The following is a 104,726-nucleotide window of genomic DNA, read 5'->3' on the forward strand; positions in this document are numbered from 1 at the left end:
AGTCTGTTACATGGGTGCACGTGCAGTATTGCTTGGCAATACAAATTTGAGTATTGTTACAAGAAGTCCCATCACCTCAACGAGAATTTAATCGTAGCAAAATCATAGTGCATGTCAGTGTCAGCCTTTCAAATTATTTACCTGAAGATAGATGTATATTTTATAAAGAATTATTCGGGTGCAAATATTACATTTTATATTTAAGTTACCTTAAATAACTAATTTATATGTTTTGAACTCTGGTCTAGTTACACCTGAATTTTCTCTTGCTATGATTTTATCTCTTTCATTATTATCCAGTTTTGTAAATTTTCACATGGAAATTAATTCTCTACAGTTTCCACCTCAATAAACAACAAATGAAAATAATTAAAATGACTGTTTCTTTGTCATCTTTATGAGACTAAAATGATGAGGGTTGCTTTGTTTACTTATTGGAAATACAAATGAAATGATAACCAACATGTTGACATAAAGAGCTTACTTATTAATATGATTTTAATGTTGCTTTCATAGTATTTACAGTGAATGAAGTGACCATAGAAAACATTATAAAGATAGGAAGGTTATTACCACCTTTATGTGGTCAGTCACTATACAAATGGAATTGCAAATGTAAGTGTTGTGTTTAAGTAAGAGAAAAGAAACAAAATGTCACATGTGACTTGAACTTTGTTTTCACGGGTATAGAAGTAGCACTGTAAATCTCTTTTTCAGTATATCTCTTATCTGTTTATTGAATAAAATATATTAAAATAATGTTTTGACTGTATAAGAATAAATGTTAGGTAATTTTCTAAAGTAATTAAACAGTGACAAATGCAGTCGTGCAATTGATATGATTAGCCTTACACTTTAACAGGCTTCTGAAATACATTTACAAATGAGCACTGGGTCATACACACATCCCTGGATGCATTTCTCTCTATTACACATGTGCACAGCATATGAGCCTACAGGCTGAACACTTGTCATGCATAGCCAGCTCACCCCCTAACTGCTGCGTTGACTGTTTCACATTTTGATGTATTTTATCAAATCACCTACATGAAAGAGCACTTTTAGCTATTGAAATGATAGAAAGCTGTGACTGTTCCCCTTAATAAAAAACTAATCCAAGCTTATCTTTTTTTTTTTTAGTCATTTGACATATCTGATCAACATTTACTCTACTAAAGTTCAACTATAATAGTTTATTTTTTGAATATGCACTCTGCCAAAACCTTGTGAAAAATATTCTTTTATGAACCCTAGATCATAATAGTTCAATCACATCTATCACCTGACTCCTATCCCTGATTACCACAGAATACTAAATCTAGACAAACTTCCCCTTGTGTTTGTGCTTTTATATATTGTGTTGTCCCTCTCTAAGCTTGCCTTTTTAAAGTTATTGTAAATATAAGCTCTTGTGTGCATTTGAGGCTGTAGAACACACTCCTAATATGATGTCTCGATTGCTAATACTGTCAAGTCAAATACAAACATCCTCACTAAGGTTTGGTTCACCAGCTTAACTGAAGAAGCCTTGCATTCAAATCCATGCATGGTGACAACCACCCCACTTTTTCATTTTTCCCTGTCTTTCCTAAATAATGTGTACCTGTCTATGGTCATCCCATCTTTATTATTTAGCCAGTTTTCTCTTACTGCTGTTTTATCTCCTAGTGGGACACTTTGGAGACCACAGTGCCAGGTGAACTTGCAGAGTTGTGTGATGCTGATGTGTCCCCTCATTCAGCAATAGTAAAAGCAGATTTGGCAAATATTTCTGTTACCATAATGTATTTGGATTGATGCAATACATGTCTAATGTGTTTTCTTTGCTATGAAAAAGCAAAAACTATCCTTTAGACTTTTTTTTTTTTGTGTGGGTTGATTGGCAAGTCATCAATGAGCTTGGTTTTTCTGTTATGGTATAAACTAAATTAATCTGAACACCATATAGTAAATGGGAAGGCTTTTCTGGCTCATGTATTCTCCTAAAATAGAAGACATTTCTCCTAATGAAGTAAGTTGTACAAAGATCTTTGTTTTATTCCGTGTGCATAGGAACAATGTTTCACCACAACACACGTTCAGCTCATTCATTAGTTCTTCGGCCATATCAATATAGAAATGTCAAACTGAACAACACTGGAAGTGCTACAGTAGCTACACCCTGTTTTTAACTCTTTTCTTGAAGAATACAATACATAAAATTCACTTTACACCACAAGTCATCATGCTTGGCTTCAGCGGTTATTGTCTTAACTACAGCCATCAGTTTGATTGGAAAAGGTGTTTCTGTTGCATAAGATATAGTAGATGTGAATAACTTGGGATGATGTGAAAACATTTGCAATGATCAGTTGGTGACAACTAGACAGAATGAAGTCATGCCTAAGGCTACAGCCTTCAATGTGAGGAGCTCCATGTCCCATTTAACTTAACATGCAGCATATTTGAACATGTTCTGCTGCACTAATTCTACCAAACGGGCAACTGCTTAGTTTGCTGCTAATCCTGCATTAAGGTGTGAATTTTGTGAAAAGAAAGTAAGAATGATCCTGATGACACCACAGTGCCTGAAATCATATCTATCACTGTACCTTATCTATTACCAGAGAAGGGTGGAAAAACAAACTCCATTCCTGAAAGCTTTCCACTGATGGACTAGCTACTGAAAGGTGGTACATGTGAACGCAGGAAAGTTCAGAGGGCAGCACCTCACAAGTGCACCACTTTCCTTTGGTGCAATTCACATGACATTCAACCCTCATTTGAAATAGGCCCTGTCCATGGCTTCTGTTACAATTCTAATGATTTTACAAGGGCTATTTTTCCTGATCTCTGCTTTCAGTTATTACATTTGTTTGTTTTGCTGTTTTTGCTGATTAAATGTTAAATCATGCCTTGTTTTCTTACCTGTTTCGGTTTTTAGGTTATGTCATGGTAGTTTATCAGTTTATTAATCCGAAGGGCTTCAGCCTTACTGGTGATTGCCAGCTGTCCTGCTCCCTTTTCGATTCTCTTCTTCAGAATTCTTGTACTTTTTTTTTCATCTTTGACATTTGTGATGTGGTTATTCTTGCTTTTGAAAATTCCTGGCTCTACTTTTTTATTGAGTGAAGGTTTGTTTATTCTCAATTGCATTTCTTTAGTAGTTTCTGCAGTATTTTTGAGTTCTTATTACTATAGACTTTTCCTTATTAACCTTAATAACGATTTGATTTTGCATTTTGCTCCTTATTAAAATCAATCTATCTGCTGCGGGCTTTATGAGAACACGTTCGAGTAAGGGGGCGCTGGTTCAGAGGTTCAGATGCACAAGGAACTGATGAAAGAGATATCAGAGGCATTTAATAAATGCATTACCTGACTTTAATAGGTAATATGGCTACTTTAAGGATTTTTTTTTCCATTTTGGGCCAAGGTTTTACATTCTGTGACATAGTTTGCTTTTCACACTGACCATAAGCCTTAGATTCTTTTATTACTTTGAAGTGGTAGTAATATGTAGCATCTTCACCTAGGGCCTCATGTATAAATGGTGTATACGCACAAAAATGTTGCGTATGCCTGTTTCCACGCTCAAATCGCAATGTATAAAACCTAAACTTGGCTTAAAGCCATGCACATTTTCACGGTAGCTAAATGCCTGGAGTATGCAAGTTCTTCGCTCAGTTTTGCAAACTGGTGGCACCCAGCGTCAAAGCAATGCTACTGTTCCAGTGTGGTTTCCCTTTCTTTTTTAGATCCACATCCCTGACACGGCTTTATAAATACACTAAAATTAACTGCATATTGTTTATTAGTTTAATGCATCTGATTGGAATTAACCTGTAACAATATAGTGGTCCACAGAATGGTCAAATTATTCTAAATATCATAGCTGCTTTAGCGTTGTTACTCTCACTGCACCCTCTTCTTCTTTCAGCTGCTCCCGTTAGGGATTGCCGCAGCGGATCATCTTATTCCATATTACTCTCACTGCACCACTCGGAGTATTTATATCACTGTATCTGAGTGGGGAGTCACAGCTCTACAGCAGTTGATTGGAAAGAGAATTATCAGTATACAGCATCAAACACACGCTGCCTCAGCCATGCTGTCTGTTGTACTGCTCTTATACGGCAAATGCTTCAGAGACTTTCCACGTGGTTCGGAAACCGTTTCATCCCAAGAACTCTAAACACACTCATACAGTCCATCAAGTGCTCCTTGTAGAACTGTCTGTACTTATAAGTACAATTACCTCACTGTAAACTTGCAATACAGTTATAAGGGGCTACTTTATAAAGCACGTATTTACATAAGATGACAATATCATTTTTGAGATGAAATGCAGCAAAATATGTCTATTATACAAATTAAACTTTAACTTCATTTAAATAATCTATATTGTTAATAATTAAACATGCCAGGACACGGTGTCACAGCACTAGCGAGGAGCTGGTGCTCCGTTCATGGATTGTTCCTGCCTCGCGCTGTATTCTTGCTGGGGATGGCGTGACACTGGAAGGATAGATGGATAGAATAATTAAACACGTACTACAAAGATATTTCAGTGTTCCTTAAAAGTTTTGAAGAATCTGCGTTATAAGCCTACAGATGGCTTAACGTCTATTACAGAGCTGATTGTATGGTGATTGCTTATTTGGAGAAAGAAAAGTAAGGACCTGAATTGGGGGTTAGTACGTTTGAAATACACAGTACTGCTGCAATAAATTCTTTCATTGAAGGTCACGCACGATGCAGCAAGCATCTTGTGTGAGGCAGGAACACTGCCTCACCGTGTTCCCATGTTTAATAACATGCTTTAACTCCTATCATCATGAAAATGATATCAAGTATACATCACAGTATTTTAATTATTCAGAGAGCTGTAATATTATGAATGTAATGGATTCTGTGTCCTGTCAGAGGAGGAGAAAGCCCGTTTAAGAAGCACGTAGTGATTCACACACACAGAGCACATAGAAGATCAAATACAAAACAAAGCATTTAATGTGCTACTTTAGTTACGATGGGATTTGAGAAACTAGTAAAGGATTTTAAGATGAAGTTTATGATGTTCACACTTTAATGGCAAAATAAACTACGTGATTAGTGGAAATTTCAAGTTTAAAGTTGACATTTCGTGCTTTTTTCCCCACTGTGTGCCTTTTTTTTTTTTTTTTCTGTGTACCCTAATAAGCTTTCACATGACACTCAGATGGTGGGCTATGACTCGCCTTTTCACTGTGACTTTGATATCTGACAACTTCTTTTTTATTTCGGGCACTATGCGACTTTGTGAACTTGAGCTTTTCAGTTTCTCCGACACTCTTATGTCACTCAACATCAACTTCCTTTTGTTGTTTATACCACTGTTTAAACCAAAAAACAGTTTTTCCTTGCTTCCACTTGGTATTCGCTGAAATTCTTTTATTCCCCCCCGTGCTTTTGCCATTGTCTTTTCACAGAACACTGAGCTTAAGGGCTATTTATATTGATTTACATATTCAACGAGGCGTAATTCTGTGAGGAGTTTGGGAGTGGTGGCAGGCGCGTACACTTGCGTTACTTTTCACGCTGACCTAGATTTATGGAGCAGAAGAACGTGAAAGCTGTTGTTTGCACAGATTTATGCATCTGGATTTTTTTGTGCAAACGCACATTTCCGTTTTTCTCCTTACACCATGTTTTAGTGTAAATTCTATGCACGGCGTTATGCATGAGGCCCCTGGTCTTGAGGATTGTCAACATTATTGTGTCCACTAGGCAGTTGGGACTTTAGCCTTGTATACCCTTTTATATAGTGTTGTTTCACCCAAAACTACACTATATACAGATCTTTGAGGGCAGCCCCTCTCAGCTCTATGGACAATAAATGCTAATTGCATTACTGATTAATGTATGAAGACATAATAAACACAATCATGTTTGGTTTTGACTAGTTGGTTTTAATTTTTTGAAAGGAAACATCTAAAAATTAGAAATAGGTGCAAATGGCTGAATCCTGCTTTGATAGACTGTCATACCGAAAGCATTTATCAAAGAGTGAATGCAGCATCAAATGCCATAGAGTACAGTGCATCCGGAAAGTATTCACAGCGCATCACTTTTTCCACATTTTGTTATGTTACAGCCTCATTCCAAAATGGATTAAATTCATTTTTTTCCTCAGAATTCTACACACAACACCCCATAATGACAACATGAAAAAGTTTACTTGAGGTTTTGCAAATTTATTAAAATAAAAACTGAGAAATCACATGTACATAAGTATTCACAGCCTTTGCTCAATACTTTGTCGATGCACCTTTGCCAGCAATTACAGCCTCAAGTCTTTTTGAATATGATGCCACAGGCTTGGCACACCTATCCTTGGCCAGTTTCGCCCACTCCTCTTTGCAGCACCTCTCAAGCTCCATCAGGTTGGATGGGAAGCGCCGGTGCACAGCCATATTAAGATCTCTCCAGAGATGTTCAATCAGATTCAAGTCTGGGCTCTTGCTGGGCCACTCAAGGACATTCACAGAGTTGTCCTGAAGCCACTCCTTTGATATCTTTGCTGTGTGCTTAGGGTCGTTGTCCTGCTGAAAGATGAACCGTCGCCCCAGTCTGAGGTCAAGAGCGCTCTGGAGCAGGTTTTCATCCAGGATGTCTCTGTACATTGCTGCAGTCATCTTTCCCTTTATCCTGACTAGTCTCCTAGTTCCTGCCGCTGAAAAACATCCCCACAGCATGATGCTGCCACCACCATGCTTCACTGTAGGGATGGTATTGGCCTGGTGATGAGCGGCGCCTGGTTTCCTCCAAACGTGACGCCTGGCATTCACACCAAAGAGTTCAATCGTTGTCTCATCAGATCAGAGAATTTTGTTTCTCATGGTCTGAGAGTCCTTCAGGTGCCTTTTGGCAAACTCCAGGCGGGCTGCCATGTGCCTTTTACTAAGGAGTGGCTTCCGTCTGGCCACTGTACCGTACAGGCCTGATTGGTGGATTGCTGCAGAGATGATGGTCCTTCTGGAAGGTTCTCCTCTCTCCACAGAGGACCTCTGGAGCTCTGACAGAGTGACCATCGGGTTCTTGGTCACCTCCCTGACTTAGGCCCTTCTCCCCTGATCGCTCAGTTTAGATGGTCAGCCAGCTCTAGAAGAGTCCTGGTGGTTTTGAACTTCTTCCACTTACGGATGATGGAGGCCACTGTGCTCATTGGGACCTTCAAAGCAGCAGAAGTTTTTCTGTAACCTTACCCAGATTTGTACCTCAAGACAATCCTGTCTCGGAGGTCTACAGACAATTCCTTTGACTTCATGCTTGGTTTTTGCTCTGACATGAACTGTCAACTGTGGGACCTTATATAGACAGGTGTGTGCCTTTCCAAATCATGTCCAATCAACTGAATTTACCACAGGTGGACTCCAATTAAGCTGCAGAAACATCTCAAGGATGATCAGGGGAAACAGGATGCACCTGAGTTCAATTTTGAGCTTCATGGCAAAGGCTGTGAATACTTATGTACATGTGCTTTCTCAGTTTTTTTATCTTTAATAAATTTGCAAAAACCTCAAGTAAACTTTTTTCACGTTGTCATTATGGGGTGTTGTGTGTAGAATTCTGAGGAAAAAAATGAATTTAATCCATTTTGGAATGAGGCTGTAACATAAAATGTGGAAAAAGTGATGCGCTTTTTTTATTTTATTCTGGAAGTTTTGCTATGTAGTGAACATAAAATCTGTGGTTTTGTGTTTCACCAAAGATGGGGTGGAAAAACTGGTGGGAGAAGCCAAGCATTTGACACCCAAGCAGCAGTGAAGTGTGCCGATGTTATCTTTGTATGTCTGGGATTGCTCAGTTGGTCAATTAAAACTGCATTACCAGATGGAAAGCCCCAAAGGTGGCTAAAAAGGGTTTAGTATTTTCCTTTGTAAAATACCTTGTAGGCATTTTGTCCATCTAATCTTTAACTTTAATCTGAAAGGATGCTTGAGATTTACCATCCCTTTAAAAATGCCAATTACTGTTCATTATTTTTGTGCAACAGATGAAATTGTAGCTGATCCTAGCGAGCATCTTATCTTTAAGCTGTGGACTAGCAGATCATGTTTATTGTGTCAACCATTTGTTTGGCAGTTTACATACTGGAAACATTAAGGGCTCTTTCGGTGTTTTTTTTTTCTGCAGTTTTCTTCAATGGCCATGGAGGAGAGAAGTGCATTTTTTTTAAATGTGACATGCCACATATCCATATGAAGATGCATGCTGAGGAGTCTTTCCTGCGGGATACTGTTTGTGTAACATTAGCTATTCCTTAGCAAACCCCACTCCTACACGTGAGGCTGAGCACACACCCCACAAGTCCTTGGCTTCATCCCTGTCTCCACATGTGTTTAGGATTGCCATTGTAATTCACAAAGCCAGCATTGCGCTAGAAGAACTCCAACACCCTATTCAACCATATGCCGATGTATTTTTGTATTTCTAAGAGATCATACTTAGTCTAATAATGCCGTTATACTAGCAGAGTAGGCCACACATAGCTACATAATTTACAAGATGATGATTTGCGTTGGGATTAGCTTTCTTTACAGAAAATGACATAGTGTATGTAAGCTGTAATAAAACACAAATGGAGTGCGAAGTGGAAGGTCACACAATACATTGTTTGGCTGCCTTCCATCCCCATAAGCAGTCCCAAAAATCACAGTCTGTAGTTAACTTGAGCTGTAACTGAAGCTTAGTGAGCGTCCTGGTGCCAAAAACATCCACTACTGTGCCAGCAGTAAATTGGAGTTGAGCGAATCTGCAGCTGCCAACATGATCACTGGTTAATCTTCAAACTCAACCAGTCCATGTAGGCCAACACCTACCACCAGCTGCAAATACACTAGAGAAGAACTCCATCTACCCACTTTCCAAACCTGCTTATTAGGGCAGGGTCATGCAGAGACTGCAGCCTATCCCAGCAGGCATTGGGTGCAAGATAGGAGCAGGCTTTGGCCAGGGTGGCAGTCCATCACAAGGTGAACGCACACAAACACCATTTAGCATCACCAGTCCGCCTAACCAGCACGTCTTTGGACTGTGGGAGGAAACCAGAGCATCTGGAGAAACCGACACAGGGCAAACAAACTCAAAGTAGAAAGTTCCTGGGACATAAACTGTGGCAGGCTTGTTCTGAGGCACTGCACTACATACTGCCCATAAGAGAAAAGGGAACAAGAATGAAAGCATCTGTTGTCCTACCTGACCGAGGCTATTATTCATGGAGGGCCCAACAGCTACGTTCAGGGATCCATTTCTACCTCTACTCTGACCAGAGCTGTCTGCAATGGCACCCACAGCCAAGCTCAAGAATGTGCACTGTGACAATTTCTTGGGTTCATACACCTTAATTGGACTAATTTTAAAATAACTTGCAAGAATTTAAGGTGTCATGCAGTATTTTATTTTTTTAAATTGTGGGTGGAATCCCAGTTTAGCCCACCACACAGCCTCCTATTTCTCCCATCTACAACGAACAGCTCAAAGCACGAAACAAAAATGGAACATTCGGCTCACCTGCTGTGCTTGGTTTATCTGCCTCATTAGGTTTTTCTTGCAGCTGTAATGTAAAGAGTGAGCTGAGAGTCTGTAGGTCATTCCTGGTGACGTTGCTGAAGGTTACTTTGAAGCCCCACACATTACAGTAGGCTTCTACCAAACAACGGAACGCTGCAGTTGTATTTGTAAGAGCCATGTGCTTGAAGTGCAGGTCTCCATTACTCTTACCGTGGTACAATAATGTGTTGAAATTCTAACACTGTGATCTGAAATCGGTGAGAAACATGAAGCCCACCATAGGCTGATGTGGCACTTTCATTTTAAATTGGACAGATGCTAACCTGCTCTTGCAATGTTGAACTGTATGGTGCTGCTCACCTTTACAAGCCATTTCTTTATTACTTGTCTTTATGCTCAGTGGCCCAGTCCCTTTCGACACATTGTTCCTGGTTATACATATGCTGTTAGGCTGTGATTTTCATTTGTGTGTGTGTGTGTGTGTGAGAAAGAAAAGGCCCTATCAAAGATGTGGACTCTGTCCGTGCTTTGCCTTGAACCCAATGCTACCAGGATAGGCTTCAGCTCTCTGTGACCCTGAACTAGATTAATTGGATTGGACAATTGCAATATGTGAATTATTATGGCTGGGACAGTGGCAGTGTAGGCTGAGCACATCCTCCAGGCCATTGCACTTTGGCTTCTTTTTTTGCCTGATTTCCTTTTTAAAACAAGCTGTTAACCATCAGTCATCTTCTGACTGTTAGGATTTGATCTCAGCTGTGTCCTGTCCTGATAAAGTGGTAAAGAAAATGGACGGAAAAGCAGCACCTCTTGAGTTACAGTGACAAAATTGGCAATTAGGGCAGCGACTTGCAGTCAACTGCTGAACCAGCATCTCCAAGTTTAGGAGACGCGGGTAGAGTGGTGGTGCAGGGGTCAGTGCGCAGCCGTCTGCCTGGATGCTGTCTGTGTGCACTTTGAATGTTCTGTGGCTGAGAGAGTTCACTTTGTGCACTTCAGTTTTCTCCTCACAGGGCTATTCAATTACTAATTTAGTTGGGCCAGATTTTCAAACCCAAGAAATGTAGCTGGGGCAAACATTTTCAGCAGCCAGTAAGTAGCAGGTAATGACAGATTTGTTAACCAACATAAATGAATATATTGAAAAACAAATGAATAATCTATATATATAATTTACTAAGGCAAGACAACCATCCGTGGATTCACTAAGCCGCCGACAAGTGAGATGCCCATGGCGCACGCAGGAAGGAGCCACGCCCACCAACTCTAAGACCATTGGATACAACGACAACTCGCAGAACCACGCCCCCCAACTTGGACGCGACGACACAGGAAAAATGGCGTCATTTATATTCGTCTGTCGTAGAGTCCACATGAAGCTCTGAGCCACGTTGACTGTTCATAGAGGCATGTTTCTTGCGGAAGTGAATCGCTATATGCAGCGTGTAAAACAGTTTCCAAAGGAATATCCCATGGGATCCTTAAAATCATCCTTTAAAACTGAGGTTAAAACACAATGAAGGAAGCAGTCTTTAAAAACCAATAAGCCCTGTGCCTCTGTTTCATTACCGTCTCACTTGCTTCACCAATGCAGGTCCTGCAACAGTCGAGACGCTCTCACAGCAGCTGACCTTCTTTGTGCCTGACCGGTTCACACAGAGGCACCACATGACCAGGCGGTGTGTATGCTTCGAGAACGAGGGTGGACGCGACAGGACTATCTATGAAGAGGCATGTTTGTCACGGATGTAAATCGCTGTATGCGGCGTGTAAAACAGTTTGTCGCAGATGTGAATCGTTGTATGCAGCGTGTAAAACAGTTTCCGAGGGGTTTCCCATGGTCTTAGACTTGGTGGCCAGGTCTCTGTCAGTTGCTCTTGCGACCAGGCACATGACCAGGCAGTGTGTATGCTTCGAGTGCGAGGGTAGACGCGACAGGACCATCTAAGAAAAATGTCGCGGCTGTGAATCGCTGTATGCAGTGTGTAAAACAGTTTGTTTGTTGCAGATGTGAATTGCTGTATGCGGCGTGTAGAGCAGTTTGCGAGGGGTATCCCATGGTCTTACAGTTGGTGGGTGAGTCTCTGTTAGTTGCTCTTGCGAGCGGGCACATGACCAGGCAGTGTGTATGCTTCGAGAGCGTGGGTGGACGGCGACAGCACCATCTAAGAAGATTCATATTTGTTGCGAATGCGAATCGCTGTATGCAGCGTGTAAAACAATTTGTCACGAATGTGAATCGCTGTATGCAGTGTGTAAAACGCTGTATTGTATGTTGCCCTCTCCAGAGTTACATCTTTTCATTCACCTACAGTCTATACACAATGAAGTAAGCAGTCTTTAAAAAACGAGTTTTCCGTTACGACGCACGACCGCGTGCACCATAGCAAACTGTTTTACACGCTACATACAGTAATTCGCATCCGCGACAAACATGCGTCTTCTTAGATGCTCCTGCATTTTGTACACACCGCCAACCCACCTTGCTACCACCGTGGTCGGGTGTCTTGGTTGATTATATATATAGAAAGGCAGCCCAAACCGCACAGAGCAATGAAAAGTCTACGTGAGTCATAGGTACATCTGGGCTGTGCAAAGACGACAACGACTCGAGTGACGAGTTGGAGATGGGCACATGAGCAGGCAGTGCATACTGGATAAGAAATCAGCAGACTAGCATGACGGAGGGAGCGGAGTGGACGTCCTTCTCCTCTCCTTCCGTTCCACCCTCCGCGCCTGAGCGCCACACAGATGATTGTGTGTTGGTTCGTTCCGTGCATTGTTACAATGTTGCTTTTCTTGCTGATTTATTACATTACAGATTTTTCAAATGTTCATTTTCTCCCTGTGCTTAAAAATCATTAAAAATCCGGCCTGATTATGCGGCGTATGGTACGCCGCGGGTTGGCTAGTAAAAAATAAACATTATGGTCATGTCTGACCCAGGCACATCACAAAGTGCATTGAACAGAATAAAAAAGAACTATCAATGCTATCAAAGCTATCGGTGCACAAACCCTTAACAAGTGATAACCGTAACTAACATACATGAATACCATGTCTGCTGCACACAGATGGACCATAGCTTCATTTTAAATCACCACATGTGTGATTAGTAGTGCCTTTATTGTAATCAAAAAGGTGGAGGTATGCGTATGTTGAATATTGGATCAAGTCTGAGGTCCTGTGAAGGTATATAGAGGCAGAGAGTCCTAGTTCTACATGTTTTGTTTATTTGGTGAAAAAACATGTTTTACTTGCTACCCAAAGTGCTTTGCAAACTCAAACCTATGATCTTCTGACTGTGAGGCAATGATGTTACAATTAGGCCACGTACGCAGGTGTACTGTGTTACATAATATTGTGCCTCATAGTTTAAAAAAACAAACACAGAATTTTTGAAACTGAAGAATATTAACAGCAGGTTAATGACGAGCTCCGCATTCTTCAAAAAAGTGCTTAATTTGATTGAATTTTAAAGAAAATTCCAAACTTTTTTCATGTTTTCATCAAATGCAGTCTGATTCATTCTTTTGAGTGTCAATGGCTGATTGTAGATCGTAACAGCCATTAATCTGCACAAACAAAGTGGAGGACCAACCAATCGTATGAAGAGAATTGTAGAGCAATATGGGTGTCATTGGAGTAACAATCAAATTCATTTGCTGAAACCCACGTTTGCATACTCTTGATGAAACTTAAATACAAGTAAGACTCAGCACACAATTGATTATAGAATCATTTAATATGTAGTCAATGCAATGAGTAGCTGTTGCGTACCACCATAAAAGCTACTACCACCACTTCTAGACAAACAACCATGCGCTGCATTGTGGGTTGAATGTCGTTAGTCAATGTGGAGTTTGAATTCATGGTCTGTACTACTTTAAGAACTTATGTAGGAATTTCTGAAGACTTGAAAATGTGTTATTCTTGTTTTTTCTCTGCGTTTCTGGCAGGACCTCAGGCTGGGCCACTCAGAGGTTCCTTCTGGGCCACATGTGGCTCACAGGCTTCCATCTGAATAGGCTGTCTCTAAATGGACGCTCAGCGCTACCAGGATGACCCAGCCTCAGTTTAAGTGGGTTTGAGAATGACTGAGAGTCAAAGTAAAATGTGTTAGAATGTTTTCAGTGATGAAGATGGCTGTAATTTATATAAATGAAAATCATTATCATATTTTGTATGTATTGAGAAAAGCCACGACTGTCTGTCTGCCTGCCTGCTTGAAACAACTCTGCTCTCATTAGACCAATTTTGTTGAAATTTGACACAGCTATTCTTCAGTAAAATTTGTCATTACAGTTCAGTTTTTCATTGACGTATCTCAAATAGAGCACACTGTACACATTTCTGAAATTTCAAAATCTCCCATTGAGAAGCACTGGTGAATTTGTGAAAGCATTAATCTTACAGCAGTGAAACGTTCTGTGTGACCAAGTACGGATCAGTTTATTGTTTCAATTTTACTATGAGAGTGATTATATCAAGCTGTATATTTTTTCTTTTATTCATTTAATAGACACTCTTGACAGCAAAACACAGAAACCCCTGCAGTCGTGTGTGCTAAATAAAAGCAGGTGCACCTTATGCAGGACAAGTGATGGGGTGGGGTGAGACTGTAGGGGGATTGGATGACCAACTATTACCATATCAGTAAGGTATGACGTTAGACATGTATTTTTTTGTTTATTCAGTTCACTTATAATGATATTATTTTATGTATTCAATATAGTAATAATGATATTGTTTATTTATTCATCACTGAACTACCGTCCCTCTACATACCAGAATGCAACACTAGGCCTTGTTACATGCCAACAGTCTGTTTCTGGATCTTTCTGACATGCCCAAACCAACTGGACAACATCAGTTAGCTCCTCTCAGTGCAGAAGAGCAGCAACTCTAATCAGAGGCCCTCACCCTATCATAGAGTGTCAGCCCAGAAACCTCATTTGTGCCATTTGTTCTCACAATATAATCCCTTCAGTCATTACCCACTGCTCATGGCTATAGGTGAGGACAAGGGTGTAAATTGACTAGTAATTCCAGAGTTTTGTTTATAGACTCTACTCCTGCTTGTGGTATAGCAGGTCCACGGCTTCAATAAACAAAGGGAAAGTTTTAAATCCATAAAGCCGTGTCACTCTCCGTGGGTGTGATTTCACAACCTTGGAGAGTTAATGAGGTTGTTGGGGTGAGTCGCACCTGTATGTGTGGATGCGAACGTTCTCAATTGCTTCATTGGCTTTCTGCAGCGTGTGATTAAGGCGCTACGCCCATGAAGATGTGGGTGTATATATACGGAAAGTGGAAGAAATCAAAGATCGGAGAATCAAAGAAAGGGAAAAGAGGTTAAAGGACATGAAAGGCAGGCTTGGGAAGTACGATCTGGCCACCTGGAAGGAGGAAGCAGTAAGAGCTGGGGCCCTGTGAAGGAGGGTTAGCTGTGGCGCTCTAGGGGCCAGTTCGCCCAACTGAACATTTGGGTGGAGTGTGGCGAGCAAGGCAGGTGCCCTCCCTAGGCTTCCAGGGTGTGACCACGTGAGTGCTAAGAAAGAAGGGAGGAGAGTCGACCTTGGACAAGTCTGGCTGTGATGCCTGGAGGCAGCCAAGACGGAGGTCGGCGGAAAGGAACTCGTGGCTGCTGAGTCTCCGCCAGCATCGCGAGCAATGGGGGAGAATCAGAAGGAGGTGGGCTGAGATCAGGAGGAGTTAGTGTGCATTTTAACCTTGGATTTTTAGCGGATTTATTTATTGATTATTTTTTGCCCACTTTTCATTGGATTTTTATGGATTTGTTTAGGTACTGTTTTAGAACACTGCACAATGGACACTTTTTTTGTTTTGATTTTTTTTTTTTAAAAAAGCACTTTGGCACTTTTTCCACCATCCTTTGGCTTCATCAGAGAATTGTCCTCATTTGTCAGCTCATCTCGGTCATAACTATCGACGGTGTGAGTTCAACAGACTCCCATCTGGGAAGAGGGAGTCTGTAGGGGACCGACATCGTCACACTGCTTCATCGTGACAAATTGATACAGCGTCCACAGAACAGCTGCTGCTGCTCCAATTTGTCAATCTCATGTTCCCTTTTTCCACCAGTTGACAACAAGATCCTGAGATACTTAAACTCCTCCACTAAAGGTAGCTGTTTCCCCCTCATCTGGAGAGAGCAATCCACTTTTTTCTGGGGGAGAGAGAGAGACAGAGAACAATGACCCTAGACTTAGTGGTGGTGATCCTCATCCTAGCTATTTCTCACATGGGAGAGAATCCCATTAGTGCATGTGAAGGTCACAGTCAGATGAAGCAAAGAGGTCAACATTGTCTGTATATAGCAACAATTCTACCACTAGCCTCCCCCAAGTGGACACACATGACATCCTCCACTGCACCTTGATAGTCTGTCCATGAAAACTACAAACAGGAGTGGTGACAAAGACAAGTCTTGCGACGGTTTGACACCCCACAGTGAATGAATTCAACAAAATAGCAAGTATTCATATTCTGCTCTCACTGCATTCATGTCAGGAAGCTATACAACAAAAGAGCTAATTGTTGTAGCTTTTCCCACAACACATGATGAGGGACATAGCCGTATGCATTTTGAAATCTACAAAAACACATGTACACTGGGTTATCATACTCCCATGCACCCTCCAGCAACTGTGTCAGGGTGAAGAGCTGATCTACTGTTCCACAGCCAGGATGAAATCCACATTGTTTCTCCTGTATCTTTTGTTCAATCATCAGATGGTGTTTTCCCTCAGAACTTTTGCATATGCCTTCCCTGGGAGGCTGAAGTGTGTGATTTCCTGTAGTTGGAACACACCCTCTGGTCACCCTTCTTAAATATGGAGACCCCACACTAGTCTGCCATTCCAAGGGTGCTTTACCCACCTTCCATGTGACACTGAATTGACAAATTAACCACACTATCCCAAATAATGTCCAGTGCCTTCAAAATCTCCAGTCTAATTGTGTCCATCCCAGCAGTTTTACTTCCACAGAGTCCTCTTACCACCATAGTGATTTTTAAGAACCGTGAATGGATCCCCTCCAATGGATGTGTCCAGTTTTGTTTCTTAGTAGGAGGACATTTCCACTGGGCTGAGGAGTTTCTCAAAGTGTTCCTTCCACTGCTCAACATTGTTCCCAGAAGATGTCAGCACCTGTCCAGTTTGGACAAGTTCACTTCTTCCCCTCCTCAGGTACTAATCAATCTACCAAAACAGCCTTTAGGCCATCCAATATTCTTTCTCCATTGCCTCTCCAAACTCCTCCCATGCTTGATCTTTTGCATACACAATAAATAGTAAAGTACTCTTTGCCTATCAGTACCTCTCAACCCAATCAGGAGATCCCACAAACAGCATTTCCCTGAGGACAGCCTTCTTCAGTCTGATGGGTTTCCTCACCTCTGGTGGTCACCATTGGTTACTAGAGTTACTGTCATGAACTGCCCCAACCATCTTAAGGCCACAAAGTTCAGTAGTTACTTCCACAACTGAGGTGTTAAACATGGTCCATTTGGACCCGGTGTCCCTGACCTCGCTGGACATGGGAGAAGCTCTTTTGGTGATAGGAGTTGAACTCATTATGAATGGAATCCACAGTTAGATGTTACCAAGACACCCTGTTCATTTAGGCTTCCTGATCCATCCCTTCTAAACCCCTCACCCTGGATTCAACTCAGTTCCCGGTGGTTATCAATTGATAGCCCTGCTCCTCTCTTCACCTGGATTTCCAAACTATATGACCTGATCTTGGATGACACAACTACAAAGTCTATCATTGAACATTGGCAGATGAGCCTCCTTGTGCTTGAACACAGTGTTGTTATGGGCAATCCATGACTAACGCAGATATCCAATAGCAACTCCCTGTTTCTGGTTCAGATCTGGCACGCCATTGCTCCCAGTCACACAATTCCAGTTATATCTGTCATTCCCAATGCAAGTATTATAGTTACCCAGTAAAACTACAAGAACCTCTCTCACCTTCTCTAAGAAGTCTGAATACTCCAAACAGATGGTGCACATGCACAAACAATAGTTTTCCACACTGTGACTTGCAGCTACACTGAGGCAACACTCTTGTCCACTGGAGAAAACTCCAATTGCACAGCCTTCAGCCAAGGACATGGTAGCAAGGTCTTTCACACATTGGAAGTCCATAGTAGACAGAAACCAACTCGATCAAGAAGTCTGGTTCCAGAACCAGTGATACCAATCAAATCTACTTGGTACTGTTCCACCTACCATACCAGCTCAGGCTCCTTCCTTGGTGGAGAGGTAATGTCTAAAGATTCCCAGAAGCCAGTCTCCACTGCCAAGGTCTAGTTCATCTACGTCTTTCCTGCCTATGCCTGCCACTAAACTGGCAGCATATCCAGCCTTCACCTTTTGTCTTGCAGGTTATGAGTCCACAAGATGGTTGAATATATCTCAGAAATGTCATAAACAGCACTATAAAAACAACCCCTTTTATGAAGTGACACTCCAACTTTCAAACCAGGTAACCAAGTCTGCAAATGCAGCTGATAGTTGCACCATGCATGCATTTTCTTATGTGACAAGAGGAGTTTTGATTATTTATGGTAAGAGGTGTGTATCATAGACATTTCTGAATAAACTGTGCAGCATAATTTAAGAAGATTCCTATTTACAGGGTTGTCATTGCCACATGTACAGAGTGTAGTGAAGTTCTTACTTGCATGTCCTAATGAACACGCAGCACATCACAGCCATGATTAGTGAGTGAATCTTCCTTACCTGAAAAATATCTCCCAATGCTACATTAAGTACTGCTCAGAGATCTGTTAAGTTTCATTCAAATGTTGTACTTATCGACAGGACTCCTTCATATTCCTCATCTGAGCCCCTGCCCTTACATGGCACACGAGGATCAGCTTGCACTTCCCCTGCTCCTTGTGACTGGACTTGAGTCCATGTGGAGTTTGTGTGTCTTCCCTGTATGAGGAGACATCATGTTAGGCTAACTGGAGTCAGACTTGTTAGTGCTACTCTGGTGCCTCAGTATCAGCCCTTGGCCAATTGACTGCCAAAGTTCCACTTGCATATTCTATTCATATTGTTTTGGATCCCTATTGTGTTTTTCCTTTCACATTCTGTTTAAACTGCTGCATGGGTTCTTCACTTGTGCCTAGTGCGGCTGGGATCAGGTTCATGCTAGCAGATAGGTTGGTGATACCGTAATAAATTGCCAAAGTAACCCTGATAAGTGTATAAATGGAGACTTCCAAGTGTTAATGTTTAACACTGGCGACTTTGCTGTGTCTTACAACTCAAGTGATGTCTGACTATCCTAAGGAAAGATTTCAATGGCAGCTTTTCTCTAATTTGAAAATTAGAATTACTTAGGAGGCCTCCGTTTCTTTAGCATAATCTCCCCCCAATCCAATGGAGATGTGTGCTACCTGACCATATGTAGTGTAAATTGCAAATTATTGGAGTAAAATGAAAAATGTATTAACTTTTTATATATTTAGAGATCACAGTATACAGATGCTAATTTAAGCCTCAGTGGGGAAATATAGTCTGTGCGCATATTTGAGAAAATGTGAAACCCATTCAATAAAATCCAATAAACATAATAATCAGAGTCTGCTGACACTAAAGAAAAAGGACCTCATTTGCCGGTTCTTTTATGCAGAGATTTCCTGCGTCCCTGTAGGTTTCTAAATCCGATCAGTGGCGTAATTTAGCCTTGCCAGTACCAGTGAATGCGAGCCTCACAATCCATATGTGCTTAAATCAGCAGGAATGATGAATTTGATGGTGTAAAATTGAAGCCGTCTGGGGCTTATTGCAGCGCAGTGTTTGCCATCGCCTCTCTCGCTGTAATTTCAGGTGACCTTTGTATGTGTGCGCGCGCGCGCTTGCACAGCAACCATCACGTGACGGACTAATTCAGAGCGTGCTGGGCTGTGGGTAAAAGGACAAGGCAATCAAACATACGAAACAGGCCACTGTAAAAGTGACCGACTAAGACCTGTTCATTAAAAACAAAATGATCCTAGAATTCTGCTTTGGTAAGGATATTCAATATTATCGTAATAGTTTTCCAAAATCAGACACTGCCTTATTTTCTGTGGTATTTCTTGTCTGATGAGGATGTCAGCATTCAGTGGGGGTCTGAAGGAGAAATCTAGAAATCTTGACAATGAGATAATGGGACAGCTTATCTATTAACTAAACGAATAGGCTTGATGGACTGAATGGAATCCTCTCATATGTTACATTTCTTCTGCTTCTTCTTTTTCATCTGGACCTCAGCAGTGACACTCATGAAATAAAGGTGGTGGGACACATGAACCTCCATCACTCAAACCTCTGATTTCTCGTCAGTGGCCCATAGGCTTGCTGATAATGTGGGGTTCATTAAGTGGCTGACACTGTCAATAAACCACGCTGGTTATTTTTAAGGCTTGGTGGAATTTTCATTCTGACATTTGGGACATGTTAGATTTTTCTTTGAAGAGAGCAATGTGCAAGTGTTTTTTAAAGCACAGGAGATTAATATGGTAAGCCAAGTTACCATTTAGAGAAATGAATGAAGTTTATCTGATAATGCTCCAAATTCAAAGTGCAAAACACGGTGGATATCTTAACTGACCTTCTGACACTCTTAAACCCACCCAATCAAAATTACAGGGAATCCCTTTTAAATACAAGTTAAAAATGTGTTCTAAATCATTCGATGCCAATTAAAATAGGCAAAAATACAAGATAAGAAGATTGTCATTATTACTGTATGTCCTTTTATTTTGGCTTACTTTACCCATAACATGACGTTCTCCTTCCCTACATGACCTTAACTAGTGATAAGTGAACCCCAATGCATTTGATTCACCTCGAGTTCAACAAAATTGTAGTATGTCAATGGCGGGTGTGAACTGAGAACCATTGATGTGAACTTGAAATAAGTGCATTGACAATTTTCTAATCACATTAGGTGTAAAAAATATAAAAAATACTAATTCACTGCCAATAAATGTGGGAGCGTTTGGGGCACAGAGAGCCGATTCCCTGGAAAAATCCAAAATCAACCAATTAAAGAGCAGCTTCAGGACACCTGCTGGCCAAAAGATCTAGGACTTACATACACTATTATTTGGCCGGTGTCCTTCACTCAGAAAATACAGGTATTCATACAGAATTTAAATATACCAGTCAGAAGCAATCTTTAATGGATGTTTACATCTGCTGACACCAGGCACATTGCGCAAATAAATACATTTATTTTGTGATTGTTTCGCATCTCTCTCTATATAACATCCAATATATGTCTGTCTGTCTGTACGTATGTCACTCCGCTTTTCATGAGAGAACTAAACAGATTTAGATCAGGCTTTTTTCTATAATTTACTTGAACATTCCGGTTGATTTTGCGACTTCTCTCATCACGCTAAGAAGCATAGTTCGCTTGCAGGAGTGATATATTCACGCTAATCTGGGACAGAGGCTGTGGGCTGAGGGAAAGGGGGAAGCGTGATGCAGGTGAAGCCAAGGGGCATGGCTAGTTACCTAATAAATTTAAAAATAATTTTTTAAATATTTGGAGGGAGAGGGGTGGCACCCCCAGCACCCTGCATTACAAACCACCACTGGTTGTATTTGCTGTTTTACTTCATTCTAACACTTAATCCCAATATGATCAAATCACTTTTTTCTCTCTAGGTTGAGTTTCATTTTGACATGGTACAATACAAACATTACTACCTTTAATTTAGTCCATGTCATCAGCTTAGTGTATTCAGCAGAGACTCATCCCTTTTTTCAGTGTATTTTAAGATATCTGAGTATCTTTTTCTGGTATCCAAAATATAATTAATGGGCTTTACTGTCCATTTTGAGATTATCTTAACCTAGACAGGAAGGCCTGTTGAAAAAATGGGAAATTTTACAAAAATCATTCAGCTTTTTAGTGGGTACTTTCCAATCCAGGATTTTTAAATCATGATATGAAATGCATTAAAGCAATAATAAGACAGATGATTTATGAAATTCACACTTTACTAATTCTGCAAACAGCTCATTGTACCTGAGGCACATTAGACCTCCCTTACTTGAGCAATGTTGGATTCAAAGTTTGGAGAGAAAATCGATATGACATTAATATTTACCAAAATGAATGATCTCAAAAATTTGTTCACAAAAGACTGAAAACCTTTGAGAGTCTGGCTAAACCATATCACATTATTAAACATCCATAACGCCAGAAGGTGGTAATGATAACAGTCTTCCACTTATCTCCTTCTCTAATATAGAATTAGAAGTGTTTCTTAAATCCAGCTTTGTAAAGGCTGTTGAACCTGTAGCATGATTGACAAGGGACATTATAAGTGTAGACAGATAGTTGTTTTTAATGCTAATTTTATTGTGCTTTTACTAGTCAATTAACGGTGTGAGAGAAATGGCCTTTTTGTCAACAAAAAAGAATCCGACCCTAATGGAACTGCTGGATGGTTATATGAAGTCTCTGGAATGACTTTCTGTGATATATTCTTACATGGCCTTGGCTTTTAGACAAAGTAGACAGTAAGCCTGCTGTATCCCTAATCTGAAATACCAAAATCCAAAACATTTTGAGCACCAACAGGATGCCACAATTGGAAAATCCCACACCAGGGTTCCCTTTTTTAAAACTATATTTGAATTTGAGTGTGAAAATATACAGTACATATGCAAAAAAGTGGATGTGAATATAGCATGTGCAGATTCAAAATGGATTTATTCTTTCAAAGTGTGATGGGGGTGTGGTGGGAATCCCATGTGAAGCTCACAGCTCTGCGAAACAACGAAAAACACAACTGACAATCTGGTGAGGTGTGTGGCATCCAGCAGCACAAGTTCAATGATCAAAGCATCAAGTGCCGCTAAGCAATAAAACACAGATGATGAAGTTTGTTCCCCATTAAGTGACATGGTAACAATTGTTTGGGACCATTAAAATTATACATGACTAAATGTGAGAGGTCTTGTTCAGAAAGCGGACACCACTTGAGATGGCCTTCCCCTGGCCCAAACACTAACCTTAAGGTCAATAAAATAGGTCGCTGATGTTAAGTCACTATTTTAGGGCTAAAATAATAACAGAAATGTAAACCTACTTATATACCTAATCGTAACTATTGTAAAACAACCAAGTGGCGTCTGCTTTCTGAACAAGAGCCAGTATGAGTTCAGTAAAGGACTCTAATTAGGTTAGGAAATCAGACTCTCCTGAAATTTGCCCGTGAAATTTGAAACTTGCGTACGACAGGGTATGAGGTACCGTGGTTTTATACATTGCGATTTGAACACGGAAACGTTCTTACACAACTTTTCTGTGCGTACGCACTGTTTATACATGAGGCCCCAGGAGAAGACCAAAGGGACTTCTCAACAGAGAACAACAACAACATTTATTTATATAGCACATTTTCATACAAACAATGTAGCTCAAAGTGCTTTACATGATGAAGAAAGAGAAAAAAGACAAAATAAATAATTAAAATTAGGGAACACTAATTAACATAGAAAAAAAGTAAGGTCCGATGGCCAGGGAGGACAGAAAAAACAAAAAAACTCCAGACGGCTGGAGAAAAAAATAAACTCTGCAAGGGTTCCAGGCCACGAGACCACACTGCCCCCTCTAGGCATTCTACCTAACATAAATTACCTCAATCAGTCCTCATTGTATTCAGGGGTTCTCATGAAAGAATTTGATGATGATGGTCATGTGGACTTCTGGCCTTTAATCCATCAATATAGGGATATCACGGTGCTTTGATCAGGTGGTGGTGGTGCAGATTGCCACCACAGAAAGCCAGAAAAAGAACAGAAGGGAAAGTAGGGGTTAGTATGGATTTTAGAGCTAACATGAATGATAACGATAATTAAATGAATATACAGAGCATCAAGATTTAACTAAGATAAAGCTATGAGAAAGCCAAGTTAAAGTAATGTGTTTTTAGCAGTGTTTTAAAGTGCTCCACTGCATTAGCCTGGCGAATTCCTATTGGCAGGCTATTCCAGATTTTAGGTGCATAACAGCAGAAGGCCGCCTCACCACTTCTTTTAAGTTTAGCTTTTGGAATTATAAGGAGACACTCATTTGAAGATCTAAGGTTACGATTTGGAATATAACGTGTCAGGCATTCCGATATATAAGATGGAGCGAGATTATTTAAGGCCTTATAAACCATAAGCAGAATTTTAAAGTCAATTCTAAATGACGCAAGGAAACTAATGTAGTGACATCAAAACTGGGGTGATGTGCTCAGATTTTCTTTTCCTAGTTAAGATTCTAGCAGCTTCATTCTGCACTAGTTGCAATCGATTGATGTCTTTTTTGGGTAGTCCTGAGAGGAGTGCATTACAGTAATCTAGTCGACTAAAAACAAAAGCATGAACTATTTTTTCAGCATCTTGCAATGTTATAAGAGTAATTGCTGCTATATTTCTTAAGTGAAAAAATGCTGTCCTAGTAATCTGATTAATATGTGATTTAAAATTCAGGTCATAGTCAATAGTTACCCCTAAATTCTTTACCTCTGTCTTGACTTTTAATCCTAATGCATCAAGTTTATTTATAATAACCACATTATATCCATTATTGCCAATCACCAAAAATTTCTGTTTTCTCTTTATTTAGTTTGAGAAAATTACTACTCATCCATTCGGAAACACAAGTAAGACATTGTGTCAGTGAATCAAGATTGTCTAGGTCGTCAGGTGCTATTAATAAATACAGCTGCGTGTCATTGGCATAGCTGTGGTAGTTCATGTTTTGCCCTGAGATAATCATGTAAATCGAAAAGAGCAGCGGACCCAGGATAGAACCTTGTGGAACACCATACAGAATATCATGTGTCTTTGAAGTATAATTACCACAACTAACAAAGAATTTTCTACCTGCCAGGTAGGATTCAAACCAATTTAAGACACTGCTAGAGACGCCCACCCATCGACTAAGGCGATTTCTAAGAATATTGTGATCAGTGGTATCAAATGTGGCACTCATAATGACTGCCTTCTCTAGAATTTTACTTAAGAAAGGCAGGTTAGAAAAAGGTTTAAAATTTTCAAAAGCAGAGGAGTCAAGATTATTTTTCTTCAGTGGGGGTTTACCTACAGCATTCTAAAGACAGTCTGGGTAGACCCCCGTATCTAATGTATTATATTATTTTTTAATATCATTAATTTTTTGATTAAAAAATACAGCAATAGCCTCACAGATTTCACTGGAAGTATTTTGAAGGCATTCCATTGAGTGACCTGGCTTAGGCAGACTATCAATTGTAGAGAATAAAACGCTGGGATTGCTAGCATTGTTATTTATAATTATTATTTTACCCTTCAATATCTCATAGTGGATAATCAGCTTAGTTTTTCTCCATTTAAGCTCAGCTCTCCGACATGTTCTCTTTAGGTTAGACACTCCTTAGGTCTTCCATGGTGTAACAGTGCTGGAAGATTTTTTAACTATCTTTTCAGGGGCAGAATAAAATAATAAGAAAATTAAGCTTTCAAAACCAAGACAAAAAAATGTGAAATTAGGGAATAGGTCAAAAATCAAGCACATAAGTATTGAAAAAATAGCAAGAGTCATGAACAGATGGTTTTATGTTTTATGCTTGGTTGATAGTGGCAGTATTGTGGTGTCTTATGCAATGTTACATGGATCATATGATTTGCAAATATAGGCAATATGGCGCCTCTGAAAAGCTAAGATGGATTTATACTAACATCTAAGTAAAACAATTAATTAGCATCACAGAAAATGTATAATTACATTACCCAAAACCATAAAATCACAACACAAGTTGTAAAACAGCCCTGGACAGGGCCTAACACACTGGGTCCAATCTGTAATCACCAATTTGCCAAATGGGTGCATCTTTGGAGTTGTGGCAGGAAACTCCATACAGACATGGGCAACATCTGGGCATGGGACCTGAACTCAGGACACTGGACCCATGAGACAGCAATGCTACCGACTATACCACCTTGTTGCCTTAATAATCCTAGCCATCCTCTGTTAGTTTTAAAAGCAATAGAATCTTTTAATGCAGAATAATAAGAAATGGTTTTACCTTTAGCAGTGAGGTGGTTTGATAGTAAAGAGAAGCTGAAACTGGAACTGAAACAGGCTAACAGAACATAGTGATTGAATTAATTTGACATGCATTTTTGTAAATAAGTGAGTTTTCTTTCTACTGTTTGGCGTGTAAATTTCTCACTTTCTTATTGCCAGATGTTTTTGTTATTACTTCAAACACACAGGATCAAATTAATTTCCCATTATGGAATACCTTGACCTTCCCATACTAACCAAGACCTGCTCTCTGCAGCTTAGAAATGTTGCAAAATCAAGCCAGCTTCTTAATATGCAAAAGAGCCACTCTATCCATGTGGCAAACATCCATCCATTCATTATTCAACCCGCTATATCCTAACTACAGGGTCACGGGTGTCTGCTGGAGCCAATCCCAGCCAACACAGGGCAGAAGGCAGGAAACAAACCCTGGGCAGGGTGCCAGCCCACCACATGTGCCAAACAAGTCATGGTTCTGCTTTGGAATGCCAAGATCAGCAGAGCAGATCTCATATTTACCGGCAAATCATTACAAAGTTTAACGCTCCTTTAAGTACAGGCTCAGCTGCCTGCAAAAATTTTGAAAACATTCAGACAGCCAGCGACTTGTAATTGCGGAGTACACAATGGTAAATGCCCATAAAAACATCATCCATGGTGACATATCCTTAAATATAAATAACATACAACATCAGTACACTTCTAACTATGTGACTGGTGTATCTAAAGTGAGCCTGTACCTAAGTTTGGTATAAAATGGACTGTCAATATGTCTACTCAGAGCATACATCTGATTAACTTAATTGACCACTGCATGTGAGACAGGTGGATTCTCGTACTGTACATAGTGGAAAGGGAATAATCTCAGCTGTCATATAAAGCAAATTGTCACATACTGTACAGTATCTGCATTGTGTTTTTTTATTTACTGTATATGCAGGCACCTGCCATTTAATAACAACTAATCCAGCCAAGCTGTTTTCTCCCAAAATATCAAGTTGTGAGCATGTTAGCAGCTTGACTAAGCCAGAATCTCACCTACCCATGTTACCTTTATTATTGCAATTTTAATAAAGATGTATGTTCTCACTATACAGTATATGTGTATGTATGTGTGTTTGGTAGAGCAGGATCTTAATTTGAAAATTGATTTAAAAAAAAGTATGAGTAAAAGAACTTTAATTTTTCATGGAACAGGACAGCACAGCATGCCAGGAACATATATGTAGCTTTAGGTGTGTTTGTTTTCTTGTATAGAATTCTTCCTAAGTGCTATCTTGTATATCAATACTTTCTCACTAAGAAGCTGCTTGAAAACACAACTATCCTTTTATGCTGTGTCTAACAATGTTTTTGTTAATGGTAATAAAATAGTTATTACACCACTTGATATTTTAACAAAGCTATATAGATTATGGGATGTAGACATCCTGCACCAGTACTAATATGGGTAAGTGTAAAGTGGTACATTTATAACATAAGGATACTGAACAGATATAAAAAAGATTCCAAAGTGATGTGGAACTGGAATGTAATACCTGCAAGAAAAATGCATTGTCAAGTGGTAAAGCCTTCATTATTCAGTATATCAAAACACATTATATTAACAACTGGAAACTCAAAATGTTTTACCAGAATCCATGCAGGTTAACAATCACATGTAGAAGTTAATTAACAAAGACATGCACTCTATTCTGTGGTGGTCACTGATTTAAGGTGCAGCTTCATTGCTCTCTTGAAGATGATGTATGAGAAAACAAAAGAGTATGATGGGAATAGTATCTCCCTAATGAGTGGCTTTTATTAATGAAAGGAAAGCCACAGATGTATTGCCACAGCATTAAATGTATCATTTGTAGTGGTCCTGACTCCTTTTACTGGCAATGGGAGTGCTAAGAGGCTATTTCACTGTCTGCTCCTGCATACCAATCTCAGATATACAGTATTTATTAATAGCTAAAACTCAAGAAAAAGTTTTAAATCCACACAATATGGAGAAATATTAAAAGATTTCCAGATTTCTAGAGATAGAGAACATGACAATATTTTTGCACTACAAATGAAAACAAAAAGTAGATTTCATGTTGATATTTTAACATTAGTAAAAGCATGACATTTACTAAGAGCAGGAAAGTCTCTAGAAACTGAACATGCATCCATCCATCTTCTCAACCTGCTTACATTGAGGTGAAGAAGTGTATTTCAGTTACATTGTACATCATTTGATGCATGTGCTTGGACACATCATCAGTGATAGAATGTGGCGTCACTTGGTGTTTCAGGTCTTTCAGACTATCATGCACCTTCTTCTAGGTGACCCAACTGACATTGATCAGACCTCAGTCTGTGTCCAGGTAGCTTGCTACATTCCAATGGTTCTCCTCTCTTCAGCTAGAGCCATTGGGAGGCTTTCTCTGAAGCCTTTAAAGTTTTTCCCGATAACTCTTGTCATGCTTGGCCTTATGATGCCAAGGGTTCTGTAGGCATTCCACAAGGATTGCCCTGCAAACCCCTTGCAGCCCACCTCTACAGGCAAGCACCTCATTTTCCACCATCGCTGCAGACAGCCCTCACCCAGCTCCGGGTATTTTGCATTCTTCCTCTCTCAAGCCTCCTCCCTCCTCTACACCCATGGAACTGTAAGCTCAACCAGGATGAGCTGTTTTGTGGTCTCCATGTGGTCTGGATGAAATGCGATGGTATTCTGAGTTGCTTTTCTAAGTCAACTGGCATCATCCAAGCCCGTTCTCTGTGTAGCAGACCAGTCTCACTGTGCTTTAGTGGCTGCTCTCCCTCCTTGATAAATGCCACCACTTTGGTCAGCACTTCTACTGGCATCTATCTCCTTGCTGATCTCCCCTGCCACTGACCTGAGCACTTGATTGTGTTGTCACTAATATTTGCACTCCCTGAGAGCCTTAGGGCAGCAGCTCAATATATGCTCCAATGGTCCCTTCTCTGGACACAGGTAACAGGCTGCTGAATCTATCTTACCACATGAGGAAAGGTTAGATGGGCTTGGTAGGACATCATAGACTCCCTGAATCAGGAACTTTATCCTTTGGGGCCTCCATTCCAGATTTTCTCACAGGTGATCTTCCACTCCAAAACCTGCTCCCACCTCACCTATTAATTCTCATAGCCTAAATTACCAAAAATGCAGATTTGTCACATAGAAACGTTTAAGTGTACCCCCACAGATATAACCACTCCAAATCCTTCAAATTAAAACCAGATGTTCCAGATTAGGTACCAATGATTAGAACCTCCTTAGGAAGTATGCAGGTTGAAGCTGTTTTATTTAAACCACAGATATCTAGAGCTTGGTATTCTGTTTGGTATTGACACATGTGGTGTCATTATCCCAGGACTGAAACATCTCTCTAAGGCTCTTAGAAAAGAATGATGTGGATGCTTATGAATCTGGTAAGTGATTTACAAAGATTAGTCATTAGTAAGAAAAATCATATACAAGTGGCATTGATTTGAAACAAATGCTAAATTGTCCAGGAGTGGCTGGGTTGGCTCAGCAAATTTAATCCAAGAGCTGCCTGTTTGAAGTCGAAAGACATCTCTAAGAACCCCAAAAGTGCTTGCATTTAGAATCGGAAAGAGATTGCACAAATTTGAATTGCACTGACACTGGGCGAACATTTAAACTCCGCGCAGTGGGCACCATGGGTACGAAAGTCGCTCTCCTTACTGCGAGGCAGATGTGCTGCCCCCATCCCGCACCTAACTGCCCCTAATATTTTGTTTAATCCAACTACAGTACAACGCAGCACATAAAATATTAATATCGTGACCTACACTGCATGTAGACGGATTAGACACAAACAGTTTAGTCGACTATGGCGTGAAAATTAAGTTTAATAATGCATCTAAACCTTCCGAACAAATATATGCCTTAAATCGTTTCCCTTAATCCACAAGAAATAAGACTAAAAAATGATTTTGTTTTAATGCTCTGTGATAATAAGGATTGCAATAAATATCAATGGTCTATCCTGGCTTTTTTGAGCCGCGGTAATTTCCTCTTATTTCACTACAGAATTGTAGGTATGCAGTCCTCATGTTTTGACAGACTTTGTGCGGACTGACATACTTGTGACGGAAATTTTACAAAACATACTTTAATAATAAGTTAAATGGATACGCAAATGTGCAAGTAAAGTACAGAATCCACCAAAAGACGAGACAAATGTCATCAACCAACGTGCATTTTACTTTCTCCGGTCAATACTTCTCTTGAGCCACTCGACATTTTCGGGGACTCTCGCGATGATAAACGAGAGAAAAAAGGTGTGTTTTTAACAGTAACTCGAGATCTGATTGGTCAAAGCCGCAACATTCGACCCAATCACCTTTATTGAATGTCTAAGCTGAAGTTCCTATGTGTGACTCTGTAGGAAGTCTCGCGATATTTCTATGAAAATCGATTTTGTTCTTATTAATGGGCAAGTAGTGTGTCAGCTAATAACATGATTTGAGATATGAATCTCAGGATTTACTTAAAACAGGTGAGATGACTTGACATAATCTTTTGGCGTAATGTTTGGTGCGGTTGGCAATAGTAATTTAAGCTCCGGTTTAATTACAGGACGGTGTCTCGGCCTCTCGAGTTTGTAAACTGCTTTTCCCACTGTGAATATGTTTTAGGAAAAGTCTTTGAATGGCACCATGAGAAGAATATCCGTTCTTTACACATGTTAACTTATACACGATTTGCTAAATGAGCACAAAGTCAAACCCGATCCCATTGCAATGTAGTCGGTTCTGTTTTTTCTGACACTTCTTGGTGAGACTTTCCAGTGGTGACACTCTGTTTTTTATTGTAAGATATTAACAAACTTTGACTTTTTGAAAAGATCAGATTTTGTAGCCATCACCTTCTGAACAGATGTTTAATAAGACATACGACTGTCACTTTAGAGTCACTAGTTTAATGGTTACGTTCTGCGATGTTCCTGAAGGTTTAATTTCCGGCAGAGGACCCTTAATCGACAAATGAATTGTTGGATTTATCCTTCTCTTTTCTTAACGCATATGGTTTAGATTTATCTTTATAGTTTGTTATAATGCTATGGCCAGTGATGCATAATAAATCGGACTATTAATGTAACATCTGACAGGGAATCCTGTTTGGCATCAGAAGGTCAGTCTCTTTTCTGCTACTGGCTCGCAACCTAGGAACAGGTGAGCAAAAGTGTTTGTGATTTGAACGATTTGTCAGTGTCTTCGTGATTTGATTTTTTTTGTATATTCCTGCTACCTTTCTTTATTATTAGGGTTGTTCTGAAGAGAAGTGAGGATGCTTCAAGGCCTGGGTCAAAAGCCATGGCACATTTTTTACAAACTTTGCTTCCAGCATCCATTGTCGGTTCGGTCCTGCAGACCTTGTCAAAGTAAGTGTTGTCATTTCAGAGTTGATGCTTTCTGGGGATTGTTCAGAAATGATGTTGCATTGTGAGCAAATTAAAGATTTTGACATAACCCTTCTTCACTTTGTTTGAGATTTATGTGCATATTTTAATTTAAGTTCTACTTTTTAACATTTTCTCCAGGATGGCAGATCCACGGATCTCACAGGAACAGTTTTTACTGGTTTCAGTCTTGCAGGCTTCCATTTCAAGTTACCACTCAGAGCAATTTCTCTTCAACAACTGGCAGCTGGAAGGATGAATCCTCCACATCAGGGCCAGACAAAAGTGGCACATCAGTATCTGCAGGAAAAGCAGCAGCAACATCTCAGACAAAAGCTGATGGTACAGGTAAGAAACTTGCAGAGGTATACTGTAATACGTGCATTTTTGTACTAAGATGATGTATTCTGGATTGTATTCTCTTCCTTAAGCATAAAATTAGAACAAAAATAAACCTTGTTTTTATGACACCACCGACACACAAAAACATAATTCTGTTTTTTTATGTAGATGTGCTTTTTTCTTGACTCTCAAACTTAAATATGGATGTTTGATCAGTTTTTACAGAGAATATAGTCTGAAATGACAGATTTGTGCAAGTGAAAGATACACCAATAGCCCAATATGATGATCAGTGTAAACAAAGCTGATAACATGGAAAACAAATTGCGTATTACGTGTAATTTGAGGTATATTTTTTCACTGATTGTTTCCAGTTTTGGCAAAGGCAGCATAGTATATTTTTGTGTGTATATTTAGATACAGTGCTTTGAAACGGATTGGCCCATTCCTAATATTCTCTGTTATTGCACATTGTATACAATGAATGACCTCAGGACTTTAGACAGAATGTGATAATACAGAAAGGAAACCTGAGTGAATACACAATACAGTTTTTAAATAATTGTTTGTTTTTTATTCAAGGAACAAAGTTATCCTACACTCCTAGCACGTTTGTTAGACATAAGTGCCCTAAAAGTTTAGCGGCAATAATGACAACTAAATATTTCCTATTATTTCATAAGTCCTTTGTATCTCTGCCGTGGAATTTTCATTCACTTTTCTTTACAGTACTTCCTTAATTCAGACATATTTTTAGGTAAACTGCTCATTTTTGGTCCTGCCACAGCATCTCTGTTGGGTCAAGTTCAGGACTTCGATTAGGACAACCCAGAACTTTAAATTGGTTTCTTCTGAGCCATTCTGTTGTAGACTTGCTTAGATTCAACATGGCTAGCTGCAACTATGTCAGACTGTATTCAGTTGGCTGAGTCAAATTATCATTTGACAAGGGGTGCAATTACCTTTTCACACAGGCAACATTATTAATTAAATGCATTAAGTAGCACCTTACAAATTAGGTTATATGTTTACTCAGGTTCCCTTTATCTAATATTATGTTTTGTTTAAAGATCTAAAGCCATTCATTGAGACAAATATATAGACATAGAGGGTATCTGGATGGGGGAAATACTTGTACACAGCAATTAAATGTTAAAGATATTAAACTGCATGCCTTTCCAGTTTAATATGTTAATAATGTTTCATGATATCAAGGCATCTATCTATCTATCATTAAACAAATAAACAAAGACAAGTACAATACAATACAGTTTATTTTTGTATAGCCCAAAATCACACAGGAAGTGCCGCAATGGGCTTTAACAGGCCCTGCCTCTTGACAGCCCCCCAGCCTTGACTCTCTGAGAAGACAAGGAAAAACTCCCAAAAAAAACCTTGTAGGGAAAAATGGGAGAAACCTTAGGAAAGGCAGTTCAAAGAGAGAACCCTTTCCAGGTAGGTTGGGTGTGCAGTGGGGGTCAATACAGTACAATTCACAGAACAGAACAAATCCTTAATACAGCATAATAATAAAAATTTTAGAAGTACGGAGCAGAATTTAACAGTAGATGATATCACATAATAAGATTTAGATATTTTTAGAGTCCTGGAGACCTCATCCATCAAGCTGCCTCCCCATTTGGCCATTTCACGGCTGAAGCGTTGCTCGCCAGCCAATCCGATGAAAGGACCCCTTTTTCCCATGATTCCTATGATCCTCCATCAGGGATGACTTTACCACAGGCAGGCAAACAACTTGGCAGGTGGGCCGTGGCACCAATTAAAAATAAAGTAAAAATATATCCAGGAATCATTAAGTCTACAGAATGTTGTTTCAATTTTTGATTCATCAGAGTAGCCACCTTTTCTGATCAAAACAGCCAAACTGTGATAACCCTTTTGATACAGAATGCCAGTCACTCTGTGCAAGTCACCAACTTTGCCTCCAGCAAAAGAACCCCGGACCATCACACTTCCTCCTTGCTTGATAGTTGCTGTCACACACAGTGGAACCATCACATCAACATCTCAACTATGTACAAACACCCTGCGTGATGAAACGAAGATTTCAAATTTTGATTCATCGGTCCACAAGACGTTTTCCAATCTGCAGTAGTCAACAGCTGGTATTTTAAGGCCCTATTCTGTCCTTTAAGGAAAGGCTTTCTTCCTCCCACTTGCCCTGTCAAACCTGCAGCACAAAGTCTCCTCTTCACAGTAGAAACTGAGATCTGCTTTTTTCAACTACCATTAAGCTGTGCTTGATGCTGTTATGCTGTGAGGTGCCCATCACACAAGCTTGTGACCCTTAGAAACTTGTCTTGTCATTGGGATGTGACTTTGAGTCTGCCAGATCTCTTCCTATCAGAGTTTATTCCAGTTTCTAATTGCCTTTGGAATGTGTAGGACACTGTACTCACTGACACTGATTTTTTTTGCAATTTCTCTAAATGAAAGGCCTGCACTTCTAAGGTTAATAACGCTCTGTTGCATTTCATTTGTTAATTGCCACTTTATTGCTATTATTACTAGAATTTACAACTTTCTGCAGGGTAATAGTCCAAGTACTATTTCAGAGGGTGTAGTAACATAGTCCGTTCCATCTCTGCTTTAAGACAGCCGGGGTTTTTAAGTAATCAACAGAAGTCCGGACACCAGTGCAGATTGTTTGCTTCAATTCGTATGGCTTAATTTGCTTTAATCTCTGCACAAAAACAAATCTGTAGGTAGTAGCCTATTAATTGTTCCCTGAAGAAGGCCCATTTGTAATATTGTGATATTTCCTTTTTTCCAGCTTTTGATAACATAAACTTTCTATTTCAAACTCTGGAAGTTTACCCCTTACCTTTTCACCATTTTAGGTCATTCATTGCATTTCAACTGATATAAATTTGAAGAAAAGCTGAGATGTTCTAAAATCGGTAGTGTATGTATGTTGTATGCATGTATGTATGTACAGGTATATATACTGTATATGGAAAGTATTGTGGCAGAGTCAAAATCCCTGAGCACATTGCTTTTGGAGTGAAGTTGGTATGTTTGCATGTCTGTGTATGTGTGTTAGGATTTGAGTCTATAAAAACAATTAATTCAAGAACCAATCACTAAGTTGTAATGAATTTTGCATGGTTATTAATATTATAAGCTGCAAGAAGCCTGTTGATTATTTTTGATCTAAATCACTCCAGTAGATTTTGCTGTTTTGAAATCCCTACATATAATATAGCTATATCAGGAAAATATATATATTTTTGTTTCTTTGTAGTTCAGGCTGTATTTACACTTTCTTCTGCGTGAATACAGTACCATCAAAATATATCTACTGGCTCTTCAGAATGCAGCCCTTTTTAGAGGAACTTGCGCCTGTCCATGGTTTATTTGTCCTGCTAAGCTGCAGTATGTTCTGTGTGTTACCATGTATTACATTTCATTTTGCCTCTAAAGGAAAACTGAATTTCATTGCAGTGTCATCAATTTTATTTATTTTTAGGGGCTGCTTCTCCTGTTGGTCTTAGCCCTGCTGAAACCATCCAAGTGAAAGGTACAGTTTTGTTTGGTGATGTTCTCTTTGAGAGATGGTCATATTCTAAAGTTAATTCCCACTTATTACTCGTAATAATTTTGATAAAGTCTTGCATTTTTTTGGTGCATTAGTGTATTTAATATATATTATATATATAATATATATAATTTTTTTTTTTTTTACAGTGAGAGCTGTGCTGAAGAAAAGGGATTATGGATCCAAATACACTCAGAATAATTTTATTACTGCAGTTCGAGCAATGAATGAGTTCTGCCTCAAACCCAGGTGATCATAATGTGTGTTTTACTCTTGTGAAATGAATTACTTGCACATCTTACAAAATGCAAACCAAACTATAATAAAATCAGCTGGCCAGGACCCATGTTTTGCGAATGTGTGAGTGGCCAGGACTCGCACCAAACGCCCCCAACCCTTCTGTTCCATTCTGCTCCTTCCTCCACTGTCTGTCTTTTAGCTTTACATTTCTTGGTACATTATTGCATAATTGTCCCTCAGTCAGCTGTGTTAGGTGGGGCCATGAGCTGAATGTCCCTCAGCCTCTTTGTGTCTTCAGTCAAATCCAAAGAAAAATCAAATTTGAAATAGGCTGTCTTGTACAGTATGTACAGTTTTTCATATCTTATGGCCTTCACCAGGTATTTTGTACAGTCAGGATCTTATAGTGATATTTGTTTGCTGCATGTATTTTGGCACCGATAATATTTGTTTTACACAGTTGTTCTCAAATTAACCAATGGAGGCTACTACCTGTTATGTTTATTTTTTTAAACATGGTCACAGTTAGTTTTTGCATGTTGTATTTTATGTCAATTAAGGACAGTGTAGTGCAGGTTAATTTTGTCCTGTTGACACCCTTTACCAAGCTCACAACGCGATGAATGCCTTGTGTATACAAACATACACCAGTCAAAGAATGGTTTTGTGAAAGTGAGCTGATATTATTATCTGGATGACACATCTGTTTTTTATTTTGTTGGGTATTACAAGCATACAGTTTACCACTGTCTTTGTACGCATGTATGCTGAGATGGTCGTAATATCTCTGTTGTCAGACTTTTTATAAGATTTTAATGTTTCTTTAGATTGTAATGAGGATGAAAGATTGTGAAAGGTGATTTTGATGGCGCCAAATTTAGCTTTAGTGGTCAGATCACACTGTTCCTTAAAGTGAGTCTGATCAATCAGACTTGGTTGTATTGGGGAGAATGAAATGGTGAGCATAGCCAAGAGACGTTCACCTTGTGCTGAATCTGGTGTTTGGCTTGAGAGCGTTAGGATGGTTGCACTCTAAGTATGCTTTTGCCTTATTAAGTTGAGATTGGAACAATGTTGAGTGTTACTGCTCACTCAGAACCCTGGAATGTAAGTGCAGTGGAAGTGTATTGTGTTCTGCTTGGTATAAAGGTGATTGCGTCTCATGACAGCTTCTAACTGGCTGTGTTTATGTATTGTGCTGGGGAAGGATGCAGTGGTTAGCATTGCCACAGCTTAATGATTTGAATCTGGTTTGATTTATTGCTGGGTTATACCTGGTGTCGAAATAACATGTTTATATGGGTGCTAGGATGAAGTGTAGGTAGATTCATGGAGGATGGGCAGCAGCCTGATTGTTATTTGGGGGAATATTTAGTTTTGTATAACTGAGAGCTAAACTTATGTGTTGCGTAACAGTTTTTCCACTTGGTGCATATTGATAAGTTACATGAACTTCTGAAGTTTATTATTATAATGGCATTAACCAAAACTGAACTTGCAGGGTAATGTGCAAGGTGAAATGGATTGTATAGAACAGCAGCAGTCACCTTCTAGAATAATACTTTCTCTAGAGTGTGGCATCTCTCTAGAGTGCCTTATTCCAATGGTTGTGCTGATGTCTAAGAGAATTTAAAAGGTGAAATCACAAATGGGGTTAGTGTTCACTTACATAGCATTTTATTATTGTGTGTGATTTAATGATCTCTAAATAAAATGAAATTTTTGCACAGTAAATGTGACAATAGCTTAATTTATCCATAAGTAGAGGTCAATAGTAAGATGATTATTTCCTTGTTAAAGCAATTCTCTTTAAAAGTGAAAATCTTGAGCTGGCATAGCCCAGCAATCTTGGAACTTACCAAAATGGCATATTTAACTTTTTTAGTTTATTTAGGATATCTGTTGTTCTGAGGTTAATATATTTATTCTTGAACAAGTGGGTTTTTAATAAAAATACATATTAGAATAATCTTTACTTTCAATTATCTTCAATCCAACTAATATGTTACAAGGTAAAACTGCAGCTACTGGCAGCACCATTTAATCTGATTATTGCTCTAATCATTGTATGATAAAGAAATTGAGATAATCTATAATAGGGCAAATGAAAAAGGTTTGCATCACCCTATATTCTTTTTCATCTTCTGCCTTTCTGTCACAGAGGAAAAACAAGTTGTCACACATAAGTTGGTGACTCTAAATATCTTTTTTTCTACTCCTCTCTGGTGAGTTACTGTACGTTCATGCTCTGTGACTTTTAAAAGTGTTCAGGATATTAGAATCCAATATGTGCTGATGCATGTAGTGAATTGAAAATTGAAAAAGGTTTAAATATACCATATAGTTTATCCTTTTCTGTGATATTATTGTAATAGTATTTTCTTAATTAAAATTGTAGTTTTTATGTATGTAGGAAGAAAATGTGGATTTGAAAGTTAGTTTAAGAAATAAAACATATATATTTGTTCTAGTGATCTTGAACAGCTTCGTAAGATCCGTAGAAGAAGCCCTCATGATGACACAGAAGCTTTTACTGTTTTTCTACGCTCTGATATTGAGGCCAAGTGGGTACTTTTTTTATTGTTTTTGTATTTCAGATGCTATGAAGAAATTCTTAAAATCTGTTTCAGAAAGTCTTTTAAAACTATGCACATTGTTATTTTATTTCTGTCAGAATTAAATGAATGAAATTAGATATATTTGGAGAGAATTTCTAGAGCAGTATTTTTAATGTGCATTTGTAATTGGATTAATTGCACTAGCACGTGACCGATGATAAAATTAGGGACTCATTAATATCCATCCATGGCAATACAAATGTTGTTTCTGATCTTTGTGTAGGGTATTTATTAAATGTCCAAATGTATACAAGCAATTACCCATAACTAATGAATAAGTTTAGAAGGTGATTCCTAAATTGAATTATATTTCCAAATATTTAATTGTGCTAGTTAATTAATGGAGGCTGAAGCAATTTAATTTTGTTTAGTATGTAATTAACTTACTTTTTTTTGTGCACATAAGAAACTGTCAATGTCTTAGTCTAAAAATTAACTCTGTGGCAGCAGCTATCAAATGCCTCTCCTGGGACTCAGTCCAGGGACATTCAGATTATAAAGACACTTTATGAGTGTGTCTTTGTAACAAAAGTGTCCCTGGTTTTGTGTCACAGGAGAGGTGTTTGCTTATGACTGCCACAGAGCAAATTCTTTGGCTAAGACTCTTGATAAGGCAGTGGTTAATTCTGGGTCCTTGCAACTCTGGGAATCTGAATTCATACCCTGACTTGTGTAGAGTTTCGATGCTCTCCCAGTTTCTGAATATATTTTTTTCTGAGGATTTTGTATCTTCCTGTACAATTGTGAATGGAACGGGACTTGCCATTATGATTTGGCCTAATCTTGGACATCCTAAGCCTAACACAAACACACAACCCATGCATACTCATACTTAGGCACTGATTATGAGTGATGCCTGCACAGCCTATTACTACTCCATATACTGATTCACTAGTTGGCTTGAGCAGACCAGGCAGGTGTGCTTTAGAAACTTGAGGCTGGTACACTTTATTTATTATAACTTACCAAGGTTACTCCTTCCCATGCTTCCCACAATTTTGGTTGTCCCCCCTCCGACACCAAGCCTGTGAAAAGGTTGTGGCAGTCTACCTACACCAGGTGTTCTGTATTTACCTCAGTCAGCTAAGATATGCAAAGTACAGAGGTTTAAAAGCTAATCAATATTTATTAGAATAGGATATATCAGCAGAAAAGATAAATAACATAAATGATGTTACAGGTAATTGACAAGCCTCTCTGATGATGGATAGTTTGTCTACAAGTGTTTATCATAGAAATGTGTGGTATCCAGTTCCCTTGGAGTAAATACTCTCTCTCATCTGGCATTTGAGTTGTAAACTAAGCATTTTCTGACCTAAGATTAAATATGAGTTATACACTGACGTAAAAATAAAACAGAAATACCTGTAGACTTGACAAAATACATAAGATTGTTAACAAAAGAATTAGAAAAGAATCTCAAAGTGATGCTCTGTATGAAACAGATGTGAATAAAGTTCTAGGTCTTTATGTAATAATGAGTTCTGAGTTCAATTGCAGTTCAACATAGCTCATCTGACCACAGCTTGCAGCAAAAAGCAGTCCACTGGCTTTCTGGTACTAATCTCATATCCAAAAAATGTTCAAATGTCTATGTAAAGTTTGTGGTAGTGAACCTTAAAAAATGATCAGGAGTACCTCAAGTATTCTGGGAAATTAGATGTTGTATTTTCTTTTCGGTTTCAAATTCTATTCAGGCTGCTTATTCTTTGCAGTAACTGCAACTAATGTTTACTGTATAGTCAATTAGTCTTTATTTTATATAGCCCCAGTCACTGAGCACCCTACAATGGACTTATGACCTGTGATAGACTGGTGCCTTGTCCAGGGTCATTTCCTGCCTTATGCACTGTGCTGCTGAAATAGGATTTAGCCCCCTGCAACCCCAATAAGATTGAGAGAGTTTAAGAATATATGTTTACCATTTTTGGAGCACACCTTGCCTTACTAGGGAAGCATGGATTCATTTCAAACCCTTTTGAATGGATGTTACAGTTCCAGATTGATTCACACTTCGGTAAAGAACAATTGAGTAATACAATTGAACAACCTGTGACGACAGTAAAAATTTGTGTTAGGATTTGTATTGATCTTACACTAGAATGTACAGTTGATTTGAAATGCAAAATAGCAGAAGTGAGTCCACAAATGGTGACTGACGAATAGAGCCAGTGAGAGAGATCCTGAAAGTAGAAACCACAAAGTTGAATAAGAATTTACCAAGAATTGTAAAACTGACCCTTTGAAGGATTTTTTAGGAGTATCAGAGGACCATAAGGTATAAGTCATGCAGACTGGTAATTCTGGGTGTTAAACTTAACAGCTTTTAATTCAGAAAAAAAGTTCTTGAGCAATGCTGTACATACCCATGTAGTTGTACCAGATGAGGAGAGATATGCTCATTGTGTTTGGTCTTTTTATAAACTGTGGCAGGAACATATTACAGTTGTTGCTACTTGGGTGGAACATAAAATGTAAAGAGCCTTAAGTGAATTATAATAATCCATTGGAGAATTGATGACAGAATATTTTTTCATGTTAAGGACTGTGTATCACCAAACAAGCCAGTGCTCATAAACATTAGGTGAAAATTGGTCACTTGGCATTTCTTTCATTCATGTGCAACTCTTTTTCCAGTTTGTTCATTTATTATCTACAGTGTGCTATGTTCTACCAATAGTCCATATCTTAAACATCTAGCTTGTGAGTTTACCAGGGACCAAAGTCAAAACTTTCATGCAGTGTGAGCAAGTTAATGTTGACCGTCAGCTTTCTTCTGTTGGTGGAAAAGTAATTAATACAGAGGAGTATTCAATGAAGTTCATCACTGAGGCCTTTGTTGGGTGCTGCAAAATCTTTTTCTTCCGGTTTATTTTTTTTTATCTATTTATTTATTTATTAATTTTTTTGAGCAGAACATGTGGTGTAGTAATTATGTGCCTGTATTATTGTTATTATTTTTTTTTGCAGTGCTCATTTATCTTAAACAATCCACCATGATTCACAGAGTGATAATATGTTCCAATGTCACACTGAGTAACAGAAATACCTACAAATATACATACAAGCATGACAAGCCAACTGTTTTAGTTTGCCACCATCTCATTTCCTTTGAGTATTGATAACTCAGCATAGAATATTATGCAATATACAGGAAAAGAAATACAGGGCAGTAAACAGTGAATGCAATAAGTATGTCCATCCATCCATTTTCTAAACCCGCTTTATCCCAAGCAGGACATGGCGAGTTAGAACCTATTCCAGCAAAAATAAGGGGGCAAGGCAGGAACAGTCCCTGGATAGGAAATTAGTCTTTTGCAGGGTGAAGACAGAGAAACAGACACTATTCTGATATCTATGATGTGTAGAGAGAGTAGTTAGTGTTAGTGTGCAGTGTAGTAGGTCTTTGCTCACAGCAGCCTGTACATAAAAAGTAGGACTAGTAGATGAGATATAGTAGTGGTATATCAGTGGTAGGAAGAGAGGAAGAGAAGCAGTATTAAGCGACAGTGCCATCCCCTGGGTTGGAAGGCAATTACAGTCTGCCAGACCCTGAAGGTGTCCTCTAATCAACCACGACTTATACCTACTGATAGGTTCAGTAACAGTTACTTTATGAGGCACTTCCCATAGTCATAAGTGGAAAGGTGATTATTCTGCAAGTATGGCTGTAGACCATTTATTGTTAAATATTATTGCATTGTTCTTAATATTTTAGCTGTCAAGTGGCAGCCATTTAATGTAGCTTAGTGCAGTATCCTACCTGATTATGTTGTTTTTTGTCTGACTACTTTCAATATTATTAATATTTTTGTGGTGAAAGGTTGGGTGGAGTCTAGAGGGTATTGTCCCATAGACTGTCGATGGGCCATTTAGCCCCAGGATGCATTCGGTTACTTTCTGCTACCCAGCTTCTCATACCGCTGTGTCTGTTTTATTGCTTGATGAGCAGAACTGTACTCACTACTCACACATAGTATGTAGTCTAGTTTATTACATCAAATGCCTGAATTTATATTATAGCAGCTTTTATAACATAACCTAACATTTTTAAAACCACTTAAAATCATACTCCTTTTATACCTATGAGCCCTTTTCTTTTTCACAATATTTTCACATGAGTTCAATACAGTACTTTAATGTCAGGTATATGTTAGTGTTTGGTATGTGAAAAAATGATTCTTCTTTTACTCACATTTTTTTATATCTAGAGCAATGGAGGTCTGGGGAAGCCAAGAAGCATTAGTCAGAGAGCGCAAGTTGAGAAAAGAAGTTGAAAAAGAATACAAGGAAAGTAAGTGTTGTTGTAACGCAGCAAGTACATTCTGGGCTGGTCCTAGCCAACTTGGTATAAAGAATCAAAACAGTTGACCTAGTTTGAAATAGTCTTAAAAATATATATTTTTAAGGAACCTATTGTATCTCTTTTTAATAGTATCATAAAAACAACATGAAGAAATTGTGTGAGGACCCAGTTAACAGCTTAAATACAGTTAGGTCCATAAATATTTGGACAGAGATAACTTTTTTCTAATTTTGGTTCTGTACATTACCACAATGAATTTTAAATGAAACAACTTTCAGCTTTAGGTCAGTGGGGTGAACAAAATGATTGCATAAAAATGTGAGGCAACTAAAACATTTTTTGATGGACCTAACTGTACGGCTCGGAGTGGCATTTGGTTAATCAGGAGAATTCATATGTTTAAGCGGTGTTCAGAACAAGGAATTAATAACTGGAGGGAAATTGTATTTATGTGATATTCTTTTGTTTAGGTTACTCTAAACTATATTTTTTTATAGACTTATTTCGAAATCAGAAGCTTTTAAAGGAATACAAGGATTTCTTAGGTAATACGAAGGTAAGATATGGTGTTAATTGGAACAAAGAACTAAACATATAATCCACATTTTATAGATTTTATAAATTAAACAAAATATACCATTAATTTTTATTTAATTATTTATTGTTTTAAATTAATTTTTCTTTCTTTTTTTTTAGCCACGTTCAGGTAAAAGGACTGCATTTTTGCAAGGTCCTGGGAAGGTTGTCATGGTGGCTATATGCATGTAAGTTTAATAGGGAAATAAAGAAAAATAACACTTTTCTTTCACTTTCTTGTTTAAAATGTAACAATAAATAAGCTACACCGAATCAAGCCATTATTTAAGTTAACAATGTGTTGCAGACCACAATGGCGTTATCTCAGTTTTTAAAGCACTTTGAGCTACATCCTTTGTATAAAAACATGCTTTAGAAATAAAGGTGGTTGTTTTTGTTGATTATTTTTTAAAAAGCAGTAAGAGTATGTTCCAATCCCTGAACAACCCATAACTGGTCTGAGAATGGAATGTTTTATTTGGTAGTAAACTACTGCAGGATGTATTTGCCACTTTGTGTATAACAAAAAAGTGCGACATGACTACCTGATAGGAGGAGAGGATGCAACCAACCCATCTGGGAGCAGATGAAAAATTGTGGTATGATCTTGAACATGGCCCAGTAATAATCTCTGGACACTGTTCACCCAATAAATAATAATGGGAATACTATAGACAGTAAACATAGCATAAGGCCTTAAAGTAGACTGATGAACTGTCTGTAAAAGTAACATTGTTATTTAGGCTAAACTTTATGATTTACAGTGTATGTTTAACATTTTTAAATAGAGTTCAGGAATCTAACAGAATTTGATTCACATTGTTTTACTCAATGTGAGATATCTGCACTATTGGGAATAGTAGCTTTTTCTTATTTTTTTTTTTGCACCTCAAAAAGTTTATTTTTGAAGAGTGAGACATTAGTCCAATGGTAAGTTTGCATATTAAGAGTGAAGTGCTTACCTATTAGACCTATTCTGCTGCTGTGTTGATGGTTAAAGGGTCTGACTGTGAGGGTTCTGTGCAGTTGTCTGCAGGTACATGTTACTGGCATTGATCCAGGTACAGATCTCAGTTCTTGGGTTCTATGATTGACTTACTCTCAATCGCCTTGTGTGATGCATTTGCAGACCTCAGATGCGATTGTAACTGCCTGTATTGTAAAACCTTTAAGGATAATTTTGAAAATTGTAATAATACACAATGTTAATTTAACTCATGATTGTACTAAAATGTTGGTTTCACTTTCTCGTATACATAGTATAAGAAGGTATAAGAATCGTGAAAAAGTTCTATCTCGATTTTGATGAATCTTGACGTTTTAGACCTTCCAGAGTCCGAAAATACCATTTTTGAAATTATGTCTCTCTGTGTGTAAATACAACTTAAATGCTTTGACCTAGGTCAGTGCGCCAGCTTTATATTAAAAATAAGGAATCCTATCAACTTTTGGGCCACTTCTGGCAACCGGAAGTGGTACTTTAACTGAATACTTTTGAGAAGTTTGAAGTAAACTATGGTTACAAGTACAGATGGATGATTCAAATTTTGTGTAGATGTTTATAATGATATTTGTATTTCCATGATAATTTGTATCATGTAAATATAAATGTGTACACGATATTAAAAACTGTATTCAATATAATGCATATTCTTTCAATAACTATTATTAATTTTATTTTAATTTATACATCAACTGTTTGACAATAATGTGTGAACATTAAACATGCCATGTAAATATAAAGATGTAATGGAAACAATAAGCTGCAACATCCCCATCGTGTTCCTGGTAATACATTTAATTTTAAGATTTTTTTTTTTTATTACTGACATCATTATCATAATTAAATGTGGCTAAATGCAGTTTTACCTATAGCAGTTTATTGCAGCAAATATTATATACAGTAGAGTCTCACTTATCCTACCTTCGCTTATCCAACATTTCGTATTAACTGACGTCCCACCGCAAAAAAAATGCATCAATCGGCAACAAGAATTGCAAGTTGCAAGCGTGAGCGTAGTTTATTTTTTGTTGCTCCTGACTCTGCCGCAGCTAATTACAGTGGAACCTCGGTTTGCGAGCATAATTCATTCTGGAAATTTGCTTGCAGTCCAAAGCACTCATACAGTATATCAACGCGAATTTCCCCATAAGAAATATTGGAAACTCAGATGATTCGTTCCACAACCCAAAACTATTCATATAAAAATGATTAATACAAAATTTAAAGTAAAAATACATAAAGCAAATTAACCTGCACTTTACCTTTGAAAAGAATCATGGCTGGTGTGAGTGAGTTTCTAAACTCTTGTGGGATTCCACCCAACGGGACGACATGCGGAAGAGCATCCCGAAGCAATCGCAGTCTCCCAGCGCTGTAGCAGTTTGATGTAAAAGCCAATCCGAAAAGATTGCGGACATGCTATAAGCACCTGTCGTCGATGGGTGATACAAGGAACAAGGGACATTATAAATGCGCTGGTCTCAATATTGCTTTCCCCCCGACCCTACCTGACTGCTGTGTCTGTGTATAGGAGAATGAAAGATCCCGCTACATTAAATAACCTCGCTGTTGCTGTTTCAATCTTAATAAAGCTGGTGTTGCTAAAAGTACTGAGACTCCGCTTCGAGTTTTCGGGTGCAAGGCGGGGACTCACACGTCACAGCACAAACACACACACGCAGTCACAATGCTGTAGTAAACAGTATATGCTCGTATGGATGTTGACTATATTAGTGACGGAGTTAAGGCTAGAAACTGCAATTAATTACATTGAGCAACAAAAAGAAGCTACAGGAATCGACATAATGATGCTGCAAAGTTGGCGAGACGTGACAGCGAAGAAACGGCACTGGTCAGGAAAGCAGACTACGATCGAAAATGTCTTTAAATCATCACAGGACTGAACCTTTTAAGTACAGTACATAATATGTATTTAACGTCAGACAATTCTGTAACTGTAAGTTAATTTTTTCAGTTAATTCTGTTCTTTTGTTGTAAAACATGATTATTAGGTTTGTAATATGTAAAATTCTAACATAGTTTGACGTTTAATAGTTTTTTTCCTAACACCTGCCATTATCCAACATTTTCGCTTATCCGACGTTCGGCCGGCCCGTTTATGTCGGATACGTGAGACTCTACTGTAATACTAACACTTTTTCTATGTTTTTAGGTAAGTGTAACACTTTTTACTTTGCACGTAATCTAGGTAATGCATATGTAATCATGAAAAAATTTCACCACCATTTTTGACCTCCCTAAGTTTGAAAATATAATTTTAATATAAAGTTTGATTATAAATTGATAAAATTCATACATAATTATTTATCTCTATTATTTGTGGTGAGAAAAGAAGACATATAATATTTGAGAAATATTGCACAACTGGAAGTGGTTCTGATGACCTTTTCCTCTATCTCAGTATATGAGAAAGTTTTTTTTTGTTCATTATATAGTATTATTCACTAATGCAGTTTTGTTTATCTTTTTACAGCAATGGACTGAACTTTTTCTTTAAGATTCTAGCTTGGGTTTATACTGGTTCAGCCAGCATGTTTTCAGAGGCCATTCACTCCTTAGCAGATACATGTAACCAGGTACAAAGTCTAACTTCTTCTTCTAAGTAGCCAACAATGTGGAAGTTGACAGTCGAGTAGGAAACTTTACATGTTTATCATATTAAATACCATGCTCATACTTGCTCATATATTTTCAGTTTTATATTTGTTCACCTTAATCAAGTGAACATGGATTGTTGGATTGTTCAGTGGGCTCATTTTGATTTTTAAAATACTTAACATGATTTGGTGTGTTTCAGGTATTTTAAAAAACATTTTAAATCCTAGCAGTGTTGCCTCATTTTCCTGAGATTAGGCCCAATCCCTCATCTGAATAGTCTGGTGGAGTGTGCCATTGCTACGTTTGAATGTATAGAAAACTCCAACAATCTTCCCCCACATTTCTGATGTTTTATGTTTTTGTTTTATAAGTTCTATTACTTCTAGTAAAGTCATAACAAAGCCACATAGCTGTTCTTTTATTTTATTATTTTTATTATTATTAAGCTGATTCTGATTCTGCTTTTGCATGCACTGAAATAGTAGTTACCTTTGAATGCCAGGAACCACTTTTCAAATGTTATTTAAAGTTTTGTCTTTATTATCAACTGGTCATAACACGGGTGAGAAGAATGTGAATTAAGTGTATAACAAAAAAGGCTTAAATGACTTTTATTGATTGGCCAATTAAAAGATTTTCCACAATGCTGTTTTGGCCCATCTTTCATAGTTTAGCAAAGAGAGAAGCTTAGTTTTCATAGCTGTTTAAAATCAACAGTAGGTGGTGCTAACTCTCATTTACCTCATTATTTCTCTTTTTAGTATACTTTTGGCCCCTGGGAGCAAAAGTAATATGTATTAGTAAAGTACGTAATTCGCAGGAATTTTGCACCTCTGTCATACAGACCTAGTAGATTAAACCTATGTGATCTCAATAATGTGTTTAGGCTCAGTGAAAATACAGCACTGATACAAAAAATAATGATACTTAGTTTAAAAATAATAACTGTATACATAAATATTGCAGAATAATACATTAAATTGTAATAAACCCACTTCAGCCTGTTTGATGTATCTATATTTACTTGAGTCTAGTAATGTTTACTGTTTGTGGAAAAGGAGATGGGGGAGCCAGTTACTGGTGGCAAAACCTCTGATGGTGGAAATTTCTGGGTTAAGAAAGGCTTTTGTTTCAATGTATCAGAATACCACCTTGGCAACATTTCAAAAAGGAAACCTCATGAACTGGCAGAAATTGAGTGTTTTTTTGAATAGAAGAAAGAAGGTTTTTCATGTTGTAACTGTCTATTGAGAGTGAGAGGCTTATGGCTCATTACCCGAGGGATGACCAGATGAGGTAGTGGTCACATTGTAGATTATTTTAGATGGTAGCAGTCTCATCTGGTTGAATGGAAGCACAATGATATATGCTGAATGGGAATCCATAGTAAAAGGACTGAGATTGAGCTTGTTTTTGTGTTACATGGGGATAGTTAGTGCTCCCAGTCTTTACCATTTGTGCATGTGCATGCATACAATGAAATTGCTGGCTAAATCAGTATACATCAATTATAGCTCATTGTAATTAAACAGTTACTGTTGTGAGACTGAAACATATATTGTTGGGTCGTTTTAGCTAATTGTGTGTATTTCGTTTTCTTCACTTATAAATATTGGAAAAAGTGCTACTAAAATAGTTAATGGGAATTTTTTCAAGGATCATTTACAAGTTTAGTTCTCAGATGCGTAATATATTTTGTTTTCATAATACAGCTATGATATATTTATGTCTGTGTGTTTGAAAACTTATTTGCAGACTTTAACAATTTAATAAAGGGGGAATGTTTCCGGGTTTGGCTAACCCATGGATATCACCACCACATAAAAGATAAGTTGGGAAAATAAACTTGTTGTCCACCTTAGGTGACAAGGCAACAATTAGATCTAATTATTTCATTCCAAACGTAAGGCAGCACAGTACTTGGCGCTGCATCACAGCAAGAGTGTGTGTGTTTTGAAGTCAAACCCATTGACTTTGTGGCAGTTGTGTGGCGTTTCCACCTCTCCTCACACTATGTGGTTCTTCCTCCAGCTAGTACAGTTTTGCTCCCAACTCCCAAAAATTGGACACTTAAAATTATACAAGCCGGTTTGTGACTGAATGCGGGCATGTGCATGAGTATGCCCAGTAATAGGCTGTCCCTATCAAGTATTTTCTGCCACATTAGGCTCAGTACCTCAGCCTGTACAGCTCTGTATGAAAAGGTTAAAAAATTAATGGATGGATGAATTTATTTTACATTATAAATTATGAATGAGAAAATAAGTGTGGATTTAGAGTAACAAAAAAAATTCCTTTTTTTTTTTTTGGTTGACAGGCTCTTCTTGCTTTGGGCATCAGTCAGTCTGTCAGGAATCCAGATGCTGGGCACCCGTAAGAAACATTTTAGTCTTATTCACTGTAGACATAGGTTCTTTAAAGACCAGTGGCTCCAGAAAACAACTGCTGTTGTTAAATTGTTAAAAGTCATTAAGTGCTTCCAGTCAGTTAGGAACATGCAGTATGAAGGCAAAAGCAACTTCAAAGGAAGGCAGATCTTAAGTGTATTTGGATTTATTGTACTTTTGTCTCACACATATATATGTATATATCTATCACTGTAATCTACAGTAATTGTGAAAATAACCAGTAATGTAGATAGATAGGAATGCATACCTTTTTATTGTACTGTAGCTGTGATGTTTCTTTTAATTTGGTATTGGTTTCGAGTGAGTAATCAAAAATTGACACACTTAAAGTTAAATATTTCTGAAACAGTAACATTAAGTGAGGTCAAAAAGGCAGTATTTTTAGGAGAGCCCTTCAGTATGTTGAGCGTTTCACACAATAGCACATTATTAAAATGCTTTCAGCCCTCATTCAGAAAACAGCCTAATTTTTCTAGGCTTTAAAAGGCAAATTAAAAACTGGAGGTGATCAAACTTTTATTTAAATTTGAACACTTTATTGAATACTTAAAAAAAGAAAAAAAAATTACTATAGTAAGAAATGTAGTACTAGGTTGTTGTACCGTGTTAGCCATTATGAATGTAGAGAAAAGCCAAGCAAAATGACACCTTTTATTGGCTAACTAAAAAGATTACAATATGCAAGCTTTCGAGGCAACTCAGGCCCCTTCTTCAGGCAAGATGTAATCATGAGTACATGATTACATCTTGCCTGAAGAAGGGGCCTGAGTTGCCTCGAAAGCTTGCATATTGTAATCTTTTTAGTTAGCCAATAAAAGGTGTCATTTTGCTTGGCTTTTCTCTATAGTAAGAAATAAAATTAACAAATGAACACTCCTTTGCAGAGCTAAGCAGATTGGGTGAAACATTTGACAGTTTAACTAAAGAGAGGTCAGGAATCAGGAAATTTCCCAAAGGACCAAGAAGGCAAAAGAAAAATATTTTTAGAAAGAAAGATACAGACAGGTTTACCTGTATTGTGTACTTTTAAGGAACCCTTTGTGATTTCGCAAAAGCAGTAGCCACCATTAAGTTGCCCAGTGTTTTTTAATCTTAAAGTTGTTTTGCTTCATTGTTCTTTATATTCTTATGAATTCTAAGAATTTTTCAACACAGACTCTTCTTAATAGATTTGTTTCCCTTTTTGTCCCCTACAGATACGGCTTTTCCAACATGCGCTACATAGCATCTCTCATTAGTGGTGTTGGGATTTTCATGATGGGTGCTGGCCTGTCATGGTACCATGGTATAATGGGTCTTATTCAGCCTCATCCAATTGAATCCTTGCTTTGGGTAAGTTTTGTATGCATTTAAGATCTTTTATAGGTATGGCTGAGCCAGGTTCTCTTCACTTAAATGGTATCCAGCTCACATGAAGCATTGTGTCAAATAAGGAAGTATGTTTATTTTTAAATGTTTGATTGTTGCTATGGATGATAAAAGTAACATGTCTTCTCATTGTAAGTACAGTTGTTACACATTACTTTGACTAGAAAGTTGTGTGAAAACATTTAACACCTGTGCACATTCTTACACCAATGTCTCACACTTGTTGTTGCAAAGAATGAATACTACATTTATTGGGATTTCACACATAAAACATAGAAGAGTCTCTTCGTCATTTTTGCTGTAGTCTGTTTACTAAAGTTCAGGGGCCTCATGTATAAACGGTGTGTACGCACAGAAATGTTGTGTACGAACGTTTCCACGTTCAAATCGCGATGTCCAGCCATCCATTATCCAACACGCTATATCTTAACTACAGGTATAAAACCTAAACTTGGCATAAAGCCATGCACATTTCTACGGTACCTCATACCCTGTCGTACACAAGTTCTGCGCTTGGTTTTGCAGACTGGCGGCACCCAGCGTCAAAGCAGTGCTATTGTTCCTGTGTGGATACCCTTTCTTTCTTAGATCCACATTCCTGACACGGCTTTATAAATACACTGAAACTAACTGCATATTGTTTATTAGTGTAATGCATCTGATTATAATTAACCTGTAACAATATAATGGTCCAGGGAATAGTCATAGTATTCCAAATACCATAACTGCTTTAGCGTTGTTACTGTCACTGCACCTTCTTTCAGCTGCTCCTGTTAAGGGTTGCCACAGCAGATCATCTTTTTCCATATTACTCTCACTGCACCACTCAGAGTATTTATATCACTGTTTTTGAGTGGGAATGCACAGCAGCTGATTGGAAAGAAAATTATCGGGATACGGCATCAAGCACACGCTGTCTCAGCCATCGCAAAACGCTTCAGAGACTTTCCCGTACGGACCTCGCTGTTCAAGAACAGTTTCATCCCAAGAACTTTAAACACAGTCAATCAGTCCATCAAGTGCTTCTTGTAGAACTCTTTGTACTTATAAGTACAATCACCACACTGTAAACTTGCACTACAGTTATAATATTGCACAACCTGCTCCACTTTATAAAGCGCGTATTTACATATGATGACTATATCATTTTTAAGATGAAATGCAGCAAAATATGTTGATTATATTATGCAGATAAAACTTGAACTTCATTTAAATAATCTGTATTGTTAATAATTAAATGTGAGGACACGTTACCACAGCGCTAGCTAGTTCACAGATTGATTCTACCTTGTGCTGTATTCTAATGCAGGTGAGGGGACGCTGGCGCATGCAAGTTGCTGCCACTCCTTCCTGTTAACAACACTTTTTGCAGAATTTGCCTTAATTCTACACTTTCTCACGCTTGTTTTATTTCTTTTATTGTACGTTTATTTCGTGGATACAGCCGACTTGAATTGCATGGATTTGGCTTAATATTTACAGAGTTTATGGACTCTTTGACTGGGAACAGCTGAGTCTGTGGATCGCAGGACGAGACCTACGAACATTTCTTTGTACCTGGCGATCTAAGACCTTGAGATGATCTGTGTCCGTGATTATATTCTCTTTGCTGATCTGCTTCCATTTCATCTTACGATACTCTACGACTCGGAACTGATCTGATGTTCATACTAACCTGGCTTATGGCTCCTGGGCGATCACGCCTGAGATTACCATGCGTTACTGTTTGTGGCTGTGTATTGGAACCTCCAAATCCTGCTACCTCCTCCTGCTATGCTTTCTGCTGCTTTGCTATGCCACTCATCTCATCTATGCTACCACACCCGCCTGTCCTACCGGTTCCGCTGTGCTGTGCTGCTTCTCCACTGCTTTTCAGATAAGTATTGCCCAGTATCATGCTAAAATACTCTCATGACAAACTCCTTCTTTTTAAACAGTTTGCTCAGAGCAAATGGTCTGACTGGAACATCCTAAAAGACACCGGTATTTTGCAGCGACCGAAATATGTACATCGCGGGTCAGGTCACCGCCACTGCTGGGCTGCGAATGAATAGACAACCGGCAGCATTTGCTCAGGAATAAGCCTTCTCATTGCCCTGGAAATAGAAGTGTCAGTGTGCCAAAATTACATTATGTGGAAATAAACCCTGATCACGGCTCTGTGCAAAAAGAAGCCTCATTAACTAATATTGCACTGTTTAACTCGAGATCTCTTAATGGCAAAGCATTGGTGCTGTCAGAACTCATCACTGACACCAAACTTGATATACTGTGTTTAACGGAGACTTGGCAAAAACCGAACAAATTACGTCTCTCACGGAGGCGACTCCACATGGTTTCACTTTACATAAAGAACCTCGCAGCTCTAGACAAGGAGGTGGGCAGAGCAGACTTAAACATCAAACGGATCCCAATTGACTGGCTACTGTCTTTTGAGTGCCTGGCTCTTAAACTAATAATGGAATCAGGTCCTGTCTCACTCATTGTTCTTTATCGTCCCCCAAAATACAATGCATCCTTCTTATCTGATCTGATTGAACTTTTAACCCACCTAAGCTCTTATTCTCAGAGAATTATCCTTCTTGGTGATTTCAACATCCATATTGACACTACTACATCTAAACTGAGAAATGAATTCCTATCCTTACTGGACTGTTTTGACTTGACACAACATGTTGATTTTCCCACCCACTCTGGTGGTCATATATTGGATCTGATCTGCACTTCTGGACTATCTGTTGCCAACATTTACAGCACTGATTTGGGACTTTCTAACCATAAAGCAGTACTTTTCGCTGTCTCACTGCCTTTCCTCCTCTTACCTGTAAACGACAAATTTCTTACAGAAACCTTAAAAATATCTGTCCCTCTATCCTTTCTGGATCCATTTCTGATCTTTTACTGTCTGCACCTATTCCGTCAACACTAGATAGTCTTGTTGACCACTATAACTCAGCCCTTCATTCAGCATTAGATAAAACAGCTCCTTTAAAACATAAGGAGGTTTCCTTTAAACGTTCAGCTCCTTGGTATAATTCAGAATTGCGATCTATGAAAGCAGCTGGCCGACGCCTTGAGAGAATGTCACGTAAGACTGGCCTCACTGTGCACATCCAGGCTTTCTCTGACCACCAAAGAGCTTACAGAGAAGCACTAACTGCTGCTAAGAACACCCACTATGGCAGAATAATAGAAAGTGGCCACAATAACCCAAGGGTTTTGTTTTCTGTAGTTAATAAACTACTGAACCTGCATCTGGCCCAACTACCTCTTCTACTGAAGTCTGTGAGGATTCCTCCACTTTTCCGTAACAAAATTAAAGATCTAAATAATTCAACTAACATAAATACATCATCTGTTTATATCTCTCCCTGTTTTCCCACTCCATCCAGCTCCTTCTCTAAGTTCTCACCAGTCACATCTGCGTTTGTTAATAACCTGCTTTGTAAGATGAGGCCACTACTTGTGTACTGGACCCCATCCCCAGCACACTACTTAAATCCTGCCTTCATGCCATAATCCCGACTGTTACAACAATAATAAACTCATCCCTTGACACTGGCTCTGTGCCACTCACTTTTAAAATCGCTTCTGTAACCCCAATGTTAAAAAAGTCTGGTCTTGATGCTGACAATCTTAACAATTTCCGCCTATTTCCCACTTACCTTTCCTGTCAAAAGCTCTTGAGCGTGTTGTAGCCTCCCAGCTCACCAATTACTTAACCACTAATAACTTGATGGAACCCTTTCAGTCTGGTTTCAGGGTGCAGCACAGCTGTGAAACTGCTCTGCTACGGGTAACCAATGATTTGCTTATGGCAGCAGACTCTGGACAAACCAGCATATTAATTCTATTAGACCTCAGTGCAGCATTTGACACTGTCAGACATGACATTCTACTGTCCAGAATGGAGAACATGCTGGGTATCTCTGGCACTGCCCTCCAGTGGTTCAAGTCCTATCTGACTGATAGGTAAGAGTTTGTTAGTCTTGGCAACAGCAGATCCAGCTCGCCAGTCACACAAGGAGTTCCTCAGGGCTCTGTCCTCGGCCCTCTTCTCTTCTGTATTTATATGCTTCCCTTGGCCATATTATTCATAGCTATGGACTGGGCTATCAGTTTTATGCAGATGATACTCAACTCTACTTCAGTGTTAAAAGTGGAACTTCATTAGAGCTTTCTCAGCTCACAACCTGCCTTAGTGAAATTAAAACCTGAATGGAGCAGAACTCTTTAAAATTAAATTGCAACAAAACTGAACTCCTGCAAATTGGGACTAAAATGCAACTTAATAAAATGAGCTCCTTCCCAGTCCATCTTGGATGTGATCTCATCAGACCTGCCTCTACTGCAAAGAATCTTGGTGTCATTTTTGATTCCTCCTTTCTTATTCCAGCCACATAAATTACATTAAGAAACCTTCTTACTTTCACCTCCGTAACATATCCCGTGTTCGCTCCTTCCTCTCCTTTTCTAATGCTGAGAAACTTGTCCATGCTTTTATCACAACCCGCATTGATTATTGTAACTCGCTGCTGGCAGGTGCCCTTCTAATCTTATATCACAGCTCCAGCTTATTCAAAACTCAGCTGCAAGAGTCCTTACTCGAACCAGCAGCAGCGAGCACACCACACCCATCCTGCTCTGTCTTCAGTGGCTTCCTGTGTCTTACAGAATCGAATATAAAATCCTACTGATAACCTACAAAGCCTTAAATAACCTCGAGCCAAACTACATTAGTGACCTTCTCTAACACTATGTACATGCCCGCCCACTAAGGTCCTCTGATTCTAGCAATCTTGTTGTGTCCCACACTAATCTACACTCCATGGGTGACAGGGTGACAGTTGTATACTGCCCAAACTCTGGAATCATCTATTGAAATTAATCAGGTCAGCTAACTCCAAGAATTCTTTTAAAAAACAACCCAAAACTCATCAGTTCAGGAAGGATTTTAGCTCTACTTGACTTTACTACCCTTCTCTAAGTTTACATCTCTGTCAGGCTGCTAATGTAACCAGTATGTGTGTGTGCTAGACCACAGGTGTCAAACTCCAGGCCTGGAGGGCTGCAGCGGCTACAGGTTTTTATTCTAATATTTTTCTTAATCAGTTACCTGTTTTCACTGCTAATTCACATTTTAATAGCCCTGTTAGAAGGATTCAGTCCTCTGAATTGATTCGTTTCCTCATTAAAATGCAGCCAAACAGAAATGAGACGTGGAACGAGCCAACAGATAACCAGCTAAACTGGGGCTTCAAACTCCAACCAGTTTCTTAATGAGAAGCCAATTCTCGCTGTTAATTAAACTCGTTATTTAATTCCTTGGCTTGTTGTTGCTCTCGTTCTGCCACAGCTGACATTTCCAAAACTGTTTTTCATAAGAACATCGTCAAAGTGTTTTGGTGAGTTGAGAGATCAACCTTACTGAGACCTTCACCTTTCTTTATTTCCAGATATTGTGTGATGTGGTGGCTTGTTTTGTGTCTAATTATTGTTTGGCTGCTAATTAAGGAAAAAGAAACAACTAAAGGGCCTGAGTCAAGTTAATTAAAAGAAGTAATTAGCAGCAAAAACTGGTCACTAATTAAGAAGATGGTTAGAATGAAAACCTGCAGCCACTGTGGCCCTTCAGGACTGGAGTTTGACACCCCTGTGCTAGACCATCAATTATGTTGTCTGTTAGACTTTCTCTGAATTTACTGTCTTAATCTTCTTTATTGATTTATTTGGTTTGTACAATGCTATATATTGTTTACCCTGCCGTTCTTTCCAGGGGCCTCAAGTATAACACCATGCGTAGAATTCGTACTATAACATGGCGTAAGCACAAAAGCCGAAATGTGCTTACGCACAGAAAAATCCAGATGCAGGAATCTGTGTGTACTCCAACTTCCACGTTCTTCCACTACATAAATGGGAAAAGCACTGGGGAAAATATAAGAATTTCAGCAATACCAAGTGGAAGCAAATGAAAAACATACTGTTTGTTTAATTAAACCGTGGTATAATCAACAAAAGGAAGTTGATAGAGTGACATAGCGTGTTGGAGAATCTTGAAAGCTCACGTTCACAAAGTCGCACAGTGCCGGAAATAAAAAAGAAGTCACATATCAAAGTTGCCGTGAAAAGGCGAGTTGTAGCCCACTGTCTGAGTGTCCTATGAAAGCTAAGAAGGCCTTAGTCAGGGAGGTGACCAAGAACCTGATGGTCTCTCTGTCAGAGCTCCAAAGGTCCTCTGTGGAGAGAGGAGAACCTTCCAGAAGGACAATCATCTCTGCAGCAATCCACCAATCAGGCCTGTATTTTAGAGTGGTCAGACGGAAGCCACTCCTTAGTAAAAGGCACATGGCAGCCTGCCTGGAGTTTGCCAAAAGGCAGCTGAAGGACTCTCAGACCATGAGAAACAAAATTCTCTGGTCTGATGAGACAAAGATTGAAAACTTGTTGAGAATGCCAGGCGTCACGTTTGGAGGAAACCAGGCACCGCTCATCACCAGGCCAATACCATCCCTACAGTGAAGCATGGTGGTGGCAGCATCATGCTGTGGGGATGTTTTTCAGCGGCAGGAACAGGAGACTAGTCAGGATAAAGGGAAAGATGACTGCAGCAATGTACAGAGACATCCTGGGTGAAAACCTGCTCCAGAGAGCTCTTGACCTCAGACTGGGGCAATGGTTCATCTTTCAGCAGGACAACGACCCTAAGCACACAGCCAAGATATCAAAGGAGTGGCTTCAGGACAACTCTGTGAATGTCCTTGAGTGGTCCAGCCAGAGCCCAGACTTGCAGCCGATTGAACATCTCTGTAGAGATCTTAAAATGTCTGTGCACCGACACTTCCCATCCAACCTAATGGAGCTTGAGAGGTGCTACAAAGAGGAATGGGCGAAACTGGCCAAGGATAGGTGTGCCAAACTTGTGGCATCATATTCAAAAAGATTTGAGGCTGTAATTGCTGCCAATGGTGCATCAACAAAGTATTGAGCAAAGGCTGTGAATACTAATGTACATGTGATTTCTCAGTTTTTTTATTTTTAATAAATTTGCAAAAACCTCAAGTAAACTTTTTTCACATTGTCATTATGGGGTGTTGTGTGTAGAATTCTGAGGAAAAAATTAATTAAATCTATTTTGGAATATGGCTGTAACATAAAAAAATGTGGAAAAAGTGATATGCTGTGAATACTTCCCGGATGCACTGTATACATGATATCATTTTCATGATGATAGGAGTTAAAACACGTTATTAAACATGGGTTTCATGGCGCAGTGATTGTGGGCGACCTTCGATGAAATTATTTATTGCAGCAATACTCATGGGTGGCTCTATGTCCAATAGAGAAAGTCCAATGTATGTTATCTTGTGCACGGTGGATGGCCACGTCCGTTGCGGACACTGCATAGCGGCCTCGTGCTCATTACACAAGCGTTTAACTATTGTCTAAATTTGCCACTGCGTTTTTAGCTGTGCCATTATTTTTCTTTCTGTTTTATATTCAATATCTATTGGCGTGGCCCCCCTGCAGTCCTTGCTTTTCTTTCTCCAAGTAACCGATCACCACACAATCAGTTCTGTAATAGACGTTAAGCCATCTGTAAGCTTAGAGCACCGATTCCTCAAAACGTTTAAGGAAAATTGAAATATCTTCGTAGTACATGTTTAATTATTCTGTCCTTCCCGCCAGTCCCAGTGAAGAATATAGATTATTTAAATGAAGTTAAAGTTTTATCTGTATAATATAATAAACATATTTTGCTGCATTTCATCTTAAAAATTACATCGTCATCATATGTAAATACACGTTTTATAAAGTGGCGCAGGTTGTGTAATATTATAACTGTAGTGCAAGTTTACAGTGAGGTAATTGTATTTATAAGTACAAACAGTTCTACAAGGAGCACTTGATTGAGTGCGTTTAAAGTTCTTGGATGAAACTGTTTCTGAACCGCGAGGTCCGTACAGGAAAGGCTTTGAAACGTTTTGCCGTGGCTGAGACAGCGTGTTCTTGAAGCTGTATACCAATAATTCTCTTTCCGATCAGCTGCTGCTGTGATTCATAGTCCGATACAGTGATACAAATACTCCGAGTGGTGCAGTGAGAGTAATATGGAAAAAAATTATCCGCTGTGGCAACTCCTAACGGGAGCTGCTGAGAAGAAGAAGGTGCAGTTATGGTATTTGGAATACTATGGCTATTCCCTGGACCTTTATATTGTTACAAGTTAATTACAATAAGATGAATTACACTAATAAACAATGTGCGGTTAGTTTCAGTGTATTTATAAAGCCGCGTCAGGAAAATAAGGAGTAACCACACAGGAACAGTAGCATTGCTTTGACGCTGGGTGCCGCCAGTCTGCAAAACCGAGCGGAGAACTTGCGTATGACCAGGAATGAGGTACCGTGGAAAAGTGCGTGGTTTTACGCCAAGTGTAGGTTTTATACATCGCGATATGAACGTGGAAAAGTTCTTACGCAACATTTCTGTGCGTATGCACTGTTTATACATGAGGCCCCAGGACTTTTTTGAAGTGCCAGTTTGATTTATTCTAGATCAGAAAACCAACTGCTGGAAACTAAAATATACAGGGCTTTCACAAAAATAAAATAACAGATTTCATCTAGTGCGTCGTTATTTTCCCTCAGGTAAAGGAATCATTTAGCTAAGCTCTGATAGAACATAATAGTTCTTTTGGTACCTTATAGTCACAAAGAGCTCCTCTTGAATGAACAGGCAGAGGATTAGTCCATGTGTTGCTTTTTGGTATGTTTTATTGGATGAAAAAGGTTTATTTCTATCTGAGACTCTGTCTGTAGAAGGCTCAAGTTCATCTATAATTGTTCGTAATTGATTTATAGACACTGTTTGAACATGTCTTCTTGGAAAAGTTCTTAATTTCTGGTGAATGATAACGTGGGTGGCTAAGACATAGTCAACACTTTGCAAAAAGCACAGACTGCCAGGTGGTGCTTGCAAGGACAGCTTATTTGAAAAAGTGTCACCTACAGCTATTTTTGCTTTGGTAGTTTGAATTCAGACTACATATTTGGTTTCTCACCTTTGAGCAATCCATTAAATTATTGCATAATTGCAGCAGCCTTGTTACTCGTACATGGCATCTTTGCTAAACAGATAAAAATAAATCTAACTGAGGGTGGTGTTTTTTTTCCACTTCAGATCAGTACCTTCCTGTTACTAAACACTAAACAAAAACCAACTAAATAGATTGACTAAAGAAAAACTTGCATAACCTTAAAGTTCCATCACAATTAATTAATATAAGCAGTACTGCTATTGTACTTTGAAAAATGTTACAATACTTTGATATGGCACTGTTGGTGATAGTGAATTTTAAGATCTGCTGTAGCAGAGCCAGTGTATTTTAGAAAACTATGACAGTTGGGAGACACATGATAAAGCTCTGTCGTAGCAGGCTAATGTAGGACTGAAAAATCAATGGTGTGCAAACCATGTTCTTCTCAAGAACCATTCACATGAGGAGAATAAAAGTAAATCCGTATGTTAGTGTGACTGCCTTTAGATTTGAATGTTTACCTGCTGTAAAGTGGTGTACAGTTATTTGGTTTACTGCTTCCTTGTAAGCTACCTGGTCCTGGTGAACTGTCACAGTAGATAATCCTCCATATAGTTCCTATTTTTTTTCTTTGACCTTCAACGAGGCTCCCCCCACCCCAACTGCTTGCTTGTACCTCATCCATGCAAGCCAGTCTTTACATTAAATGTAGAGTAACCGTGTATAATCACACTGAATACAGTGTTATTAAAGTAAAACAGCACCTGCATCCAGCAAATTTAGAACTTTTTTGGTATTTACTTTTTCAGTCTGTTTAAGATTTAAAACACCTTTGTATATTTAATTTAGAGGACAATTAAGAATGAACTATCTGAGGAAAATAGGGCATTGTGCGCATTCAAAAACTGAGTAGGTAGTCTTTGCAGGATTTTATAACTAAACACAAAGAGCATGGGAAAGGCCCTACATAAATAACATGTAGTATTATTATTATTATTGTTAGTATTATTAACTAATAATTTAAATCAAGGCCGTTTTAATAAGACACTATTTCTTAATAACTAACCCACAGTGTAATCCATAATATTTGGTACAAAGTGGGGTAAAAGTGTTGTCATTTCTATATGGTGTAATTGAAATGCCCTAAAAATAAATGCTGCATTGTGCACTTTAATCATGTCTGAATTGTTTGATTTGTAATTTTAAACTGTGAAACAGAAGGGTAATCAAGGAAAAATGTGTGTTTGTCCCTAACATTATGTAAGACACTGTTAATTCTGCTTTTTGTAGATAGACATTTGCCACTGTGATTGGTCTACAGTTTATACTATGTGAAATAGTAAAAAATTACACATTGCCTCTGTGTTTGTGTGTATTTCCTAGGTGTGTTCCAAATTACCATTTTCTAAGTAAGAGCAACCTGATCGAAACACTAAAGTGTGTTTTACTATTATTTTACCATCAGGATGAAATATTTGTTTGATTTCAGGCTTATTGTATTTTGGCTGGATCCCTAGTTTCTGAAGGGGGTAAGTCTCTTTTTTTATTTAATATTATATTACAGATTAGATTATGTATTTAACCTCATTTATATATATATATATATATATATATATATATATATATATATATATATATATATATATATATATATATATATATATATATATATATATATGTATATATATATATAAAGACTTGTATTCTGAAGTCGATAGAATCCCAAGTTAGACATAAAGTCTAAAGAGATTTTCTGTTTTTCAAACATATTCTTTTTCTTTCTTCCTTTTTTCCCGTTTTTGAAATGTTTTCTAATGAGCAAAACATTATTTGGTTACACAGTAAGAATGGGAAGAATGCAGCTGAAGCTTCTAAACTATACAGTTCTTCGTAAATTATAAACAAAACTAGCCAATTCTAAGTTTTCTCATTTTACTAAAAGACAAAGGATATAGTAGGCGCTGGCTATTGGCTATTTGATAATAGGCAACTGTTTTCAATAACAGTTTGTTTTTTTTGTCACTTTCATTTAATAAAACTGGTATTAAAAAAAAATCGGAATGTTATGTCCCGTGAAAAATATACTGTCATTTCTTTAGCTACACTTTTGGTGGCAGTGAATGAGATCAGGAAGAGTGCCAGACTTCGGGGAATTTCGTTTTATGAATATGGTATGTACTTATCTTTTGCTTCTTTGACTTTAATCTATCTTCAGTAAAATTACATTGTGTATAAATATATTTCACATAGATCAGATGTTAGATAAAAGTTTTGAGTTCATGTTATTTTGCTGCAGTGTTTCAAATATATTTCAGCCTCTCTAATAACCTTGCAGTATATCAAACAATTGCTTTCATTATTTTAATATGTTCTGAAGAAAAATTTGTATTTTTTATGCGTTTTTTATGCATACATTCAGTCATGTGTTGCTATTTTTAATCAAATACTTAAAACATGCTATTTGTTGTTAATTGCTAGGTTAGAGCACCTTTTTAAACTTCCTTTCTGAGATTACTATTTGCTATGAATAAAGAGGACAGCAGTCAAGTATGTGTTAAGGTAAATTGTCTTACAGCATTGTTTCAAGCAGACATTTGATGAGTTATGTAATTAATATAGTGCAGCAAAATATTTAGTTTAACCCAAAATCCATTTTTCTAGATAATAGAAGAAAAAAGTGTCCTAGACTGTGTCTTAAAATAAAGCAAATTTTTTTAGTCATTACGATGAACAGGTAAGCTTGTAGAACTGTTGTGTAGTGCCATGACAGCTTACATGCAGCTTGCTGTGAGGTGCCTTTGTATCTGGCTAACTCATACAACTAAATAATTTCCCAGAGTTCTTTAAATTCAACAGGCAATAAAATAACATCATAATTCCTGCTATAAAAAAATAAATCTTTCCTTGTAATTGGATAGATTTATAAAGAGTTGTTATGCTGTTTGCTGTAATTTATAAAATTTTGTGTTTACAATACAATGGATAGACTCAGGTTATTTTGTGGCTTTCAGCTGCGTTTTTGTTGTGTATAATAGTGTAGCTAAAAGTACTTTACATGATGAAGGAAAGACAAAATAAGAATTGAAATAAGAGAACACTAATTAACAAATAATAAAAGTAAGGTCCGATGGCCAGGGAGGACAGAAAAAACAAAAAAACTCCAGACAGCTGGAGAAAAAATTAAAATCTGCAGGGGTTCCAGGCCATGAGATCGCCCAGCCCCCTCTAGACATTCTACTTAACATAAATGATCAGTCCTCATTATATTCAGAGTTCTCATGGATTGATGATGACGGTCACGTGGACTTCTGGCCTTTAATCCATCAATGTAGAGACATCACAGTGCTTTGATTAGGTGGTGGAGGCTCAGATCGCCACCACAGAAAACCAGAAAAAAAACAGAAGAAAGAGTAGGGGTTAGTACGGATTTTGGAGCCACCATCAATAGTAATGATAATTAATTGAATATACAGAGCATCAGGATTAAACTAAAATGAAGTTATAAGAAAGCCATGTCAGCAAGTGCCCCACTGTATTAGCCGTGCGAATTCCTATTGGCAGGCTTTTCCATATTTTAGGTGCATAACAGCAGAAGGCCACCTCACCACTTCTTTTAAGTTTAGCTCTTGGAATTCTAAGTAGACACTCATTTGAAGATCTAAGGTTACAATTTGGAATGTAAGGTGTCAGACATTCCGAAACACAAGATGGAGGGAGATTATTTAAGGCTTTCTAAACCATAAGCAGTATTTTAAAGTCAATTCTGAATGACACAGGTAACCAATGTAGTGACATCAAAACTGGAGAAATGTGCTCGGATTTTTCTTTTCCTAGTTAGAATTCTAGCAGCTGCATTCTGAACTCGTTGCAATCGATTTATGTCTTTTTTGGGTAGTCCTGAGAGGAGTGCGTCACAGTAATCTAGTCGACTGAAAACAAAAGTGTGAACTAGTTTCTCAGCATCTTTCAATGATATAAGTCTAACTTTTGCTATATTTCTTAAGTGAACAAATGCTGTCCTAGTGATTTGATTAATATGCGATTTTAAAATTCAGGTCAGAGTCAATTATTACCCCTGAATTCTTTACCTCTCTCTTGATTTTTAATCCTAATGCATCAAGTTTATTTCTAACAACCTCATTATATCCATTTTTGTCAATCACTAAAATTTCAGTTTTCTCTTTATTTAGTTTGAGAAAATTACTACTCATCCATTCGGAAACACAAGTAAGACATTGTGTCAGTGAATCAAGAGAGTTGGGGTCATCGGGTGCTATTGATAAATACAGCTGTGTGTTATCAGTATAGCTGTGGTAGCTCACGTTATGTCACGAGATAATCTGACCTAATGGAAGCATATAAATCAAAAAGAGCAGTGGACCCAGGATAGAGCTTTGTGGAACACCATATAGAATATCGTCGAAGTATAATTACCACAACTTACAAAGAATTTTCTACCTGCTAGGTGGGATTCAAACCAATGTAAGACACTGCCAGAGAGGCCCACCCACTGACTTAGGAGATTTTTAAGAATATTGTGATCAATGGAATCAAATGTGGCACTCAGATCTAAGAGGAAATAGGTGTAAAATTTTCAAAAGCAGAGGAATCAAGATTATTCTTCTTGAGTAGAGGTTTAACTACAGCAGTCTTAAGACAGTCTGTAAAGACTCCCTTATCTAATGACGAGTTTTTTATGTCAAGAATACTATCAATTAGCACGCCGGATACTTCTTTGAAAAAAGTTGGTTTTGGGTCAAGGACGCAGGTGTAGGGTCTCAGTTGAGAAATTATTTTATATAAATCAGGTAAATCTATCCTGGTGAAAGAATTTAATTTGTTTATAATGGAGTACTGCGGCTTAAGAGGATCAATGGGGAGATATACTACGTATATTATTTCTAATATCATTAATTTTTTGATTAAAAAATACAGCAATAGCCTCACAAGTTTGAGTGGAAATATTTTGTAGGCTTTCCATTGAGTTACCTGGGTTTAGCAGACTATCAATCGTAGAGAATAAGACTCTGGGATTAATAACATTGTTATTTATAATTCTAGAGAAATAGTAGCACCTCTCAAGACGGACTGTGTTATTGTATTCTGTTATTTTAACCTTCAATATCTCATAGCAGATATTTAGTTTAATTTTTCTCTATTTACGCTCAGTTCTCCAACATGTTACCTTTAAATCAGACACTCTTTGAGTCTTCCATGGTATAACAATGCTAGAAGATTTTTTAACTGTCTTTTCAGGTGCAACTATGTCAGCAGCAGCTCTCAACTTAGTATTAAAATTTTCCACTCTAGTATTTACATTATCCTCGCTATTGTAGTTAGCACTACAAACGGACTGGTTGCTTAGAATGTTTGTAAATTTTGAAGCTGCATTAATTACTGCCTAGATTATGCCGGTGTCATTTGCGGCATGAGTGTGCCAAGATGAACTGTTATTTCCTTCTAGTTTCATCATGGCAGTCTGGTTTGTTTTTTTTTAGTTGCAATTATTATCTTAAAGGAGTTATGTGCTTTACCATGGAGTCTTATTCTGACTGCAGTGAAGAATTGATTCAGAAAAGGCCAGTAGTGTTGTACTTAATGTTGTGTTATTGCCAGTGGTGTGCCATCGCTAACCTATTATCAACTGTAAAATATTGTACCTGTGTCTGTTTTATTGGGACATACTGCACAAGTTGGAGTGATTCAAATTCAGAGGTCCCCGGGTTACATATGAGATAGGGACTGTAGGTTTGTACTGAAGTTGTAAGTCGGAACAGGTACATTATTTTAATAAATGCTATTGTTGACTGACTGTAACCAAGTGCTCTGCCAATGAGTTGTGGAGTTTTACCTCTCTCTGACCTTTTTATTGTTTCTACTTTATTTTCAATGGTGATGGTTTTTCTCTTCTTTACTGTATCACCAGCACTTGCATCAGATTTGTGTTTCAGAGACATTGTTGAAGGATGAAGACAAATGGTTAAGATGAGCTCTTCTGCACAGCACTGTACACGCTATCACAGCAGGAAGGCACCCAACAACAACAACAACATTTATTTATATAGCACATTTTCATACAAAAAAAATGTAGCTCAAAGTGCTTTACAAAATGGAGAATAGAAAAATAGAAGACACAGTAAAAAATAAAAATAAGTCAACATTAACTAACATAGAATAAGTAAGGTCCGATGGCCAGGGTGGACAGAAAAAAACAAAAAAAACTCCAGACGGCTGGAGAAAAAGAATAAAATCTGTAGGGATTCCAGACCATGAGACCGCCCAGACTCCCCTACCCATCATCAACACGTCTGATGTGCTGACAAGAGACAACTTTTTGCTATGTGTGTAACAGTATAGGGTGGTCCAAATCTAATTATGCAATTTTCATTACGCTATAGCTTAAAAAGTTTATTACACAGAAGATCACCTGAAAAATCCCAGACCATCGAAAAGTGTGCGAACTGACGACATGAACAATCCTCTTCACACCGAACTGGAATCGTCCCCGCATAAATCAAAGTCATCCAGATGATCTGGATCTGCATAATCAGATCTGGACCACCCTGTACAAGCAGATTTGCCATTGAGAATGAATGGCGGCGGCAAGGGTTGGTTCACCACCCACCCAACACACAGTCACCTCCACTACAGAATGCTGCCTGCAGCATTCGCCCACCAAGAATGAACACGGTGCAGCCAAAGGCTGATAGGGAATTGCCCACCACCTCCCCCATTCAACAGGCAGGCACCTGAGACACACTACAATGCTAACCCCCACCGCCCCATTCACCCTCAATGGCCTCTGTTCAGCCACAACCTGGTCACCGCTTACAGCATTACCAGCCGCCCACCAAGAATAAACGGGGCAGCCATGTGTGGTGAGTGGACAGTGAAATGCCCCCCTCCGCTCCATTCAGCCTTCTTCTAGTCAGGAGCAGTAGCTGCGGCAGCGTGGTGGGCAGGCAGCGAACCGCCCCATCAAGCCTCTGTCCTGCACACGAGCGATAGCTGTGGCCCTGGTGACTATGGACCATGGGTCACTTCTTGCCACCTGGAGCTGCCCGAGGGACACTACACTGCGTGAGCAGCAAAATCGCCCCCCTCCAGCCTCCATCCAGCCACCGCTTGCAGCGTCCCTAGGCCGAAGATGACGGAGTGGTAGCTACTTAGGCGCATGCATCGCAGCTGTGGCCCCGTTCGTAAGTCATAGATCGGATGTCCATAACTTGGGGACTACCTGTACTTACTTTTGAGTATGAACAGGACCTAGTATTAATTTGTACTTTTGGCTCTTAGCTTATGCTTTGCTGGAATATATCTCTGCATCTGTTATCCATGGTCAAGTCTCCTCTGTGTAAGCTTCTGTTGTTCCATTGTTATTGTTTGTTGTGGAAAATCTCCAGCAGCTGATAAAAGCTTCATTCGTTTATTCATTCATTCATTCATTCATTCATTCATTCATTCATTCATTCCTCTTACTCCTCAGCCCATTCCTTCATGTGTTGTATGGTATCAGGTGATCAGTTTTTCTGCAGCTATCCGGGCAATAGGTGCTCAGTTGTTGCCTGTAAGGAAGGGTATACTGTACTAACACATAAAGGGTGTTACGCTTAGATGTTTTCATCCCCAGGACTTACTGAGCCATGAGAGCAGCTTTTGATATACTGATTACCTGGTTACATGGTACAGCCTATCAAGCATCTACCTGAACACATGTTATCAACTAAGATGATAAAGCTACTTCATCCAGCTGATAATGTAGCAAATTAAAGTACCTTCAGTGCAAACGTAGAATCTAACTTCCTTTGATAAGCAGCAGTCATGTACAGAAGCAGTTACAACCTTGTTTTATGCCAGTTGTTGTAAACTTTCGTTGCAGCACCTGACAACCTGGTGAATACCTTTTCTGTAGCATGGGATGAAGGATTGCTTTATGCCTTTCCTTTAGCTAGCTTCTTTAGTTCCAGTTGTACAACATAAAGCAAGGGCAAGTCAAGCAAATATAGTTCTTGTAGGGCAAGATTGACCAGAACCCACCACTTATAGGAATTGCAACAACATAGCCGTGACAAATACTACCCTTACAAGACAAAGGAAGTATCCTGTGCCACAACACTGCATAACTAAGATTGACAACATGACTGCTAAATGGTTAAAAATGTTTACAAACAGACCGTACGTTGCTGTCCTCAAAAAAATGGTAACACCATACAATGGAAAAGGTTTAGGGTCTTCTTCTCATCAAACTACATGCGATCAGCATTTACCCAAACTTACTTATGTCTTATACCCATCTGATGAAATGGTCGGTGTCACTGTTTAAGTTCACTGGCTCCCTGCCTGGGGTTTGTTTCCTGCCTTGCGCCCTGTGTTGGCTGGGATTGGATCCAGCAGACCCCGTGACCCTGTAGCTAGGATATAGCAGGTTGGATGATGGATGGATGTTAAAGGATTATACTTTTAAAACCATTACAAGAAAGCCTTGGACCCTTTGTCTCCATAAAATCAGAAATGGCAAATTGTCTTCTTTGAATCTTTCTCCTAATCTAGAAATTATTGTTGTCACAAGTTTTACAAGAAATGGCAAATTGTCTTCTTTTAATCTTTCTCCTTCTCAAGAAATTATTTTTGTCACAAGTTTTACAAACAGGCCATCTGAAATATTCAAACTACAAAAGTCCAACTTTTTATAAGAACATTTAAAAATCAACTGCATTCTGCAATTATAAATAGATTCTAAGAATTTCTCATGTGCAACCCAGAACCTAATTTTTCTTGTGTACTGGGTACATGCCCTGAATATTTTGTTTTCCAAAGTGTTATATTTCTAGTAGTACACAATACGGAGCAGTGACTCTCTATGTAAGCAAGTCAGTGCTGGCTGTCTGTGCCATCTACTGGTAAGAAGATGTCGTACAGTTAGTATACAAGGCAGGGGGCTGTTCAGTGTCTCGCTTGCCAGGTTAGGACTTTTGCTTTAAAGGGATCGCTTTTGCCCTCACTGACTAAAAACCATAGACATTTTATAAACAATTATTGGCATTTTACAAACTTAGGAGATAACATTTTATCTTATTAGAATAGTGATCAGAAATGTCTTTAGTGTCGACAATTACACAAATATTGTCAAAATAAGCAGAACATGGATTCAGTCTCCTGTCTTTAAAAAAAAAAAAAACTCAAAACATAAGCAATATATTGATGTAATAAAAGGAAAATATACTTTATATATGTTTTATTGAAATAAGGTCACATTTCAATGCTGTATAGAAATAAGAAAAATATTATAAACTGGAAACTTTAACATATCAGTTGCTGTCTTAAGGACATTAGCTTGCTAAATTAACTTGGTAATAAATCATCATTGAAGATTAATTATTACTCACTGAAATCAGTTGTGTAATGCTTTGTCAATTGGTGCTATAAAGCAATGCATTTTTTGTTTTTATTGTCCTTCATGAAATCACCAGCAGCAATCGCCCCCAAGGCTCTAACTTTAGCATTAGTGTGAGGGAAAGTATTGCATGCTTTGCAATAATTTTGAGGTGTTTTTTCTCTTGAATTACTATTTTGAAGCAGTCTATCTTTTATATTTTAATTGTTGGTTTATTGACCTTTTTAATAGTTCTTGACAGTTTTGTTGATAGTATTTTGTAGTCCTTGATTTCAGCAGGTTTTGCAGTACTGTACAACAAAGCAGTCTACTTTACAAATGAGAGTGTTTACATTTTAAGGTGCGAGGAATGAGAGGGAGAAGTGGTTGAAAAAACATTACATTAGACATTTGGAATCACAGTGTTAAAACTTTTTTATTAGTGCAGTAATGCCAGTAATATATTTTCAATTATTAGCTAATTTATAGCTAAAAATTAATAGCTAATTTTGGAGACGTGTTTTCTCACCATTCTTGTGTTTAAGCAACAAACTGTATTAATTATGAGCTATTTTGTTTTTTGTCCCTGATTATTTCTCTTTTTCATGCTGCTCTCAGATGCCAGCGATTGTATTTTTTTCAGTACTGTGAAGTGTTTATATGACCGTAACTGTAATTATAGCAAAATTTTTTATTAAAACTGTAGTTCACTCTTTTATTAACATGAAGTGTTGTCAGAACACTGAATACTAATTTTAACTGCCATTGATGTTTTTAGCAAATAACAGATAAAAATATACAGTATATGTATTTCCTTCAGAATAAAGATACTGAACCCCAATTACTCTTAAAAGCTGTTCCTTAGTAAAATGTGATGAGTACTTTTATGACAATAGTATTTATTTATTTTTTCCTCTCAAAGTTATGCAGAGCCGTGACCCAAGTACCAATGTTGTGCTATTAGAGGATGCTGCTGCTGTGCTGGGTGTTATACTTGCTGGTGGCTGTATGGGACTGACATCCCTAACAGGTGAGTTTAATGCTGTCTATTAATCTTTTTTTGAATTACTGTTAAAAAATTGATAAACAGAGTATGCTTGAAGCAGAAAAGATTAATGTTTTTTTTTCCACCATTTCCTTAAGTAGCTTTGACAACTTTAAAGTGTGATAGCCAAAAAATGAAATTAAAGTTTTTGAGATACTTGAGCTGATAGAAAATCTTGCTGCTCTTATTTTATTCAGGTTAGTTAAGAATGGATACTGCACCTACATGGATGTAATATTAAAATGAAGCATATCTTGCATGCTGTCAAATCGTTTTAATCTTAACATTTTCAAATACTGTTCATTGTCATTCATTAAGTATAAGACATTTTGAAACACTTTCATTCATTGAGGTAATATAAAGACGGTATACTGAAAATACTAATGCACAGTACATGAACTGCATATATAAAGGATGAGAGCAATGCACACTCCCAGAAGGGCGTTTGTAGTTTCTTTTATGCATTAACTAAAAAGGCAGCAGATGTTTAGGCTACATCTGAACAGTATTTATTTGACTTTCTCCTTGGGGAGTTAATACTGTCCAAACAACAACTTATTTTTTTAATAATGTGTCATTAATTTGGTAGTGCATTATCCTTGAAATTATTTTTTTTCCTTTTTTCCCTTGGCTACTTAAGTTGTTCATACACCCATTACCTTAAACCCGCTTAATCCATTTATTTTAATTATTTAGGTCAAAGTGTAGCCTGGTAGCATAAGGCACCTATAAGTTTCCTGAACAGGCACCAATTATATATACTAGACGGAAGATTCACACAAGTGACTTGTAGAACTGCATAAAAACATAGTATGGGTGAAAGAATGCTACACTTACAAATGTACCTTCTAATAAAGCACACATACTTTTACCTTGTGAGCTTTGTACAGCAAGTACATTTGTAAAACAGAGCTTTGTATATTATTGTTCATTAAAGCCATCTTTTTTGCCTTGGATGGTGTAATAGATAAAATGGTTTAACTAGTAAGTATTTTTGCATTAATGAAGTGAATGCCTGATATTTTGGAAAGTTTTGGAACCCAAATCCTCCATAGCACTCTTTAGTTTCTGTTAGAATTAACTTTTGTAAAAACTTTATTAGTCCACTTCATTCCAAATCCCCAAAGTGTAATTTAGGCTGGTTCCTGTCTTATGCATGTCCCGGTAGAACTGGGTATATCTCCTGCTCGCAACCCAGCATTAGGTCTAGTTGAAGAATAATAAGAAAGTTGAAAAGGACTAATAATTCTAAACAAAGACCAAATATTGTGTATGCTCATTTTCACGCTCACTTCGAGATGTATAACAACTAAACTTGGCGTAAAGCTACGCACATTTTCTTGGCAGCATCCCCCCTTGCGTACACACTTGTCTGCTCTGTTTTGCAAAATGGAGGCACCTAGCGTCAAAGCAGTGCTACTGTTTCTGTGGTCTGCTTTTCTTTTTTTAGATTTATAGGGTGGTCCAGATCTAATTATGCAATTATCATTACGCTATAACCTATTAAGTTTATTACATAGAAAATCACCCGAAAAATCCCGGACCATTGAGAAGTGTGCGAACTGACAACATGAAGAATCGTCTTCGCGCCGAACTGGAATTATCCCCGCATAAATCAAAGTCATGCAGACAATCTGGATCTGCATAATTAGATCTGGACCACCCTGTACATCTATGATGTGGGTTTTATAAAATGTCCCAAAATTAATTGCATATCATGTACGAATCCAATTCCTTTGATTGTAATCATTCTGTAACAATATAATGGTGCATGGAATGGCCAAACTATTCTAACTACCATGTCTGCTTTAGCGTTGCTAGAAGAAATCACAAATTGAAGAATTAAAAGGACAATGGATATTTACAGAGGATGATGACTGGCTTCTGAGTCTACAGTAATCCCTCGCTATATCGCGCTTCGACTTTCGCGGCTTCACTCTATCGCGGATTTTAAATGTAAGCACATCTAAATATATATCACGGATTTTTCGCTGGCTCGCCGCTTTCTGCGGACAATGGGTCTTTTAATTTAGGTTACATGCTTCCTCAGTTTGATTGCCCAGTTGATTTCATACAAGGGACGCTATTGGCGGATGGCTTAGAAGCTACCCAATCAGAGCATGTATTACATATTAACTAAAACTCCTCAATGCTAAAAGATATGCTTCCCGCGTGGCGCTTGTTTTGTTTGCTTTTCTCTGTCTCTCTCACTCTCTCTGCCTGACGGAGGGGGTGTGAGCAGAGGGGGCTGTTTACACAGTGGCTGTTTGCCTAGAAGATAGGACGCTCCTCTACAAAATGCCGCTTTATCGCGGTGCTTCTGTATACTTAAAAGTACGTATTGATTTTTTGATTGTTTGCTTTTCTTAGAGAGCGCTCTCTCTGACATTATCTGCTCTTCATGATGCTCCTTTGAAGATAAGATATGTTTGCATTCTTTTAATTGTGAGAAAGAACTGCCATCTCTGTCTTGTAATGAAGCACAGTTTAAACTTTTGACTAAAGGGTGTTATTTCATGTCTAGAGGGCTCTAATAATGTTAACAGTGTGGGAGAGTTTATAAGGGCTTAAAATATATAAAAATAACCATACAAACATATAGTTTCTACTTCGCGGAAATTCATTTATCGCGGCAGAGTCTGGAACGGATTAACAGCGATAAACGAGGGTTGACTGTTATTTTGATTTCCACGTGCTATCCTCTTGGAAGCTGTGTGCTGAACTGACACCAGTTTTACAAAGGCAGACTTTCAGGCTTACTTTCAGGTTTTTAACCACAGGTGTTTTTCAACGTGATCTTGCTGACAATCGGGTATTTTACAAACATCACTGTGTCACTCCATGACAGCTGTATAGGATGGTGTTATCCGCTTATCTTCCAGATAGAAAAGATTTCCTTACACTGTGGTTGAACTGGAAAACATAAAAGCGCAATTCGCAGCAATATTGTGTTTTCCAAATGTAACCAGAGCAATCATCTGCATGCACATTGCTATTAAAACGGTGCTGGACAAGTTACATCAGCCAGGGATGAATCGCCAAAAGAATGAGCTGGCATTACATCATATATAGCTGGAGAGCTTATAAAAACAGCATCTTTGCACATTTGCAGGTGCTTTTTCCTTCTAGTGCAGCAAAAGGCAAGCAGTCCTCTTAAGTATAGTGAGTCACCTCAAAATAAAGAGCAGAGAATCAATCCGTTGTGGTTCTCGGTGCCGTAGCTATATAAAGGCACCTTCAGAGAATCAATTTGCTTATGTAAATAGAAAGCATCTGCACTCTATTAATGTGCAGCTCTGTAGTGCACAGAAAGTGTGTTGCATTGTGCAAGCTTAAACCTGAAGAGATGCGGTATGATGAACCTGTTCCTGACCCACCAAATGATTAGCCAAGTCAGACAGAGTTAAAATTTCATTTGAATATTTTTAGCAGAATGTAAAAACAGGTAATCAAATGCAGCATTTATTTTTTTAACCAATTCATTTAATTTTTGGTCAGTATCACATAGTACATCCCTTACATTCCATAGTTTATTGCCCACATCTCTTTCAGCATCCACTATTGCATTTTGTGACTCCAAGCAGTGTCCTTCAACACACAACCAGTTGGCCTCCCAGTGGTTTCTGAGGCAGAGGTGTTAGTGTAGCCAGCGCCTGAAAACGTGCTTGGCACCATCACTGCTTGAGCATCGCGTGGGTGGTTGGGGGGGATTTCAGCTTTTGGAATATTGTCTGAAACAGAATCGTCAGACACTGGGCTGCGACTCGCCTTTTTGTGTCGACTGTGATATCTGACCACTTCTCTTTTCTTTCGGGCACTGTGCGACTTTCTGAACTTGAACTTTTGAAGTGTCTCCGGCACACTTTTGCTGCTTACACCACTGCATAAGCCAACAAATAGTGAGTTTTTCCCTGCCTCCATTTTGTATTTTCTGAAATTCTTTTTTTTCCTGTGCTCTTTTCATAGTATTTTTTTACCAAACACTGAACGGAAGGTGATATTTATATTTATTTACATATTAAAATATACAAAATTTTGGGAGGAGTTGAGGTGGGGCTGTAGGCATGTGCACATGCATTAACTTTCACATTTGTTGGGATTTGGAAAGGGGAAGTGTGTGGAATTTGCTGTACGCATAGATTTATACATCTGGATTTTTTTTTTGTGCATACACACGTTTTCACTTTTGTCTGTACGCCTTGTTTTAGTGTGAATTCTATGCACTGCATTATACATGAGGCCCTAGGAGAAAAAGAGAATATCTTGCGCAAAATCAAAGAGTAGTTGATAAAGACGCAAGGATCAGTAACAAGGAAAGATCACAAAGCACTAGCCATAAAATTTACAATCATGGTATCTTTATCTTGCTCAACATGCAAATAGCAAAGGGATTTCAGCACTTTATTTTAGAAGAATCACAGAAACTGGAAGAATGCAGCTTAAGTTTTAGGTTGTGTTTAATAACAAAGTAAACTCCCATGTTCCTTTTTATTGATTTTGTGTGGTGCTTCAAGTCTTGCAGTATACTCTGGTTATTCCATGAAGCATATTATTCAGAGTTTCAAAGTAGCAGATGTTACTCTGTAAAGAGGTAGCTGTTAAGTGTTTACATTTCCAGAGTTCCCAGGTGCATTTGGGTCTTGAATGTTGGAGTGTCTCCAGATTTTTCATCTTTCTGTCTATTCGTTTCTTGAACTTGCTTAACCTATTCCAAGGTTACTAGGAGCCTGAGCCTACTATGGCAGCATTGGATACACGACAGGAACCTACCTTGAAGACGGCATCAGATTAACATAGCACACGCCAGCATAAAAATTTGCAAACTCCACAGTTATATTTCATACTTAATAATCCAGTTCTATCATTAATTGATGATGGCTTGATCTAAAGTAAATATCTCCAAGAAAATCACAAGTGTTTTTTTAGCTGGTATGAATTATTCCCAGTCCCTCAACTTTTTTGGTCTCTAAATAATGTTTAAATAGCTTCTCTATGTGATGAAAATGCCAGTGTAAATGGTATTAGCCACTGTGTTGTTCACTACATTGTTATTTGTAGCACATTTTCAACTTACTAAAAAAGATCAGGTAAACTAAAATGAAAGGAGGAATTATATAAATTAAATGTCTGGGTGCTGAAAGCTGTATCTGAAGTGTCTTTGTAAAGTTTATGGAGAAGTAATAATGACATTAGTAATTTTCTCAGCTTGCAGTCGAAGAACTGAGGCAAACCATCTAATACATTAAGACATTCAATTAACAGCAAAAACTGGCTTCTTGTTAAGAAACTGCTTTAAAGGAAATCCTGCAGCCGCCACTGCTTTTACAGGAAATGTTTTTGACATTGACAAATGATGTTTACAGACTTTTACATTTCACATTTGTCTTTTTATTGGCTGACACAGTGCTATTAAATTGTGTGGTTTCATTTGAATCACATTTGTATAGGAATTCATATCTTCTAAGAGCAGTTTCATGTTGTCAGTAGCTAAACTTTTTTAAGTGGATTTTCATTTGAAAATATAAATAAAAATGTCATATCTTGACATTCCATGCACTCATAAATGTGAGCGTTGCAGACACAATGTTCCATGGTTGACAGATTAAGCAACCGTGCCCCTAGGCAGCAATCTTTTCCTCCCCCTTGAAAATTCTTTGACGGTTCTTTTTTTGTCATTTTTAGCTCTAATTAACATGCATCATGCAATCTTTCTCTTAAAATAAGATTTTATTCTTTATATCAGTACTGAGTACTTCATGCTTCAAATTTACATAAACATTTCTTTTACGTGTTCTTTTGGTGAATTTTGTAGGGCTGGCAATTATGATTACATTGTGTTAAGAGTTAAGTAAACAAATATTCGGTTAATTTGTACTTCAAAACTAGCAGGTACCTAAAATATGGGTTTTTAAAAAGTAGCCTTTCACAACAAACTTTAATTTTAAAACTTTTAATAAGAACTGCTCCTTGACATTTGACATTGCCAGATCAAATGTAGCACCGACCCTTATCAAATCCTCCACTTGACTATTCATACAGTGTAATTAACCTTGTTACTGGATTAGACCTGTTCAGCACAGAGTCATATTACAATTGGCTGTGAATCACATGATTTTCTTTGTTTTTCATTTGTTTAAATAACATTTGCACCAAGTACCTACAGCATTTATTTCAGGAAGTTTGGTTCAACAGGAAGTTTTATGGTATAATTAGACAATGAAAAGACAAATACTTAGTATGTTCACATAATCAAGACTGACTATTGCTAGGGTGTTTTGCACTGTGAACAAGAGTTAATTTGCTTTATCACGAATGGCCAGTAGATGTCAGTAACATTCCCTCACAAGCTGTAAAAGAGTTTTTTGTGCATTCCTTTGTTACCTGTATAGGCTATTTCTAGGCACTATTTCGTAAGACAAATGTGCTTTTGCAGTTTCTTTTTTTTTTTTTGCTGTTTAAGGACAAAAATGGAGTACAGTTTTAATATTCTTTAAAATTATTATTAAATTTTATTTAAAGAATGCTCGTTTTGCTGGTTAATTATTGAGGCTTGCACCACCAGCCTGTTAATGCACAGCATCAGTATAACACTCCTTTTCATGGTGATTTTGTGAAAGGGGAAAGCAGAAGTAAGCAGAAATACTTAAATCTTTAAAGACTCTTCTTTCTTACTGCAAGTTTTATGCAGTTTTTGAAGGAAGTTTGCACTCTTATCTTAAACATTCCATCAATCTTTGTATCAGCTGTACACCAAACTTGAACAATTTTAGTAACCATAATTCAATTTATGTTGGCTTTGTATATTTTGCACCAATTTATGAAACAGTCATATTCTGTTAAGATTTAACTTGACAAATGTTAAATATATTTCATTTTCTTTCATCCATTTATTTTATTGCATTAGTTTAGTTAAGGGTTTGATCTGCCAAACAAAAGCTTTGGTCCATTATATACTGTGCCTGTAGGACCACATGCAGATTGTTGTGTGTAGTTTTATTTTAAACACTTTTTTTTTTTTTACGAAAGTAACAACTCTAGAGGAAGTCCAATAAAAGCTATGACCAAGTTCAGCAGAACAGGGTATTAGTAGATGTATTGAAAATAATAAGGTGGGCGTTGAATTGAATAGTTAAAAGTAGCCAGTGGTTAATTAAATCTATAGATTAAGAAATGTTTTGAGATTCCTTATCAGATCCAGGTCTCTGGTTAGGAGCATGCGCTGATTCAGCACATTGCCGCACCCAGCACATGACAAATCAGCTCAGAATCCCAAATTAGGACCCGAGTGCAGCCATGCAACAAGTGACGCCTCCGCACCACACTAGTTCAAATGTAACGGTGACATCACTAATTTCCTGAAGTTTTCTATTATATTTCAAGCTGGTGATATTAAAACATTACAGAAATCCAGGTATGGGTAATAATAATGGTATCAGAATGTGCGTGGTGACTTGTTGCATGTTAATTAGCACATGCAGATGGTAGGTTCACTGTACTATGTTCACATGACAATAATTACTATAAACCTGTAAGGTGGCTGTGATGGTGCAGAATGAGGTCTGGCATTGTCCTGCTGAAATATACGTGGAGTTCCTGGGAAAAGACAGGAGCATATGTCTCTCTAAAATTCCAATTTAATCCTCCGAATCAATGGTGCCTTCACATATATACAGATCCCCCATTCCATGGACACTGATGCACCCCCATGCCATCACAAATGCTGTTTTTTGCACCTTTCGTTGGTAACAGTCTGAATGGTCTTTTTCATCTTTGGCACGTGGAATCCGACATCTGTTTTTTTCCCAAAAATGAGCTGAAACGTGCACTCATTTGACCATAGCACATGTTTTCATTGTCTTTCAGTCCATCTCAGATGAGCTCGAGCCCAGAGTAATTGCCGATGTTTCTGTACAAAATTAGATGTATGGCTTTCTCTTTGCATAATACAGTTTCAGGGAGCATTTTTTGATGCAGTGGTGGAATGTGTTAAGCAACAATGATTTCCTAAAGTACTCAATTAGCCTGTGTGGTTATGTCCATCACTATAGCATGACGGTTTCTAAAGCCATACTGCCTAAGGAATTGAAGGTCATTCACATTCAGTAGTGGTTGCCCTTTATGCACAGAGATTTCTCCTGACTCCCTGAATCTTTTTACACTGTTATTAACTGTAGATGGTGACAGATGCTAATTCTTTGCTATCTGGCACTGAAAAACATTGTTTTTAGGTTGACAGATAATTCTCTCACAAAGTTCAGCACAAAGTGGTGAGCCACAACCCATGTTTGCTTCCAAAGACTGAGCCTTTGGTGGATGCTTCTTTTATACCCAATATTGATACCCACACCTGTTTCCAGTTAACCTATTAATTGAGGAACCTTACAGAATGTTACTGGTATAATCTTTACCATTTTACTTTGCCTTTGTCCCAACCTTTTTGGAGTGTGTTGCAGGCATCACCAAGTTTGTTGGTGAAAACACTGAAAATCTTTTCTTTGTCCTTTTGCCTGTTAAATAAAGGTTCGAGTGAATTATCAAATTACAGATTTTTGATTTAATTGCATTTTTAGAGAACATGTAAATGGGGTTTGTACATGTAAAATATGGCATGGTATCCTGATGCTTATTGATTGCAAACATCCACATATTCCCTGTTGGGTGATCTTAATACTTTTTCCATCATTGTTGACTGTGATACCAAAGTTCCTCATAAATGTATACCTGCAGCAATGCATCAATCAGTCATTCTCTGTTTCACTGGACGATATCCAAATAGGATTTTTTAAATTTGTTAATTTCTGTTTTGACAGTGTTTTAAAAAGCTGTGGTGACCAATTAGCTGGCATGTCTAAAGACTTTTAATGAATCTGAAAGAATCCAGTGTTCCCAACTGCATTAAAAACATAATAATTGTCCTATGTAAAAGAAGACAAAGGTATACTGCCCCAGTGACTATATACTGGTATCTTTCACTACCATTGTGTAGATCTGCTTTGAGGGACTGGTGTTCAAAAATGTTAAACATACGTTTCCAGATAGTTTGAGTCATGTTCAATTTGCTTATTAGCACAAACAGTCCACTGAGGACACCATCTTCATGACACTTAAAGACTTAAAAAACTGCTATCCCAAACTACTGTTTATAGACTATAACTCTGCATTTAAAACACTTTTGTGCCATAAAAGCTGATTACCAAGCTCCTAGACTTAGGATCTAGTACAGCTGTTTGTAGCTGAATTGTAGATTTCGTAAATGGCAGGCATCAGCATATACATCTCTGTCTCATCATTTCTTCCTTATTGATCTTCAGCATAAGCACTCCACTGGGTAATATATTAAGCCCCCTGCTGTATTCGTTTTTCTGTGCTGACTTGTTATTCTACATATCTTCATCTCCATGGCTAATTTTTCAAATGTTATGTTCATCATAGTCCTGATCACCCACACTCATCACATGGCTTACAGAGAAGAGAGTTAATTTTTGGCACATTGATGTTAAGTTAACAATCTTTCCCTTAACATCATTAACATCAAGAAGCTGGTCAGAAACTTCAGGAATAATGAAGGCAGACTACATTCCCATCTACATCTGAGCAGTGAAGGGTGTTAGCAGATTTACATTTTTTAGACAATATAATGCATGACCTGAAGTGAGCACAACATGCAATATTTCAGCTAGTCAAAAAAAAAAACAAAAAACTGCAACACTGCCCTGGCAACAGTTTTCTTAAAATATGTGCTGCCTGAGAGAGCCATTGTTTACCAAAAACTTCAAGAACAGCATAAAAAGCAAAATCAAACAGTTTTGACAAGATAAACCCATTCAGCCTAGTAAACTGAATCATATTAATCTAATTTTCTCAAAATAACTGTACTGCAAAGTACAAAGTACTGCTGACTGCCACACTATTTGGTAACTTATTCAGTATGTCTTGTTGCTTTTTGTATGAAGAACGTTTGTGTTTTCCTTTTAACAAGTTTTCACCTGTGACCTCATCTTTCTATTGAACAACTCAATTTAATGGCAGATGTAATTCTTCTTAATTCACAGTAATTCCTTTAAAAAGTTCTGCACGTGTCATTTCTTAATTTTCGCTTGCTTAAATTGAAAAAGTTGAAGTTGTTAAGTCTTTGTTAATAGCTTATACCTTGCAGTCTTGGAATCGGCTTAGTTGCTCTTCTGCGGACATTCCCTAGCGCTGCTAGGTCATTTGTTGTAATAGAGACCTAAACCACACACAGTGTTCCAGATTTGGTCTCACCAGGCAGTTATGTAGCTTAATCAGTAGCTTCCCTTACTTGTACCCCACACAACAGCCTGTATCACTTAACACCCTATTAGTCGTCTTACACTGTTGAGAAGTAGAATCTGAAGTCTACTGTGACTCCTAGATCCTTGCCATGAGGTGACCTTTTAAGTTTCTAAATTGAAATCTAACATTTTTTTCCTGTTTGCAATACTTAATATAATATTAATGTTTGTCTGCCACATTTTGGTCCAGTTCTGTCCAGGTCTATCTCTAATTATTTGTTTCATTGTAAATTATCTGCCATTTCATCTAGTTTGGTGGTACGTGCAATATTAATCAGCTTATTTTTTATTAAAATCCTTAATTACTGGCCCTGATCATAGACCCATCATATGCCCAAATCTTCAAGGATAAAGTCATGTGTATTTCAAGATCAGCTTTGTATTTATTATGAAATTATTTTTCATCCTAGAAATAATTTTATTTTTTGCAAATGTTGTTCACTGAATGAGGCAAGTAGTAACTCGATAAAGTTCTCATTTTATTAAAAGAATATTGTTATTTATATATAGGACAGCTTTCTGTTTCAAAAAAATTCTGTTCTTTTTTTCTTGAAATATAAGAGTATATTTTTACACAAATGATAATACCTTAAAATAAAGCAGACAATGTGGTTTAGAACCTATTTAAAATAAGCCATGTTTTACTTTAGAAAACCATGTTATTAACCCTTCACACAACCACAGTAATTGCACAATAAGTCAATGAACTGTGTGTGTGACATTTACTTGTAGGCAAAATGCAGAATGAAAAATTTAAACTCTTGATATCTTATTGTTCAGAATCGGAATCACTTTATTGCTAGCATGTGAAACATGCCAGAATAGACTTTGTTTAGGTGCAAAAATATGGAATGCAACATATTACCAACTCAACACAGCAGCTGCATGTAAGAATGTAGCCTTTATGATAAAAATTAAAGTAATCATAGTTTTAGTTTCATGGTGTCAATGAGAAGAAGTTTAAAAATGAAGCAATAAAATGAAAAAAAGTTTATTTTTAAATATGAAAATTAAAGATAAATACAGAAAACATTGTAAGAAATATTACTGAAATCACAAACTAATAGCAGTAACATATGCTAACAACGTATGCATCCCAGACATTTGCCACTACCTATTGATAATAATGTCACACAAGGTTTTATTTTTATTATTATTGTTTAATGTTCAGTATTTTGATAACACACATCCATGTATCTTTTCTGCTGTTAATATACATAATTTATTCTTAGATGTCTACAGAGTTCTGAAGATCAGTGCAATTAAAGATCAAAATAAAAAAGTAATTACACTCAAATTACAGTCATAACATTAAAACCACTAACAGATGAAGTGAATAATATTGATTATCCCATTGCAGTTGCCCCTGTCAAGGGGTGGGATATATTAGGCAGCAAGTGAACAGTTACTTTTTGATTTTGATGTGTTGGAAGCTTGAAAAATGGGCAAAAGTATGTGTCTGAACAATTTTGAAAAGGGTGAAATTGTGATGGCTCGATGACTGGGTCAAGGCATCTCAAAAGGTCAGGTGTTATGGGGTAATCTTGGAATTCTGTGGTTTGAACCTACTAAAAGTAGTCCAACCAAGGATAACTGATGAACCACTGACCGGGTCATGGGCACCCAAGTCTCATTGTTGCACATATGGAGCAAAAACTAACTTGTTTGGTCCGATTCCACAAATGAGCTGCGGTTACACAATTTGCTGAAAACCTTAATGCTAGCCATGAGAGAAAGGTGTCAGAACACACAATGCATTGCAGCTTGCTGCAGATGGGGCTGTGTAGCTGCAGACTTGTCAGAGGATATGGAAAAACGCATTGGCTGTCTTCATCAATGATGATATTCCTTTTTTTTTTTCTTTTTCAGTCCATCATTAATAGATGATAACTTGCCGTCTTTGGTTAAATATGTTAAGTTTAATGCTGTAGCAACATCTAATTATGCCCCACTTGTAAGTCATAATAACAAATTTACATGACTTACTGAGCAATATTCATACCATTCTATTTTTGTTAAATACACATCTTCACAGATTCATTTCTTCACCATAATCCCTCTGATGAGCGTCACAGCAGCTTTCAGGAAATCCGAGTACATTTAAAAGATCAAACTGTTTCTTACATGATGCCTATAAATAAAAATAGTCCTCCTCACTAAAATTAAAAATAAGAATGTATATGATGTAAATGGAAAATAGTTAATTTTACAAACAACGTTTAATCTCTTGTCAGCAAGAAACTGTAGCACTATTATTAAAAGTCACATAATTCCCATAATAAACATTGAAAGTAATAAGGTCTTCATGCATCACATACATTAAAGACTCAAGTGTGATTACTGAAAGTAATGCTGCATGTTTAAAAATTGAACAAGCAAATAAAGGGATAAATAGCAAACTTAGGAAATATAATGTAATAATAATAATATAATATAATATAATAATGTAATAATATAATGTAATGTAATAATATAATATTTTTAAGAACTTGACAATAATGAGGCCATAATAAACAGTTTTCTTAGTTTAATTCACCACAGTTTAATCTGTAATTGAACAAAATATGCCATTGTCTCTTCCTAAAATTTTAGAGGTGGTGTAGTGGTAGTGAAAAGGAGACTGAGGTTTGCATCCCTGGTCCTTCTTGCATGGAATTTGTTTGTTCTCCCTGTATCCATGTGGGTTACCTCTGGGTTGCTCGGGTTTCCTCCCACAGTTCAAAGACATGCAGGTTAGGCCAATTGCCTTAGCAAAATTGGCCCTTGTGAGTGTGTTTGCCCTGTGTGTTTACATTTTTCTCAGAGTCTCTCCCTAAACCTCCACATCTGTTGTCAATATATATATCTAAAAAATGTTTTTCTTTATAACTCGAGCAACATTCTGTCCACACCTTAATGTGCTAGTAAAACCTTCTTGGTGGCACTGTTCAGTTCCAGCTTCTGAACTACAAAAAAAAAATATGCATAGCAGCATTAGACGCTGTGCAGAGTAGAGCAACAGGGTGCATCCTACCCGGGCAGGCTATAAGAACTTGTCTCTTTTGTTTTTGAACATAAGAGGCCACGTTAAAAGCTAATCCAGCTCCTCAGAATCTCAAGACAATCAAATCAATATGAATACTTTCAATAGAATTGTTAGTTGATTTGCTAATCATGTACTTGAGGTGGCGAATGATGGTGGAGGTGAACACCAGAGGAAATTATGGGAAAGTGGACTAGAGAACAAAGTCAGGAAGCATTTCTTCACATCCAAAGTTTTGGAGAATTAGGGAAAAAAAGGTAACCAAATATTTAGTTTATGAAAGATACCCTGATGGCTTTTCAAAAATGTTTGATTGTGATTTTGATAAACATGCTAATAAAACCTGGTGGACTGAGTAATCTTCTCTTATTCGTAAAATGTATATTCTAATCATTCAAAAAATAAGAACTGAGAATAAATGTAACTATATTTTTTAAAATTATATTTAAAGAAAATGAAAACCTTTTCAGTTTAGTGCACTCTCAGGGATCATGGATTATTGGAAAGTAGAACACAATATTATTAGTGCTGAATTTTGCAAGTATACTGAAGTTATTTCTTTTTTTTAATGCTGTTTGCTGTGTGGTTAAGTTTTAATGTTACACATATGTATCAGTTGCTTTTTCAAGTAGTTTTTTCACCTTAATTTCTTTCCTGATTTAGGTAACCCATATTATGATAGCATAGGATCCCTTGGAGTGGGAACACTTTTGGGAGTAGTTTCAGCCTTTCTCATATACACTAATACAGAAGCATTACTGGGAAGATCTATCCAGCCTGAACAGGCCCAGAAACTCACAGAATTATTAGAAAATGATCCTGCTGTAAGGTAATGTTTCCATTTCATTCAGTACCCCTGAATTGATTGTAGAACTTTAATTCTAATCATTTATACTTTGATGCATTTTGCTTTATAATAAATTGTAAAGATCATTAGTCACAGGTTATACTATTATGATAAAGTATTTAAGTATGTTATAAACATTTTTTAATTAATATTTTCATGTTTTGAGTGCTTTCTAAATTATCCCTAGTATGTGCTTGGTGTGTGGGGTGTGTGTGCGCATGCCCTGCGGTGGGCTGGCGCCCTGCCTGGGGTTTGTTTCCTGCCTTGCGCCCTGTGTTGGCTGGGATTGGCTCCAGCAGACCCCCGTGACCATGTAGTTAGGATATAGCGGGTTGGATAATGGATGGATTGATGGATGTTGTGTGCATGATAGATCATGGGTCTCATAATAGCATTATAGATCATAATGTCTGCAGCAAATAAATACAGGTGGAATTCCGTTATATCGAAATTCATGGGACTATAAAAATATTTTGTTATAATGGAAATATTATAACAAATATGAGGAAAACACGTATAGTATTGTGACCAGGGCCACCAACGATTCACCATATCTAACTGCACTGGCACAATGACAGCTCTGCAGCTGTTCTGCTGTGTCTGGTAAACAGTAAACCAAGTAACTGGTTGTCCTCCGCAGGATCAGGGTTACCGTGTACTGTGCTTGTTGCACAGGCTCACATTCTCCTGATCCCTTTTCTCCAGACTTATTTGAAAATAAGATGTTAGATGTAACTTTTTTTTATAGAAATGCAGGTATGAAAATACAGAATGAAAATGAGACGTTCAATGTAATTTAAAAAAAAAAAAATGGAAATATGGGTACGAACACAGAATGAAAACAAGATGTTAGATTTATTTTTTTAATTGAAAAACATGTATGAGCACAGAATGAAAATGAGACCTTAGGTATAATTTGACTTAATATAGAAATACATGTATGAACATAGAATGAAAATGAGACGTGTTAGACAAAGATGAAGGTGTAATTCCAAAATGCTTTTGCCACTTCATTTTTCTTCATTCCAGAATCCACTTTTTCCAGGATTGTTAATTTTTCTTTCATCGTAAAGTGACAGTTTTTTTGTTCACCTCAAAGAAAACTGTTGTTGGGTTGTTTCTTAAACATTAAAAATATTACTTTAAATTAATGAAAGTAGTTGACCATGCCTAAGCATACGGGGTAAAGTATAATTTATTTCTCAGCTTAAAATGCATGTACCACATTTTTTAATGGCATGCCTTTATTCCCCAGCTGTAGGTGCATCTCAATAAATTAGAATATCATTGAAAAGTTAATTTATTTCAGTAATTTAATTCAGAAAGTGAAACTCATTTATTATATAGATTCATTACACACAGAGTGACATATTTCAAGCATTTATTTCTTTTCATTTTGTTGATTATGGCTTATAGCTAATGAAAACACAAAAATCAGTATGTCAAAAAATTAGAATATTGTAGACTCATGGTGTCATATTCTACTCAGTTATTTAACCCAAAATATCTATAAAGGTGTCCTGAGCCTTTTAAGTGGCCTCTCATTCTGGTTCAGTAGGCCACACGATCATGGGGAAGACTACTGACTTGACAGATGTCCAGAAGGCAGTCATTGACACCCTCCACAAGGAGGGTAAGCCACAAAAGGTCATTGCAAAAGAAGCTGGCTGATCACAGATTGCTGTATCCAAGCATATTAATGGAAAGTTGAGAGGAGGGAAAAAATGTGGCAGAAAAAAGTGCACAAGCAACAGGGATAACCGCAGCCTTGAGAGGATTGTGAAGCACAGCCCATTCAAGAATTTGGGGGAGATTCAAAAGTAGTGGACTGCGGATGAAGTCTGTGCTATAAGAGCCACCACACACAGATGTATCCGAGACATGGACTATAACTGTCACATTCCTTATATCAAGCCAGAGCCAGAGACAATGTCAAAAGCATCTTACCTGGGCTAAGGAGAAAACGGACTGGACTGTTTGTTGCTCAGTGGTCCAAAGTCCTCTTTTTAGATGAAAGTATATTTTTCATTTCATTTGGAATTCAAGGTCCCAGAGTCTGGAGGAAGAGTGGAGAGAAACAGAATCCAAGTTGCTTGATGTCCCATGTGAAGTTTCCACAGTTAGTGATGATTTGGGGAGCCATGTCATCTGCTGGTGTTGGTCCACTGTGTTTTATCAAGTGCAAAGTCAGCACAGCAATATACCAGGAAATTTTAGAGCACTTCATGCTTCCCTCTGCTGACAAAATGTTAAAATTACCAATACCTGGTTTAATGACCATGGTATCACTGTGCTTGATTGACCAGCAAACTCACCTGACCTAAACCCCATAGAAAATCTGTGAGGTATTGTCAAGAGGAAGATGAGAGACATCAGACATCACTGCTTTGACCAGTGCCTAGATTGTAGCAATTTGTCAGCAAATGTTTACAAAGTTGCTGAAATGCAACTATTTTTATTTCCTGTAGATGGCACAGCAGACAGTGTGGTGTTGCGGTTAAGGCTTTGGACTTCAACCCCTGAGGTTGTGGGTTCAAATCCTGTTTCTGACACTCTGTGACCCTGAGCAAGTCACTTGACCTGCCTGTGCTCCAATTGGAAAGCCAAAAGAAATATAACCAATTGTATCATAAATGTTATAAGTCACCTTGGATTAAGGCGTCAGCCAAATAAGTAATTTTAATGCAATGTAATTTTTGGGCATGTCTTTGAATCATCAGTCATTCATTGGAATCTTTTTATAATCAAATACTCCCAAATGCTGTTAAAAGGTTTTCTGTTTTTGTTATTGGTCAGTGAACCAAGAATGTTGACTTCCTAATCAAAATAAATCTTCTCAATCAGATTTAAAAGTCAGTACTTTATTTGTTAATTATATGAGCTGCTTGAAATTTAATTTGGTGAAGTTCATTCAGATTGACATCAGTACAAACATACAACATAGCCATCAAATTACTGTAGATAGCTCAAGATGTTGGGTTTATATAGATGTTGAGGGCTTGAGCTTGTGTATCTCACAGCTTGTAGATAAGTTCTTTATGGAAATCTGTTAGAGCTGGTCTTGAATGACCTGAGCCATTTACCAGATGAAAGGAGAGTGAACAGAGGGTGAGTGGGGTGCATCAGTTCAGAAGCAATCTTAATGGCTTTATGTTTCAATTTGCAAAAGGGTGAATCCACAATAGGGAGGTGGCGACCAGTGATTTTAAAACCTGCACAAGATTCTGTCTGTCTACCCACTTCTGTTCTCAGCAGACATTATGCCATAACAAACAGTATCAACAACCATGTTTCCTAAAATAGAGAGGGTTGATTCTTTTGTAACTACTACAGAGCACTGTATGTAGTTTATACTATATGTTGAATTCCAGGAAAAAAATTGATAGCTTGAGTATAACTTAAATAACTGAAGACTTGAACAACCCCTTTTTCAGAGCTATCCATGATGTGAAGGCAACAGACATTGGACTGAGCAAAATTCGCTTCAAGGCAGAAGTAGATTTTGATGGCCGAGTTGTAACCCGGTCCTACCTAGAGAAACAAGACATTGAACAAATACTGCAAGTATGCCTGCATTTAAATAAAACTTTTAACTTGAGTATCAGTTGATTCTTAGTCTTTTTAACAGATGTATATTTGAGCAATTATTTGTTTTGGGAATACCTTCAGGTCTCTTGTGCAATATAAGCCATAAGTAAATATGAACATGTGGTTCTGTGTATTCCTGTTCAGTATCCTCTTTTTTAACATACTATCTATCACTATCTTTTGAATACTTTGCATAGCTTCATTCATTAGCTTGACATATTCTCTTTGTTACTAGTGATTCCTAGTTCAGTCCTTTTGTTTTTAAATGTTCTCATCTTCCCTTTCCACATTTTTTATTTTGAGTTAACTTCCTTGTGTTGATAATGCATTTAAATAGGAATAAAAGCATCGAGAGGAGTCAGATGAGGTGGCTCGGGCATCTGATCAGGATGCCTCCTGGACACTTCCCTGGTGAGGTGTTCCGGGCACGCCCAACTGGGAGGAGGCCCTGGGGAAGACCCAGGACACGCTGGAGGGACTATGTCTCCCGGCTGGCCTGGGAACGCCTTGGGATTCTCCCGGAAGAGCTGAAAGAAGTGGCCAGGGAGAGGGAAGTCTGGTCAGTCTCTCTGCTTAAGCTGCTGCCCCTGTGACCCGACCCCAGATAAGCGGAAGATGGATGGATAAAAGCACACATGCCTTGATGGGATGTTCAAGAAAGGACTGTGTTTCTTCAGTTTTTAGCTTTATCATTTATTAATGGAACTTCAAAAATGCATCTCTTAGTTAAAACACTTGGACAATATTTATACAATAATAATATTAAATTTGCTATAGAATGTAATTCAATAACTGTTTCTGTATATTACAAAGACTTGTGGTCTACCAAAGTTTCTTAGAACTTTACTTACAAGCAAAGTATCATAAAGCAAATTGCAAAAAAGACCACCAAACATGTTTCAAAAGTAAGATTGATCATTTAATTTCCAAAGCGTTTGAGTATTCTTGTCACATCGCTGGAGTTCTTAAGTAATATTTTATCGTAATTGTCCAGTATATACACACTTTGTCTGATTTATAAGCCTAAGCATAACAAACCAGTAACTGAAAACTACGGATTGCGTATTATAAGGCTGTTTAACAAACGACAGTCAATGTCGCTCTTAACTTGATTGCCACATAACAGACTTAGATAATGGTTGACTGGAACTGAGCACTTAATCATGTAGCACTCAGAGTTCTTGACCATACAAAGAATATGTGGAAAATGGATAGAAAGATAGAAGTATACAGCAGCTTGATTGTGCAGGGGTACTTAACCCATTGCATCAGTGAGGGACTTATTGATTACTACTGGATCTGTGAAGGGTCCATGGAGAGTTTAATACATATTTAGTTATTTACCATAAAAAAATTAATTAGCTAAAATTTAAATATCAACTTTCCCCAAGGCTGACCTCAGGACTACAGGAGCATAACATTACATTCTCATACCCACCTTCTCCAATTTGAGATAGAGGGCAGCCAATGCCTAGCCCAGCAGAACCTGGTGCAAGGCAGGAAAGATTCCCGGGTAGGACAGCACACACCCAGAATGGACTAATTGAACTAAAGAGTATGTCTTTAAATATCTATATTACTAAATGAAAGTTGTATATATGCACAGATGCCATAGGCCAGAATCAAGCCGTGCACAATACAACCGCCGCCCGAACGTGAATGCACACACCACCTCATATACAACCTTCGTTTCGTGCACAATACAACCGCCGCCCGAACGCGAACGCGCACACCATCGCATATACAACCTTTGTTTAGTAATGTAGATCTCCAATCCGCCACCGCTACCATCAGGGAACTAGGTGGCACCGAAAGCGCACAGCGCCCCAGAGTCAAACCCAACGGCTTCCCAGAGTCAGTAGGTGGCGCCCAAACAACACAACACAACCTGTAAAGTAAGCTTGAGGTAAAGTGTGCACACCAACAAGTCGCCAAGGTGACATATTTAAACTTGAGGTAGTAGTGACTACTGACAGTGCCAGCATTCAGTGTTCTCCACTCCACAGTGCCAGCAGCTACTCCACTAGACAGTGCCAGCAGTACTCCACTCCACAGTGTCAGCAGTCAGTGTTCTCCACTCCAAAGTGCCAGCAGCTACTCGACTACACAGTGCCAGCAGCTACTCGACTACACATTAGGGTAATTCAGTGTTAAAAGTAAGTTCAGTTATGATTCCTAACAGCAAACAACTTCTAGCTAACGACACAGCCACAGAAAAACAAAAACGAGACCGCATGGATAAAAACAATGAACGAAGGCAACTACAACGCGCTTTTGAAACATGAGAAGCAAAGAAGTCACAGCTCTGAAAAGAAACAGCTCAACGATCAGAAATATAAAAACGAGCCCGCATGGATAAAAACAATGAACGAAGGCACCTACAACACTCTTCTAAAACACCAGAAGCAAAAGAGGCACAGCTCCAAAAAGAAAGAGCTCAGATATCAGATAGGCGTGCAAACGAGACAACAGAACAATGAGAGAAGCGTTTGGAAGGCTTGCGCAATTGTTCATCAGAAAGAATATCGGAGGAAACTCCAGGGACAAACCATGGACAAAGTAGGGTTTACCTATCTGAGCCTGTATTTGAACATGGACAACTTTATGTTGCCTTTTCAAGAGTCCGGCGCTCGTGTGACGTTGAAGTGAAGGTTTTAACTACTCCATACCAGGCAGAGCTGATTCAAGGACAGGAAACCATCTTTACCAAAAATGTTGTTTATAAGGAAATTTTTGATTAACTATTTTGAATTTACCATTTTATGAATTTTTTGTTTCCAATTTACTTCATTTAAACCTTTGCACTCCAATATTTTTTTTACTTATGAGTGCAGCAACTCGAAGACATTTTGGACTTAAATGATATAACAATTAAATTTCAATTTTAGTTTTAATAAGTTGGTTAGTTTTATTACAAATATATTTATTTAATTAATTGAAAACTTTCCCAGGAAGCTCCCACCCATCATGATTTTTCATCCCTTCAAAGATCAGAGGGAACAGAAAGTGATTGCCATTCTTGGATTTACGATCCTTTACAGAGTTTGGCCTTGTTTACTGGTTTAGGAAGAAGATCCACTTTGACACGGTGACAGTATGCACACTGTACTTGGACAATCATTGGGCTTTGTATTCAAACCAAGGATGCCGGATCCATGAGGCAGTAATGCTAATTACAGTGCCGTCATATTACAAGGAGCATCATGTAAAACTAAACCATTAATGAATAACTTTTTTTCCTAATAGCAACATGATTTGAAAATTTTAAGTTATACACAAGTATTAAAGTTTTTGAACCCTCGTTTTAAATACGATTCTTTTTCGTATTGTAAACAATGACTCTCACTTTTTATTTTGGAAGATGCTTTATGTTTAGTGGGGTGACTTATATAGTGACACAATGATGTGTGCAAATTGGATTAGATACATAGTGTTGCACCAGTCATAATTGCATATACCGTAAATAAGTTACTTTTTGTTGGACAGATGTCTACCAGTTGTAGATAGATTCTTGCCATTCATTTTTTTCAATTTGTTTGACCCAGATCTACTAGCTGAGGGATAAAGTAGCCAGTGGCAGAAACTGCCATCAGGGAGAGTGCTGACCTATGTATAGGGTGGTGCAGATCTAATTATGCAATTTTATTTACGCTATAACTTATTAAGTTTATTACATAGAAAATCACCCGAAAAATCCTGGACCATAAAGAAGTGTGTGAACTGACGACATGAAGAATCGTCTTCACGCCGAATTGGAATCATTCCTGCATAAATCAGTCATCCAGATGATCTGGATCTGCATAATTAGATCTCGACCACCCTGTACTTAGTAGATACTGGCAGTTGGAAAAATATATAGGTAGATAAGAATCTGCAGAGTTTATATTTTAATATTGTGTGGAAGATTGATGGTGCTATAATGCACTAACCCAACACAGACAGATGCTAGATGCACAACTTCAAAAAGCACACATGAATTTATTTATATACAGTGTCCCCAAATCACACCCTTTCCTTTCTTTACTTTCTTATTCCCTTTCTTTATCTCTCAGTCCTTTTCTTTTCTCCTCCACTCCTCCTCAGCAAGCTTCATCCTCTTCCTCCTACTGACTCTGGCTCCTGGAGTGGTGACTGCTGGCTCCTTTTATAATGCTCCCGGAAGTGCTCCAGGTGCTCGTTGACCTGCTTCCAGTAGCACTTCCGGGTGTGGCTGAAAACCCGCCCAAGAGGGCTCAGCAACTGTTTCAGCACCCCCTGGCGGCACCCCCAGATTCCAACAGGGCTGTAGATAACTCCGACTCCCATGAAGCCCTGCGTGAGTCCAAGGCATCGCTGAACCCCGGGGGGCTGCCATCTAGTGACGTTCTGACCACACTTGCTCCCCTGGTCCTCCCAGCATGGAGGCATCCTGGCCAGGCAAGGACCCCGGCCATCTGCCAAAAGTATTAATTAAAAATAACCGTATATTTCTACTTGAAAAGTATTGCAAGGCCTAAGCAATTTTCTTTTTGCAACAAATGTCATTCATGTATTATTTAAAGCTTGAAGTATGTGGTATGGTAACATAATATGTACTTCTGCTACTGAACACATTGAAAATCACTGCAATTTTGTTGTATTACATAGTATAATTTTGAAATAATCTTACTAATTTTTCAATTTTTGTTCTTACAGGAAATACAGCAAGTAAAGACACCAGAAGACTTAGAGAACTTCATGTTGAAGCATGGAGAAAACATCATTGACACCCTGGGAGCTGAAGTGGACAGACTTGAGAAGGAGCTAAAAGTATGTATTATAACTAAATATTTATGTTTTTTTTTATATATTTTAGTAATATTTATAATATTAAACATTTTTAAAATGTATATCTTTTCGATGGAGGTTTGAGTAGGCATGCAAAGCTTTAAAAGTTGGTATTTCTACTATGAACAACAATATGGAAAAAGGGGAATAAGTGAGCAGACCTGCTGTGAATCGCGTCAGCTAACATTTAAAACAGTCGTGTGAGGAAATGTCTACTCATTAGGCGAGAGCACAGGCTTTTGTGGCTGGGTAGATAGCCAAAATGAATTGTGATGCAAGATTTATGAAGTTAAAGCTTTTTGTTAATTGCTTTTAAATATATTAACTGTTATTTTATGATTAACTTTAACCGAATTTTATGTAGAGCCATTTAGCAAACTCCTCTTTTAATGCACTCTGAATGTGAAAACTGTACCATACTTGGAAGACTTTTACAGCTACACTTAAATCTTAAATAAAATGGCATGTAATTCTGCCTGTCGGTTTTTGCGTCCCATTAGTTTGCTGAAGTGCATTCCTTGTGGAGCTTGTGTGATCTGCCTTTGTTCGTGTTAGTTTACACAATCATTCTTGGGGTATTCTGCATTGAAGTGTGTACTTGTGTGCCTTTTTGTGCTTGTTTTTTGATTTTCTTAAGTAGAATTACTATTTTTTCCCTTTCTTCTTAATTGGCCGACATCTTTATCAAAGAAGACTTACAACATTTGAGATACAATTGGTTGTGTTTGTTTTGTTTTTCCAGTTGCAGCACAAGCAGATGAAGTAACTAACTTATGGCCACAGAGCTTTAATAGTGGGATTTGTACCCACAACCTCAGGGTTTGAAGTCCAAAGCCTTAACCACTATGACACACTGCCAGACTGAAAATGGATAGATAGGAATAATTTATCATAGTAGTTATTTAGGAGTTAATGATCTTGAGATATGTCATTTGATTTGACTGAATTACCTGGGCTAGATCCTCTCTCAGAAATTGTGCCCAAGATGCAACAGGGGCAATAAATTGGCATCATATGCAGCATTGAAGTTTCCTACTTTTAGCCAGCTCATAGTTCTGAAATAGCTGGTGAACATACTACACAAAAATGTTGCTAAACTTTCTATATTTCTGTCAGAATGCAGAAAGAGATGTGTTCTTTAAATTGTTCTGCAATTATGACGATAAAGATGAAAGGTTTTGATCACCTTAGTCATCTTAGTGATTTCTTTGTCAGTACTTCAACTATCACTTCCCTGTTTTGTTTCCATGTTCTGTGGAAGCTGTTTAGACCAAATTAATTACATTATGGGCTTCCTCCACGTGAGTAGGGGTTCACTTTTTGAATAGGTAATAATAAGAATAAGGTATATGTTACAGTAGGGGACATTATGATTTTAAAGAGGCCTAGGTGGGGCATGGCCAAAAAAAGGTTGGGAACCACTGCTTGAAATACTACTAGCAATTAAAAACTGTGTAGCAAAACTTTTGGGGAACCCTCATTTTATTTTAACGATAGCCACATGAAACCATTTTCTAAAATAAAACAATCATGTGCTGAGATTTTAAATTGGGATTGTTATCAGTTTATTGTTATTACCATACATAGTGAGATTTTTCCATAAATTGTAATAGAAGTATCTGAATTATCATTTGTACAAAATAAAATCAGTTTATTTGTTTTTAATATATAATTCTATGCAAACCATAGCAACATTATTTTTTGATATACTATGTTAAGCCTAGAGGGGAAATATGAATCACACAAATTAAACAAACTGCTTTTTTTTTTTCTGTTTTCAGCAACGTAATCCTGAGGTCCGGCATGTGGATCTGGAAATTCTTTAATTTGCAAAAACCCTGGCCTTAGCTGGGCTTCGCAGACCACCCTGCGGTATTTGAATTTCCTGTTGTGTTCTTCTCAATTCCAGACTCCTTAATCTGGTTTAGATATTTGTTTACACAACTGTGGAGCTGCATTTAGTGACAAAACACACCCTTTGTAATGTAACTCTTGTCTTTTTAAGTGAAAAGTATGAGAAAAGGAAAAGTCGAATCATTGATAAAATGCCAATAGCAGTCTGCTCTTTACATAAAAATTAAAAAGTTTAAACAAGTGTCATTTATAAAACATTACAAAAGTGCATCAGGATTAGATTTGTTTTAGTGAAATGAGTTTATAAAATGTATTTCCTTCATTTTTTGGTTGTCATCTTATAGGTTATCTTTGATTTAAAAAAGAAAATCTAGCATTGGAAGCTGTAAAAGAGCAGCTGGTGGATTTCCATTTATCTGTATTTTAGCAGATGATGTATCATAGTGTTTGAAAGAGAAAATAAAGATGTCGGTTTCAATGACATTTGCTTATTTTGGCCCCAACCAAATATTTAGATTTTAAATTTCAGTACCTTATACCAACTATTTAGATATTAAAATATGATTATATCATGTCTAAGAAGTTTTACTGCTTAATTCACTTTTTTAACATTCCCAGTGCCCACAATTGAGTCACTTGAAGTTCAAATTGTTACATTTCTATGTTTATTGCGGTTATTAATATTTCAAGCAAAGTTGTATTTAAGTAACAATTTAATTTATTTAATATAGAGGCATAGGAACGCTTTTAATTTATTGCGCATACAAAATGCTTTCTTAATGTAGGCAGTCCATTTCCTGTCCTTTGTCTTGTCATTGGTTAAAAGTCGTCATATTTTCCTGATGTTTGGTTTAATTGTGTTATCCAATCGTAAACATTTTGGTTAACTAAAGAAGATTATATTAAACTCCCTGATTTTAATTAATTTCCAGCTTCTGGACACAAAACATGTATCTAATTTTAACTAAGGTACATTTCTTTATGCTGTATTTTTCAAGCTGTAGCTATCTGCGCAAAAATAAATTACTTTTAAAAGGTGACCCTAATTTTTTGTTTCTCTTCTAATTGACACCCTAAAGCCATGAAATAAGGTGTGGGCTTTGATAGATGATTTGACGTGCTTATTCTTAAATGTGCATTTTTTTGTGTTATAATAATTGTTTTTCTTTCATACAAGAAATTTCCTTCGGTGTTTGTATTTTTTTAAAAAAAGTGTTCAAAACAGTGGATGGGCATCTGCAATGTTGGATTACTTACTGATTGCAGCTTAAGTATAAAAGCTTGACAAAATCAGTTCTGCATTATTTTAATGGCTTGAGCACATTGCATCTAGAAATGGTGTTCTAGTACTGCAGTTAACTGGGTAAAACAGTGAACTCGAAACAACTGAGAGCACAAAAGGCTTCGATAGAATCAGCGGTTCAGCCCCTCATAGCTCACCAGCGTCATCTAACAGAATGTTTTCTTCAAGGGCAACATTTGAGGCGCTGTATTCTCCCACACCACTTGCAAACTGTTTCCATGGATCTTTTGTTCTCGACAGCAGGGAAAACAAGTATTGAAAGCATCAACATTTTTCTCAGTAAATATATTTCTAAATAGGCTATTGACATGAACAAGATTTCCTCTGTCAGAAATCTTGTGAGGAGCACCTGGTTGTGGCCAGTTTATGGTAAAATGATGTTCTTTTAACTTCTGGATTGTGTCCCCAACTGTGCTCCCTGGAACATTCAGAAGTTTAGAAATACGTCTGTAACCAATGCCATCAGTATGTTTTGCAACAATAAAGTTGCAAAGGTCTTGAGAGAGCTCTTTGCTTTTACCCTTCATGAGATGCTTCTTGTGTACTACACCTTGGTAATGAGAAACCTTTTTATAGGCCATCAATTAGGTCTAATCCAGCTGATATTAATTTGCACTGATAGGGGGCAGGATTGCTTTCTAAATACTGACAGATTTTTAGCTAGTTTCTTGACTTTCCATGCTTTTTTGCACCTCCTTTTCTTCATGTGTTCAATAATTTTTCCTGTGTCATCCCACTTTATTACACATAAATTAATTTATGCACTTATTTGTTTTGATTTCTTTGTATGTGTGGATTACTTGGGTGGTTACTGACATCTGGTGAAAATTTCTTGTCAGTAGCCCCATTAGAAATATATTTACTGAGAAAAACATTGAAGCATTCAGTACTTATATTCCCCGCTGTAAATGAAAAACTTGTTAAAGTTTTCATAAAAGGGAAGAGTTCTTTTTAGGAGAGCATTTAGTAAGTACAAATATATAAAATGTTGTTTGGATTTTTTAAACAGTGGAGCCTGTAGCTTCATTAAGCTTAAGGCAATTCATTACCATTACAGAACAGTTCATTGTCTTGCATTATATAGCGCCTATCAAGCATATTCACTCCCTCAGACGTTTTCGCATGTTAAATCACAGTGGATTGAATTTAAGCTTTTCCTGCCATTATTTAGCAGAAATAGACAATTTCATTTCAAAGTGAAAACGTAGCTCAGTAAAGTGTTCTAAATTAATTACAAATAAAAAAAAAACTCACAATAATTGATCATTGCATAAGTATTCACCCCCATCATGTCAATATTTAGTAGATTTGGCATCCCAGTGTCTGTCTGCACTGGTCTCTCTATAAGCCTTGTACATCTAGACACTGCCATTTTTCTCAATTCTTCTTTGCAAAACTTCTCAAGCTCTGTCAAATTGCATGTTGATTGTCTGTGAACAGCCATTTTCAAGTCCAGTCGCAAATTCTCAGTTGGATTGACACCTGGACTCTGTTTCAGCCACTCCAGGACATTCACGTTGTTGTTTTTAAGGCTTTCCTGTGTAGATTTGTTTTTATGCTTGGTGTTATTGTCTTGCTGGAAAACAAATCTTCTGAACTGCTTCAGATTTACTTCCAGAATGTCCCTGTATTTTGCTGCACTTATTTTATTCCCGACCCTCACAGGCCTTCTAGGACCAGCTGCAGAGTAGCATTTCCACAGTGTGATGCTACCACCCATGATGTGCAGTGTTTAGCTCATACCAAAGATGGCATTTAGTCTGGTGGCCAAAAATCCATCATCAGCTGACTTCAGAGTGTCCAATGTGCTTTCGGACAAACTCTAGCTGAGATGTCATGCATTTGTTTTGTTAATGGTGGCAATGTGCGGTGTCTCCAGTCTCATCCACAATAGTTTGTAACTCCTTCTGAGGTATAATTGGTATCTTGGTGGCATCCCTCAAAATTCTTCTTGCACAGTCACTCAGTTTGTATGGATGCTTTGCAATAGACAGATTTACAGCTGTGCCATACTCTTAACAGTTACTCTTATTAATGACTGATTTGACTGAACTCTGAGGAATACTCATTACCTTTGGTCGTTTTTTTGTTTCCATCCTCTGACTTGTGCTTTTCCATTTTCTGTTTACGGAGTTGCTTGGTGTCTTCTTCTGTCTACATTGTGTAGGTTAAAACATTACACTGACTTGCAGCAAACTGGATCCTTTTATATAAGGTGCATTTACATTGCAATCAATTGAGACCCCTTAACTACAGACTGGCAATCTTAATTGAACTAATTATAGGACATCTAAAACCAATAGCAGGGGGGCTGCACCAGGTATGATTAATCTCCTTAGTGTTAATCTCGAGAGTTACTCGGCTCAAAATTCTTTACAATTACAGTTATTCCCGAGTCAGGCGCAGGTGACAAGAGATGATCCGCTTTTACAGCTTTAAGCCTGAATAACACTCAGGATGGTATTCTGCTGCCATCTAATGGCATGCTGCAAAAAATCATGAAAGTGTCTATGCATTTTGCCACAGTACGGTAACTGATCAATATTCATGAATGGGGTGGAGCCTTCAACCAACAACACAATGACATACAAACAAGAAACTGTAACGTAGGGGTGGGGGTTGACTTGTTTTCGATCTTATGTTTGTAAAAATGTATTTATTTGTATGGAATGATGTTTAATTTTAATAAAATCAATAAAAAAAAAAATAAAAAAAACTAACGTTAGTTTTAGAACATGCTGAAGCTGAACCATTAGTTGAATCAAGCGATGGTGATGAGAATATGAATTGGTCATCAGATGTTGACATGGATAGTGGAAATGATGCACTATACAACCAACCTGCCATGTTATGCCTGGAGACTTCAGTGTAAAACTGTTGCAAGAATTAACGATCAAATAGAAAGACAATAAAGGTGTTCGCCCCCTAAACACTGTTCTCAATGCAGCAGCTGCAGATGTTCATGTTAGGGGAAATGTTACGATGACTAAGCCTTGCTGTTTGTTTCTTTGTTTTCATTTACTGTATATTCTATTTTGTTTTGATTTTGGCGCTTGCTGACTTAGACGCTAATGATGTTTTAAGACTGGCATGTGGAGTGTCGTGCAGAGCCCTGGACATTGCTGGCCTACACATGCACGTGAACACATGCCGTTATATAGCACCCTCATTTTAAGTTTGCTCTTCTCCTTCAAAGGAATTACTGTTTAAAGAAATCCAAAAGTTCTCATAGTTTGGGCTATTGAGAGAAATGCAGCCATATCTGAAGAAGCATTTGTGGCTGAAAAATGGATGAAAGAAAATCATTCTAATGTTTGGTATGAAGTTGAACACATGAATATTTAGCATTTTGGGGAGAGAAAGGCAAAAAAAGGAGAACATCTGATGTGTTTAATACTGAACAAAAGAAGTGTGATTGGGCCGTGTCCTAGCATGAGGATATCAACGTGATTTTGTGTGAAGAACAAGACCTAAAAGCTTATTGGCTGCTTAGGAAGCTCATTTCAGATGAACTGGGGCTTTGACATTTCCACAACTGACTGCTTTGTTCTTGACCTGCGCTTATAGGTTGCTGCACCAGCATGCTAGTTAAGATCTCAACTCGTCTCACAAGTTTTTCCTGCATACAAAAGTTTGTTTGGCCAACTAAGTCATGACATACTGCAAGTGATGTAAAAAAGAAAAGTCATTAAAGAGAGTCTTGCTCAAAAAAAAAAAGGTCTAGTGATAAATTGGTTTCATGGATAGACTGGCATCTCAGCTGGGGTGGACACTGTTCCTGGGAGGGCAGTAGAAGACATGCTGATGAAGATAGGTCTGGCATTCCCTGTTTTAGCCAGGAAGCTGGTATGGAGGGCCACTGGCACAGAGTGTAATGCCTGGACAGGGCCCCTGGCAGCAAGGAAAAGAAACCCCTTAAATGGCTGGATGGCCAGAAGAAATTATGTGATTGTGGGAGGTTACCTTCCATATTTATTTTGTTCTACTGCACATTGGGAGTTAGGATCCCTCTTGTTGAGCCCCTGTCTGGACACCCACAAGGCAGTGTGGGAATTGTAGTTCTACAGGGCTGCCTAGTAAAGTTCTGTGGGTGCTACCAAGGAAGGATGGTTCCACCTAACCCGGAAGTGCTTCTTGGAGACAATTGTTTTGGCACTAAAGTACTGCCAACTTCAGATTAATAAGGCACCCTTCACTTTGCCCAGGAAGTTGCACTGTGGATGGTAAAAGTGCCTTTATTGTAAGTGCAACAGAGAAAAATAAAAACAGTCTTATTTGAACCCACAACTGTCCGTGTGTAGTTGTCTGGGGTTTAGAGCTCAGTGACGCCCCCTTACAGGCCACACTGTAAACACAGGGGTGTAAAGAAAATGAGCAGGAGATGGCTAAAGCACAAGGGGATATGCAGAAACAAAAGCTAATTAATTTGGAAAGAGTCAAAAATTTGAACAAAGCCAATGGAACTGATCATTTAAACTAAATGTGACTGGGTGTGGTGTTATAGGAAGTTCTACTCGTTTAGACATTCACAACCAAATGTTATCAGCACCACACGTAAACATGAAACCTAAAGCATCATGGGGAGGAACTGTTGAATTAAAGACAGGACTCTTAACCAGTGAACGAGGGGGAGAGGCAGTTCTTTGTATAACAAGTCCTATCCATGTAGGCTTTAGCTTCCTGTTTATGATGTGTATTGATTTTTCCTGAAGTATTTATTTTAAAATATTTTAGCAATATTAAAGCATATGGTTGGATAACAAGACACCTTGATTATTCAACATGAGTAATGTAAGGTGTTTTTTTTTTCTCTTTTCACATTGGTCACTATTGGCTTCTATTGCATCATAAACATTTTCTGTCCATTCTGCATGAAAACACGAGATTACCCATTTTTCTCAGCCATCACTACAAACTGCATGAGGTAACATCAACAAATATCATTTTTAGGTGGCGTATTTCTGTAAATCATAAAACACATACCGATGGCATGACAATCCACCACTAACTGATGACTGTCAGATACGTGCAAACGAATGTGAAAATGGCGACTACATGTGCTTCTCAGTAATGTAGTGTACTGCGCCTCAGCTTCTAGGTATTGTGCATACGTCGTACATGAGGTGCATGCATCAAAACCCTTTTGCTTCATTAGTAAGTAAACGATGGAAGTCGCTACTTGCAAATTGATTTAAATTAAGTTGAAATGAAAAACCTGTTAATTTTATATGCTTATTTGTACCTGCAGAGTGCTGAAAGTGGAGACCTGCCTGAACACAAAACAAAAAATTGTAGTCAAGAAGCAAAGGTAATGTGTTCAGCCTAGTGGAGCGGCCTTACGTTCTGAAGAATTCCAGGTTTGTCTTTGAACAGTTTATTTTAGCTGTAGCGCTAAGGAAAGTGCAGCACAAGCTGGCAGCTGCAGTGTATCCCCAGATTCATGCAACGCCATCAAGGTTTTCTTACGCCGTAAGAGCCTGGCAACTCAGTTAAATTAGTGAGGACATTAACAGCCTGTTAAACGTCTGTTACTCATGTATATAAGTAACCAAGGAGGACTAAGATTAAACTTGAATCGAAATGCTGGGTAATGTGTCAGTGCTGCGGGAAAAACTAACAGAGCAATGTTCAACTATTTATATGCGCAAGGGGCTTTCTCACTCTGAGTGTGTGTGGACATTTTATTAACCCGGTCAATAGCTCACTGCCAAAAGCATGCATCTTTCTCCTGGTTGTTGAAAGTGAAACCACAGGGAGAGTCTACAACCCTCAGTCGTCTTCACCCACCTTTTGCCATACACTATAAATGTCACGACTATGGATTTGTGCCCATCTGTTTAATGCTCCTCAAGATGACATTCATACTGCTCAGATGTTAAAAACTTGTAAAGTGTAAAAGTTGTTTAGCATGATGAGTATGGTGACAAATGCACTGTTGTGTGGACTGTAGATGGTGAGTGTTCACCAGACTAAGACTTTAAGAATGACAAAGTTATTAACAAGCTGGGAGAAGATGGGCACCGACGACAAGTGCTGTGAACCCATGGCTTCTGATTGTAACCTCACAATCTTGGGGTTTGTCAATTTATTAGTATATAATGTCACTAAGTGACATGCTTATTTTAAATAAAATTTGCATTTTAGAATCAATAAGTCAGGGGTTATTTGAATTTTATTTCGATTACTGCTGTTTCATTGTGTTTTAAGTTTACCCCTCTCTCCTGTTAACACTATTGCCATCTGTCTAAATCCCTTGGTTTTGTACTTCACTTGAACCTTTGCTCCCTTCTTGAACATTTCTGACACCCAAGTCTGTGTGTGTAGTTTAGAGAAAGCAGCTTTTATTAATAGAAGGAGGGAAGGCGTCAAAGTGTGCTATATCCATCTTTTCATGTTTGAGCTGGTTTAATCCAATTCAGGGCCACCAGATAGTGACACTAAGATGGGACCTGCTGGTTATGATCTTTAGAGTTACAAAAGCCGACTGAAAAAGAGGAATTTAAAAAATGTCTTGCATATTCACTAATGCCTGTAACTTTGTATAAATTGGCCAGCAGGCACTTCCATAATGCAATATGCCCACGTGTAATAAAATGCATGTCTCCGTCAAGCTAGCATCATTAATGCCATACCAGCCCAATCGTCTGTCATATTTGTTATTATGGCTGGAGGTTCAATACCCATGGAGTGGATGTGACCCCACCGGTGCAAGTGCCAACATTCTGCCGTGGGCCGAGTATGCTGTAGTAGTGGATAGTTAAGGCAGATGCCACAAAGGGCAGGGCCATATTTGTGCATGGGCACGCTGGGCAATTGCCCAGGGGCCCCATGCTAATTTATGCATGTTGTGACTTGCTGAGTGGTTGTGTAGGTAGGGGTCCCAGTGTACTGCTTTGCCCAGGGGCCTATAATGCTGTTAAGATGGCCCTGACAAAGGAAAAATACAGCAGATAAGCAAGAAAAGATTCACTGCACAGCAACTTAAGTCTGTCTTTACAGAGATACAAGAAAATGGCAAAATATTAACTTTGCTAACAGACACACTGAGATGTTTTTTGAGCAGTTAGGTAGCTCATTATATTTTAGTCTCTTTGGTGGCAATCATTATGACTGCATTTCACGAGCAGTTAGCTGTGCCGTTACGCTTCACCTCAGATAAACACATTGGCACTCTAGTCACGTTAGTGCTTAAGGATGAAATAACATCGGCTCTGCAGAGAAGTACTTGTTGGTACTGCCAATGCATGGAGGAGTTCCAGACATTACATTACTAACACTGAAGCTTTTTGCAGAACTTATAGGCAAACGCAAAGTTAAATGACAAGGCTGTGTAATTGGCATGTGGTTTTTGACTCTTCATGGTCTCGTTTCATATTGACTTGACTGCTGCTTTACTGTAATCACATGACCCCAGCCCCTTCTTGACTCTGACCTTCTGCCTTCACCACAAAGTCTCCTCCTGACTTGATTTCTGATTTCTCTTCAGTCGTGACCCAGTGTGAAATCTTCTAGCGTTACCTCCTGCTAATCTCTTCAGTGTTCCTGGACTTCTCTCTGCTGCTGTTGTGACTGCCTCCCATCAGACTTGTCCAGGGAATGGTGAATGTGAAAATTAGAAGAATGAGTGATCCCTGCTGCTTGGAGGGAGGATAATAAGGGAAAATTAAAAAAAGAAAAAAATAGCTTGACCTTACTGGTACGAGAAAAAGAGTTCAGCTCCACGCTGTTTCAAATATTGAAAACCAGGGGGCTCACTTCACTCACCAACCCCAGGACGGACGCTATACGCTAGCCACTTCGCGGCTCTGCCGCTCGTGTATGGAGAAGCGGATGTACAAATATACAGATTATTATTTTCATGGGAATTGTTACATATGCATAATAGACCTAACTATTTTACATTACAGCGAGTAATTAACCATCCATCCTCTTCCGCTTATCCGAGGTCGAGTCGCGGGGGCAGCAGCTTGAGCAGAGATACCCAGATATCCCTCTCCCCGGCTACTTCTTCTAGCCTCTTCCCGAGGCGTTCCCAGGCCAGCCATGAGACATAATCCCTCCATTGTGTCCTGGGTCTTCCCCAGGGCCTCCGCCTGGTTAGACGTGCCCGGAACACCTCACCAGGGAGGCGTCCAGGAGGCATCCTGATCAGATGCCCGAGCCACCTCATCTGACTCCTCTCGATGCGGAGGAGCAGCGGCTCTACTCTGAGCCCCTCCCGGATGACTGAGCTTCTCACCCTATCTTTAAGGAAAAGACCAGACACCCTGCGGAGGAAACTCATTTCGGCCGCTTGTATTTGCAATCTCGTTCTTTTGGTCACTACCCATAGCTCATGACCATAGGTGAGGGTAGGAATATAGATCAACTGGTAAACTGAGAGCCTTGCCTTACAGCTCAGGAGTAATTAACCATAGTGAAAAATAGTAAAATGTAAATAAATTTAAAGAAAATTATGTTTCATGTTGCATTAGAGGTATTCGTTGCGTTATATGTTTCATTCTGTTCGGCTGTGAAATTAACACACAAACACTTTTTAAACTTACACTTTTACTGTAAAACTTCAGTAAAAACAATATTTGGAATTAACTTTTTGTCAGTATTGCATTAAATTTTGATTCCGTGTTTGGACTTAAATCGTGACAACGCAATGTATAACTGCCTGTGAATGAATATCGTTTCTTTCTCTCTAATAAATAAACCGACTTTTTCTAATGTTTGTCCCTGTGATTTGTTAATTGTCATAGCAAAAGCTATTCTAACAGGAAACTGTAAATGTTTTAATACGAATGGCATATCAAGATCTCCTTTTGTGTCTAATATTATCCGCGGAATATGTACTACATTACTTTTCCTGTCGCCTGTTAAAATTTTACATATCAGAATTTTTCGACCAGATACATCCTTCTTTCAACAGTAATTCGGCCGGTGGAGGACTGGATGGTGTTAATGGTTTAGATATTCTATGGGATATTATAAGTTGATATTTTCATGTTACACACCATCACCTCCAACTGTTTCAGCATAATCTATTGATACGTATTTAATCAATTTGCCGTGTAACCAATCAACAATTTTCGCATAAATTCATTTTACTTCATTGTTTCTCGGTGCTAGGATTGCCCATGTACTCATTTGTTCTGTTGATAACCCTTCAGGATGAAATTCTTCAATAAGATTTGGACATAACAAGTCTTCTCTCATTGGGAAATTAAAGTGAGAAAAATGTTAAAATTTATAAGAGCTGGGAGCGCAGGAACTGTGTCTGACAAAAGCGTTCACACGAATAAGAAGTGAGAGGACCGTGGCCGTGGGCCATTAACTGTAAATGATTGAGAGGAGGACGGGACTTGAAAAAAATCTCTTGGCAATAGTCTCGTCTTAAGATTCTTTTTTATAATCGAGAGAAATATATTTATGCTTGTACTGTTG

The 104,726-nt window shown here is 38.0% G+C and overlaps 1 protein-coding gene across 2 annotated transcripts; it reads left to right on the top strand.

The window, feature by feature from the left end:
* Window positions 1–30,051: 30,051 nt before the first annotated feature.
* On the top strand, window positions 30,052–95,037 carry slc30a9 (solute carrier family 30 member 9). Of its 2 annotated transcripts, XM_039751364.1 has the most exons (20): window positions 30,052–30,161; window positions 30,774–30,837; window positions 30,930–31,046; window positions 31,206–31,412; window positions 34,897–34,947; window positions 35,115–35,214; window positions 37,677–37,769; window positions 42,035–42,117; window positions 42,627–42,685; window positions 42,826–42,893; window positions 46,203–46,305; window positions 48,645–48,700; window positions 49,932–50,067; window positions 60,633–60,672; window positions 61,243–61,314; window positions 69,439–69,546; window positions 83,560–83,725; window positions 87,178–87,307; window positions 92,006–92,119; window positions 93,919–95,037. In XM_039751364.1, exons 3-20 carry the CDS (start codon window positions 30,953–30,955, stop codon window positions 93,961–93,963), a joined length of 1,725 nt encoding a protein of 574 aa, XP_039607298.1. In that variant the 5' UTR covers window positions 30,052–30,161; window positions 30,774–30,837; window positions 30,930–30,952; the 3' UTR covers window positions 93,964–95,037. The 2 variants fall into 2 exon arrangements, with proteins under 2 accessions (XP_039607298.1, XP_039607300.1); XM_039751366.1 differs by lacking the exon at window positions 30,774–30,837.
* The last annotated feature ends 9,689 nt before the right edge of the window (window positions 95,038–104,726 follow it).

The sequence above is a fragment of the Polypterus senegalus genome, chromosome 4 (assembly GCF_016835505.1).
Source record: "Polypterus senegalus isolate Bchr_013 chromosome 4, ASM1683550v1, whole genome shotgun sequence".
Taxonomy (NCBI): Eukaryota; Metazoa; Chordata; class Cladistia; order Polypteriformes; family Polypteridae; genus Polypterus; species Polypterus senegalus.

Bases quoted from the DNA above. Each gene is read 5' to 3' on its own strand.
- slc30a9 (XM_039751364.1), top strand. From the start codon at position 30,953: ATGCTTCAAGGCCTGGGTCAAAAGCCATGGCACATTTTTTACAAACTT. The intron at 31,047-31,205 runs GTAAGTGTTGTC...CATTTTCTCCAG, and splicing joins GTCCTGCAGACCTTGTCAAA to GATGGCAGATCCACGGATCT. The intron at 87,308-92,005 runs GTATGCCTGCAT...TTGTTCTTACAG, and splicing joins ACATTGAACAAATACTGCAA to GAAATACAGCAAGTAAAGAC.